We start from the raw sequence: 121999 nt of genomic DNA on the forward strand, positions 1-121999 counted from the left end.
CAGAGGGTGGAGGTGGAGGGTTCAGCAGAGACTTGAAGGTTGAAAACAGCTTCCGGGTGTCAGTAGCATTGTTGATTTTGTCTTGGTAGAATTTCTTTTTTGCAATGGTGACATTTGTTGAGATGGCTGAGAGCAGGGATTGTAGTTGTGTCAGGTGTGATGGGTCTTTTGTTTTTCGCCATCTCCTCTCAGCAGCTCTGAGGTTAGTGCGCATTGATCGAAGGGAGTCAGTAAGCCACGGGTGGGGCTGCATGGGTCTTGCGGGTCTGGTAGTCAGAGGGCACAGGCGATCTAAGCTGGAGCTCAGTGTTGTGCAGAGTGACTCTGTGGCGTCATTGACCTCAAGAGATGAGAAGGTGCTGGGGGGTGGGAGAGCAGAAGTCACAAGGGCAGAGAAGTGGGTGGGAGATAGGTTGCGGAGATTGCGCCGGAAGGGGACAGGGGGAGCGGACACAGTGGGTTGCTGAGGGAGACAAGCATTTAGCTGAATAAAGTAATGGTCAGAGAGATGTAGAGGAGTAACATTTACAGAGTTAATTAGACAGTGTTTGGTGAGAATGAGATCAAGTGCATTACCTGCTTTGTGAGTTGAGGGGTTGCATACCTGCTGTAGCTCAAAGGAGTGGGTCAGAGAGAAGAAGTCAGCAGCAGCCGGAGTGTCAAGGTGGATGTTCATGTCGCCGAGAATGAGCATGGGACAGTCATGTTCAGGGATGGATGAAAGCAGAGTGTCTAGTTCTTCTAGGAAATCACCCAGTTGCCCTGGGGGACGGTATACAACGACCACATACATTTTTACTGGTGCAGTCATCAGGATGGCATGGAATTCGATGGAGCTGTATGAGACTGTTGATGATTCGAACTGGATATATTTCCATGTGTTGGAAATCAACAGCCCCGTACCACCACCTCTTTTACCAGGCCGTGGTGTATGGGAGAATCTGTAGTTGATGGAGAGAGCAGTGGGGGTAGCGCTGTTTTCCGGTTTGATCCAAGTCTCAGTGAGGGCTAGGATGTCTAGTGAAAGATGGTTTGCATAGGCGGAGATGAAGTCTGCTTTGTTTACTGCAGACTGACAGTTCCATAGACCTATTGAGAAGGAATTGGTTATGGGTGTGGATGTGTGATATAGAGAGCGAAGGTTATCAAGGTTTCGTTTCCGTCTGTGGAAGTAGAAGCGCCTGCGAGTTCCAGAGAGAGGAGAGATGGGGTAGGGACACATTGTGGAAGGAGGAAAATTGTTTGTTTGGTGGCCTCGCTTGGGGGACACGATTGGGAGACACGTTATGTCTTCACACCAGAAAGGCTGAACACAAAGGCTGACGCTTCAGAGGGGTCATTCATTTTTGTAATGGAGATCTCACACAGCTGTCCTGTGTTGGTGATTGATTGTCCCAGCTGAGACTGCCCACTGACAGTTTGGTAGATAACAAAGGGCCTGAGGGAGTGGTCACAGCTGAAACTCCCTCGAGCTGATTGTTTCCCTAATTGAATCAGTAGTGGTACTTAACACCTTTAGAATGGGTTTCAGTTGATACTTGCAGTCAGGTGACTGGAGCCACAGCACAGGAAGTCCACAAGATCAGTTGAGTTGGTAAATAAATACAGAATGCACAAGCATGCACTTACTCAGGTTCTTCTTCTGTGTCTGCAGTTCCTGCAGTTTATTATTATATAGTGATTTAGAAATCTACATAGAGGGGATTTTGTTATTGAAGTTTTATTTTTTATCAATTTTGTGGCATGGGTTTTTTAAATGAAACATTCAAAATACACTATAGGTCCAAATGTTCAGGACAATTTTTTTTAAATGAGAGATTTTTGCTCTGTTAATATGATTTATTATTCCTGACTGCAAATAATTTCTGAAAACCCATGCCACAAAATTGATAAAAAATAAAACTTCAATAACAAAATCCCCTCTATGTAGATTTCTAAATCACTATATAATAATAAAACAAATATAAGCAATAGATACACAAAAAACAAGCTGTTTTTATAAATATGGCACCTTTGGAAACTTGTTTTTACATTATAATCAAATCTATGTTCCTATTATCCTATTCTTAAATATAATGAGACAGAAAACTCGTCCTCACCAGAAAGAAACTTCTCAGGGTTAAAGACTTGGTGTCAGACTGTGGGATATAATACAGTGTGTATAAATGGTTTTATATCTCTCGCAGCAGCAGGAAGACACTTCTAAATGCAGTTTGCTTTCTATTTTAAAAATTAAATGCTATGTATTGCAGGTTTAATCTGACAATAATGTGAAACTCTGTTGTGCTTTTCCTCCCTGCTGTACAATAATTTGGAGCTTAGATTTGCAAATGTGTACCCCAAATATGTAGTACGAGAAAACAGAGAGAGAGAGAGACAGCATGAAAGGGAGAACATTCCCATTAGAAATGACAATACGTCAAATAAACATTTTAATGTAGTTTCGATATTCCTCTTTGCCTACCAACAGAAAGTGTCCCAATCCTCACAGTGACCATTCCATTCCTGTCTCCTCTGAAGATCAAAGTGAATAGTGTGTGATTAGATTGTAATATGTAATAATATGTAACATCTCTCTGTTCACACCAGTCCCTCCCTTTATCCCTGTTTCTCAGGGCCAAGCCCAGTTTGTGCTATTCATGCTGAAATATTTTTCTGGAGCTGGTCCTGTTCTGCAGGGACAAGGTGAGGGAACAGTTACATGTTTCACCTCTGCCCCATTCAGCCCCTCCTCCCGGCCTTTTACAACACAACTTATAAACCCCACCAGGCCTTGGGGAGGGGCAGTTCTGCATGTTCAGAACCTGTGGAACGTAAGCAGTGAGCACTGTTTGGGCGAAGCTTGAGACATGGAGTTCTCTAGCACCTCTCTCTTGGTGGGCTTGGTGGTGGTGTTGTTTGTGTTGATCCGATGGAGAAGAAAACCTTACAAACTGCCCCCAGGACCACTGGCTTTACCTCTCCTGGGCAACATCCTCACCATGGACAACCGTGCACCCTTTAAGACCTTTCTCAAGGTAAGAGGAAATCTCTGGAAGAGGAAAGACTACTCCAGATGTGTTAATTTTTTATAAGCCTTTGTAGCAGTCATATATTATTAATATTTTCCTAAACTGCTGAAACCCTGAATACTGAAAACTACCATCTCCTTTTAGTCAGTGTCAGAAATAATTACATTTTATGAGGGATATGAGGCACTTTTGCAATTTTAAGTAGTTCATAAATCAATATATGCTCGACAGCTACATATTCTGTTACTGTGACTTGAAAACTTTATATAATCCTTATTCAGTAGCCTCCCACAGAACTACAGCATTGCGCAATCATGCTTACAGGGCACTGAATCCAGTCTGACTGAATAAACACAACAGAACAGCTGTGGGTTTACGTGCTGTGAATGATAGAGCAGTGCACAATCATGCTTACAGGGCACTGAGTCCAGTCTGACTAAATAAACACAACAGAACAGCTGTGGGTTGACGTGCTGTGAATGATAGAGCAGTGCATGACCAATTGTTGTGACAATTAGTTTGTTCATTTTTATAATTATTTGATAGTCAGCCTCAGTTGATTACGAAAAGCATTAGTGTGATCAATACACAAAAAGTCATTAGTTATTGTGTCAAATGCAAAATAAATAAACCACATGCCTCAGTGTGTAGAGGCCCAAGCTGGGTTTGGGTCAGAATCCATAACAAGTAAAGCATGAGGTTTAGGGCTGGGCAGCAGCAAGTACTGCTGAATGCTGATAAAGTCTATCTCTGTTCCCAGTGGAGTAAGACCTATGGGCCTGTGATGACGACCTATTTAGGGCCCCAGAGAGTGGTGGTCCTGGTGGGCTACGACACAGTGAAGGAGGCGCTCGTAGACAACGCAGACGACTTCGTAGGCAGAGCCCCTTTGCCTTTTATTATTAGGGTTTTGAAAGGCTTTGGTAGGTATGATTCCTCTCCTCTCACACCTTGCACACACTTTCTGTAGCAATTAAAAATCTTTCAGCTCACTAAAACAAAATAAGTTTTCCCACTCTTCTTTGCAGAAATCCTATCGTGCTGAGACATCTGCAGTATTTAAACTGTTTAATGTATTCTGGTAGAGTTTCCATTAAAACAACAAACAAATGTGTCGTTAGGCAGAGGGTGCCCATATATTCGTATACAACTGTATCTTTATAAGTGTTGCCCAATACACATTTGGAGATGTAATAACTAACAGAGAGGAAAGGGCATATTTCCAATGGTTACTGAATGAAGAATTACCTCTGTTTGGATGTAATTACTAAATATGCTAACTGCAAATCTATAGTCACCTGAAGTGCTGCGACAGGCCTCAGCTCCATATGTAAGATATAGAGGGCTTCAGGCAAATTCTGTTTTGGGATATTTTGATTCACAGTGTAAAAGGCATGAAAAATGATGACTAAAATATTTGAGGAACATTGTGCTGAACAGAGTGCACGTTTCTTAGGACTCGCCATCAGTAATGGCGAACGCTGGCGTCAGCTCCGCAGGTTCACCCTTTCCACCCTGAGAGATTTTGGGATGGGACGCAAGAGGATGGAGGGCTGGATTCAGGAAGAGAGCAAACACCTTCTGGAAAGTTTCAGAGAAACTAAATGTGAGTGAATACATTAAAATATTTTATCTGGTTGGTGTAGCATTATCAGTAACACCATCACTGGTGTCAGAGACTGGTTTGATTCCTCTGGTAAGACTCCTAACATTACATAAATATAAAAGAAATCTAAATATATATGAACAAAAAGTTCAAAGCACTTGTTTGTATAACATATAATTCTAATCAAAAATTCAAAATGCTTCTGTTCTTTTGTCATTTTATGGTACCACTTTCAAATAATAATATACATCATCACTCATCTGCATGAAAACATATTCCAAGTATTTTTCATAATGCTTTCTCATTTATTTATTTATTTTTAATGAGGCTATTATTTAATCACCCTGGTTTAGATGATTTAAAAATGGGCCACGAATGGTTTTTATGTTAGCCATCGTGAACGTAGTGTATTAATACATCATTTTTTGCTTTTCTTAATAAATTGACCAATTTGAACAAATTTGATTTGTTTTTCTTTTTATCCAGTTTTACTTCTATGCTAAAGTTACCATAAAATGACAAACACCTGTCTGTACACCTAATATAAGGTGCAGTTTTAAGAGGCTAATCCAGGTTTATTTTGCATTCAGTTATGTCAAAATAAAGCCTGGACATTGATTGTTAATGTGATATTTCCCCATAGCTGCTCCGTTTGACCCCATGTTCTACCTGAGTCGAACAGTATCCAACGTGGTCTGTGCGCTGGTGTTTGGTCAGCGCTTCCACTACAAAGACAAAAACTTCCTCCGTATCCTCCAAGTCATCTCTGGAGTTCTTCGGTTTGGCAGCAGCTCTAAGGGACAGGTGAGAGTCATGAAGAATGAATATGGTGGAGAAATGGTATCTAATATGCTCCATCCAAAATAGTTATACAAAAGTTAAAATAATAAGGAAATATTATAATGAAGCTAATCATATTCTTTCGCTCATTCATTCATGTCTGTAACCACTTAGCCAGTTCGGGGGTGAGGTGGGTCCAGTGAATACACGAAATAACTGGGCAAGAGGCAGGAACACACCCTGGAGGGGGCACCAGTCCTTCACAGGGTGACACACACACTCATATTCACTCACACATTCAAACCTATGGACACTTTTGGATTGAACTGGCAAACTTCCAGTCAGGGTGCGAATTATACAATGACAATTGGGGTTTCAAAATTTCTTCTGGTCATAATGGGAAACCAGTACAGTGCAGGTACATGTAGCTTAGGTTTTTGTCCTGCCTCATCCATGCATACTGGGACCAATACAACATCTACAGTGTGAAATGTTAAGAGGAGAGCTGTGGAATGCTTTTAGATGGAAGTTTGGCTATTGTTAGTCTCTGAAGTAAACTCTGTTCTAGTGTATCATGTTAAGTGAAACAACTTAACAAGGATGGTGCATACATTACATTGAGCTTGTAGTAGATGTTAAGTTCCTGATGAGTTTTATACATTTCTGCTTATGTGAAACTTGTGTGTCACCGCTGCAGCATATGGAACGGTAAAATACATTTTCATGTGAATGATTTACTGAAGGCAATAAAGTGTTTTTAAAAATCTAAATAGTTTTTTTACACGTAATGCCTTCTCTGGCTTGTGCATGTGCTACCTTAATAATATGCATGAGGTATGCAGAGAGGTAAAATTTAACAAGGAATGGTATGGTTCAGCGTAGGGGTGTTTGAAATCATATTTCAAGATTCTTCCATGCATGGATATTGTAAATCTATTGTAATATTAAACATTATAGGTAATATATGTTTTATATAAGGATATATAAATGTTTCAAACTCCCCAAACTTTTTCTTTTACCCTCTTTAGGGGGAGTTCAAGTCTTAATTGACACCCCCAACCCCCCTGTAATTTGAACTCTGCTGTAGTGGAAGTAGTATGCACACGTTGCGGTGGCATAAGTACTACATAGCGGATTCAATGATAAAATAATTATTATTTGATTAACATTGGTAAGCTCCATGTTTGGGGGTCATTAAATAATATGTAGTGTTTTTACCTGTCTAATTTTAGCTTGGACAAGTAGGCCATCTTCACATATTATACAGCAGATTTAGCTAGAATTAATTATTATTAATGAATTATGCTCATTGACCTGCCATAGGTTCTTGGCTCTGAAACTGAATCTGAGCTAGAAAGAATAATTCCATACAAGAAAAGTGCACACACAGACAACCAACGATTGGTTTTATCACACAAGAGGTTTATTAATAATAATATCATATAATGAATATTGATTATACATTCATATAATGAAATGGATTACAGCGATGCATGAGGGAACAGAGAGATTAATATATGAGGGAATTTCTCTATGATAAATACCCTAAATTCTAGAAAGGCTATGGTTTATCCCAGCAAGCATTCAGCACCACTCCTGAGCAATGAAACAAATGAAACCATGTGACCTTAGGTATCCCTGGAGATGGACTGGGATCATGTCGCGGCTTCCTGGAGAACTACAGACGCGGGCCTTGTAGACTGCAGCCAAGGGCATTCCTTTTCTCCCCCTTTTCAGACACGGCGAACCCTCCATTGGCGCTGGTGGCACTCTGAAGTTCTCTGTGGGGATTCTCTGTCATCGCTGATCTGCTGTCTTCTGAGAGACATGTCCATGCAGGTCTCTCCTGGGCCTCATCTCAGAAGGTCAATCGGAGGGTGCGTGTGGCCGCCTTGGTCACTGGTCCGGAAGCTTTTGTTATCACTTTAAAGGTCTAAGGTTCTCCTGCAATGCTCTGGGTGGCACTGAGTTTTGCTGGAGTTAAACTACAGTCCTTTCTAGAGCTATAGTTTCTACTAGAGATGAAATTAAAATAGAACTTCTGTTCTGTCTGGACCACACTTAAGGGGCCCAAGACTACTTAAGAAAGCCAATAAAGTTTGACACCTTTGAGTCATTTCAAAACCCGAGTCATTTTTCTCTTTAGCCTTGAAAAGGGTTAAAAGAGAAAAAGGGTGAAGTGAAGTGAAGGTGTGTGTGAAAAGAGGAAGGCAAAAGTCTGAAGCCTGGAGTGATCTCATTTGGCGCCACTGGGCTTTTTAACCAGAATTTAGAAAACCTGCCTTGAAGACCTGATTGGATAGGATTGGAGCCTCTCTTGCTCCTGATTGGCTGCTTCCTGTACCTTGGTAGTGACATCACATAAAATTTATGACCCAAAGACGATTGATTCCTGTTGAATGACCATCCCAAGGTTTCTGAATCATACTTTTGCTATATAAAAGATTATATGTCAACACAAAACAATATCATTCAGACAAACCATGTTTCATAATTTTTAATCAGATAACACACAGTATGTGGCTACCTTGGTACCCTTTTAATTGTCCTTAAAAGGGCCTATAGTGTCAGTTTTATGACTCTCTGACACAGACTTTCAGGCACCAATTTGGAGCCAGTTCTTGCTGAAAAGCTGATCTCAAATTCCAATCTTGGCTTGGTGTGGCTTGGGGATGTCTCTGAAAACCAACGAAAGTTTGGGTTTTTAAAATCAAATCTCAGAAAATCAAATTTCTTTTTTTTTGCCAAAATGTCTTTATTAAATTTTCAACAATTTAAACAACAACAAAAAAAAGAGTTAAATCAAAAAGCAAAAACGGGAAAACAAACAAACCTTGTAGTAATGATTAACAGCAAAACTAAAATTCACTTAAAAGCAAACTAAATAATACAATCGATCAATTGTATTTGGTAAAATCTTTTGTATACACTGTGTTAACACCTTAGAAATTATTTTCAGATCTGAATTTAACAAACTAATTGGCCTAAAATTTTCACATTCGTTTGGGGATCTCCCAGGCTTTGGCAGAAATGTAATTATGGCAGCATTCATTGAAAGAGGAAGATGATTTAAATGAAAAACTTCTTTCAACATATCGAATAGGGGGTCAGTAGTTTTTCTTTAAATGTCTTATATAAATCTATTGGAAGGCCGTCTGATGCTGCTCTTTTCCCAGATTTCATACTGTCTATGGCTAGTCCTAATTCTTGTTTAGTACTTTTGGGTATGTTTAAGTTGTTTAGGAAGGTAGTAATATCTTCTAATTTTATGATTGTCTGTGCCTTATACAGTTCTTCATAGTACTCCTTAAAAGCAACATTAATTTCTTCTGGGTTCAGCAAGTTTTGTCCATTTGATATAATAGATGTGATGTGATTTAGATTCTAATTGTTTTATCTGCCATGCCAGCAATTTGCCAGCCTTATCACCCTGTTTGTAGAATGTTTGATTGAGTCGCAATCAAAAACTCAAAATCAACAGTTCCTTTTCTAGTTGCGGATTGTTGTCTCTGTTTACATTGGCTTGGAGTATTTTTATTTTATTCTCTAATTGAAGCCTATTTTCTCTAGCCTTTTTGGTTTTACCACATGTATAACTAATTATACGTCCTCTAAGAAAGGCCTTAAATGCTTCCCATTTTGTGCATGCCGTTGTTTGTGTGGTATTAATTTGAAAAAATTCATCAATTTTTTTCCCTAAATATTTCACCAATTCCTCATCTTGCAGCCATTTGTGTTGAAACTGCCATCTCGGTGTCAGAATTCGCAGAGGGCGGAATGATGGTGGCAGACGCAAACGCTAAAACACAGTGACTTTATTAAAGCGACCTAACAAAACAGAGACAGACTGACTTGGGCAAAAACAAAACTAGTAACAGATGAAACAGACAAGGAAACAAACCAAAACGAGGAATAACAGAAACAGACAGACTTGCTACAATGACAGTGGAAAAGAAACGGTGACAATAGTGGAAACGACATGAAACGAATCAAAGACAGACAGACTTGGGAACCATGAAACGCAACAATGCAAATGACCGACAAATGGGAGTGACACAATACCTTAAATACCTGACACAGACAAGACACACCTGGAACAGATAACAAGGGGGACGGATCAACAACGAGACCAATGGGGATGAGGGCGGAGACACGAACAATAACAAACAGAGCCATGTTCTCACCCTAACCCCCCCCCCCCCCCCCCCCCCCGATGGATAAATGAATATGGGAAAAGGGTGGAGGCGGGAGCGAGTTTAAAACAGGAGGCTCTGTGGGCTTCATAAAGGCTGAACACGGCTCCGAATATGGGGATCAGCAGGAATGACCCAGTGCAGAGGAGCGAGCTGACGTCGTGAAGAAGTCGAGTTGAGATCCATCTCCTGAACTAAATGAGACAAGTTTGTCCAACGCGGAAATGACGTGAATTTGCAGGGTATATATATAGGCCAGAGAGGAGGAGTTCGGGCGTGGTCCTACTCCCAAAATTATGTTATTACATAACTTCACTTTGCTAGTATGGACCACGCCCGTAGAGGCTGAAACGGGGAGGTGAACTCAGAAGTCTTTTGGGGAAGAGTTCAGGGCAGCTTATGAATGTGTATGAAGCCAGATCCGCAAAAATGCTTGTCATTAAGTGCTGCAGAATGGATAGGTTCAGGTACTCTGGTCAAGGGTTTGATTGGTGTCCTGATTGACACCAATCATGAAGGGGAATGTGAGTCTTTGAATGAACTACCTTTAATAAACTGGTGCATGACTGAGTGTCATATGAGACGGTAGAGAAATAGCATGAGTGAGTTGAATGTCCGTTATTGATTGTTGAGGCTGGCAACAATAGGTGGAAAGTGGATTAGTAGCAGCCTTGAAGTCAAGTACTACAGAGGGGCAGCATTAATAAAGTGAGATATTCTTCGTTGGCAGGTGTGCCCTGGTGGTGCCTTTCCAATGGCATAGAGGGAATTGAGAACGGAATGGTGATCTAGAGGGATTACAGATGAGGCCCAAAAAGGTCAGCACTGCAGGAAAGGCGAGATAGAGAGAAGGCATTTTGTCACACGGGAGAAAACTCTGAAAGAGAAAAATCCAAAAGGTGCTGAGGAGGTCAAGCAAGGAGGCAAGGTAGAAAGTTGACTACAAGGTAATGAAGATGCCTAGAGGGTGTTGAAAAAACAGGTGCCAGAGGTAGCGTCAAGTGCCTGAGTGCTGGTCCAAGGTAACCTGGGGAGAGATCATAAGCTGGAACTTAGGGGCTAGATAGCAGCGTGGTTGTGAAGATAGGAGGACAGTACCATAGGAGGCAAGGTGAGGTGCTATTGCTAGCGAGAGATGAAAGAGTAAGGTCCTTGCTGGCACCAGCTGGAAAGTTAGAAGCTGAGAGCGACAAGGCTGCATGTGAGAGGGTGAATTGAATTTGAGGTGGCGTCAAGGGTCTGAGTGCTGCGTAGGGGGGGCTGGTCCAAGGCCATGCGTGAGAAGAGAGCATAAGCTGGAACTTAGGGGCTCGGAGCAGCATGATCGCAAAGAGGAGAGGTCAACTTGAAAGACCACAGCTGCTGGAGGAATTAGTACGAACAGTACCATAATAGGCAGTGCGAGGTGCAGTTGCTAGGAGAAGCTTAGCTGCAAACAGAAGTAGAGGGTAAGATCCAGCAGGAGAGAGTGCAAGCCGTACAGTGGATGCAGGGCGCCATTTGTTTGTGACGGGAAGGCATAGGAATGAGCGTCCACAGCAGTTTCTGAGGAGAGAGTGCAAGCCGAGAAGTTGGAGGTGGGCGGTGCAGCCGCAAAGCTATGGGGTTGGGACGAAGGTCTGTGGCATGAGAGAGGAGGGCTGTAAAGGAAAAGGCTGTAGAGTGTGAGCAGCAAGGCAGCACAGAGGAGGGTCCGGTATGATAGTCCACAGCAGCATCTGAAAAGAGAGTATAAACTGGAAGCCAGAGGGTGGGAGAAGCACATCAGCAGAGGAGTCAGGATGAGGGTCTGTAGCAGCACCTACATAGAAAAATGAGAATTGTAATGTTAGAGGCAGGGTATGGCGTGGCCACAAATTGAAGAGGTTGGGATGAGCATCCATGAAGTATGTAAGCTGCTGATGTAGAGGCTGGGAGAATGAGACGATCGGATGAGAGCGAATCTAGCGTGAGGAAGCTGTGCAGCAAGGAGACTGCATAGAATGCCCAGAGCGCCAGGCAGGAGGCAGGCCCACAACAGCAACCTGTAGAGGGGGTGCGAGCTGGAAAGTAGGAGGCATAGAGCAGCAGCAGGGGTAGCGGGTGGAAAGAAAAATAATCAGCAATGAGGAAGCCATGCAGTGAGAAGACAGCATCGAGTGCCCAGAGCGCTGGACAGGAGACTGGCCCACCGCAGCACTTATAGAGGGGTGCAGGCTGGAAGGTCTGAGGCATGCAGCTGTGGCTGAAACGGGGGAAGAGGTGGGATGATGAAGGGAGAAGTGGGATGATGCGTAGAGTAGTTCGTAGAATAGACCGCGTCGAGTGCCCAGAGCGCTGGACAGGAGACAGGTTGCCGCGACACCTATAGAGGGGTGTGGGCTAGAAGGTCTGAGGCATACAGCTGTGGCTACAATAGGGGAAGAAGTGGGATGATGAAGGGAGGGGTGAGATGATAAGGGGAGGGGTGGGATAATGCGTCGAGTAGACCTACATAGACTAGACAGTGTTGAGTGCTCAGAGCGCTGGACAGGAGACAGGCCCACTGCAGCACCTATAGAGGGGTGCGAGCTAGAAGTCTGAGGCATGCAGATGCGGCTGCAATGGGGGAAGAGGTGGGATGATGAAGGGAGGGGTGGGATGATGCATACAGACAGATGTAGAGGAAGAGAAAGGGAGGGGTGGGATGATACGTAGAGACAGATGTAGAGGAAGAAAAAGGGGAGGGGTGGGATGATAAAGGGAGGGGTGGGATGATAAAGGGAGGGGTGGGATGATGTGTAGAGACAGATGTAGAGGAAGAAAAAAGGTGAGGGGTGGGATGATAAAGGGAGGGGTGGGATGATAAAGGGAGGGGTGGGATGATGTGTAGAGACAGATGTAGAGGAAGAAAAAGGGGAGGGCTGGGATGATAAAGGGAGGGGTGGGATGATGCGTAGAGACAGATGTAGAGGAAGAAAAAGGGGAGGGGTGGGATGATGTGTAGAGACAGATGTAGAGGAAGAGAAAGGGAGGGGTGGGATGATGCGTAGAGACAGATGTAGAGGAAGAGAAAGGGAGGGGTGGGATGATGCATAGAGAAGATAAGAGAGAATGAAACGAACTTGGAGGGCTGTGTCTAAATGGGTGCAATGCTGTCAATCAAGGCAGTGTTCAGATGGAAAGAGGAGTCGATTTGGAATGGAGGCTTAAATATGCTGCCTGCTTTCTTTTCCAACATTTCAGATAGGACCATCTTGGCAAGCAGTGTAGGTAAACTACTGCCCTGGACATGTGCATAAATATTGCAGATTCTAAGTCATTATCCAATTCAGCTCAGATAATTATATTATCAAAACAGCCCTCTAAGGCACCGACCTGTGAGACAGCAAAGACTATAAGACATTGAGGCTAATGTCTCCAGCTTAGACACAACCAGAAAGGGTAACAGGAATACGAAGAATGCTCCAGCAGGGGGCGTTGAGTCGAAGATAGAAGGTTGTGACGTCATCACATTGCTGCGCAGGGGCTCCTTATCGGCAGACGGGTTTCTCTCTTTAACTGAGTGAACAAAGGGGACGCCATTGTTTCGGAGCACGTTGCTGGAACACCAAGGCTGTTCTGCCGGAGAGGAGGAAATGGGAGTCTCAAGGCACTGTAGAGCTCGTAGCTGTGGAGCAGCAGCCGTGACGACAGTAGATTCACGTATCCCAAAACACGAGGCAGTCCTGTAGCAGCGTAGCCGGAGATGAAGATAAGGGGAGGCTCGAAGCCTTGCGCCAGCGTCGGAGGCAGATGCGGGGGGGTCACTTGGGAGGCCGAATGCAGCGGGAGAAGAAGCAGGATAACAGAGCACCGATCCGGCCGTACGTAACTTCAGATACCAGGCAGTCCCATAGCTGTTTAGCCAGAGCGAGTTTAAAACAGGAGGCTCAGTGGGCTTGATAAAGGTCGAACACGGCTCCGAATATGGGGATCAGCAGGAATGACCCAGCGCAGATGAGCGAGCTGACGTCGTGAAGCAGTGGAGTCGAGATCTATCTCCTGAACTAAATGAGGCGAGTTTGTCCGACGTGGAAATGACATGAATTTGCAGGGTATATATAGGGCTGAGAGGAGGAGTTTGGGCGTGGTCCTACTCCCAAAATTATGTTATTACATAACTTCACTTAAAGTCCCCCCCTATCACATGAAATCCCTTAAGTGTTGAGAGGGTAAGAAACAAATCGTTGTAAAAATTACTATCATCTATGTTAGGGCCATAAATATTGGTGAGAATTAAGGTTTCTGACAAGGGGGAGCCTTGAGGTATCAAGTATCTTCTTCTTTTGTCCTTAATAATGTACTTAATTTGTATTGGAACTGACTCATGTATTAGTGTCATAACTCCTCTAGACAGGGATGTAAACTGTGCAGTGAATATTTCACCCCTCCACCTCCTCCTCACCCTTAAAATGTCAGCATCAAGAAGATGTGTTTCTTGTAGAAACACAACTTTGGAGTCTATTTCCTTTAATCTTGTCATAACCTGTTTGACCTTTTAGAGGCGTTGCAGACCCCTGCAGTTCCATGAAATAAAGTTATAATTTATACTCTGAGACATATGAGAACATAACAATTAGGTTGCTTGTATTGTAAAAACATATAGGCACAGCTGAACTGGATGCTAGAACATGCATCCAACCCACAAAACAGAAATTCCTCCTTTCTCTCAAGTTCCTTCCTTCTCTCAAGTTCCTTCATATTAGAGAAATCCCACCCCCCATCGCTATGCCTCCAGTCATTGCCAACGACCAATCCACACTTGGCGAGGATAGGTTAGACGACTTTCTGAACTTAACCTATACCACTGCTACTGCTTAATTATAGCAATTTGACTACTGGTCACGGATAATGGGTACTAACCTAAAGGACAACTTCTCATTAAACTAATTGTCTTTACTTATTTAGGAGCATAAGTATATCAGCTCAAATGTACTGTCTGAAAAGATGAGAGAAAAAATTGTTACATCAATAATTTAGTCATTTGTGTCTCAACAATACCTGACCACATACCATATTGATCGGTTTCGTTTCTTAATTATTGCCGTGTTTGTTCTGAGCCATCTTGGATTTTGTGTTTTTCTCCAAAACCTCAAGGGACCTCAGCGTCACATTCATCAGTGCGTCAGGTATCCATTTCTCCAAAAAAGCACACACGTCTGGTCCCTTAACACCCTCTGGCAAATTCACAAGCCTTCAATTGTTTAATTGAACCTTGTTTCCAAGTCCATAAGTTTGGCTTCCATCTTTTTGTTTTTACTTTGCAAAGTGCTCACCGTAGCTTGTAAACTAGTCACCTCATCTTCCATTGTAACAATGCACACCTCTGACCGAGCCATGCCTTCACTGCAGTCTCTCATTTTTCATGTCTTGCAGCGTCACCATCACACTGTCCAGTTTCGAGGAGAACTCATTTTTCAATGACTCCAGCGCGGCCAGTATCTGGTCAGCTTTGTTACCTTGTAGCTCACTTTCCTTGTCAAGTGTAGCCATGTTCTTGCTAGCTTTGTGCATCATATCATTATTCATCATATTACACTACACTGCTTATGGTACCAAGCCAGTCCTCTAACCATAAGGCCAAGGCTGCCCCCAGCCTCCAGTATCACACTGCATTTCATTCTTTTGTACAGAGGCTACAAGCTATGTGCGCAAATTAACGTGTTCACAACGTGTGCTCTTTAAAGTGGATAAATTTACTGTTATTAAGATTTCAAAAGTTCTAGAATTAGCACCTAGTAACATGGTAAGTAGTAACCTAGTAACAATCAAATCTTCTTACATCTCCACCAAATTTCAGCATTTGTGAAGAACAGTGGAAACGTAGCCATTGTAGATTTTAAAAAGAGAAAAAAAATTGTTAATCCAAATAAAACCTAACATCTTGCTAAAATGTCTACATCACCTTAGGCTCTAAACATTTTTGTTCTCGCAGCTGTATAATATCTTCCCCCGGCTGATGGAGATCCTTCCAGGAAAACATCACAACGTTTTTGAGGAGCTGGATGAGCTCAAGGTTTTTACTTTGAACAAAGTGCAAAAGCACAAGGAGACTCTGGACCCTGAGAACCCACGAGATTTCATCGACTGCTTCCTCATCCGACTGGACCAGGTAAACCAAGTCTCCTCAACAGACACTGTTTTAGTGGCTGTGAAAGTTGTAGTTGTCTAACGCAGGCACATCTTGGAGGTCTAGCACTTTCCTCCTCTAACACTTAATTTAAACCATAGGTAGACTAATGAAAAAATAAACAAGAGCAACATAACCCAAAGCTGCAGCAAAGACAAAGACATAATCCCGTTTTTTTATTTATATATATTTTTTTTACACTAATATTTTATTTCTTGTAAGGTGCTCTGTAATGGTTCAGGAGACATAATAGTGATAACTAAAATTCCTTAGGAGAAATATATGTATATATAAAGGGGTTGGACAATGAAACTGAAACACCTCTCATTTTAGTGTGGGAGGTCTCGTGGCTAAATTGGAGCAGCCTGGTAGCCAATTTTCAATAATTGCACATCGCACCATGGCTGCCCAAATTACGGCAGAATTAAATGTGCACCTCAACTCTCCTGTTTCCACCAGAACTGTCCGTCGGGAGCTCCACAGGGTCAATATACACGGCCGGGCTGCCAAGCTTTGGTCACTCGTGCCAATGCCAAACGTCGGTTTCAATGATGCAAGGAGTGCAAATCTTGGGCTGTGGACAATGTAGAACATGTATTGTTATCTGATGAGTCCACCTTTACTGTTTTCCCCACATCCGGGAGAGTTACGGTGTCGAGAAGCCCAAAAGAAGCGTACCACCAAGACTGTTGCATGGCCAGAGTGAAGCATGGGGGTGGATCAGTGATGGCTTGGGCTGCCAAATCATGGCATTCCCTTGGCCCAATACTTGTGCTAGATGGGAGCGTCACTGCCAAGGACTATCGAAACATTCTGGAGGACCATGTGCATCCATTGGTTCAAACATTGTATCCTGAAGGCGGTGCCGTGTATCAGGATGACAATGCACCAATACACACAGCAAGACTGGTGAAGGATTGGTTTGATGAACATGAAAGTGAAGTTGAACATCTCCCATGGCCTGCACAGTCCCCAGATCTAAATATTATTGAGCCACTTTGGGGTGTTTTGGAGGAGCGAATCAGGAAATGTTTTCCTCCACCAGCATCAAGTAGTGACCTGGCCACTATCCTGCAAGAAAAATGGCTTAAAATCCCTCTAACCACTTGTATATGTCATTCCCAAGACAATTTGACGCTGTATTGGCCGCAAAAGGAGGCCCTACACCACAGTAAATGATTGTGGTCTAAAACCAGGTGTTTCACTTTCATTGTCCAACCCCTGTGTGTATATATATATATATATATATATATATATATATATATATATATATATATATATATATACATATGTAGTGTTCTCATGCAGTGTGTCGAAACTCTGACTAAACACTAGTTAAACTAGAGGCATTATGGAGGAAATCTGTGCTTCTTTTGAAAGAGCTGCTAATGACACCACTGGACAGCTTAATGCACCAAAGGAGAGTCCCAGCTAACCAGATTTATCAGCAGACAGATGTCTGTGCTGGCTGTTGGGGGTAGAGTGAGACTCTGAGAAAGAGGCCAGAGATCAAACAAGCAACCTCCTGATGATAGGGGATAGACCACTGTACCACTCAGGAGCCTCAAACCCCCCTATGTTAATCAATGTATTTATCATGCTGAATTGCAGGGGGAAAAGAAGTGGAGGTATTTTCAGAGAAAATCTTTATTAAACAAGAACTAAAACTAAACAAAATGGAGGAACAGAACACAGGAAAAACTTTAGATACTAAAAAGTTGAGAAGACTGGGAAATAAAACTAGAGCAAGACCAAATGTACCAAAAAATATAAAACAACAACTAATCATAAAAATAAAGTAAAGAAAACACCAAGATAACACTTTTAGAAAAAGTCAGGAACACAGATTTTCAGAAAACAACCAACATAGAGAAAGAAAAGACTATAAGAATACTTGAAACATAAGACCAAGTCAGAGTTCAGGCTCTGTTTCACTAAAAGGACTCTGGGTGCCACCTTTGAAAAAACATACTAACACAAACTATGTGTACAATAATCTTTATTGTATATTTCCCATATATTGCTGAACTAAATTAAATTACCAGTTAAATGGCTCTAATTATGCTTTATTTGTGAAAGAACATGCTGGTCAGTCTATTATAAGTATGTCATAATTATGAACACAGTCATGCTTCCCACCATGAAAACTGCTCCATGTTTACCACCACTTTTCAGTAGATCAAATATCATTTGGGAAATCAGACTCAAATTAAAAATCAATTTTAATCTGTTTAAAGGAGAAGGACGTTCCCAACACTGAGTTTCACTATGATAACTTAATAGCTACTGTACAGAATTTATTCCTGGCTGGGACTGAGACCACAAGCACAACGATCAGATACGCGCTGATGTTGCTCATCCGACATCCTGAAATACAGGGTAAGTGGGTTTTTGTTTTTGTTTTTTTATCTTTGGATACTGTTTGTTTTTCTAATTGAAGCCCAAGGCTTGTGTAGCTGCAGTGTTTAATATGATGTCTTACATACATCCGTCCTCACAGAGCAGATGCAGAAAGAGATTGACACTGTGATCGGAAAGGACAGAAGCCCAGCCATGGACGACAGGAAGTCCCTCCCATTCACAGACGCAGTGATCCATGAGGTGCAGCGCTATATAGATCTGGTACCACTCAACTTACCCCATTATGCTTTACGGGACATCACATTCAGAGGATACACCATCCCCAAGGTGAGCATCAACAAGCTTAGCGCCACATGTAGCATTCAACCACAAGAACATTGGGGAGGTCTAGTGCTGATGTTGGATGAGTGATGTTTCAACACCTCGTTTGTGCAGGACACTGTAATCTTCCCCTTACTTCATTCGGTTCTGAGAGATGAAGGACACTGGGGCAACCCCTGGACATTCAACCCCAAACACTTCTTGGACAACAATGGCAACTTTAAAAAGAACCCAGCCTTCCTCCCCTTTTCTGCAGGTAAACACAGCAGTGCACAGACAACGGCTCAGGTAAACAGAAGAGATACAAACATAGTGTGACTGCAAGAAGCTCCCACAGGTCTGTACACACCCTCACACACTCTTCAGCATGCCCTTTGGTTTGTTTATTCTGTTTGATGCTGGAATAGTCAGATAAATATTTACCTCACAAATCAAAGGTGGATTTGTGGAGCTATGAACAGACACTAAAATCCAGATGATGAAGGTTTTCTGTACAGATTAAAGCTTGGACATGATGCTAGTGTAGTGCAATTTTCAAATAATTTATAGGAAGGTGAACAATGAAGAAATAAAGGGTTAAGTTTAACAAGTCAGACTGTGTGTAAGAGTGTGCAGTGGTGTTTTTCTAATTTCTAATTGATTGTAGTTAATCTAATGTGTAGAACCTTCAGTTCAGTTACTGATGGTCTAGCCAATGGGAGAAATTATTTAGCTGAATCCACCTAGATACCACAGAGAGAAAAATCCTGATTGGTTAACGCTCCATTTAATTTTCACCAGAAATTGGAAAGGTGAATTCAAATTGGTCCTGTGAAATTCCAGAAACTACTTCCAGAAGTTATTGTCCCTGCTATAACCACCCCCACCCCCTGTGTTATGTTACTGACACTATCATATCCATTTTTGTTGCTGCAGGTAAAAGATCCTGTGTTGGTGAGTCCCTGGCTCGGATGGAGCTGTTTTTATTCATCGTGTCTCTGCTGCAGAACTTCACCTTTAGTTGCCCTGGTGGTCCAGAGAGCATTGACTGCAGTCCAGAGATCAGCGGATTTGCCAACCTGCCCCGAAAATACCACCTCATCGCCACCCCCCGCTGAACTAGAGCAGAATCTCAGACTTCTGTAACAATAAGAAAACATTCCAACAAAAACATATTATATTTTAGAGATATATTATCATCATCTGTAAACACAGTTAAACAGAACATACATGCTCCTTCAAATATTCTCTTCCATGAAGTTAAGAAACAGCATTACTAGTCTGAGAAATCGGGAAGCATCTAACGTGATAAAACTCTGAGAGTTTGGAAACCCGTTTTGTTGATTGTAAAGAAAGTTAAGACACACTTCAAACTGCTTATATTTTGTAATTCTTTAAAAAAAATTAAATGTGCCATAGCTTTTTTTCAGTATGTGGAACTCAGGAAATAAGCCATAAATATGTATCAAAATGAAGTGCTTTCTCTGTAGAGAATATTTATTCACTTATTCAAATAATTTTGTAATGATTTTTATTATAAATTTTAAATTATAAATTTTAATTATAAATTAAATTACAAATTATAAATAAGTTGACTATAAGATTATCTTCATGAACTACATTTTACAGCTGTATGTAATCAATTGTCCTATGTTCAAATGTTTTCTTGTGTAGAGATGTGTATTAATCTTTTTAAGAGAAGAAAAAACTTCCAGACATTTTAGTGTGTTATTGTACATTCAGATTTTAGATATACTTTTCTAAGCATATCATGGATATGGTCAGTGTTTAAATAAAAACAATCACCTGGTTGCATTAAATTCTGGCAAATGAGTGTGTGAAACTGTAACTGAGTCACCGACTGGACTCAGGCTGAATTTTAAACAATACTCTAACTCCGAAATGTGGGTAGCCGAGGCCTAATGGTTAGAGGACTGGGCTTGGTACCGGAAGGTTGCTGTGTGTGTGTGTGTGTGTGTGTGTGTGTGTGTATATGTGTGCGCGTTCACTACCACACACACATTTAAGATACATTTTGTTGTACCTCACACATTATTATTATTATTACTATTATACTCGATTCAACTGTCGTACTCTGTGCAGGATTTTTCAATGGTTCCCTGGCCCCGTCCCAGGGGTGGAGCCCATGCTGATCGGACCCTGAGGGTTCTCACAGGACACACCCAATACTATATTCCTGCAGTACCTGCAGTTTTAGGGCCCAATTCCAGTTTTTAAAAATCCAAATGTAAATATAGTTTTTCAACAATTATATGAGTGCTTGGCGGTTACTCTGTGAAGTATTGCTTATATATCCTTTTGAAATTGCAAAACCAAGTCAGAAATAATCAGGGACATTAAATCAATAAGAAAATAATTTTTGTATAAAAAAGCCCTAATTATTAAACCATTATAAAATACACAGATTTTTCTGTGACAGGACCTGACATTTTAGGATTGAAGTAGTGCTAAAAAATGTGTTCTATTTAAGCATTAATGCATGCTGAGATGACACAATATGTGTTTCTCATAGTTTAATACGTCCTCCATATGACTCAGTGTTCATATTCAAGAATAAGATGCTTTTCAGACATAAAATGTACATTTCTGGTAGAAGGTCTGTATTACAAAGGTTTATTTCGCTTAGATATAACTTTATCTAACTGCTTAGTTTAGTTTTAAAGGCTTATTCTGTCCAAATATGACTTTGTTTGGGAATACATTGTTTTGCTAAGGGCTGCAGCATGCTGTGTAATTGTGTAAAAAAAAAAAAAAAAAAAAAAAAAAATATATATATATATATATATATATATAAATATATAATATGTCAACTATAACAGCCAAGGAAATGTAATTCCTTAAAAAACCAAATGTTATAGGATGGCCTCCATTCTTCAAATCTTTATTCATCATTACATTTTTCAACTTCACTGAAATAACAAAGAGACATCACTGCTCTTTTAAAATAAATACTGCTAACACGGTTGATAAACTGACATTGCAATTTTGTAATTAATGTTGTCATCAATAGTAACATTTTAATAAAGATTTTATTGTATTATGTAAAAACACTTATGTTCTCTACTCTTACCTGTGATGATAATCAGGGCCACAGAGGAAGACCCGCTCAGCCTGCTCCAATGAGACATTTTTATCACAGCCAGAGCATATGTGATGACCTACCAAAGGAAAAGAGCACATTTGTAACAATACATACTCAAATATACCATTATAGCAACACAGAACATAGAACTGCAAGCCATTACACACAGGTCTGTAATAATGTAGCACCACAGTAGATTATACAGTTCATATTGAGTAGTGCATGAGCAAGATCAAATTCAAATACATTACATGATTAGGCCTACCTCAGGAACAGTGCACTTCATCTTTGAAGCTCAGGTGTGTTGTTCTCTGAAGTAGTGATTTCAGATAGGTAGAAAAGGGTGTCCTGCTGTTCTTCAGTGTCGAAGTAGACAGACACCTGGGAAGAGGGCTATGAGGAATCCACTTGGAGGCTTCCCACTGAGCACACCTTATGGGCAAATGAATATACAGAAACAAACTATATGTGGGAATTGATTGTTTCAGTTATATTAAATACACACATTACAGATAAATATACAATAAATTAGGTGCATAATAAAATGGTAAATTTGTTGATATTCATAAAAAAGTTTTGAATCTGTACTGATGAGAAAATCTAAACAACAAAGTACAAACAAATGTTGCTCAGCTCCTTGTGACTGCACAATGAAGTCCACCAGCTGGGATGGTAGTAGTGCTTGTTGGAGCTGGGATGGTGGTGTTTGGTGGAGCTGAGATGGTGAAGTGGATGTTTGAGCTAGGACGGTGGTGCTTGTTAGAGCTGGGATGGTAGTGGTGTTTGTTGGAGCTGGGATGGTAGTGGTGATTGTTGGAGCTGGGATGGTAGTGGTGTTTGATGGAGCTGGGATGGTAGTGGTGTTTGTTGGAGCTGGGATGGTAGTGGTGATTGTTGGAGCTGGGATAGTAGTGGTGCTGCTTGGAGCTAGGATGGTAGTGGTGCTTGTTAGAGCTGGGATGGTAGTGGTGTTTGTTGGAGCTGGGATGGTAGTGGTGTTTGATGGAGCTGGGATGGTAGTGGTGTTTGTTGGAGCTGGGATGGTAGTGGTGATTGTTGGAGCTGGGATGGTAGTGGTGTTTGATGGAGCTGGGATGGTAGTGGTGTTTGTTGGAGCTGGGATGGTAGTGGTGATTGTTGGAGCTAGGATGGTAGTGGTGCTTGTTAGAGCTGGGATGGTAGTGGTGTTTGTTGGAGCTGGGATGGTAGTGGTGTTTGATGGAGCTGGGATGGTAGTGGTGTTTGTTGGAGCTGGGATGGTAGTGGTGATTGTTGGAGCTGGGATAGTAGTGGTGCTGCTTGGAGCTAGGATGGTAGTGGTGATTGTTGGAGCTGGGATGGTAGTGGTGATTGTTGGAGCTGGGATGGTAGTGGTGTTTATTGGAGCTGGGATGGTAGTGGTGATTGTTGGAGCTGGGATAGTAGTGGTGCTGCTTGGAGCTAGGATGGTAGTGGTGATTGCTGGAGCTAGGATAGTAGTGGTGTTTGTTGGAGCTAGGATGGTAGTGGAGATTGTTGGAGCTGGGATGGTAGTGGTGATTGTTGGAGCTGGGATGGTAGTGGTGTTTATTGGAGCTGGGATGGTAGTGGTGATTGTTGGAGCTGGGATAGTAGTGGTGCTGCTTGGAGCTAGGATGGTAGTGGTGATTGTTGGAGCTAGGATGGTAGTGGTGTTTGTTGGAGCTAGGATGGTAGTGGTGCTTGTTGGAGCTGGGATGGTAGTGGTGATTGTTGGAGCTGGGATGGTAGTGGTGCTTGTTGGAGCTGGGATGGTAGTGGTGATTGTTGGAGCTGGGATGGTAGTGGTGCTTGTTGGAGCTAGGATGGTAGTGGTGATTGTTGGAGCTAGGATGGTAGTGGTGTTTGTTGGAGCTAGGATGGTAGTGGTGCTTGTTGGAGCTGGGATGGTAGTGGTGTTTGTTGGAGCTAGGATGGTAGTGGTGCTTGTTGGAGCTGGGATGGTAGTGGTGTTTGTTGGAGCTAGGATGGTAGTGGTGCTTGTTGGAGCTGGGATGGTAGTGGTGCTTGTTGGAGCTGGGATGGTAGTGGTGTTTGTTGGAGCTAGGATGGTAGTGGTGCTTGTTGGAGCTGGGATGGTAGTGGTGCTTGTTGGAGCTGGGATGGTAGTGGTGCTTGTTGGAGCTGGGATGGTAGTGGTGCTTGTTGGAGCTGGGATGGTAGTGGTGCTTGTTGGAGCTGGGATAGTGGTGGTAATGTCAGGGTGCTTCTCCTTGTACAACATGCGTTTAATGAAGTCTGCTGTATGCGACAGTATTGACTTGCTGTGAATGCAGTGATAATGTAATTGTGGTCTGCAATTTAACCCACAACTGTGAATGGCATACCCTAAAACATAAGAACACAGAACTGTAGTATGATATGTAGAATATTTTCTGATCATCTTACTTAAAAGTGTAAATTATGGACAGCAAACCAATCACAGGGGGCTTGTTTTAGTTACTTGCTCTTGTGGAATTAATCATAACGTCCAGGCTGCTTTTAATGCAAAGACATATTATGCATTTTGCAAAGAGAATGTTTGCAAACTTTACATTCATAAAGAACTGCCCAGCTGCCCTGACTATCTACGTGAATTCTGAGTTTGTTTAACTTTGTTGGGTGAAACAAAGTAGAGCAGCAGAATGTGCAGTGAAAGTCTTTGCAGCATGTTGGGCACTGTTTTAATTCTGGTTGGAATCTCCCTTTCTGAATCTTTATCTTGAAACAAGAGAAGGGGGGGGGGGGTTAACTGAATTGCTAATATGGATATAACACCAGATCTAGATTGAGGACATCTGCAGTTTTGTCTATACAGCACATGTTTAGAACAGTTCTTTATGACATTTTTTTTCTGCTGTACTGAAGTAGTCTTAAAGGGAACTACTACGATTGTAGAGAAACTCTAAGTTCTGAAGCTCAGCATATTTTAAGGTGGATATTTGAGGAAAAAAAAGTCTTGTTTATATGTGGCTCAAGTTTAATTTCTCTGTACTTTTTTTTCACTGTTTGAACTTCCATAGAAGTTTTAGATCATTCTCAGTCTGTGGTTACTTTCATGCTATTAGCGATCTCCCTAATTTAGAGTCAGTACAGCAAAATTAAGTGTTACCCACCTATGGAGCAGGAAGAGAGCAGCATCCTCTTCATGGGTTCACATTTTTCAATGTTTGAAAACTCCAGATGGCGTTTCTCTGCCGTGAGCAGAGAGAGAGAGAAAGCCTAGCACCGGACTCGGACACTTTGTTTTTTTACCCATTTACAGACACTGGGGCTTTGTAAAAACATTAGACCTGTTTCTTGTGCAAACTGACTGCAGAAAAGCAAATGTTGAGGAAACATCCTCAGAATTGTATAAAAAGGGTTTTTTGATTATAATCCTGAACATCTCCTTTAATACTGTACAGCCTTGAAGGTGCTTGCACAGGAGGAGATGAGGCAGTGACTGTCCCATCACTCAGCTGTTATCTGATCAGAGACAATCATTCAAGCCAAATGTCAGGAAAGCAGTGGATCACTGTCTCTTACTGAATATCAATGGGTAGAAAGACGCTGCATCCCTTACTGTACACCTCCAGTTCATCAGAGAAACTGGGGCAAAAACTGGGCCAAGTTTCCATGCTGACTTACACAGTTATCTTACAGTTATCTGATGTCTTCTGTCTAAACGATTATACATCAGCCCTCAGTGAACGTGCACTCTTACTTTCTCTAAACTGAAAGAAACACAAAAATACTCCAGATTTCAGTAATAGCTCATTTTTACTACTACTAATGAAGTTATTTATTCACAAATATATTATGTTCATAGGTAAAATGTGTTAATCTGCATCACATAAATTGTGTGTGCAGTGATTAAAAGATACTCTAGTACACAATGTACCACCCGAATGGCACGCACCAGTTATAAAAGATTATAGATCCAGACGGCACAGAAAGGTTTTAAAGGAGCTACATGGAAAAGTATGATAAGGTTAAAAGTTTTTTTTTTTTTTTTTTTTGGGTGTTACAGTAATTTCTGTGTCTGAACCAAAGCAGATACAGGGGTTGGACAATGAAACTGAAACACCTGTCGTTTTAGTGTGGGAGGTTTCATGGCTAAATTGGAGCAGCCTGGTGGACAATCTTCATTAATTCCACATTGCACCAAGTAAGAGCAGAGTGTGAAGGGTTAATTAGCAGAGGGTAAGAGCACAGTTTTGATCAAAATACTGCAATGCACACAACATTATGGGTGACATACCCGAGTTCAAAAGAGGACAGATTGTTGGTGCACGTCTTGCTGGTGCATCTGTGAGCAAGACAGCAAGTCTTTGTGATGTATCATGAGCCACGGTATCCAGGGTAATGTCAGCATACCACCAAGAAGGACCAAACACATCCAACAGGATTCACTGTGGACGCAAGAGGAAGCTGTCTGAAAGGGATGTTCGGGTGCTGACCCGGATTGTATCCAAAAAACAGAAAACCACGGCTGCCCAAATCACGGCAGAATTAAATGTGCACCTCAACTCTCCTGTTTCCACCAGAACTGTCCGTCGGGAGCTCCACAGGGTCAATACACACGGCCGGGCTGTAGCCAAACCTTTGGTCACTCATGCCAATGTCAAACGTCGGTTGCAATGGTGCAGGGAGTGCAAATCTTGGGCTGTGGACAATGTGAAACATGTACTGTTCTCTTAGTCCACCTTTTTTCCTTGTTTTCCCCACATCCGGGAGAGTTACAGTGTGGAGAATCCCCAGAGAAGCGTACCACCAGACTGTTGCATGCCCAGAGTGAAGCATGGGGATGGATCAGTGACACGACATTCCCTTGGCCCAATACTTGTGCTAGATGGGTGCATCACTGCCAAGGACTACCGAGCCATTCTGGAGGACCATGTGCATCCAATGGTTCAAACACTGTGTCCTGAAGGCGGTGCCGTGTATCAGGACGACAATGCACCAATACACACAGCAAGACTGGTGAAGGATTGGTTTGATGAACATGAAAGTGAAGTTGAACATCTCCCATGGCCTGCACAGTCATCAGATCTAAATATTATTGAGCCACTTTGGGGTGTTTTGGAGGAGGAGCGAGTCAGGAAACGTTTTCCTCCACCAGCATCACGTAGTGACCTGGCCACTATCCTGCAAGAAGAATGACTTCAAATCCCTCTGACCACTGTGCAGGACTTGTGTATGTCATTCCCAAGACGAACTGACGCTGTATTGGCCGCAAAAGGAGGCCCTACACCACACTAATAAATTATTGTGGTCTAAAACCAGGTGTTTCACTTTCATTGTCCAACCCCTGTACATGTTCTTAAGTAAAATACTGAAGAATTTGTACTTTCACAAGAACAATAATACTATTAATTCTATTCAAAATAAAACATTTCTAGTTTTGTAGTTCTGAAAACACAAAAAATCACAGCAAAACCCTTTTATTTCTTCTCTAGGTTCCTCCCAACTTCATCACAGGAGGATTGCCTTGTCTTTAGTCATGTTTAGAACTGATGGTTATAGCAGTGGTTACATATTTAATTTTGGCTTTAGTAGTTTTTGTGCTAACACTAGTACTAGTACAAATAATAACAATACTAATATTCACCATCATTGCTTTATTATTTATTATTATTATAGTCTGCTAGCAACTTAAGCATTAGAATGAAGACCTGTGTATTTGTGCCATTTGCAACAAAATACATTTGGCACATCAGTTAAAGAGCTTAGATTTTGAGAAGATATACAGAAACAAACAAAGGAGCTTCAGCAGAAGTTGCACAATAAAATCATGTGTTGTTGTGACTGTAGTCATATGTAAATATAGAGAAGTCATTATGCACTGAAAGTGAACTGTGCCCCGTGTAGCTCCTTTAAAAATAATATGATATTCACACTCATTTTTCATTTTATCCACTCCACTGCCCATAAAGGTCACTCTGCAGTTCTACATTTACAGACTGCAGTGTTTCTGATGCTGTGCATTATATTTTTAGCCCAATTTCACCCTGTTCATCAAAGCTCAGGACCCCCACAGCAGGTATTATTTGGTGGGTGGACTATTCTCACTGAGGGGGTTAAAAACGGTTGTGTCTGATCCACTTGTACCACAGCAACACACACTAACACAACGTCAGTGACTCTGCAGCACCATACCTGCATCCTGAGCACTGAAGTACAGGATGAAATGGGGATAAGAAAGTATGCAGAGCGACTGATTGACTAGTCTGTATTTGTGTAACTGCAAAGTGCTCCTCTATGGTCAATGGAGCTGAGAGAATAGACAATGAGTGTAGAGACAAGGTTGAAATTTTTCATTTCTGGCTGATTGGTGAATGCTGCTCAGTTCCAATTCAAACCCACTGTCTGCCATTACTCACACTGTTACTCAAATCTACAATAAAGATTTAGATTGTATATATATATATACTATTGCTCTCTCGATCCCTCTCCCCCTCACACACACGGTTAGACATTAAACAGTTAACTGCTCGGTTCTCCACAGGCACTTTCACTCTTCCTGCAGAACCTGGTTCTCTGTCAGATGTTGGGCAGGTGATGATCATATCTGGGTTTGTGTTTGTTCTTTAGCTCAGGAGCCGGGGAGATGTTGCTGTTGGGGAGCTGAGGCAAATACTGCATCTGTGAAAACAACACGGAAGGCCTTTTAGACGGCAGAACCGAAATTGACTTGTATATATTTATTTAATATCATTAATTAGTAACATGAACTCAGCTGTATTTCCCTCTAACTACATTATGCAGGACAGCTGTGGCCTAAAGGTAAGTGATGCAGACTTGGGACTGGAAGGTTGTCTGATCCCCTTGGCTGGCAGAAAAAAGCAGCGTGATAAATGCTGACTTTGTGCTTGTCCCTTTTAGCTACATGGTGTTGAACTTCACATCCATAAACATCACCCAAAAGAACCCCCTCTGCTTCTTCACCACTTGCAAAAGTGGTCACAGGCAGATTGCTCTCGGTCTGAGATACAGTGGCGCTGCTTATGCATCTGAACAAGCTTGTGCTGGCTTTGGGAACATCGTGTAGACCATGTGAATATTTGTAAATGGATTGGAGTGTTTTGAGTAAAAGTATATTTCATTACAATGTAAAAAGTACTTAATAGTAGTGAGACTGAACTGAATCATGCTGGCATTTGATATTTCATGTATTCATTCTTAAAGAAGTAGTAGTTTTGTTGATCTGTTGTGTGTTCTACCTTGAAGAAATATAAGATCAGAATCACTTTATTTGCCAAGTATGTTACACATACAAGGAATTTGTTTTGGTGAGAGCACACATGTATGACATGTAACATACTAACAGACTGGACAAGCACACAGACTATTAAAAAGTATTACACTCAGGCAAAAAAGACAATAAAGACATAAGAAAAAATAATAAGAAAGAGCCATGGAGAGGAGCTAAGGACATGTGTTAATATTTACATATGCCAGTAAGAATATCTATAGAAGAACTACTGTATGAATAATATTACTGAATTATATGAACATAGCAGAATTTAAACAACTGTACCGATGTCAATCAATCTGTACACAAGATCTCAGTGAAGGAAGTTGGTCTCAGAGAAGTTGTAAAATAATGCATCATACCCCTGGAATCCTGCGCCTGCTGCCTTTCTCGTGGCGTCTGCCGGGACGATCCCCTTCTCTGCCCCACCCTAATCCACCCTCATCCTGAAAGTACGGCAGCTCTAACAACTCCTCGCACGACAGTCTTCCAGCAGGATCCATCACCAGACTTGACTACACACACAAATTATAAACATGAAATACAGTACTGTGCAAAAGTCACCGTGACCTTGCTTTCATTTACTCTGTTGCTAGTCAAAAACTACTATGTGAGTAGTTTGAGTATATTGTCTCTCACCTCCTTAAGAACAAAGTCATATTAATCTTTTACCTCGAAGACTAAACAGAGGTTATTTTGACTGTTAACAGTTTTACATTTACATCCACAAAAGCTCACCTTCATTATAGTAATGGCATGAGGGGATGCACCAAGAAACCTCTTCTCCAGTGGTTCCTACAACACACAAAGCTCATTTATCAGCTCTGTACTGTTATTGTAATTTTGTATGTGTGTGTGGGTGTGTGTGCGTTTGTCACCATGGTTTCTGGTTCAGGGATGCTGACTCCGCTGAAAAAGACATTGGAGCGGAAAACCTGCTGGTGACGAGGGATTAGGTCACCTAAAAAAGAGAGGACCAGTAATGTATTAGTTCTTAATACACCTTTCGTATAGATGTATAGATCAATTTAAAGCTGCTACACAGATTTCTCAGTGAATTTACAGTGAGTACAGGAAGAGTTTGACTCAATGAAATGTACTTTAAAATAAAATTTGATTAATTCATTCATTCATTGTCTGCTTATCCATTTCAGGGTCACGGTGAGTCCGGAGCCCACCCAGAATCACTGGGCGCAAGGTGGGAACACACCCTGGAGGGGGCGCCATTCCTTCACAGGGCAAATTCATTCATTCATTTATTGTCTATAACCACTTATCCAGTTCAGGGTCGCGGTGGGTCCGGAGCCTACCCAGAACCACTGGGCACAAGGCGGGAACACACCCGGGAGGGGGCGCCATCTTTCACAGGGCAAATTCTATAATGATTATTATTATTATTATTATTAATCTGACAATTTGGGCGGCACGGTGGCGCAGCAGGTAGTGTCGCAGTCACACAGGGACCTGGAGGTTGTGGGTTCGATTCCCGCTCCGGGTGACTGTCTGTGAAGAGTTGGTGTGTTCTCCCCGTGTCCGCGTGGGTTTCCTCCGGGTGACTGTCTGTGAGGAGTTGGTGTGTTCTCCCCGTGTCCGCGTGAGTTTCCTCCGGGTGACTGTCTGTGAGGAGTTGGTGTGTTCTCTCTGTGTCTGCGTGGGTTTCCTCCGGGTGACTGTCTGTGAGGAGTTGGTGTGTTCTCTCTGTGTCTGTGTGGGTTTCCTCCGGGTGACTGTCTGTGAGGAGTTGGTGTGTTCTCCCCCCGTGTCCGCGTGAGTTTCCTCCAGGTGACTGTCTGTGAGGAGTTGGTGTGTTCTCCCCGTGTCCATGTGGGTTTCCTCCAGGTGACTGTCTGTGAGGAGTTGGTGTGTTCTCCCCGTGTCCACGTGGGTTTCCTCCGGGTGCTCCAGTTTCCTCCCACAGTCCAAAAACACACTTTGGTAGGTGGATTGGCGACTCAAAAGTGTCCGTAGGTGTGAATGTGTGTGTGTGTTTGTGTGTCTGTGTTGCCCTGTGAGGGACTGGCGCCCCCTCCAGGGTGTATTCCCGCCTTGCGCCCAATGATTCCAGGTAGGCTCTGGACCCACCGCGACCCTGAACTGGATAAGGGTTACAGATAATGAATGAATGAATGAATGAATCTGACAATTTGGATCTCTTAATTTCCACTGAGAGCAGGCTTGGATTATTATCCATTAAACTTCTGAATTTAAACTACATTACGCTTTACCATCAAACTACAGATACCACAGTTTCTGCCATGCTGATTACTTGGTTATGCTGAAATTGTGCTGATTGTTGGACACTGGGATGCCAACAACTATGCCATTAATTTAGGATGCATATAAACCTATAAGAAGGCATAGGTGAATCCTCTCACAGTGCAATCAGGTGTTTATTATAATATATCATCATAAACTGTTATACAGTAATACCTTGACTTACGAGTTTAATGTATATAAAAAAAATAATACACAATAAAAGAGAATGTAAACAAATAAACTGGTTCTATTAAGTGTATTTACCTTGAAGATCAGACAAAGATGCTGTTGGAGGTGGAGGAGATTGGCAGAGGTTTTTCTTTTTTCTTAACTTAACTTACTCTCTACACATTTAATGCTATAAAAAAGCAAAAAATAAATGGAGCGATGGCTTTTATTTCTGAAAATTCGTAAGTTGATTCACTTGTGAGTCAAGGTGTCACTGTCATTTGTTGGCCTAAGTAGTCATAATTACCTAATTTCCAAAGACATAAGCACTAGATAATTATAACATATTTCCAAAGGTTTGCAGACACTCATTTATAATTATTGAATATAGTGGATTTAAAGTGCACTCAGTGTGGACACACCACTTGTATAATCTCTGTATAAACTAGAAACTAGAACTGGACGACTCTGGAGCATCTTCACATAAGTTCAGGCTCTTCATTTGCCTCGATCAGATTAAATACCTAGTGTCCTGCGAATGAGGTAGAGCTGATCTACGTCTGAGCGTCCAGGCCAGAGTGGGTTTCCGTGCAGGAGTTCAGCGAAAACGCAGCCCAGGGCCCAAACATCCACTGGAGGTCCATACTGCGTATCCCCCACCAGCAGCTCCGGGGCCCGGTACCACCGAGTGGCCACATAATCCGTGTAATCATCACCTGGGCCGGCTATCTCACACACAAACACACATGTGCGCACAAACACATACACACACAAGAGAGGATGACAAAGGCATTTGGGTTGAGGGATTACATGTTAACCCTATGGTAACAATACACCGAAACCTAAGAAAGAAGAAGGTAAGCGGAGCTCTGGAGGGCCCTAACTGGCTCACCGGGTTTATAAGGCCCTGGACTTCACACAAGGCTGAAAGTGAGCAGCTAAAGAACGAGAGGTGATGGAGGAGGGCAGCGTAAATAAATCATTAGCAAGGCAAGGATGCTAAATGCACATAAATGCACTGAGGGGAAAAGGGAGAAACGCATAGTTTCATTTTCAGGCACTGTGTTTAGTTCTGTCTCTGTATCTTTATAATCTCATAAAACGTCACATTTTAAAGAACTGGGTCAGTACAAATGACAAAAATAAAGTCTTATTTTATTAACTGATGTTTATAACTGATGTTTTAATTAGTGTCTGGATTTGGTCATGAAATTACAAATATTTTATACAAATGTAGTGTCATTTGTGTCGTCACACTGAAGTTTCTATGATTCCCATTTAAGAGTTGAGAACGGTTTCTCAGTGAAACGGCCAAAACCGTGTCCTCAGGCAAACAAAAGTGTTCTGAAGCAGAAACACTGCCCACATACATTTCCCCAACAAAGTTCACTGGGTCTTTACACAGTTACATTTGTCCTAATAGTGATTATACTATACGTGATTTTAAACAAAGGAGATTGGGGATAGAGAAATGGAGACCTACTGAGGATGCGAGCAAAGCCAAAGTCACACAGCTTAATGACGCCCGTCTTGGTCAGGAGAATGTTTTCTGGCTTCACGTCTCGATGAATACACTGTCGGGCATATTCAGGACACACTGGAGTTAGTGCTTGGTTGTATTTGTGTGTGGTCCTTGCTGCAGTTCCACAACAACCTGCTCATTGTACCCTTAGATATATTTTAGGTTTAGATTAGTTTCTTTAATCATAGTATAATATTAGTTATTATAATCATGATAGTTATAAAGTTTACAACATTTATTGCTTAGCATCTCATAATAAGGAAATGTTGTGAACTCATTGGTATCAAGGCAAACAGGTTCTGCATGTATTTAAACACCAAGAAGCAGAATGTAACTTTTTCTTTCTGCTTGTTGGCTGAAATTTAACGCCCTGAAATTCAACTCTTACATAAGAAATCCTCACTCTCATCAATTTGTCTCTCTTTCTTTAAGAAAAAGCATTTCTTGTAAACATTGTTGGAGAGATTTAAGTTCAGACAGAGCCACTGACGTTGTTCTTGTGGCAGAAGTTGACTGCTTGGAGAGTTTGCCAGATGATACTCTTCAGCTGGGCCTCAGGAACCCTACAGGACATGGGAAACAAAAGGAGAAGGGCTGTTGTCAAGACATAAGAATGCGGTATGACCAACAGAAAACTATATGTCTTGGGCTCTGTCCCCTTCTTTTTCAAAAGATGGCAGCAAAGAAAAGCTCAGACACAGCAACACAGCACCTGTCTCCCCTAGATACAGGAACCTTTGTTTCAGGGGCGGCTAAGGTTACTGTGAAAGTGCTGTTGGCCTTCGGATGAAAACAGTCAGACAGTCACTGGCTTTTGTGGCTTTACAAATGAAGTGAGCTCTAGAATCAGTTTGAACTTAACAAACAGACTTAGTATTCATACCCTATTTCTGCATTTTCATTTACACCCTGATGTTTACTTGTAATTTTGCTGGATACCGGCCCTCCAGGACTGGAGTTGTGCACCCGTGTTTTAGAGTCTTAACCTTAATTTTAAATGGTAAAACATTGACATGATGTGGACCTTTAAACCTCTTATGTTTGTCATATTACATCTACATTAAAATTGAGCTAAAGCCATATTTAGACTGGATTAAATGTCTATAGAGTCCTGGGGTAATTTCTTCTTTACAAGAGATCCTCTGTGATTTTATTTCCATCCAGATGCACATTTATATTTCTCTCCCTCCTCCAAAGAGAATACTACACTCATCAGAGTTAAATCAACCCTATTATTTATTATTAAAAGTTTAACACATTAACAATGTTGATTAGTGTGACTTGGAGACTGGTGAATTTGCTGAATAATTATCTATTTTTCACCAAACGTAGCGCTAGGATTAATTTAGTCTTAGATATTGCCTACTGCTGAAAAAATACAGATTGTAAATCACTGCTCCTAGCTATATTCAAAGTCCTGGCGCAGTGATCCTCCAGAGACCCTCCTGAATCACCTTTTAAAGAGTCACTTAACTCGTGTAAAAGAGGCAAACTGAGCAGTTAAAATACTCATTGGAAGGCAATTATTTCCTCATGCTGAAGCTAAAGTAACACTGATTCTGTTTCACGGAGCACAGCTTTAAAGAACAAAAGTTAAGGTACGTAATAACATGTATAAGACTTAGAAAGACTGACCCTCTGGGGTGTTTTTCCAGCTCATTGAGGACAGTTTGCTCACAGAACTCAAAGACCAGATGCAGTCTCCTCTTCCTCCTGAACACCTCCAGAAGATTCACCAGGTTAACATGCTTCAGCTGCTGCAGACAAACAGAGAGGAGAATTCTTAGTTTAATGAGGACAGTCGTGTGTGTTTCAATAAAATGCTGAAGACAGTGAGTAATTAACATAAAATACAATGCAACTGAGGGTCACATGGGTTAAGAAATCTCTTTATAAATTAGAGACGCGAGTGGCTATTTGGTTTAAGATGAGATTAAACCGGGTGAATAACATGTGCAATCTGCTATAGATTGCAGCCAAGATTTCATTCGTCTGCAGTATCTCATGCAGTGTGACATGAAGTAAATGTATAAATATAAATGTGTTACAAGTTTTACATGGCATTCACTCCAAAGAAATATTAAAAATATGTTAGAAAACTTAATTTCACTGTAATTTCATCATCCCAACCCTATTACATGGCTGCTCTCAGTGAGTACAAAGTGTCATTTTCATATTGAGTAGCTTTAACTGTAACGTGGACATGGGAGTTTGGTTCTTTAATGTCCACAGAAAAACTTACAGAAAACAAGACATTAACTATGTAAACTATGTAAAAATGTTATTGTAGAGGATTAATATAATCTGGTTTACTTCTTCTATACAACAGAGGACTGAGATAAGCTGGGATTTAAATAACCAAGGATGTTTTAACAGCTTGTTTTAAAGCAGAAGAAAGAGAGAGAAAGAGAGAGAAAGAGAGAGAGAGAGAGAGAGAGAGAGAGAGAGAGAGAGAGTGAGAAAGAGAAAGAGAGAGAGAAAGAGAGTTAGTGAGAGTGAGAGAGAAAGAGAGAGAGGTAGAGAGAGAGAGGTAGTGAGAGAGAGTGAGAGAGAAAGAGAGAGAGAGATAGAGAGAGTGAGAGATAGAGAGAGAGAGAAAGAGAGAGATAGAAAGAGAGAGAGAGAGAGAGAGAGTGAGAGATAGAGAGAGAGAGAGAGAGAGAGAGAGAGAGAGAGAACATAAGAGAGAGTGTGAGAGAGTGTGAGAGTGAGAGAGAGCTATATCCTTACTTTTAGCATTCTGATTTCTCTCAGTGCTATCTTCTTGATGACAGGGTCATCTTCAGACTCCACAAACTTCTTGATGGCCACTATTTGACCTGTGTCTCTGCTGCGGCATTTAAACACCACACCGTACGAGCCCTCACCGATTTTAGCCAGCTTCTCGTACTTCTCCATTGTAGAGACACAGGGCTTGAACTCATGAAAGCTTAAACAATTAAACAGCTACATGAATAGATACATACAGTACATTTTAGGCCCCTGAGGAAATGAGATTTATAGAGCAGCTTATCAGACCAGTGAGGGTTATTTGTTTAAAAACACACAAAAAAATCCCAAATATTAGAATAAACCCAACCTCATTTTTCCAGTGAGTGTGATATTGTGTGTGAATGTGTTGGTTTAACCCTTTCCACATCTCTCCTCATGACAATCCAGTATTATCTGAGGTTATCATCAAATCCATAATTTGAGCCGTTAATAAATACTTCATTACGTTAAATCTGATTGAACAAATCCATATGATCCAGGTGAACATCTGAAAACAAGCCCAGTCCTTCACACTCACTCAAAATATTTTATTTACTTGTATTTATGTTTTTTTATTTATTGTAATTATATATAATTTTATACAAGCACCACATCAATTGATAAGATAAATGATTTTAAATAATAATAATCTTAGGTGCCTAAGACTTTTGCACATTACTGTAGATAGATAGATATATAGAGAGATAGGCTGAACAATAAATCAATAACTAATCACTGATACACAGAAAAAAACAAAATAACGGTTCATTAATGCTGGTGTAAATAGGTTTATGTTGTCGAATTCAACCAGGTCTGCATACCTTCTTCTTTTCACACATTGTTGAACCGGGTCAGAGCACACACGTCTTAAAGAGTCAGCACTGCTTCGATAGAATCGGGTCAGAACACACACTGCTACAACAGTTAATGCTGTAATAGTTAAAGATAGCGCAACTTGCTGTGGACGGGGCTGAGTGGCCACGCTGAACCCTTTCCTCCGCTCACACTGTGAGTCTCAGGCTCCAGGACCCTGTCACCACTTTGACCAACTTTGGTTCAGTACTGACCACTGCACACTGGGATCGCTCCAAAGGACATGAGTTTTGGAGACACTCTACAGTGTGGTGCTCAGATCCTAACACTGACCTTTTCTCTTGTGCCCAACATCAACTTCAAGAACTGACCCTACCCTCTCTGATACATCCCCCCACAACAGGGGGCACTATAAGCAGATCATCAATGCTATGCACTTCACCCAGTAGTGATTTTAATCTTGTGGCTGATCAGTATATATACATATTATACAAACATCTATAAAAGCTAACACAAATACACAAACGGGTCAATAAAATGTAACTTACTGGAAACAATTCTAACCACTCTAGTATAGTTATATTCACCGACTTTACATTAGTATTCTGTTATTTAGAAAATACTCATTACAAGAAACCACTCACCACTTTTGACCAGAACTAACACAGTTCAAATCACACAACACGTTTTCTACTCGTTTCTGAGCACTTACCTCAAAATTACGTCCTTGAGCTGCAGCACAAAAGTCTTAAACATAAAAAAATAACCTTCCAAAGACTTCCCACTCTATTCTCATACAATATTCATAATAAAGAACTGCCTTCACTGCCCTCTCCGGTTCCGCCTGACTGACCCTCCCTCCTCAGCCATGGCAGATTCAGCTCCTCTGCAGGTTAAATATTCCTCCAGAGTTTTAGCCCCGAGCCACAGAAACACATCAGCCCGGCCAGAATAACCTGTGGAGAACCTTTTAAAGCACCAGAATCATTAAACCACTCGGTGTATAACCCGCTCCCTGCGGCCCGCTGCAGGGATTCATGTTTCTAAACATACGGTAGTTGAATGTATCATTCATCTGAACCGACTCCCTCTGAAAAACAAAATCGAACCGATTCGCGGGTTCTAAATTATGGAGATGAGCGATATAACTGCCCACAGGTGTGTGTATGAAACTGCCCACAATTGTGACTAGGTGTGTGTGTGGCCTGTGATGGACTGGTGCCTTTTTCAATGTGTGCTCCTGCTGGTGCCACAAGATTCTGAGTGAGCTCTGGACCCACCTCATTGCTGTGCAGGAAGAAGTTTTTACAGAAAATTAATAATAAATAAATAACTATGCAGGGATCTTTTACTATTTATTAATATTATCAAAACTCTCCATCTTATTAAAAGAATGGAAAAATATAGAAAATATATCTTTGAAAATGAAACATTATTGATCATCAGAACACAGCTGTATATGCCAATCCTTCCCAAAAAAATGATGAAAGAATTTTTGTTAGACTATTAATGCTGGTCCAACTATTATAAAAGTTTCACACCTGTACAAATACATATATACAATAAAGACATTAAAATTAATTAGATAAATACATTAAATAGCCTTGTGCAGTAGATAAGAATGTGAGAAACTAAATGAATCACTCTCAAACAGGTCGGTTCATTGAAACGGACAGTTCGAGAGAATCGGTTTACATTTCTCCTAGCAACGCGTCTAGCAACGCATACTGTCAACATCCGGTGCGCCACGTAAAGATAAATGTTGTAGACGATTATTTTGAATGTTTTGTCTCTAATGGTGTTTGTAATCCAATATTAAGTGTTTAAAGAACATATTATTAATACATTTTAGAGCAGAAAGTCGAGTCTGCAGAATTAGTGCGTTCAATGGCGCCCCCTGGTGCATATGTCGAATTTAACGTATAACTAAAGCCACGGAGACATTGGTTTAGGTCGGAACCTAGTTTACAAGATCGAATAAAGACTACGCTTTAGAGAACCATACAAACGAACACTGAGCTGTGGAATAGTGGAACAGTGTTCTCTAGACTAACAGAACTCTCCAGTCATTTATAGTGGCTGTTTGATCCAAAATAACTCCCCTAACCTCAATAACTGACCCTAACAACATTGTTGTAAACGCTGGATGCCATCAAATTCTCACAGAAATGTGCCAATATCTAATGTAATACATTCCCAAAAGTAAAGCCTCTGTTTTAACGACCATGCATTTCTGAAGAGTTTGTGAATATTGTGTTATACAGCACCACAACCCTGAACTGGATCAGTGGTTACAACGAACGAATGTAGTGTTTTTTGCACATTGTCTCACATCAGTTTTCCCCTTTGTGTTTAACACAGCACTGTAAGGTAACTGAAGCTGCATTTAAAATGCAACAAATCATGTAATAAATAAGATGAACAAAAGGGACAGGATGCTTTTATTCAACAATTTTTATTCCCAAACATGTACACAGGGAGTTTTTTTGTTACAGTATATACTGTATATACATACACATTTGTGTATAGAACATTATCTAAAAAGTCAAGGGGGGGTATGGCTGCTGTGCGTTTTCAAGAGAGGGAGATGGGGTTCTGAACATCTGCCATAATCTGTCACAAATCCACACAGGGAGGGTGGGTTAGGGTTGGGGTGGTCAGCTAGATGGACAAATGTACAGTGGGGAATACATAGATCTCCAGTGCATTTCAGTCAAGCGAGTTGGGAGAGATGAGTGTGTGTGTGTGTGTGTGTGTGGGAAGGATGAAGGGGGAGGGGGGGGGGTGTTCAACATAACATATTACGACTGACAGTCACTGAGCGCTTTACGACACTGTCCTGTCCCTCAAAGCAAAAGAATCAAAGGAGAAAGTGGTGGGAACAGATATTTCAGTGAGTTTGTACAAGTGTTTCCTGTGATTTATCACACACTGATACAACTTTATAGCTTCACTGTCCTTAGAAAGGGTATTTTAATGGGTTAAATTCAGTTATAGAAGTTAAGCAGTTATAAGACATGGATTAAAATGGCAAATGTGACCTGTCTGCCAAATAGTGAGCCCACTGTCATCTATACAATCTTCAGATCTGCATATTCCACAGGTCAGATAACGATACAGGCCCATAGAGCTGGGTTATTTACATAACTGCTTAATAATGTTTAAGTTTTTTATAATCCCATGGACCCTTCTTAAGCATAGTCCTACTGTAAAGTCATATAGTCACATTAATTTGATGAACAACAGGCTGACCACAAGACAGAGTGAAATCTCCCGAGGCAGCATCCAGAGTCCCATTGGATCTGGCTCTGCTCTACTCTATTCTATAGGGAGGATGACGTACATGTGGAGGTGGCTGGTTACAAATCTAAGCAGCACAGAATGATTTCACTGCTACAGTATAATCATAGGAAAACGACTGCTGTCCCTCTCAATGACACTTTGAATGGAGGGGAGGAAAAGGGTATGGGATAATTAGACAAATGTGAATTCACTCATAGGGGGATGACATTTTTCAATCGGTTCAAATTCAGGACCCGTGAACGTATCACCCGTCTCAAAGTTGCTCAAATCTTACTCTGACTCATTTGATACAAGGGCCCCAGGTCTTTGGTACGATCCAGCTCCTCATGTTTTGTCCAACAGCTGAAGAATCAACCACTCATTTTTTTTTATTTATAAAAAAAAAAAAAAAAAAAAAAAACAACCTAGCAGAGGGTGGGACACACACACACACAAAAATATGGTTATGTGGATTAAAAACAGGAAATTCCCACAGAAACCAGGCTTTTGGAGTTCTCTCTCCACCACTCTGAATACTGCCAGCACCTCTGTGAGACAGGAATGAGAAGAACAAGAGATGTGTCTGGAGGGATGGGTGTGGACTTGAGAGAGGAACGGCTGCTGAGAGACGGATGGATAACCCAGAGCCTCTACATCATTCCCAACTGCAGCAGAGAGTTGGCATAAGCCATAGGCTTAACATTCGGATGAGGCTGCAGAGAGAAAGGAAGAGGTTCACAGTTATTCATTTATTAATTAGGATGAGGTTCATGTTAATTGTGTGAAAGTTAATCAAAGAAGATGAGTTACATTACAATAATAGAGCATGTTTAAGCATGTTGTGTGTGTTGCTTTTGTGTACAGTAGTGTGTAAAAACCTTGGGCACCTAAGTTTATTATTATTAAAAATAATTGATCTTCTCAAATTGAGCAGTGCAAATATAAAATTATATTTAATTATAATAAATACAAAAATACATAACACTGCTCAGATGAACAGCCTTATTTTCTCAGGGATATAAAACTTTTGCACAGTGCTGTAACTGTCAGGAATTAAATAATAAATGAATAATAATAATAATAATAATAATAATAATATATTTTGAATTTTAAAAAAAGTGACAGCACTGACCACAGCAGTGAACTGGTGGAATTCAGGCTTGAGGTCTGATCCCCTGAGGTGGATATAGGCTCCTTTATTTCCCATCTGGTCACTAGAAGGAAGACAGAGAGAGCAAAAAAATGAATACAACAAATTAAGTGTAACCTCCTCAGAGTTTGAGATCTGCCATGTCACAGTATGTAATTAGAAATGGTCCAGAAATCCCATGGCGATCTTAACAACATTTACAGACAAAACTGTAGGACCTTTATTCCTTGTACATGCTTTATTTCATATGAGCTTTCTGACTGAAAATTAGCCTTTCAACACAGGATCACAAGCCACACTGAATGTGTAATCACATTAGTCTGATTATAAACGTCTAAAAGGGTGAGGGGGGGGGTCATACTGCAAAGTTTTAAAGGTAACAGAACCCATGCTGGGGGGGGACATACCAGTAATTGGGCGCGGAGAACACGGTGATGCACTTCCCTGAGTGAGTGACCTCGTAGCCCTCTGCCTTCACCTCATGACTGCGCACAATGTATTGCAGTTTGTTCTGTTCGAGGAAGCGCTGAGTCACGTCAGGCCCAAACTGACAGCTCACGCCTCGCTTGCTGATGGAGCGCCCATTCTGAGAGGGAGCAGTAGGAAAAATAAAGGTTGGAAAAATAATAATACAATTAAATTATAATAGTGATAAGACCAACTACAACAACAACAACAACTACAACTTTAAATGCATCAAAAGTATCTTGAACCTGAATCATTTGGAAAACCTCACAAAGATTTTTAAACACACATTCCACATTTGCTGTACAGCAGCAATCCACAAAAACAGAGGGGGGGGGGGTCATGGTCCTCTGGGGGCTGCTGGGAAGGCACGGAGATGGTCACAGAAACATTTCTAAAAATGTAGTTGATTAAACTATGTATGTGCCAGCCACACAAATTTTGTAGCCATTCAGTGAGTAATGAATGTTACAGAATAGTACCAGGTCAACGCTGTGTACATAGCTAGCACAATGGACAAGGATATGGGAAGCAGAGGTGAGTGAGCGCATACCAGAGGTATTTAAACTCTAAGGCAGACCCCAGGAATTGCTGGGGGGCACAGATGAGGCATGAGATGGCACAAACGACTCATAAAATTCTTTATACTCTGACTTTATGGTGTTTTTCCCTAATTTAGTAACGCAGGTTATTTTAGTCTTGTAATAAGGAGCCAACATTAGCTTTGGGGCTGATGGACATTTGGATGAGTAGAGAAAGCCCCCTAGACCAGGAGCGTGTGTTCTGAGCGGAATGGAATGATGTGAGATGGTTGTTTTATGCAGACTCTGGTGTGCTGCTAAGTTTGTTTTGACTTTGATAATAATCATAAATGTATTGCATTTGATACATGACCTTCATTCATAAAAATGAACAAAAACAGAAAAATTATTTCACAGGGGGAGTGCAGTGAGACTGACCTGAGGTTGAGGATCTGACCACAAGAGATCACACATTGGACCTGCAGGACAGAAAGAGAGAGCAGAAAGAAAAGTGAGGAATGGGCTCACATCTGGACTCCTGGATGTCTTCAGTTACAGTAGATACACAGAGATCACAGGAGACAACCTCAGATAAAGTTCTTTATTTTTCTGAATTCATGAAAAACATTTATAGAATTGGGATGATGCCCTACCCGCATCTGGAGGTTGTCTGTTTCTGTCTATCTTTCTGAGGTCATCTAAGGTCACACCATCCTCACTGAACAGTCCTCCGTGCATCACCTGAAACAGCCACAAAATAACTGCAATTATAACATTCTTGACATGATTTACAAATAGATCTACATTAAACTGAAGTGGCTTCTTTTACAAGTAGTGATCAGACATATCAGAAACAGATATAACTAATGTTAATTAATTCTATTACACATCATAGACAATACTCCTCTAATAGGGGCTGTGGTGGTCACTTATGAAAAACAAATTAATACATTTATTTAAATATTTTACTGCATTTATTCTTCTATACTTATATAATATAGTTATTTAACTTTTTTTACTATATACACACACACACACGCTTTCCAATAACCGATTAACTCTCTGTTGCATGCCTAAGCCTAGCATAGTTCCATATTAAAAAAAAAATCATGCTTATCATGCCACAAGAATGTAGAACACTTTGGTCAGGAAATGTTCCCAAAAAGTCATGCCAAGGAACCAGCCGGACAGGGAACTGATGCTCACCAACACTTTGCTGTTGATGCACTGAGCAAGCGGAAGCCACTGGAAGACCTCACTGAACAGCTGGAACATCTGCGCAGTGTACTTGGCCTTGACCTCGCCCTCGAAGCCGTACATCTGGTTCATGTTGTCCGTTTCATGATTCCCTGCAGAATAACAGGAGATTACTGAGAGTTCGGCAAAGGAGTCGGTGGCGCCACAGAGCTCAGGTTGTCAGGTGAAATACAACTTTGGACTCAAAGGTCAGGATACAATTTAGTATCTGATATTTGATTTTACAGATCCACCATGGAGAATATGTTCCCCTCTAATACACTCATGTGGTTTAACTCCATGTTTTCCCTCTCAAAAACCTGCACACAGCTGGATGGCTGACTAGTCAGCACAAACGTCACTAAAAGGAGCTGCATAACATTAGGGCCAGGAAATGAGCTGAAAATATCCCCATGGATCAATCACATCCAGGGAATGGTCTGTTTCAAAAACTCTTCTTGGGAAAACGATGCCATGCTTTATTCCTTCCCTTCTCACTTTACTCAGAAGACTAGTTTGATTACCCACAGTGATATTAAATGGCAGGGGCTCTAAAGAGAGGATGGAGTTCATTTTGTGCAAAAAAATTTAAAAAATCTAAAAAAAAGAATCTAAAATCTTTGCTTTTGTTTGTTTTTTGTTTTTTTTTTTTTCTTCTCGTGGATTTTGCTGATAAAATCTATGTACTTCTTCAGCTTTTGCTTCTGAGATTTGCCTCACTTTTCACAGGCCCATTGCATTTAGTTAGATCCAGGTCACGTTAGACTAGAACACATTAGGGAGGTGTCTTATAAATTGTAAACAAGGTTTCAGAACACCTCAGTCAGTCCAAACTCAGTTGACCAATGGAGATTCAAGGTGAATCTTCATCTAAGCCCCTCCCACCAGTGAAAACTACGCCAAAACAAAAAAAAAATAAGCAGAAGAAAATGAAAGAGTCAAGAAATAAAAGACCACATAAGGAATAAAGACAGGCCACATGCAAATTAGAGTAATAAAGTAGTCAGGTTTTTGAACAAGTTTTTCCTTTTGATTCTTGGAATATTGTTTGCAGATTATATTATTTTTTGTAAAACTTTTGGTGCAAAATAAAGCTGCACTGACTCGTTTACAAAACAGAAAATCAAAATATCACAATGAATGTAATTCTGAAAATACTTTTGTAGGACCACCATGTCATGGCCTTCACACTGGACATGCCATGTGTGGGTCTTCAGTAGGCATTGATATGAGATGCCTCACCCCTCAGTAGGTGGAAGTGATCTGGGTAAAGCAGCTTGAAACCGAAGAGTGTGAGAATAACTTCCACTGAGAAAGAGCCGCGGTCAACGAAGTCACCATTAAACAGCTGCAGACTGAGGTCAAGGTTCTCAAACAACTCAGCAGCTATAACTCTACCACAGAGAAATGGAACAAAAAGATATGAGCTTATGTTTAAAACCTCTGACATCCACTTGTTCATTCATAGCCTGTAACCACTTAAGCAGTAGGGGAGTAAATCTCTGAGCTCTCATGGATATGGTGTTATGGTCATTTAGACTACTAAAATGATAATCACAATATATCATTATTATACTGTTTCTAAAGCATAAACACTGGACCATATATTTACACAGGACAGGCATGTGTAATTTCAATTTCCCAGCTCTAGTCTCTTACTCTAATCGCTTTTAAATCTTACCTTTACCGACTGATCATCCACCTTCTCATCCAGGTGTGCTATTCTAATGATAAAAGGATACATAAGGATTTGTCGGCGACGGTAAACCATTCAACTCAAAAATATTTAGAAGATCGTAGTACTGGCCGTGCGTGTCCCCACAAATAGTTATTTTCTCTGTCTAGAAAGAGAGTGGAAAAAAAGAAAGCGAAAAGAAGAGGGTTTTGACATCAAGAGGAATTTGAAGACTGGGAAAAAGAAACAGGAAAATAATTCAAATTTGGGCTCAGCGCAAAAAAAAAAGAATCTTTCATCATTCACCGAAAAAGCCCAAAATACTTTAGTGACGTACCTCTTTTAACGTGATTTCGACTAGACTGGGGAGTTTAGATAATACTTCTTTTACTTGAACCAGCATCTGAAAAGTTTATGATAATGCATCAAGGTGAATAAAATGAACAGAATCTGTGACCTCAACATTGAGTCTCACACAAACCACCTCATAACAGGACCACAAACATCAGCGAAATTAAACACCAAATATGCAGAGGGGAGTGTGGCACAACCAAACCAGGTCTGGTTTGTGCTGAATAGTTTTAAGCACATTTGGAAAAGATTAATCATTTCTTCCAAAAGTTAAAATAAATAAATAAAATACTACTACTGCTTCAAAAGCTGCTTCACCCTTTTTTAAAAAACGTGGTTGTGCATGTTTTCCTCTCTCTGGAAGGTTTAGGTGCTCACCTGGTAAGCACATTTCCTATGCAGTTTCTTCTGGTCCTTGAACCAGTCCATAAGCTCCTTCATGAACTTCAACGTGACTTTACCATCTTCAAGTTTAGGGCCTGCATAGTCGTCCTCAATCGCTAGAGAGGAGAGAGTATATTTCACTCACACATTTTTAATCTCAGGACAAAAAAACAGTTTAACAGCTGAACAGTTTAAACATTTTGTGGCTGATAACAACGATCATATAAAAGGGGCTAAAAACCTCTGATAAAACCGGTTCAGGTATATTTTGCTGCAGATATAAAACAACAAATTCACAGTAACATCCATGTCCTATAATCCTATGTTGCATGTGTGTGACAATGAGGATAACTTCCTCCACTCACTCATGTTCTCAATGTCTAAAGAGTCGACCACCGATCTCTTCAGCTCGTCACTGGCGATTGCTCTCTCGAAGGCCTTCTGCTTAACAATCTTGTTGCACTCCTGATATTTCATCTTGGCGTCCTTGTCATTAGGGCGCACCCTGACTACCTGATCACAGAAAAAGAGCAGAACACAAAACTGAATTAATGCAAAGAAACCCCTCAGCTTCATAGTCTCTATTATATAGACTCCAAAAGACAAGCTGCGTGCATGAGTTCATGTGTGACACTTTTTTTTACAGATTTAGTGCATATTTTGTGACAGTGATATAGATTAAAATGTGCAGAAGTGTTTTCCCTGTAGGTGATGTGAACTTACTTTCATTTGTATGAATAAATACTGACTCAAACATTAGCACATGAGCACAGTGTTGTTAAAAACAACCAAAAAGAACTGAATGTCATTTTTCTTTAGGATGCAACCACTCGTGATTGCTTATTAATTATTTTGTAATTGACATAACTCACCGTCTCATAATCCTTGAGGGCTGCCTTAAACTTGCCCAGGGCCATGTTTGAGGTGGCTCGTCGGTAGTAGCCCTTGATGTAGTTCTTGTCAATCTCGAGGGCACGGGTGGCGTCTGCCAGGGCATAGCCATAGCACTCAGTGCGCAGGTACGCCAGACTCCGGTTACTGAAGTAGATGGCATTGGAAGGGTTCAGATCCAGTGCCTCTGTGTAATACTTGATTGCGTTCTCATAATCTTTTTCTGAAATTAAAGAATATGACCATTAATATGTGAGCAAGACTTCAGATGAAATCACTGTGTATTTTGTCTTTAATTAAAGAGAGGCATGTAGCCTTAATCCAAACTCCATTGAAAGTATTATTACTATAATAAGTTACTTATTTAAATAAAAAGTACAATCAGCAAATTTCAAAAGCATTACAGCACTTCTATCAGCACAGGAACTAAAGTCTACACAACTCTGCTTTCCTATTTACACTTACATTTACACTTCCCTGCTTCCCATACATGCAACATTAAACAGATCATATGACCATGACCTAAAGTTAATTTCTGAACATGAACACAGCTCATAGCTTAATAGTGCAATAATTACTTATGGTTCTCTTGTTTAAAGTAATTTATGTATTTAGACATTTCTCACTTGTGTTATCATATGTTTTATCACTTAATATGTTTCTTAGAGAAATACCTTGCAAGGTTGCTCTTACACATGTCATGTACATATTTCATTTATGTATACAGACTCTTCTAAATCGTATTATATTTATAGTACATCAGTACTGCCTATTTGTACTTCTGTTACTCACTTCTATAACCCCACCCTATTTATTCTGATTACTGCATGTCTTCTCCTGTGCAGTATATACAGTTCTGTGACAATGTTTGTGCTTTTCCAAAATCTTAAACATTTCTCATCATTCTATTCCCGTTCAGCTTGTTAAAGACTTTCAGGCTGTTTGTGAAGAGAAAACGCATAACTGGAGCCAAGCACTGGCCTTAATCTAAGCTCTTATTCATTCATATATTACATAAAATACACAGACTCTCAAAACAATTCATTATTTTGCTTTTGCCTTGCTCTGACGCTTTCAAAGTTTGACTGAACTGACTGGTCACTAGCGAAATTATTTTGCTGTTAATGCAGCGAACATTCAGCACAGACAAAGTTCTGGAAAGCCAGGACCAGTGGGACATTTGTAAATCTCTCTACACATCTGATGTTGGCAGTCAGCAAATCTGTTGTAAATGGCAGCAGTGGCAGGACTAAACAGGTGAGACTAAAGCAAACTGCTGCTTTATGAAATTCCTCTAATGAGAGAGCATTTGTTAAATCTAGAGGAGAGGTTGGGGTTCTTGCAAACACTTTACAAAGCCATGTTTGAAATGATGCTTTATGGTGAAGGAAAGAAAGAAAAGGGATCATCTGACCTCAGCACTGCTTCTAATCTAAGTATATATATATTTTGTGGGACCTGTATGTTTTGTTAAATTTGCATTAAAGTAAGTAAATTATATTTTCAAGCCATTAGGTATTTTTTTTTTTTCAGTCTGTCCATCTAACCTGTATCTCCTCAAACTCCTGACCAGCATTTATGAAAACCTTCTTTGTTTATACATAGACTTCCATTGTTCACTACAGGAAGGATAAACAGGTCAGTACAATAGTGGCCTGAAATTCACAAGAAAGCTGATTGTGGAGAAAATGATCATCACATTAAACAACATTTACAATAAAATTCTAATTTCACAGTAGCTCCCCTAAGACCTAAATTATGTTACTTTACATATTGCAGGCTTAATAAAACAGGCTCAAACTCATACACACGTATTTAGAGAACAGCATACAATATATTCCCCAAAATTTCAATGTCACTGCCTATGTGTTTGTGAAGAATATTTAATCATTAAAAAAAAACAAGAGTAGAGCTGTGATCAAAATCAGAGAACTGTAAACACTGAAGCAAAAAATAAGTTTACAGGTGATTTTTATGAGTATGATTTTCTGAGAAATATTTTTCTCTCTACATATACACACACAACAAATTGACATATTTAAAAATATTTACATTTAATTCATTTAGCATATATAGCGTTAACGTAGTATAAGATGTATGTTTGACCAAGTCAAATGATCAATATTAAGGCGACTTTTACTTTGTAATATTTCACGGCTTGTTACCACATGTAACATTCCCTACATTTTTAATAAAATATGTATATTTCAATATATTGTTTTATACCCTGTATACATGGTTAACGTTGGTTTAAAAAAACACACTTTGGGAAAAGTTCATCGGCAAGTGTTTTTTGTCTTATATGCGACTTTAAATAATACGAGCTCCAGAGGCACTTTCCTCGTGGGAGGACTTTTATTTCAGAACACGGCTAGTCCGTTAGCCTCAGCTGCTAGCCAGTTAATCCCTCACTATTTATAACCCGCAGTCGGTCGCAGTGTGGGGGTTTAAAGTGTTCCTTGTGTTTTTGTTGTGTGAAAATGTCCTGAAACCCGCCAGTTTCTGTGTGAACGTGTGGAGAAGATATAACCTCTCAATGAATGAATGAATGACAGACTTATGTAAAACCACGCTAATAAACACAAACAGCTTGTTTGACTGGTATAAACTTTCCCGTGGACACAACAACAACCGCTGTGACGTTTCTGATTTAATTGCAGTGGTTCTCCTCTTTGTACCAGTTTCTCGCTGTAACTGTTACATCAAGGAGCTGAAATTTAGACTCGCGAACGAGTCATTTCTGAACCGATTCTCAACTTCAGCGGAATCACTTCAATATTTTCCATAATCTGAGCTGCGAGTCTCAAAATCAGTGCCACTGGGCCCAGCCTGTGCACATGTTGAAGCTTTGTTGAATGCCTTTATAAGAAGTGAAAATGAGAAATACCTAATCAAGAATTAACTTCTTCCTATGTCTTATTGTGTAATTTCCAGGCATTACTAAGATGTTCCCACATAAATATTTAGTCATTACAGCGCATTTTAAACTCGTTTCCAGACATTAATTTATTTTGAAGGAATGTCACCAGCAGAGTTTTGTAGAACCATGCTTATTTAAATATTACAAAATACTCTTAAATGTGTATCTGGGGGGAAAATCCTATTAACTTTTAAACGAGTAAAGAAACTGAAACTTGCTATGTTTTAAAGGTTTGATTAATTACAATTGCTTTACTTTTGTGGAAAACTGAACCACGGCTTAAAATCGTTCTGCCTCACCCTACAATTACTTTTGGGAAAAGATATTGTATTCGAACATTTGATTCACTCAGGCAGACGGTTCAAAGCATCGGTTCGGTGCCGTACTTCACTTCGCTTTTAGCCAGCTAAGCTAACAGACCAAGCAGCATGACGTAGTTAGCCGTTAGCTAAGAATACATGTACGCAGTAAACTTCATTTACAGCAACCGTACAGAGCTGTCATTGCGTGGACTCGGGTGACCGCAGTTTATCCACAATGTCAGGAACATTTCAAACGCGGAGTGAGGCTTAAAATCCGAGCTTAATTTCATTCAAAGCTCTGCTACCGGCTGATGGAGCTAAAGCTAACTAACAATTCCGGCTAACGTAAATTCTCCCGCCTCGGTTCCCTCAAGTTCTCTCACACAGGACACAGAGAGGATGATAAACAACCGTCTAACAAACACATGAAGCCCGTTTCTATTTTACCTTTGAAGTAATTGTTTGCTTTCTCCTTCAGTTTCTCAGCCTCAACACTCCGCTCCTCCTCCGCCATCTTCACACAGCCTCAGTTCGCTCCGGCACCAGCAGCAAACTCGTGTCTTATTCCAACTCTCCGTTCCACCTTAAATGATCCCTGGGTTCTCTTCTGGCATTGAGGGGAGCGTATATATGTTGGGTTATTAATGTGTTTTAACCTTCCACCATAAGGGGTACCTCTGTTATATTCTGGCGCCAGGAGTAATGGGTTGAAGTGGGGTGGGATTTACCGTTCCACCTTAAATGGTACAGCCGTTTCATTCTAAAAGTCTGTAGTTCTAGAAGTTTGTAATGTCAATCCGTAGTGTCCACCTTAAACGGCTCAGCTGTATTGGTTCCTCTTTTAGTGTCAGTGTTAGAGTCTGGTGTTCGAGGAGTCGGGAGTGTAACTGTTGAACCATTTAAGGTGGAAATTAACTTCTGAATGGGACACAAATTTAAACATCCTTTATCCTTACAATAAGAGACTTAAGATTTCATCACTGACCACTGCAAACAGATTTATAAACAGCTCAAGCTCCACTTTGGTCATTGATTAACCTCCTTAAATTCCCCTCAGTTCATATTTGCATATTTTATTCCTAAAATTATTATAGGGCCTACATTTTATTTGACATTAGTTTTAATTTTTAAGTCCTTTTATCTTTCTAAACATCACTGTTCTAAATGGAATTCATCTTTAGTTTTCTTCCAAAGGGACAAGTCCCCCGAAAGCCGTCTTTTCCAGTGTAAATAAATACGTTTTATTTGTAATGCACTTTACATTTCAAAGAAATCTCATTCTCATTATAATAAAGTGTCATTATTGAAGTGTGATAAATAGTGTGATATTGAAGTGAAAAAAAACAACAACATATTAACGAATAAAACTTAAATATAACAATAAACTGTGTTAAAAAAAAAAAACATGTCCAAACCCAGTTTCCAGAAAAGTATTAAAGAAATGTATGAAGAAGATATCTTTAATGTTTTTCTAATGTAAAACTTGAACTTTTTTGTGAACAAACAAACAAACACAAAATATCCCAAAACCTGTAGTATACCCCATAAAAGGACAGGGGCAAACGAGAAAAACCTTTCTAGAAAACATTTCTCTTCTGAAACATTACACTAAACAGATGCATATAAAAGGAGCATTAAGAAAAAAGCCCTTTCTCAGGCCAAAATTTGTGAGAGAATGGTCAATCAGTTCAGTTAGAACATTTTTTAGCACAAGACTGGCAAAAGTTTAGGTCTTTCACCATCCACAGTTCATAAAATCATGAGAAAAATTAGGGGAACTTTTGGAGCATAAAAACCAAGTCTCGTTAACCACAGGAATGAGCAAAATTCAGTGTCATGTGTTATGTAATGGTGTGTATTAATTTCAAATAAGAAGTTGCAAATTTTCAGCATCAGGGGAAATGTTAGAAAACAGTTATACATATTTATTATTTCAAATCCATTGATAATTTTTATTACATTATTGTTCTACCTTGTTATTAGTTTGTAAAGCATGTTATAGATAAAACATGCCAATACAAAGAGAAAATACATTTCTAAATTAATATGAAACTTAGCTTATACATGGTCCAATGATTTCTCTACGTCTTGGGCTTATACTGTTACATGGGCTGTGCATATTGTTTGTAATATTATGCTTTGTCCTGCAGAGGGACATCTCTGCTCATATGGACTACTCTGGCCATCTGCAGAACAGTGCAGTCCATTTCCAAAATATCGCCTCTTGTAATAAAAGAATTAAATTACTTTAAGTCCAGCAGTTGCTTGTCAAATCATGGAGCAGCTGCACATAAGCCTATAATAACCATACCTAAAACCAGACTTGGACTAGAGGTGGATAAAACCCTGCAATGAGCTGTGGAGCAGCCTGACCTGTCTATCCAGCGTCAGTATCACCTCACCAGAGCTTTACTTAATGCTGAATGCAATCAAATCTACACAGACATGTTACAGCATTTAGTGTGATGCCTTCTCAGGAGAGTAGGTGCTGTTATTGCAGCACAGAGGTGTCAAATCTCACGTGAATAGCCTCATTATCAAACAGTTCTGGGGTTATTGATGGGAATTCAAATGAATAGTTACAAAAAATGAATGAATGAATAAAAAACAATATACTTTACCAGGAACAGATTTTAATATCACATTGTTTTGTTTTATTATTTTCAATTAATTTGCTGTTCTCAAGAAAATGTAAAACAATAAAAACATTCATTCATTATCCGTAACCGCTTATCCAGTTCAGGGTCGCGGTGGGTCCAGAGCCGACCTGGAATCATTGGGAATACACCCTCGAGGGGGCGCCAGTCCTTCACAGGGCAACACACATTCACTAACACACTCGCACCTACGGACACTTTTGAGTCACCAATCCACCTATCAACGTGTGTTTTTGGACTGTGGGAGGAAACCCACACAGACGCAAGGAGAACACACCACACTCCTCACAGACAGTCACCCGGAGGAAACCCACACAGACGCAAGGAAAACACAGCACACTCCTCACAGACAGTCACCCGGAGGAAACCCACACAGACACAGAGAGAATACACCACACTCCTCATAGACAGTTACCCGGAGGAAACCCACGCAAACACAGGGAGAACACGCCACACTCCTCACAGACAGTCACCCGGAGGAAACCCACGCAGACACAGAGAGAACACACCACACTCCTCACAGACAGTCACCCGGAGGAAACCCACGCAGACACAGGGAGAACACACTGCACCCCTCACAGACAGTCACCCGGAGGAAACCCACGCAGACACAGAGAGAACACACCACACTCCTCACAGACAGTCACACGGAGGAAACCTACGCAGACACAGAGAGAACACACCACACTCCTCGCAAACAGTCACACGGAGGAAACCCACGCAGACAAAGGGAGAACACACCACACTCCTCACAGACAGTCACCCGGAGGAAACCCACGCAGACACAGGGAGAACACACCACACTCCTCACAGACAGTCACACGGAGGAAACCTACGCAGACACAGAGAGAACACACCACACTCCTCGCAAACAGTCACACGGAGGAAACCCACGCAGACACAGAGAGAACACACCACACTCCTCACAGACAGTCATCCGGAGGAAACCCACGCAGACACAGGGAGAACACACCACACTCCTCACAGACAGTCACCCGGAGGAAACCCACGCAGACACAGAGAGAACACACCAAACTCCTCACAGACAGTCACCCGGAGGAAACCCACGCAGACACAGGGAGAACACACCACACTCCTCACAGACAGTCACCTGGAGGAAACCCACGCAAACACAGAGAGAACACACCACACTCCTCACAGACAGTCACACGGAGCGGGACTCTAACCCACAACCTCCAGGTCCCTCGAGCTGTGTCACTGTGACACTACCTGCTGCACCACTGTGCCACCCAACAATAAAAACATATAATTTAAAATGTGTTGTAATATGTACACAGTACATATGGAGGTTTTTATTTTCCCCAATATGTTAAACCTAGCAAATAACTTATAATCAACCAGTAAAGCCTGTTTTCCACAGTTTGTTTTATTGTCTTTGAAAATCAACAAAGCAAGTCTCATATCTATGGGGCCCAAACCTTTGTTTGCAATGGTATAATTGGTCAGACCACAACCACATACTAACAGCCACTTCAGATATTTTCCCATGACAGGACACAGGCTGACATAAGATGGTGTTATTTATTTACATGTGCTGCCTGGACCCTTTATGTGGTCTGGATCTTGTTTGTTCTGCCTGTAGAGCCCCTCTCAGCATGTGGGCTCAGATTTAGAGAGAGGAGTATGGGTCCGACGCAGTTAAAGTAACGCAGGTGTCCGTTATGTTACTCATACACAGGCCTGCTGTCTGACACACACTGCCCTCATGTAGCATTTGGCAAAAACAGCACGCAACCTTAAATTAGAACCACGCCAGCTCACAAAGCTGCTATGAGGGCATCTTTCCCTAGGGCTCTGAGCTTGTATCACATCTGAATACACACTTACACACAGGTCTGGAGTTATGACCTTCTTTCTGACTTTTCCTAAAACTGAATCATGAGGTCTGACTAATTTTGAAAGTTTGGCCTTTGAATCTGGACAGTTGCCATCAGACCGTGCACTAAATGTAAAATGGAAGCATGACCCTTTATTATTCTGTTTTAGACGTAAAAACAAACTCAATCAGAAGGCAATAATTTGAAATGGTTCATTGTAAAGAAACCCACCATTTCAGATTTTATTTACAGTGGTGATTGGAATCAGAGATCAACACAAACTTTCATTGATTCATTGTCTGTAACCGTTTACCCAGCTGAGGGTCACGGTGGGTCTGGAGCCTACCCAGAATCACTGGGCGCAAGGCAGGAACACACACTGGAGGGGGTGCCAGTCCTTCACAGGGCAACACACACACTCACTCACTCATAGATTCACTCAGATGCACACACAAACACTTTTGAATCACAAATCCACTTACCAATGTGTGGACCGGAGCGCCCGGAGGAAACCCATGTGGACATGGGGAAAACACACCAAACTCCTCACAGACCTCCACCTCCAGTCACCTGAAGTGGATCTTGAACCCACAACCTCCAGGTCCCTGGAGCTGTGTGACTGTGACACCTACCTGCTGCACCACAACGCTGCCTCAACACACACATAACCCATGTAATTACACCTCAATCCCACCTGTGAGTTTACACAGTTTTATATGTAGTGTTGATGAATAAATTCTTGGAGTGTTCAGACCTTGAATGCGCCCCTCAAACATAAATAGACTTTAAAGTACAGTCTTATGGGCATCATGGTGGTGCAACAGATGTCACACAGCTCCATGGTCTTGGAGCAGGGATTGTGGGTTCGAGCCCAGCAACCAAGGTCAAAAAAACACACCTTGGCTGGTGGACTGGCTACTCAAAAGTGTCCATAGGTGTGAGTGTGTCCGTGTTTGTATCGTGGGAGGAAATCAGAGCACCCGGAGGAAACCCAGACATGGGGAGAACACACCAAACTCTTCAGGACCTGGGAGCTGTGTGACAATGAAAATATACTTGTTGAACAAAATCCTGTCAAATATTATTACTAAGTCATTTACTAACTCTCTCAGAGAGCTTTTAAAGTTAGACGTCTGGTCGCTATCACCACAGCTGTGAATAATTCTCCTTCCTGGACAGACAGCCAGTTCACAGCCATTTCTTCAGCCACCCTGAAGTGGACCCTATATAGTGACTCAAAGCAATATGAGTTTGAGACAGTCATCCAAACAGAAGGGTGATGGTGTGTGGGTGTGTGTGTGTGTGTGTGTAGGGGGAGGGGAGAGGGTCCCGTCTGGTGGTCTGACTCACGAGGGACGTCCCGTGTCAGAGTAGCGAGGCTAGGCAGGAGGAGTGAATCATAGTCCTCACCAAACATCCCTATGGAGAGAACACTCAAACTTTCACTCTCTGGAGTTTAAGGGTGAGTCTCTCTGCCCAATGACATCACAGTGCTGCTTTCACTCCTTATGCAGGGCACAGGTGAGAGACAGGAAGAAACATATGAATGGAAACAGCCCTCTCACAGGAAGGCACCACAGAGACTTGATGTAAAACAGCTAAGAGGAAAGCAGAGAGTGGGAAGGTGACACTTAGAGTAATAAAAGAGAAACAGAACAGGAAAGATTATTTTTAACACTCACTGTGAAGATGCTAGATCACTGTCTTCACAATCCTTTCAGTTCAACAAGTTCAATATAAAGAGTATATGCCCTTTTGCTTATGTTTTTATCCAAACGTACAATTTATTTATTTTCAAGAGGGATATTGATTATCACATCATATAAATCTAAGACTTTCAAGTCAAATATATAATTAAAAGATCCAGAGAAAACAGGGCTCCTAAAAACAGGCAAAACAACTCACTTCAGATAAACAGCACTTACAGCTTTCATCTTTGAGAGAAGAGAACGCAATTCTCTGTCCATTCCTTCACTGTAGGAAGTCAACTTCAGCAGTGCTATGGGTCTGAAAGGACGTGTAGCTTCCAAGAAGACCTTACTGAGAAAATACATATAGCCACAAAATAAGAACATATGCTGAAATATAAGCTGATGAGAACGGGTGTTCTCAGAAGTTTAAACTGAATGTTCCATAACCATACTCATCCACGTCATATTAATTTATTCTTATTATTCATTCATTCATTCATTCATTCATTATCTGTAACCCTTATCCAGTTCAGGGTCACGGTGGGTCCAGAGCCTACCTGGAATCATTGGGCGCAAGGCGGGAATACACCCTGGAGGGGGCGCCAGTCCTTCACAGGGCAACACAGACACACACACCCACATTTACTCACACACTCACACCTACGGACACTTTTGAGTCACCAATCCACCTACCAACGTGTGTTTTTGGACTGTGGGAGGAAACCAGAGCACCCGGAGGAAACCCACGCAGACACAGAGAGAACACACCACACTCCTCACAGACAGTCACCTGGAGGAAACCCACGCAGACACAGAGAGAACACACTACACTTCTCACAGACAGTCACCCGGAAGAAACCCACGCAGACACAGAAAGAACACACCACACTCCTCACAGACAGTCACCCGGAGGAAACCCATGCAGACACAGAGAGAACACACCACACTCCTCACAGACAGTCACCCGGAGGAAACCCACGCAGACACAGAGAGAACACACCACACTCCTCACAGACAGTCACCTGGAGGAAACCCACGCAGACACAGAGAGAACACACTACACTTCTCACAGACAGTCACCCGGAAGAAACCCACGCAGACACAGAGAGAACACACCACACTCCTCACAGACAGTCACCTACAGGAAACCCATGCAGACGCAGCGAGAACACACCACACTCCTCACAGACAGTCACCCGGAGGAAACCCACACAGACACAGGGAGAACACATCACACTCCTCACAGACAGTCACTCGGAGGAAACCCACGCAGACACAGGGAGAACACATCACACTCCTCACAGACAGTCACCCGGAGGAAACCCACACAGACACAGAGAGAACACATCACACTCCTCACAGACAGTCACCCGGAAGAGTTATTCTTATTAGTTTAAATTAAATTTAATTAGATTTAGATTAAATTTCACTTCTGTTCTACTATATTTAATTGTTATATATGTTTGCATTAATAGGATTACAACAATACCTAATTAATGTAATTGCATATAATTTTATTATTGTCTAATGCACTGGTATAATGTGCATTTTTAAATTTAGAAAATCTGGGTAAAATATATATAAATATCTACTTAAAAACAGCAATTTGTATTTAATACATTACAAGCCTCATCATCTGCTGTATTAACAAAGCCAAAATAAACTTTGTTATTGCTTTTGTTCGCAGCTCTATGTTTAAAATTATAGTTTAACAGTGATATGTTAATATTTGCTAATAGCTATCTATTAGTAATCCTTCATTTGGACTGTCTGTAAGGTGTTATGGAAATACCATATCAGTTTGAGAGGAAGGCTTTTATGCAGCGTTTATAAGTGACATACTGTACACTGCTCTGACTGATTAAGCTGCTATGACGTCCACATCTGGATTCAGTTCGGATTTGCAGTGAAAGTGAAACTGGCTGGTGCTCTGTTTGTGATTGAAGTCAGAAAGTAGTTAATTTGGCCTCTGCTACTGTCTCTGTGTTTGATTTAAAATTTTTGTAATATTGAAAACATTTCCTTTAACATATTTTACCAATGTAATTGTCATTGGCACCACACACACACACACACACACATATATATATATATATATATATATATACATATATATATAACAATTTGTGTTTGGTAGATTACTTCTTTATTGTAACTATGCTTCTTGGCAGGATATTTACACCGTTGGAGCCTGTTAATTTCCCTTTTAAATGGTGCCACATTTGTATGGAACATGCATTTGTGGGATGAGCAGAAGAGCTGAGTTTGTGGCCTGCGCCCATGAAAAATCCTCTCGGTGAAAGCCAAACAGCTTATTCTGCCATTGACTCGTTTGCTGTTTGGTGACTGGATGATTGAAGTTTGAAGAAACAAGAACATACTGCAATTTAACAATTTATTCATTTAAACAGGAGCCTCAGTAGCGTGTGGAAGAACCATACACAGCCACAACAGCCCAGCACCACCTCCTCCTCACGTTGGTCACCAGCCTGGTCACACACTGCTGTGGAAGGCATCCCATTCTTAAACCAACATTTGTCACAAGTCAGCCACCGTGGTTGTGTGGGTCACTCTGGCACCCACAGCACGCCCAAGCTGATCCCAGTTCAACTTCCTGTTCAATGGAGTTGAGGTCAGGAGCTTGCAGGCCATTCCATCCTCTCCACGCCCACAGTTTGGAGGTAGCCTCTGATAGACCTCACTTTGTGGGGGGGGGAGCGTTGTCATCTTGGAGGATAGAGTTCGGTCCCAGACTGTGGAGATATGGGATTGCCACTGGTTGCAGAATTACATCTCGATATCTCTCTGAATTTAGAAGCCTCCAATGATGACTGACTGAGAATCCATGTATTCAGCTCTACTGCTCCTCCCACAAATGCATGTTTCTTACAAATCTGGCACCATTTAAAGTGGAAATCAACAGGCTTTCCAACGATATAAGATTTATTGCCAAGAAGCATTGTTACAACAAAGAAATCATCTACCAACCACAAGTTTTGGTTTTTTTTTGCTAAGTTTATATATATTATGTTATGTTAATGTTAGCTGCTATTGTAATGTTAGTTGGTTTTAACAGTGCCCAACTAGAAGGAGGCAATAAGCAACAGTACAGTTTTCATTCCAGACACTTAATACACATCGGAAACACACCCTGGACAAAGCATCAGTCCATCAGAGCCAATCATAACACCTCCCATATACAAACACATTTACAGTTTAAAAAATCATTAATCTACACAAACGTGAAAGTGGTCTTCAATAATAAAAAACCCAGACAAGAATAATGTATGACATGACCCTTTAAGTATAAAAAATATTTTTCTTAGAACTGATTTCCCAGACATAGATTACACCTAGTCTTGGACTAATTTGCAGAACTGGTGACTCACCACAGAAAAGACTTTGAAGTCTAGGGATAATCTGAATGTGGGGAATTATGAGTGATCTCCCTGTGTCTGCGTGGGTTTCCTCCAGGTGACTGTCTGTGAGGAGTGTGGTGTGTTCTCCCTGTGTCTGCGTGGGTTTCCTCCGGGTGACTGTCTGTGAGGAGTGTGGTGTGTTCTCCCTGTGTCTGCGTGGGTTTCTTCCATGTGCTCCAGTTTCCTCCCACGGTCCAAAAACACACGTTGGTAGGTGGATTGGTGACTCAAAGTGTCCGTAGGTGTGAGTGAATGTGTGAGTGTGTGTTGCCCAGTGAAGGACTGGCGCCCCCTCCAGGGTGTATTCCCACCTTGCGCCCAATGATTAGGGCAGTTTTAGATAAAGGGGCACACACTTGAGCAATCATCTTGGCGCCCAGACAACAGCTGAATGTTAGGTGTTTTGCTCAATATCACTTCAGCCATGGATGTTGAGGGAGGATAAGGCACTGTTCTTTCACTCCTCGTCTTGTTTTTCTGGTTGTCCAGGGCATCACACCAGCAATATGGGGATACTGATGGTAAGTAAACAGTTTATAATACATTAGGAAATAGTGCAGACGAGATCAGAATTACAAGCCCCCTTTAAAAGCAGCAATGGCACGTGTAGTAATGAGGTTATTAACATTCCAGCTTTTACAAAACAATTCCTCTGCATAAGACACTGAGGCATCCCTGTCCATTTCTTCCGTGGTAAAAGTTTCCCATACACGACACTCATTCAAATCCCACCACTAAATATTTCAGTTCCTGTCAGATCTAACGCCAGCAAAGATCTGGAATTCCCACTGTAGGGAAGTCATGTATGAGTCCTGAGGGTCAGCATACTTTAAACGGAATAGACTGTTTATGGACATGCTTATAAACTGGCTAATCCAGGCCTGTGTAAACATATTATCACGTCTGTCTGCTTTAGAATGACCGAATGGTGCTTTGTAGTGGTGTGTGAAACCACGGGTGTGGTGATTTGTAAGATTCTTTCCATTCCCACTTACTGTTTCATTTAGAGTCATCATTTTTATTCTGGAGATAAAAGCAGGACTCTGAAAGCAGAATATATTAAAATAAATACTGTATTAAAACATAATTTATTATATCCATGTTTTGCAATGTTGTCCCAATTTCTGGGAGCTGGGATTCATAAAATATGGCATGTTTCTACAAACGCCACTGAAACCAACTCCCCAGCTGCACATGGGGATAAGTTTGTAGGGGAGGTGACTTCAGGAGGAGAATGCGCTGATCCTTCACTCCCCATTCACTAACTGCATACAGACACACTCAGTTATTGCACTCAGTCCCATCCGCTAAGTGCACTAAAGACCCACCTGTAAACTACACAGAACCCCTCCCCCCACACACTAACTGCACAAAGCCCCACCCACTAACTATACACAGCCTTGTCCACTAACAGTTGAATCTTTAAACCTTTGGTCAGTGTGTCCATTCACATTTTTGCATGACCCTCCTTCCAATGCATAAACATGAGGAACGTTTGGACAGTAATGGTCCTTTGGTCAGAAACTGATCAGTGATCAATGAGCAGGGCATCAATAATGGGAATGCAGTTCATGCTTTGATCAAACACACCTATGTGTATCACTTTATCCTAGACAGCAGTTCTGATAACAGATAAAATGTAAGTGGAGGTAACAAACTGGTAAATGTGGAATACACTGACAACTTTAAACATCGTAAACATTTTCATGTGGGTGATAAAGCACATCGCCTTCCATCCTCCTCTTCTCTGCTAATGCGAAGGTGTCACCAGGGGGTCCACTGGAAATGTAGCGCCGCAGTACAGGCAGCGTTTATCACCACTAAATGTGTTTCTGGAATGGGGCAGCAAGGGACACTTCAGAAAGAATGCGAGATAAGTTTTTTGAGTAAATACATGCTGATTCATCCTGTCACACCCTTCCTCTGCTTTTATCACCCAGCACCTCCCCCACCCACCAACCTCTCACTTTCTCTCTTCATTTCCGTCCTTACTCTGTTCATCATGGGTGGGAGGTGGGGGTGTCCTGTGCCATTTTAAGACTTTAAGCCTCATAACTTCTTCATGGCTTTACATTATATTTCCAAAAACTGGATTGAAATAGGACACTAGGACACTACAAGGGTTTAAAGCCGCCAGTAATCAGTTGTGGAGCAGTGCAACTGATCTCTGAAGCAATGGAGCACCAACTGGTGCCTTTGGGACAAGTTGTTGTGATGTCTGTGATTCAGAACTAATCATCCAACACCTCTCCTCACTAAAGTTTATGTCGCTTAATGCCATCGAATGTCCACACAATGGTTCTAACATTTAGTTCAAAGCCTTCTTAAAGAAGAATCAGTGGTTACTTTAGCAAAAGGGGGAGATAAATAAACTTGATTTCAGGAAAAAAAAGCCTTACTGATAATTATGTGATGTACACACAAACATATGAAGACCAGCCACACTGCTGTAGCACATTCAGAATGAGGCCTGATCTCCTCTTGCTGAAATAACCTCAGGCATTCTGGGAAAAGACATCACTTTGATGGCAGATGTGTGTCTCACTAAGATCCAAATATACATTTCCACATCAGTGGTCCCTTCAGACATTCGCAGGTCACAAACATGAAACATTAGCTTTTAATACTTTTGTTTGTGTAATAACTATTAATTTATAAAAATAAGTGCCATTGAATAATTGATGATTAATGCTTTTATCACACACCCTCAATCAGAGGCAAGGGGTGTGTTTAAAAGTCACAAAGGTGGGGAAAGTGGTGTGAATATGAAACTGTGATGTGAAATGTCAGTTTTACAGGTTCACCACAGCTGTGTTGGTGTTGAGGTATTAGGAGGAGGGTGGAAATTTGTTGTAGTGGAAGAAATTACAGAACGCATACCTGCCTTGAAAAAAACAGCACCTTTAGCCTCCCCCACATGCACACCCTTACACTTATTACTGTAGCAGAGAGAGAGGGATATGGATAGAGAGGGAGAAAGACACACACAGAGAGAGAGAGAGAGAGAGAGAGAGAGAGAGAGAGAGAGACATAGAGAGAGAGGAAGAGAGAGAGACATAGAGAGAGAGAGAGAGAGAGAGAGAAAGAGAGAGAGAGAAAGAGAGAGAGAGAGACAGAGACAGAGAGAGAGAGAGAGAGAAAGAGAGAGACATAGAGAGAGAGGAAGAGAGAGAGAAAGAGAGAGATAGAGAGAGAGAGAAAGAGAGTTATAGGGATAAAACATCGCTGAGCTAAAGCATCTACACAGAAAGAATGGGGAGAAACATAAAAATATAGAAAAAGTAGAGAGATAGGAGGTGTGTGTTTGTGGGTGTGTGTGTGAGTGTGAGAGTGTGAGAGAGAGAGAGACAGAAGGAGACAGAGAGAGTGAGAGAGATGTGCTAAACCACCCTAAAGTTGCACTTTTGCTAGAGAGATAGAGAAGTGAGAAACAAATATAAGAGACTGGAGGAACATCACAGTGAAAGAGAGAGAAATAGAGGAAGATAGAGATAGAAAGAAATAGACAGAGAGACAAATGAGAGATAAAAGGAAAGAGAGCGAGAGAAAGAAAGAGAGAGAGAGTGTTTACAGTTTCTCAAGAGTCTGTTTACATTTCTCATGGAGCTGTTTAAGACGTAGTGCAGGGTATTTACCCTCACTGAATCTTCTGAAATCCCCTAGACCCTCTAACTCCTCGTGTCCAGTGGGGTTTGCTCACAATTAGGCCATTCTGAGAAATAGGCAATGCTTTGAGTCACAGATTTAGAAGATAGAGCAGTGTTTAAGACACTGAACAGAGGAGGCGTTGCTGTTTAATTCCAGATAGTCGTATTTTCACCGCTTTTTATCCACAAGGTTTCTAACAGAAAATGATTCTGATTATTTAAATGAGTATTCATACTGTACACCTCACTCTCCACTAAATCCTAAAGGGCTCCTCCAGATCTGTGGAATGTCCTGCCACTTTAAATAAGGACCCTCCACAGTTGGCGTTGATTTATATTCTCATTTCCGTCCTAAATTAATGTATAATATTTATATGTACAGCAAATATTGGTAAGAATTATAATTTATTTTACTATTATTTTAGATTTTGTCCAATTTATTTATTTTCTCTATATATTAATTCCTTCGCTGTTAATTATTTTGTTTTTTTTTTATTGCAGAGCACTTTGGCTGGCTTTGTGATGTTTTAAATGTGCTTTAGAAATAAAGATTGACTTGACCAGACTTGACAACACCTTCCTAAACTATGCCATGTTCTGGAGTGATGGAGTACCATCTTATATTTTTTGGTTTGAGCTAAAGTTCATGTCTGACCCAGAACTAAGAGCAGAGGCCATTACTGGAGGAAGTGGGGGTGGGCAATCTTACTTTGAAATATACCTAATGTAGACTGTACTTCATCTAATGGTTTTAAAGCCCTGTGTTTAACCTTGTTGAGGTGGTATCATATTAAAAACTTTGATTCAAATCTTAAATGTGCTTTTATCATTATTGTAGAGAAGTACAATTAAATCTGAACTCTGCTTTTAACCCATCCATGGCAGTGAAAATATGAGCAGGGTTATATGAGGAAAAACGTAGCCGTGCCAGTGAAATTACATAAACATGCCTTAACACAACTGTGTTTTCCACCAGAAATCTAAAAAAAAGCTCCTCCCTGCTCCCCAAGCTCCTTCACTTTAGTCTCGCTGATTCTCCACGGATGAGGAAACTGTCCAGTTTCTACGTGATTTTACCCGAGCTTGACCCCAAAATGTCCACGTAATAGCCTTCTCTCCCTTGGGCCCCCTTCTGGATCTCAAATTATTCTATATTATACAACCGCAGGCTTTAAAATTAAGGGTATTAATAAGTTGTTTGCTGCAGTAAGAGCTTATAATTTCTAGGAAGACTTTAGAGTAATGCTTGAACATAGTTGTGGTGATCTGATTACATTCAGCCGCGAGAGCATTCTTGAGGTCAGGCATTGATCCTGATGATTGGCTCTGAATCACTACTGCCACCCCACCTTATCCAAAAGATACTGCTACTTCTAGCCTATGCTTGGCATGGTGCAGAACATCTGAATCTATTTGGTAATGTATTTTTCTCCCGAGTGTATAAGCTGTAGTTGAACAACAGTGTCAGCAGTGGCTGCATATCACAGCAGAGTAGCTGGACTTGCTCATTAGTGGCAGTGTCCGCATACTTTTGGATCCTAGGGATTCTGGCACGTTATTGGACTAGGGGGGGACATCCCCTCCAGGTTCACTGGCACCAAGGTCTCATTAGAGTGGATTAAGAAAATGAGCGTCTAAAGGTATAATTGATGTAAATAAAACAAACGGAGTGGAAGAGGCCATTTCTGGAAAAAGCTCAGCGTGAGTGAGAGTGGGAATGAGAAGATTATTTAGGTTTTTTCGACTGTTTTTAAAGCACATTCTCAGACTCACTGTCTGGATCACAAGGTTATCGGAAATTCACGAGGTAAAAAAGAGCAACTAAAAAAATACTGGGCTTCGTAACCTTTGCTCCTGCTTTATTCTGCGTTCCTCCTCCTCCTCCTCTGCTTATTTCCCACCGCCCCCACATCCTCATGCTTTAGTGGCTCATCCTTCTGTTTTAGAACACTGTCAGTTTAGAACCGGACACCTCCCACCTGAATGATTCTCCGTTTATTGTGTGTGCCCTCTACTCCCTATGCTCTGACCGCTGTTTCTCTCTGTGTGTTTCTCAAGCTCTCATTTAATGCAGGGTGTACTATGTGCTGATGTGGCTTAGGAATTACAAATAGCTCCAGCAGTAATGGGAAAAACAAAGACATAAACCATGGTTGGGTTACATCATTCTGGAAGTCGGCACGTAATAAGTCCCAAGGCTGAACAGATTTAGGTCCACCACAAACAATGACAACTACAAACGAACTGGTGAAGGAGCTGAGGGCATGAGGAGCCTACACATCCACTGTTAAGAGGGTGCTACAGTGGCATAGCATGAGAGGCTGCATTGTAAGATAAAAGCTGGTAAAACGTACATGGTAAATTAGGAAACACTTTAAATTACAGCCCACTAATTACTGGGTAAGTACAGAGTAAGTACCTGTTAAATAAGCTGTAAGATAAAATAAGTACTAAGTAAGTAAAGGGTATGAAATAGAAATATGTGATTATTACTGAGTATCTTAAAAACATTTTACAAATAAGGTGCATAACCATGTTCTTCTCAGCATAATTATAGATTATAAAATTGAATTAAAAGTATGACAGTTTATGTAAGTGACTATTACTGTCATTTTTTATACACAAGGAATGCAGCTTCTATTTTGAATTGACTGTAGTTCTGAAAGTAATTATAGATCCTTTAACATTATTTACAGTGCATCTACAGAGAAGGACATGGTCAGCTACTTTCATTACAGACACTAGCAGAGTTTCATGGTGCTTTGTACTCATTAGGTTCAGGACAGGGCGGCAGACACAGACAGTGTCGCAGTCACACAGCTCCAGGCACCTGGAGGTTGTGGGTTCGATTCTCTCTGTGTCTGCGTGGGTTTCCTCTGGGTGACTGTCTGTGAGGAGTGTGGTGTGTTCTCCCTATGTCTGCGTGGGTTTCCTCTGGGTGACTGTCTGTGAGGAGTGTGGTGTGTTCTCCCTGTGTCTGTGTGGGTTTCCTCCGGGTGACTGTCTGTGAGGAGTGTGGTGTGTTCTCCCTGTGTCTGCGTGGGTTTCCTCCGGGTGACTGTCTGTGAGGAGTGTGGTGTGTTCTCTCTGTGTCTGCGTGGGTTTCCTCCAGGTGCTCCGGTTTCCTCCCACAGTCCAAAAACACATGTTGGTAGGTGGATTGGTGACTCAAAAGTGTCCATAGGTGCGAATGTGTGTGTGTGTGTTGCCCTGTGAAGGACTGGCGCTCCCTCCAGGGTGTATTCCTGCCTTGCGCCCAATGATTCCAGGTAGGCTTACAGATTATGAATGAATGAGGTTCAGGACATGTGATTAACCACAAAAATCATCATCACATACTTCTAAGATATTTTACACTGTTTGGCCGATATGTATTAGGACATTATATAAACATTGCTGACTTATGATGAAATGGAAATGTTTCTTTTCTGTTCTTCTTCCCTATTTCTAAAATGTTTGTAATATACCCAGTAATAATCATATATTTCTAGTATCATTCTCTTTACTTACTCAGTACTCATGTTGTCTTACTCTGTACTTACCCAGTAATATAAAGTGGGCTGTAATTTAAAGTGTTACCATAAATTACATTATGTACACAGATATATATATATATATATATATATCCTGGGATAATGGTTTCACTCCATCTCGGTTTACTGTCTGTGAGGAGTTCGGGGGGTTCTCCCTGTGTCTGCATGAGTTTGTTCTGGACCCCAAAAACATGCTGCTTGGTGAACTAACTATTCAAATGTTTCCGTATCCATGTGAGTGAATGTGTAAGTGAATGTGTGAATGTGTAGTCCCCCGTTGCCCTTCCAAGGTGTGTTCCTGCCTTGCTCCCTGTGTAGGCACCAACCCACCTCTAAATAAGATTCTCAAGCTGAATCTGGAAGCTCTTTCTCTCTCTGTCAGTTTCTGTCTCTCTTTAGCTCCAGTGGCTTTGATGTGTGTTGGGCAAAAGAACAAGGGATGGGATACACACCCCAAACAGGAAATGAGAAATTCAAGGGAATGTGCCAATGCATGCGAAAGCCTGTGCACTGGTGGGGGAGAGAAAGTGAAGCAAAAGGACACAATAACAGGGGAAGGTCAAAGTATGGAATACAGAAAGGACAGTAGACCAAATCCTGGCAGACGTGCTACTATCATATTTTGGTAAAATCTATAATAATAGACTTTATGGACATCCTGATGATACGTGGCCTTTCTAATTACTGCTTTAGTGCTCCCTTTGACATAGCCATTTACTAGCATCTGCATACAGGGGTAGAGCCACACCCAGCCTCCGCTAACTCACCTTCTCAGAGATGGACACACTGCCGCTATAAATATTGCTGTTTGTTTGCCATCTATGCATTTATGATCCACACAATTGTCCATCCAGTGCTAGTAATGTGTTGGCGCACCAGTGGTAAGTGACAAGCCTTATTGAAAAACTGTTTCAAAAGCTGACCCCAACATTTAGCTTTGATGTGATAAACTTAAGAAATTTAATGGAGCTCTGAGAATGCACCTGACACAGAAAATCTCCACCTTTCACACCATATGTGGGAAAGGGCAACTGTGGAAAATGATTCTCTTGACATTTTCCAGAGTTCATAAATGAAAACAGACTTAAACATAAATGCAATGTCAAATACTCCAAGAACAATAGTAGATCCTGTACACAGAGTAAGGTAGATATTCTAAAGTGCTAACCATCTATTAGTTTAACATAACAATTGTTTGTTTGGTTTGTTTCACAGAGAATGTGTGAATATATAGGTAGCTCATTAAAAACGAGACAAAAAATCTACAAACCGGATTCCAAAAAAGTTGGGACACTAAACAAATTGTGACTACAAACTGAATGCAATGATGTGGAGATGGCAAATGTCAATATTTTATTCGTAATAGAACATAGATGACAGATCAAAAGTTTAATCTGAGTAAATGTAACATTTTAAAGGAAAAATATGTTGATTCAAAATTTCACAGTATCAACAAATCCCAAAAAAGTTGGGACAAGTAGCAATAAGTGGCTGGAAAAAGGAAATTGAGCATATAACGAACAGCTGGAAGACCAATTAACACTAATTAAGTCAATTGACAACATGATTGGGTATAAAAAGAGCTTCTCAGAGTGTCAGTGTCTTTCTGAAGCCAAGATGGCAAGAGTATCACCAGTTCCACCATTGTTGCGCAGAAAGATAGTGCAGCGATACCAGAATGGTGTTACCCAGCGTAAAATAGCAAAGACTTGTAAGTTATCATCATCAACCGTGCATAACACCATCAAAAGATTCAGAGAATCTGGAACAATTGCTGTGCGTAAGGGTCAAGGCAGTAAAACTCTACTGGATGCTTGTGATCTCCGGGCCCTTAAAAGTCACTGCACCTCAAACAGGAATGCCACTGTCAAGGAAATAACAGAATGGGCTCAGGAATACTTCCAGAAAGCCTTGTCAGTGAACACAATCCACTGTGCCATCCGCCGTCGCCAGCTGAAACTCTACAGTGCAAAGAGGAAGCCATTTCTAAGCAAGCTCCACAAGCTCAGACGTTTGCACTGGGCCATGGGTCTTTTAAAATGGAGTGTGGCAAAATGGAAGACTGTTCTGTGGTCAGATGAGTCATGATTTGAAGTTCTTTATGGAACACTGGGACGCCTTGTCATCCGGACCAGAGAGGACAAGGATAACCCAAGTTGTTATCAACGCTCCGTTCAGAAGCCTGCATCACTGATGGTATGGGGTTGCATGAGTGCTTGTGGCATGGGCAGCTTGCATGTCTGGAAAGGCACCATTAATGCAGAGAACCATGTTCAGGTTCTAGAACAACATATGCTCCCATCTAGACGTCATCTCTTTCAGGGAAGACCCTGCATTTTTCAACAAGATAATGCCAGACCACACAATGACAGCGCCCCCTCCAGGGTGTATTCCCACCTTGCACCCAATGATTCCAGGTAGGCTCTGGACCCACCGCGACCCTGAACTGGATAAGGGTTACAGATAATGAATGAATGAATGAATGAATGAATGAATGAATGAATAAATGAGTAAACGTGGCTTTGTTAAGTCTGATGTAAAGTGGCCTTTCTACCTTCTATGCTCACACAGAGTACAATTTTATTGCTCATAGATTGCTCTATAAAGGATCAGGAGCCATAATGGTGATTCTCCTAAAATTCCTTGGGAGGAAAAGAATGAGGAAAAAAAGGAGACATGAGACACAAGTGAGAGATAAAAGAGATAAAGGGGACAATAGAGTTAATTCATCTGACAAATCTGAACAGAGTTTGTGACGAAGATCTCTGCTGAAACTCAAGAGGAGACATATGTGACATCACTGAGGTCGTTATACCAAGAGACACACTTGAGCAGGAGGAGACTTACCGTGTGATCTCATTGTTGTCTAGGAGAAAATACAGAGACATTAAGGAGATCTCACTTTGGGCACGCAAAGACATGAATAAAAACAACACATTTTAGTGACACTCTGCTAAATTCTGTCAATACTATCCTCTTACCAATCAGGGACCAGTTTCCCCAAAACATCTGTGTTACGATGATTTTAACATGGAGAGAGTGTTCAGTCTGATGCTCACTCTACCACTCAAGAATCTTTTTTGTTCTAAGATGCTTTTATGAAACATTTCTGCCGGAACGTCTACTGACTGACTGACTGACACCTAATACTGAGTAGGTACTGTTCAATCAGCCGACTTTCACAGAGAAAACGTCGGTCGTTAGTTCAGCCATATTTCACATTCCAGTTCATGAACTAAATTTTGACCAAATGTCCTCTTTTCCCTGGACATGTCCTCTTTTAGGGACCTAAAAATGCGTCCGGCAGTGATTTTTAAACTGCTGAAAATATCCGGGATTTTGCTACCTGCAAGCTTTCCCCCGTCCCATTTCTTGCTATAAGCCCCAAATCCTTCATTAAAATGTTCACTTTTTAAAAGGTGAGCAGAAAGGCATGCGGGTTGAAGTGTTTAAGGGGTCAGAGAGTTGAGAGCTGAATTGGGACACACTCGCGCCGCTTCAGGGCTCCACCTTCCACCGCGGTGAGCAGCTCAGTGTTTCACTGAAGCCTTGAACAGAAATGTGTTGAATGTTGTTAAGGTAATATTTATCATGGTCTCCTCGTTATGTTTGGAGAATATTTCAGTGACTCAGCCTTTTGTTTTCTAGTAAATATTTAACAAACAAAGGCACCTTGTCTGTCACTATAACGACACAAATACACAGACACTCTCACGGTTACTGACTTTCTGGAGTAAATTACATCTGCACAGCTTTTTGTTTAACTGTTTAACGGGGCAAAGTCCGGATTATTAAAGCCAGAACACCACAGCGAGGGGTTACTCAGAATAAACGAGGCTGTGAATTTATTACAGCGCCGTTTTATCAGTCAGACCCTTATAGAAATGTAAGACAGTAATAAATATGTAGTTCCCAGTGATGCCCTGTTCTTTTATTACTTGGATTACTTGGCTGATGAAATGTTAAGATGCTTGGTTTTAGAAATATTCAGAATGCTCAGCAAAAAAATAAGGTGCATCCAACAATAAGGGAAGCCTTGTTTATTTTATTCAGGGATAAATAATCACAGAAAGCCGAATCCTCGCTGAAGCTAAGAACTTTTTTTTTTTTGTGGCAAACAGGGTTCTATACGTAAGATATAATTGTGATCTTCCCTGGTGGCGGATTGAAATGAGTGGCTCTCTTGTTTTTTTGGGTTTGGTATTGGGCTTGGTCAGGTTCATGTGGTTAACAGTAGCCATAGCATATGTGCAGTGGGCAATTTGTGTGTTTTCTCCCACCAAGGTTATTTGTTTGAAGGCAATGAGTGGTGGTGGAGGCGCATATGGTCTATCTAACCCACAGCAAGAACCCACACGATGAGTGAGTCAGGCTTTGCCAAGGCTATGTTCGGTTGCCGTAGCATACAGACCTCACTCAGGGAAGCCACGAGGTAACGAGGCGCTGCAGACGTGTTATTAACGAGCCGCTAGGCTGCGGCTCATGACACAAACGAGACAAGGAAAAGGTTTTTTTTTCTTAGGAACTCCTACACACACGGCATTTGTCTCGTCAAAACAGTCACTCTGACACAATAACCCTTCTGTGTCTAGTGACGCAAAAAGTAGCACAGTCTCAAACTGAAAACACTGACTCAAAATGATTGGCAGACAGGATATTAGCATGGAGCTTTTCTTCCTGTTCCTGTGTTCCTCAACCTCATGGAACATCCTGTTGTTTAAGGTTAGCACTGTGCTACACGCCACTTTTCTTTTGAACTCAGTCTTAAAGGGGAATTCCACTGATATTTTGGAATTTCTGAACATTACGTAGTTTGAGAAATGGGCATGTGAAACTGTTCACAGTACAGGGCTGACTTTTTTTTTTACAGGGGTAATGATCACAAGGTCTGCAGCAGAAACATGTTTTTTGAGATTGAATAAACTTTTAGATCTTTTTAAAATAAAATAAATACGAAGGAGGAATCTCGGTGCAGCTTGAATACAGATAAAATCATGAATTTTAGGATGTAATCATTTTCAGTTTCAGAATGATCATAAATGGATGAGAAGAGCATTCATTTCCATTCATCTAAAGACTTTCTGTGTGGGAGCGTTTAGAGGTGGATGTCTGGTTCCTATCAACATCACTGTGAACAATTCTGACTCAGAGAGTTTCACATCAAACCACATTAAATGGTTTATAAATGTTAAATGTTTAATAACACTTAAAATGCTTTAAAATAAGCAACTGGAATTCCCCTTTAACCAGCACACATCGGGTCACAGATTAGCGTCAAAGAGAGACGTTTATTAACACTTAGGGTGGACAGTGTTTGAATGATTGTCAAACCAGCTATTCCAGAAAAGCAGTTTATTGCTCTTCCCTGATATCTCTGTCTCCTTGCTGGGTGGCCTGAAAGAGGGGGTTTGTGCTACAAGAATCCTGGGAAATTTTGAGCTCACTGTCAACATCACTGAGCTATCAGTGAGTCTGAGAATGTTGAGAAAGTTCATCACACTGACTCATCGAATTTTAATCTTCCAAGACAGACTGCATTGAAAAAGTTTTGTAAAAAAAAAAGAAATTGGGCGCCCTGGTCAAATGGCATTTTGTAAATTCTGTGAATATAGTGTGTTCTGTAGAGGATGTGTGTTCACAGATTTCTCCTAGACAACAGTGAGATCAGATAGAAAGACAGGAGACTTTATCATCAGATTTGCCTGATGAACTAAACCCTACTCTTTACTTTATCTGCTTTATCTTTCTCGTCTTGTCTCCTTTTTTGTCCCCTAAGGAATTTTAGGAGAATCACTATTATGCCTCTGAGCCACTACAGAGCAACATATGAGCAATAAAATATTCTTTTGATTATTCAAACTTTGGCATACAGCAGTACATTAGCCTTGTTCCTGAAGTTTGTAGTGTTAAAATAGAAAAACAAACTAACGAGAGACAGATGGTGCAGATCATGTTTAGCCCAAATTCACTTCTTTCGTGAAACCTTTCCAGACCCCCTTCCAGACCCCCCTCCACGAATCCATCAGCGTTACATAAACTGTGATGAATGTGAAACATTCTCCACCAAGCAGTTCCCAAAAAATCCTCCCTGTCTCCAATAAAGCTCTGACCAGTCTTTGTATTGCTCACTGGAGATGGCTAAGACCTCTGAGGGTCCGTAGCGGCGTTTATGGATATTCTGGAGCGTTCAGAGCCATTCCACGGCAGTGTGCTGGCCAATGAAAGGGAATCCAGTGGACTGTAGCTTCAGGGCTCCTTCGTTCTGCTGAGGCATCGAAGGCCTGGCTTGAATTACAGGCGAACATGAAGGCCTGACTCTACTTAGCTCTCCCATTCAAGGCCCTCTTCTGAGTGTGTACTCGTTTGTGAGAAACAACGCTTGGCTTGTTAAGATACTTGGACCCAGGTCTAATTGACCTTATTTTCTTAATTTTTCCAAAAGATGAAGATAAGGTAGATCTGCCAAAATTTCCTTCCTTGGCTTTGCACTGGAAATTCAGCTAACAAGTAATGGACTCTATAATAGGTTTTGAATTATTGTTCATGCAAACACACAACAATGACATTACGAGTGCCTTGGCAAGGCTCCTCATGCTACAATCACCAGTGCCATTATTGAAAGTAAGTAGCTTTTAAGAGCGCCTTCCAAAACTGAGATAAATAGATAGCATCAAGATTTACAAGCTAGTAGAAATCTATCTGCTATCCAAAAAACAGTAGAGCTCCTTAGAGTATCATTTCTATAAACTGCAACTGTTTGTAAGTAAGTCCACACTTAAAAACATTCATAACTACAGAATTTATACTTTAATGTTATAGTTATTGAATGCTAAATAATCCATAATCCATATTAGATTACGGTACATATTCTAACATAACATATTGGCATCTTCAGTTTTTAGACCAGGGCTATATGGCTAATGTAGCTAACATGTAATTGAAGCTTAAAGCCCTTACTTGTTATTATGTTGTTATTATAAGTAGTAGACTTGTTTACCTGTTTCTGACACTATGTCTTATATATATAGTCGACAAAAGCACATCACCGAAACAAAAAACACGGATCTTTGAAACTTGACATTTGTGCTTTAGTCTGTGTTTACCTGTAACAGTGTGTTATACAGTGTCAGAAACTACACAATGAAGCCTGTTAGAGGTTAAGGCATTAAGGCATGTGTACTAACTACATGTGGCTATGAGTGGGCTTTATTTATTAGTTATGTTAGCTGTAGTTTAGTGCAGATAAACTTTTCATTCAATGTAAATAGGTTTATTGTATAAAGTCACTGTTGGGACCAAACCTTGCAGCTCATTTGTGGTGTTTTGTGAAATATTGGCAAAATTCCAGTTATTCTTGAAATTTTGTTAAAATTAGACAGAACTACAGAAATTCTTTGGACAAAGCATCTCTAGATCTGCTCCGCGACTCTAAAACTCTCTTCCCCCTTTAGTCCAACATTCTCCAACTCTCTCTATTTCCAAATCAAACCTCAAAAAAAACGTATTATTATGATTACTATTATTATTATCTCGTTCTTACAAGAGCAACTCATTAATAGTGAGACAGACACAACTTTTTCCAACACACACCCTTTTTTTGGGATGTGAAATATGCATCCAGCTGAGATTTTTAAAACTGTGTAAAATGTCCATGATTTTGAGTCAGGGTTTGGCTTCTTGTTTGTGGATTTATACAGTTTTAAACAGGCCTGTTCAAGCTCACCGCCACTGTTTGTCGACTACTTGTATCCACATCAAACATTAGTCAAGTTAGTTTCCACCACAGCCGACTGATCTCAGTCTAAAATCACTTCAACACAAACATAAATAAACACAGTTTGATATTCTCTTATATTATTGATGTATTTATTAAAATGTATACATTGCCAAGAAAGTAAAAATAATGTAAAGAGTTGGTAAAAGTAGTGATTGGCAGTTATAGGCTATTAAGGTAATTTATTAATCTTGATAAATAAGTATTATTTTTGCAATAATTTTTGAATATGGCAATATATTAGAGATTTATAACTACCTCATATCCTCACACACACACACACACACACACACACACACATAAACACACATTTATTTAGGCCTACTTGAGACCCTCCAGCCACATCTTCCAGACACCCGTGTGTCCTCAGTTTTTTTAAAAACTACAATATGGTCACCCTACTGTAAATCATTGTGCACGTGTTGTATTTTTATGAACTCCTCTAAACCTCTATGTGTGAAGATCTATGTGCGTGTGAGTTTTTATGAGAAAAAAACGAGTGCCTGCTCATCTCCCCCGACTGCCCTCTTCTCAGGAAGAGGCCATCGAGCATGACTCAGCACCCCCCACCCCCACCCCCTACCCCCAGGCCGTGGTATCTTTGTTTTTTTGGCCTTTCTCTCTCTCTTTCTCTTTCTCTCTCTCTGGCTCAGTCACTCGCTTGTTCTCCAAATCACACGCACCTCTCTTTTTGCTATGACTCAGAGCTTTCTCCACCCATCCCTCTCTCTTTCTCTTGTTTTCTGCTTCTAATTGAATTACCCTAGGTTCCGTGTCCATTACTAAAGAACGCAGAGAAAGCAACTGTGTGCCGCAGGTGTGAGGTAACTTTCACGTGCTACCAGAGTTATTGCTGAATTTTACAGCGTTTGAAAATGGCAGCTGCTTTTATGCTGTTTAAAGATTTCACAACGAATGTACCTCTATAAACGTGCATGTGGTACTTCAAATAAACTCTTGTTGCATGAGCACACAAAAATGTTAAGTTTTTACAATTTTGGAGCAGTTGTATAATTACAGACTGCAGTCCATATGTTGCTTTGGATAGTTTTAGCCTTCTTTGTCCCTGTTCTTCGATGGTCAGGATGATGTGCTGCTGGAGTGGACCCTGTGTCCACTCATTGTCCACTCTGTTAGACACTCCTACCTCATTGGTCCAACTTGTAAAGATGTAAAGTCAGAGAGAGTAGGTCATCTATCACCGCACAATTTGTGTTGGTTGCCCTTCATCAGTGGACACAGGCCACTGCCCACAGGCCCCTCCCATAGGACACCATCCACAGGACACTGGATGTTTTATTTGGAGGACTATTTTCTGTCCAGCAGTGACATTGAGGTGCCACAGCAGCACTGCTGTGTCTGATCCACTCGTACCAATACAACCCACACCAACACACCACCACCATGACGTCAATGTCACTTTAGTGCTGAGAATGATCCATCACCCAAATCATACCTGTTCTGTGAGGGTCCTGACCATTGAAGAACAGGGTGAAAGGGGGATAACAAAGTATGCAGAGCAACAGACTGTAAAAAGGTTAGCACTAGCATTTGCATAGAAGCCCATATGGGTGCTAGCAAAAAGCAGCAGTGTTCTTGAAGAAATCTGACCTGCTGAAACTGACCCATACTAAAGGTCTCACTCTAAGTTGTTTGTGTCAGAAGGAAGGACATTATATCAGAAACCGAGTGGGAAAAAGCAGGAATGTGTAGGTCCATGGGGAACCAAGAGAAAGTCGCAAAAGAGGGAAGGACACCAGTAGAACAGTGAACATTGAAGGGGGAGTAAAGTGAGAAACGTGCATTTGAAAGTGTGTATCACTTTCCACATGAACTAAGTAAAACACTTTAGCATAGTTTTGCCTCTTTGTTTACACTAACCAGAGCGGGTCAAATGTAATGTATTCTTTTGATGTGGAAATGATGTACACAGGGCCTCACGCTGACCTCACATCCTTCACAGTGGTCATCAATTCCACAACCTGGCCAGTGACTGGCAGGCCGTTGAACATGTGATGGTGAAAGTCTAATAGAAACCAGAAACCACTAGCCTCCAGTTCTGTCTTGCGAGGGGATATGGTTACTGTTACAAACCCACAACTTGAGATATGGGTCCATAGATATGCTGGACCTTAAAATCACCTCTTCTTCATAATCTTAATTGAGAATAAAGGCTGAAGCTGATCCCAGATAAGCATTATTCTCAGAAGCGTGATCCCTGGAGTCTGTTACACAGATGACCTCATTCACATGGGTCAGTGCATGGTCAGATCTGCCTTCCAGGACGCTTTGTAATCAAACTAGTTAAAGAATTATATCAGTGAAAGTTGGGACTGTGTGTAAAATAAAATTGCCCTGTGAGGTTAATGCGCAATATTAGTAACGTCACTACTGACAATTTATAGCTCTGCTCATATTGCATTAGTTTTCCAGTGATATGAATCAGTCCTGGGTGTTCCTGAGTGGATTTTTGGCAAATGAATGATTTATCACAGCTTCTGTGAGGTTAAACCAAGTTTGAACTGGTTGGGCAAAGGGTTACCAAAAGTTTGTGGACACTTGCTAATGTAACTGGCTACTACAATCAAGTTTAGTAATGGGAAGCACTTGTGAAAACAGAAAGTGTATTTAAATTGTGTTTATATATTTAAGTTATTAAAAATAAACATGTTATTTTGAATCCGCCAATGTGTATTAAATCACTACTAAAATATAATTTATATTACACAATGTAAAACTTAACATATACTGAGTATCGTATGTTATATTGGCTATTCTTCTAATACAATTTCTAATATCATACAGCTCTAATTTACAAATAATGTAATGTGTAGTACTATATTTATTATCATATTTGTTGTTTTTATTAGTATTTTTTTGACATGGTCTGTTTTTTGTATGTTATTAATAATTTAAGCACACGTTTAATGTGTTTTTAGAGTTCAATCAGGCAGCTCAGAGAAATCTACTTCACTTGGACAAGGTATGGTATAATATTATAATTTAATAAATTACATATTATTCATGATTTAGTACAAATTAATGGCTCCAAAGTAACATAATTATATACGTATTTCAACAAATTTTTTTCTTTTCACAAGGAATCCCCCTTTCAGTAACAGCTTCTGCTCTTCTTGTAAGAATCTAATGGATGACTTTTGTGAGGATGTGATGTCATTAAACCATTAGAACATTACATTTTCATTAGTGTTTTACTTTACTGCACAGAGAACAGTTCCATGACTCCAAAGCTCAGTACAGTGGGATGGATCCCCCTCTAAATGATGCTTGTCTCTGAGGATGGTGAGCCAAGTCTCGTGGGCGACTTTTGTGAAGACAAGCTGTGTGTCCATTCTTTGGACCAAGCTCTTCATTAGGGTTTAGTTTTTGACCACAACCTTTCTATGCACTGCAGTTTTTGGGTTAGTACTGGCACTGATCTGTAAATGTGGTCAGAAACTGACCAGAGATGAATGGGGTAGAGGGTGGATGACAAATTGTATTTGGATCATTCCACACTACTCAGCCAGGGCCTGTCAGTTTACAGCACGGAAATTGAAAGAAAATAAATCACGGCAAAACATAATGTTGAATCAGAATTTAATTATGGATTTTAAAATATTAAACCATAATATTTTGAATTGAATTTCATTTTACTGATTTATGTGTATTGAATTTGCCCTCCTTAGTACATAAAGACATTTTAAAGTAAACATTGTATGCATCTCAAAGCCTTTTTTTAAATTACATTTTCAGTAAATGCACATAAGAAGTTAATTTACTGCAAGTTGTTTTTTTTTTTGTATCAACATTTAACATTTCATAACACTCACAGTTAACATTTAATCACTGAAATAATCTTTCAAAGGGGTGCTGTTACTTGTCTTAGGAGGGACTCTACATTTAGTAAGTATATAAACTGAGGCCTGCTCTTGATGCTTTTTCCTCACTTGATCACATTAATTTTCACTTTGAGATGGGTTTGGAGCAACTAAGTGAACCTAACACTAAGGGTGCGTTTCCTGGAGAATTATTACTGTATATTTCAGTATATATAGAGTATAATGTAGGGCAGGCCTTAGTCGAAGGTTAGGGAACCCGACCCTAATAGTCTGAGTACGGTAAATAAAGTAAACGATTAAAGCATAATAAGTATAAAAAGTCCAATGTTTAAAAGTCATCAACATTCAATGCTCTGATTTTCCATTCAGCAGCATAACAGTATCCTTTTGGAGGTTTTGATTTGTAAATATTAAAAATTATATTCTTAATCAAACCTAAACAAATTTGTCAAAATCATATTTGCAGTGGCAGTGAGGTTGTTAAAGAGATACATATTTTCCAGGGTTTTTTGCCCAAACTCTAAATGAATTTAAGAAACAGCGTGATCAAGTTTCGGTGGTGACTGGGCAAAAATCTAATTTTCTTCTTGCCTCAGCCAAGAACTATTTAGTGTCTAAAATTGATATTGTTCCATTTCAGCACTGGTAGACTGATAAAGTAAAGAAACAGTGAAACAATCTTTTTATTTATTATATACTTCATGTATTTAACACATTATATATGTGTTTATTTTTTATTAGCATTTAGTGCTAATTGCTTTCCAAACTCATCATATATTTCATACCGTTATTTAACTTATCTATCTATCTATCTATCTATCTATCTATCTATCTATCTATCTATCTATCTATCAGTTACTGCAGTGCTAAGTATACTAGCTGTGGTTTCTGACACTTTATAACAAGGTTTACCTAAAATAATTAGGTATAATTACATTACGGTAACTTGAAGCCTACAAACAGCCCATGATCTCATAGAACAGTGCGTCCATGCAGTTAAAAATCTTATAATCAAGTCAATTAGGGATTACTCAACAGCTCCTTACAGTCAGAGTGCTCAGACATGCAGTTACATGTTATTAATCATACTATCTTTCTTGACTACATTGGGAGTGGATTGTTAGAGATCTTTTTTGAAGAAAAATATATTTTAAAAAAGAACTACTATTTTTTGGCTTCTTAAGCAATTTTATTCACATTTCATTGTCATTAGTTTAATATTTGTCTAATACCAGGAGTCCAAAATGCGCCTCATGCTCATGAACCTCATTCCGCTCACACCCATCATCTCCCTGAAGTTCCTGTACTCTCCAGGCCTGAAGTACCACATCCTGCCTCTGTAGTTGGGCTGCTCGTACATCAGCCAGTGGCCGTCCATCACGTGGCAGGACTGACATCCATTGGACCAGTGATAACGGTCCATAATAGACTCACAGTCTTCGGTCACCTCCATCATCTGACCCATGAAGTTCTCCCTCTCGTAGATCCTCGTTCTGTAGGATCCTCTGTACTGTTATTGGGAAGAAGGCAATAGAAGGTAATATGATATATACATTATGTGGAGTTATCATATCTTATTCTTTAAACAAAAATTCTGTATAGAGTCATAAAAGAACGATAGGGCCCATTTTGGCACCTTTTAAGGAATCTATATCCCTGTACCTTATGTGTTATGTGTACAATTCTTAGATATACTTTTATTTAACTGTTTTATAACCTCTCTATCTCTGAGATTAATGCAGAATATTTTTTTTACTGTATATTTTGAACGGCTACTCTTCTCAAGTAGTAGTGGAGGCAAGCAGCTTAGTGCCCATGTATAAAAAAATAATAAAGCCAAAACAGGACAAAGCAAAACCAACAATTGTAATTTTAAAGTAAAGATGGGTATGTCTTTACATTTAATATAAGTAAACATAAGGATTTTCTTTACTCTCTTTGTTTCTTTAAGTAATTCTGGACTATGTCTAGCTGTGCTATAGCTGCCATGTTTAAATCATCTACAAAAATAACAGTTTAAATGGAGATTTGGAATTTTTGGATGGTGATAGGATGTGCACTCTGCTCTGAGAAATGAAGAAACCTAAATGCTTACAAACTGTTCGCACTCTATAAAAGGCAGCTGAGACCTTGAGGCATATTCTACTATATTTTGGAGTGTGATCGCACCATAGGGATCATGCGGCAAGATCTGATCCAATCGGTCATCCCCATCATGCTCATGCAGTCGGCATACTCTCCCCTCCTCATGAAGTACTGTCTTCCCATGTAGTTGGGGCGATCGTACACCATCCAGCAGCCGCTCTCGACCCTGCAGGAGTGGCAGCGGCTCAGGTAGGAGGACATATCGGAACAGTCGCTGCTGCACTCATAGGAGCGACCCATGAAGTTCCTGTCCTCGTAGAAGATGATCTGTTCGGACAAAATAAGGCATTGCACAGCATGAGGTCAGATGAGGGGAGACTGGACAACTAAATGGGATTGTTGTTTACATTTTTGTCAAAGCTTTTTAACGTTACGTATTGCGCTTACCCTGCCCATGGTCGTGGTTGGTTGGTGTTTGTCAAAAGCAGACGTTTTCAATGTCAAATCTGTTTCCGACTGGTGAGCTGACACTAGGCCGGCTTTAACCCTTACATTTATACCTGACCATAACCCAATTGGACATGTGGCCTCTATTGTAGAAAAAAATCCATGAGCCAGCAGCATAGCACAGAACTGTTCGCTGGCTTTCCATGTGACCAGTCTCCAGAAGATTTTCAGAACGGGCCCCACGCGCTGGACAATGCAGATAAAGTGTATTATTTTGGCCTTGTGCACACTGGATTAGTTTTGTTGAATGCTCATTGACCTTTTAGCCCTGCAACAAACATGTCTTTGTTAGCTGTTGACCCTAATAAACCTATCAGGACCAAATTAATTTAGATCAAATTAATTAATTAAACAAATAATACAGTCTGCTATTATTTTTAGTGATAATACATTGTCCTTCACTTGTTCCATGAATGCATTTTTTTAAAGCAAGCATTTTTCATCATGTGCAAATGGAGAGTTTTTACTCACAGTTTACAGTTTATTTTCCATTCCTCTGTCTGTTTGCCGTTATGGCTTATAGTCGGTGGACATCCAGTATTCATGGTGTCCGAACATTAGTAGACATCCTTATAATAAGTGAATGCAGCTGTTTTAAGGTGCACCCATGGTGGAGAAAGGCTGTTCTGTCAACTCATATTTTATAACCTCTGCAGGAAAGTGTGAAATGTGGAGCAGCAGTGGACAATTAGGGTATAAAGCCCCCAGCATTGGGCTGTGGAGCAGTAAAACTGTTTCTGAAATGATGGAGCTCCATCCTGTGCTTTTGGGATGAGCTAGGGTTAGGGTTAGGGTTAGATTCAATTCAACACTCTAATGTTTGTCTGGCATCAAATCCAATCCAACAAAAAACATTTAAACTTTTGCAGAAGAGCCAAAGCTGTTACTGCAGGAAAAGGGTACAAGTAGTTTATTGGAAATAATGTTGGATGAGCTTCAAATATTTTGCTTTATGGCATCTATCACTTTCAAATTTATAAATGAAAGGTGTATTATAAATAAAATGACTTATTATCATTTTTATAATTATTAATTGTATTATTTGTGTATATTGCAATGAATATGTAGAAATAAAACTGCAATGATATATTTTGCCCATATCAATCACACACACACAAACACAAGCACATATAAACCTGTCTCTACTGACTGCTGCCAGACTGAGTCTGGGTCACTGCCCCTGGGTCACTGCTGCTGTATCTGTCACAGCGTTAGTTAATAGGTGCTAAAGACAGGCTAAGGCTTTGAGCAACCGAATGTAATTCAACCCAAGATAAACTCCAGTCAGAAGGTCCAGGTCATGGGAGGTCAGCGCCAAGGCTGGGGAGAAATTAGACTCAGCAGTTTGGGGAATTTTCTGACCCCAGTGAGCCTGGACGAGCATGCTTCCCTTATGACTAGAGCCCACTAGACTTTAAGTTCCTAGGGAGGTGGTTGGGGCTTAAATGTGATTTTTTTAATATCCCAAAATCCCAAAAATTTATTCATCTCTAGAGACTGAAAGAAGCTGAGGGTCTCCAGCTGGAACGGAAGGAAAGAAAGTGGAGGAGACTCAGTAAGAAATGGCTGTTGTACAGATATAATTGGGATGTTTCCTTTTTTTTATAGAAAGCCACTCTCACTGAGGCCCAGTAAATGAGTCACGCTTGATCAGCCTTTCAGTGCATCGAGCCAGCCGCATGAGTTCTAAACTGACTCCAGCGCTAGCTCCAGTCTTACACTTTCACACAATTAAAATTAGCTGAAGTGACCGGCTCTGTGCACTTTTCACAGTCACAATCATACACACCAGAAAAAGTTATTGGACATTACTACTTCAAGTGGACAAACTCTCCTTTTTCTCCAAAGTGGAACACAGTTCTGGGTCAAAAACCCCACAAGTGCCACAGCAGTGTTCTCCCCCTGTCTAAACATCCCTGTTCAGAGTGGCCACTTTCAACGCCTTTTACTTTTCACTTTTTTTTAAATGATAAATGTAAAGTGCACACCAGTGAGAAGCCAAGAGCAGAAATTCTGGTTTTGAAGCATTTTCGCTTGGTTCTCTTTCTTCTCCGTTCTTGATTTCTTTTTGTTTTTTCTTTTTGTTTATGTGGCACTCTTATTTCTCCGTTCTCGTTGTGTCTGTTTGCTGCGTCTTTGTGCTCACACATAAATGCAGGTCCAGTGCTGTGATTGGACAGACTAAAGCGAGGGGGCAGGGCAATTCTGATGTCTCTGCACTTGACATCAGAAGCAAATTTGAATCAGAATGGCTCAGTTTATACCACATTTTCTGATTTTAAACTGACTTGGTGGTCTTGTTTCACAGTGTATGTGATGGTGGGCAGCACAGATAGTGACCAACGACAAAGACAGAAACCCTGACCCCTAGCCTGCATAAAATATTTAAAAAATATATATATATATATATATATTTTTTTTTATATATATAAATTATTATATATAATTATAAATATAAATATATATTATTTATATATATAAATATAATTATTATATATATATATATATATATATATATATATATATATATATATATATATATATATATATATATATAATAAAAGACAATACATACAGTAGGTACATGATTTGTGGACAATCCATAATTTCTTCTAAAATAATGAATGCTAATATGCAGTTTGCCTTTTACTCCAAGCCGAGTGTTTTATACTTTATTTTGGATTAATTGGATTAATTTTGGCAGCACTTGATAGCATTCAGTCACAAAAACAGTGATGGCTGGTGAAAAATATATAGTATATTCCGGGTGGAATTGTGTCATGTTGTCAGATTCAGCAATCATTCCAATACAATTTAACACATGCTGCAGGACTGGTGCCCCCTCCATGCCTCGTGCCCAATGATTCCAGGACTCTGGGCCCATTGCGACCCTGAACTGGATAAGCAGACACCAGCACACTATAAATATGATTCATTCATTCATTCATTCATTCATTATCTGTAACCCTTATCCAGTTCAGGGTCGCGGTGGGTCCAGAGCCTACCTGGAATCATTGGGCGCAAGGCAGGAATACACCCTGGAGGGGGCGCCAGTCCTTCACAGGGTAACACACACTCACACATTCACTCACTCACTCACATCTACTGACACTTTTGAGTCACCAATCCACCTACCAACGTGTGTTTTGGGACTGTGGGAGGAAACCGGAGCACCCGTTGGAAATCCACGCAGACACAGGGAGAACACACCACACTCCTCACAGACAGTGTCATGGAAGTGTCTGTGTCTTCCATGACACTTTATTGGACTGCAGTATTTAGCAACTGAATGTTAGTGGGTTCTATTCACAAAAATAACAGTGTACAGTTTACTATAACCAGGAAGGTTCACATATTCCACAGTTATCTTTCCTTCTGAGCAGGCAATAATCCAAACACTTCTGGTAGCAAAAAAACCTAATATATATAAAGAGGATGGGTGAAGCCACAGGGCAAAGCAGAGTGAACATTGCTGTAGTTGTTGGGTATTTTCTTACATGTGAGAGAGACAAGAGGTAGGTGGATGGTGTTTGAGGTTTGAAGCTGAGGCAGTGTGCTCCTCTCTGTGTTTTGCATCAAGCTACATACGCCTTTATTTTTAACGTATGTAATGTTATTTAATACCGAAAAAAAACAGAGGCAGAGGTGTAAATGGCAGTGGCCGGTGAGGATCTCGTGTGGATGGGGAATTATTTTTTCTTATTTATCAGGGGTCAAGTTTCGGTTGAGCTATAGGCTATAGTGCCCCCACATGGTTTCCAGTGATACTGCTCCATTCACCCGGAGGAAACCCACGCAGACACAGGGACAACACACCACACTCCTCACAGACAGTCACCCGGAGGAAACCCACACAGACACAGGGAGAACACACCACACTCCTCACAGACAGTCACCCGGAGGAAACCCACGCAGACACAGAGAGAACACACCACACTCCTCACAGACAGTCACCCGGAGCGGGAACTCACAACCTCCAGGTCCCTGGAGCTGTGTCACTATGAGACTTTTTGAATTGACAATAAATGCAAATCATACCAATAATAATTATTTATTCATTCATTCATTCATTGTCTTTACCCACTTATCCAGATCAGAGTCACGGTGGGTCTGGAGCCTACACAGAATCACTGGGCACAATCAGGAACACACCCTGGAGGGGATGCCAAACCCTAATATGTTGACACACACTCACACACTCACACCTATGGACAATTCTTAGTAGCCAGTCCACTTAGATAGAGCACCTGGGGAAACCCATGTTAACATGGGGAGAACACACCAGACACCTGGAGTGGGGCTCGAACCCACAACCCCAGGACCTTGGAGCTGTGTGACTGCGACAGTACATGTTGCACCACCGTGCCGTACTAAAAATAATAATTATCAAAATGATAATTAATTGCAGATCTTAAGTTCACAGATAGAAAGTTTGTTATATTATAGGAATCATTACATTACAGAAACACACAGATACAGGAGCAAAAACTTTAATTAAAACAGAGAGAGATGAGAGAGTGTGAGTCTAGCAAAGTAGATTAAACATTTTGTTAGGAGTAAACTGAAATAAAATTATGAGAACAATTCAAAGAGAACTGTGAGAGCTCTAAACACTGTATTCAAATGTAGTTCATTGCTCTCTACTTTTGCTGTAGTTTACACCGAACAGAAGCCTGTTCTCACACTGTCATAATCTTGTTAGACACACTGCACCACAAAGTCCTAAAAGGAAATCTATATGATGAACAAGGACTTTGTGGACTCCTCATTCAGCTCAGTAACACGATGACCCACACCACACATCACACTCCAATCATCCTTCCTCTCTGATCTACCCTTTGAAGTGAAGACTCTGGTTTCCTTTCTCCAAGGATCAAAGCCACGTCACTTTGATCCTCACCATCAGAGTCGCTGATGGCTGGTATGACCAACTTGAGCTGCTCCCCGAGGAATCTGAGCTCATAACCCTTTAACACAACATAATATGGTTTTCATTACTCCTTCATGTTCCCCTGTCTCATAACTCACGAAACAAAGATAAACAAATTCTCTGTGGTCATCTGCCGGAGGTGTGTGTGGTCTGGGCCTTTCTTTCCTTCATTCTATGCTTCACCCTCTCCCTCGCTCATCCCCTATCTCTCATTGTGTCCCAGAGACAAAGGGCCAGGGAGCATTTTGAAAGTGCCAAACCTGCGCAAAAGAAAAGGGAGCAAAAAAATGTGATTGCTGTTCCAAGCATGTCTGCGATAGCCATCTTTTCATGAAGTGTGCAGGTGTGAAGAATGAAAGAGTGTGAGAGAGAGATGGAATACCCACATGGGTGATAAACGAGGTATAATGTTTGGGAACGAAGCTTTTGTATCCAAGTTTCTTGACTTTGTTGATTGAGTACAGATAAACTTCAACCTTTAATGGATGTCTATTAGCCAGTTTAATCTGGAATAGGGTTTGTGAGATCACACATATTAATAACCTTCCCATTCATTCATTCATTCATTCATTCATTATCTGTAACCCTTATCCAATTCAGGGTCACGGTGGGTCCAGAGCCTACCTGGAATCATTGGGTGCAAGGCGGGAATACACCCTGGAGGGGGCGCCAGTCCTTCACAGGGCAACACAGACACACACACACATACACATTCACACCTATGGACACTTTTGAGTCACCAATCCACCTACCAAAGTGTGTTTTTGGACTGTGGGAGGAAACCGGAGCACTCGGAGGAAACCCACGAGGACACGGGGACAACACACCACAGTCCTCACAGACAGTCACCCGGAGGAAACCTACGCAGACACAAGGAGAACACACCACACTCCTCACAGACAGTCACCCGGAGGAAACCCACGCAGACACAGAGAGAACACACCACACTCCTCACAGACAGTCACCCGGAGGAAACCCACGCAGACACAGAGAGAACAAACCACACTCCTCACAGACAGTCACCTGGAGGAAACCCACGCAGACACAGGGAGAACACACCACACTCCTCACAGACAGTAACCCGGAGGAAACCCACACAGATGCAGAGAGAACACACCACAGTCCTCACAGACAGTCACCCGGAGGAAACCCACGCAGACACAGAGAGAACACTCACACTCCTCACAGACAGTCACCCGGAGGAAACCCACGCAGACACAGAGAGAACACACCACACTCCTCACAGACAGTCACCCGGAGGAAACCCACACAGACGCAGAGAGAACACACCACACTCCTCACAGACAGTCACCCGGAGGAAACCCACGCAGACACAGAGAGAACACTCACACTCCTCACAGACAGTCACCCTGAGGAAACCCACGCAGACACAGGGAGAACACACCACACTCCTCACAGACAGTCACCCGGAGGAAACCCACACAGATGCAGAGAGAACACACCACACTCCTCACAGACAGTCACCCGGAGGAAACCCACGCAAACACAGAGAGAACACTCACACTCCTCACAGACAGTCACCCGGAGCGGGAATCGAACACACAACCTCTAGGTCCCTGGAGCTGTGAGACTGCGACACCTACCTGCTGCACCACCGTGCCGCCCCCTTCACATTCACCTTTTTATTTTTTTATTTTTTGGAATTTTTTTATCATCATTTGCAGTCATACAGTACAGTTATATTTTCAAAGATAACACAGGTAAAAATGTATTCATGAAACATAGCTTTTGGCAATAGGTGTTGATATATGTCCCCAGACATAACAAAATTACATACATATTTTCTACAATGTATAATTCTTTAAAGCATAAAAAAAATCACTTAAACCACATTGATTGAAAAGTATGAGATATATACTGGGGACCATTTAACTAAAAATGAATCTGTTTTTAATTGTAACCTTGCAGTTATGTTTTCCATGTAATAAACATCCTTAATTTTTTCTGTCCATTGTGTTACAGTGGGGGGCTGCTGCTTCAGCCAAGAGATTGTAATCATTTTCTTAGGAATCAAAAGAAGACTTCTCAGTAAAAGTATCTTATTCAAACTTTACATTCACCTTTAAAGCTGTAGTATGGGATTTTGCAGAAACCAGACAGTTTTTGAAGAAATCCAACAAAAAAAAACATTCTCTACATTCAGCACTTCATTCCAAATCCACTTCTCTAAAGAAATAAGTATGCTCAGTAAATATGGGTAAAGATATGGATGAAGCCTTCTATTTTGTCTGTATTTGTGCAGTTAAACTTATTAAAGCTTATTAAAACAGAAGGAATGGAGCAGTATCACTGGAAACCATGTGGGGGCACTATAGCCTATAGCTCAACCGAAACTTGACCCCTGATAAATAAGAAAAAATAATTCCCCATCCACACGAGATCCTCACCGGCCACTGCCATTTACACCTCTGCCTCTGTTTTTTTTTCGGTATTAAATAACATTACATACGTTAAAAATAAAGGCGTATGTAGCTTGATGCAAAACACAGAGAGGAGCACAATGCCTCAACTTCAAACTTCAAACACCATCCACCTACCTCTTGTCTCTCTCACATGTAAAAAAACACCCAACAACTACAGCAATGTTCACTCTGCTTTGCCCTGTGGCTTCACCCATCCTCTTTATATATATTAGGTTTTTTTGCTACCAGAAGTGTTTGCATTATTGCCTGCTCAGAAGGAAAGATAACTGTGGAATATGTGAACCTTCCTGGTTATAGTAAACTGTACACTGTTATTTTTGTGAATAGAACCCACTAACATTCAGTTGCTAAATACTGCAGTTCAATAAACTGTCATGGAAGACAATTCTTTGGCCAAATAAACATAGAAGCTGATCCAGAAATTACTGGAAGAAGTTATGATGTTTAAACCTTTCCAGGGTGAGAGCCAGTGCGCTAGCTAATGAACTTGCTTTACCCTTCGATTTTAATTAGCATGCATTTACCTATGGCTAAGGTCTGTCAAAAAGCTGTGTGGGTATTTACACCTCGTACTATTTAAAGAAGCTTCAGGTAATTGTAAGTGTGGCCAACAACCGCTATTTGTTAAAAAGTTGCATGTTAAATCTAAAAGCTAAATGCTGGCACATTAGCATCTTACACAGCAAACAGAGATATAGTCAGTTAAATAAAGGTAATGTGTGGGGAAAACCAGTGTAGAAAAATTGTTGATCTGGATGAAAGCTGATGTACTGTGCCAGGAGGCACTGTCCATGTTACTGGACTCTGCTCTCTGCTTGGTTCTTGGTCCCTGATTTGGTTTTCCACTCCCACAGCTCTCCCTGAAATGTATCCAATGTCATCTCAAAAACCCGGGAACAGCAGGCTTTGGAAACCACAGCAACAGTGGCGGTAACTTTAAGCGTTGTTTACACATTGTCATCAGTTAAGACAAATCAGCAGAGTGTGTTCCTTCCTTGTTGAGTACAGTAGGGACCCTGCAGTGGAAAATCACCATTAGATTCACATGCTGCTGCTCCAAAACATCCCATTGTTTGTGTCAGTGTTTTTCTAAGGATGCATGTTCTGCGTATGGCCAGGATACTGTACTTCAGCTGCATTGGGTTGTGTTACAATTTGCCAACTGTCTCCACGACAAAAATGAACACTTCTCACTGCTCTGTTCTTAATGAGTAGCTGTGGTTGGAGATCTGAAAAGATGTAATAGCGCTGTAGATTTTGTGGTCCTTCTTAAAAAATATTCAGGGGATTCTAAATGTATTTTTTCAAGACAGTGACACTTTTCAACACTGCCCTTTAAAAGCCAAAAAGAGTGGAGATGTATTTAGCAGTAAAACCAGCAGGAAGCCTGCCTTTTAGGTTTTTTTACAAGCTCTGATTTACTTAACAGAGATACAAATGAAAGTTGGGTTTGATGTTTAGGAGGACTTGAGGTAACCACGTGGTTGTGAGTTTGCGAGAAGATTACTCTTTACTCTGCAATAAACTGAGTTCACCCAAAGCAACCTGTGCATAATAAGATCCAGTTTTCTCATCCTGTGTTTAATACTTTGCAGGATTTTGTTGAATACCCAGAGTTTTTCACCAGTCTGCAGAGTTACACCATGCTGTAAGGCTTCGGGGTGATGTAATTGTATAGGTTTTGCGGCAGAACATTTGAGCAACACTAGTAATTTTATTAGGACCATTTGGTTGAGTCAAATGAAACGCAGAGACAATTGCAAGGTCTTATATAAAGATATAATGGAAGAAGTGAATCAAGATGACAGAGCTGTGTGTGTGTGTTGTTATTCACTCAGGCCTAGGGCTTTGGCAGCGTAAAAAAATGGCACAGGGATTAAAATGATTGCACAATACACTGAACAACTTCTGCCACTGCTTCAGTCTCATTTGTTTCTGTACAGTGCTGTAACATATTTAAAACCTTCAAAAACCCAAATCAACATAGAATGAAATGTATCTAGTCAAGGAGTATGATAAATAATCTTTTAAATGATTTTAATGCTCTCTTCTGCAGTTAGAAACATAATATTGAGGGGATTTTGGGTCATTGTCTGGTTGTAGAAAGATATTTCTCTTTTCAGCTTCTGCTTTTTCGCCTGATGGTTGGACAGTTCCTGGATTTGTTGTTCATTCTGGAGTCCTCTTTCCTCCACCCATGCAGCATTGACCCCAACTAGACCAGCAACCCCACCTCAAATCATTGTGATGAGTTTGCAGTGCAGCTTTCGTATTTGTTGACCCTCCCATAAAGATTATGTTTGCACAAGCAACACTGCACAGCTGGACATTGCTTCACCACTCCACACTCAGCTAAATCTTCCTGTAGGTTCTTGTTAATTCTATGTGGTGTTTAATTTGCATTAGTTTCAGCATAAAAGCAGCTCACAGTGAGAGTTTATAGATCTTCCAGAACTTACCTTGACCTGCACAGTTCCTCTGAACTGCCATTTTGTAGAAAAAGCAAGCTTCATTCATTCATTGTCATTAACCGTTTATCCAGCTCAATGTCGCGGTGTGTGCGGAGCCTACCCGGAATCACTGGGCACAAGGCGACACGCCCTTGAGGGGGTGCCAGCCCTGCGCAGGGCGACACACACATTCACTCACCCACTCACAACTACAGACACATTTGTGTAGCTAATCTACATACCAGCATGTGTTTTTGGACCATGGGAGGAAACCAGAGCACCTGGAAGAAACCCATGCAGACACGAGGAAAACACACCAAACTCCTGGAACTGTGACACTACATGTTGCACCACCGTGCTGACAAGCTTAAATTTCTGGGCTTCTTATGAACTTCCCTGCCTTGTGGGCATTGATTATTTTCATTAGATAGTTTAAATAGTTGTTTAGAAGAGACACTGCGCACTGAACGTTAGCACAAAGCCTAGCCAACTGTCAATTTCTGGCCAAGGGTTCAGAAAATGTATAAAGCCTGGAAACTGGATTAATTAGAGCCTTCGCAATGCTTAGAGTGTCCAAATTTGACTCAGGCCTCACTGATGATTTTCAGTACAGAGTCTGAAACCTGTAAAACTGGAACATATGTAAGCACATCTTGAATAATGAACATTCTGGAGCCCGAGAGGAAAATCCACTGTATATGTAAACCCTCACCCTACAGCCTCTCCATTAAACACAACTGCTGAGTGAAGTGCAGTTGAAAACAGGACATGTGGGTGCTTTATTGGCCCAGTGAGACTTCTATATTAGCACACTGAAAGATTTATGTGACTCTGAATAACGCTGTTGTTTTATTTTCTTTTAGCGGCACTGGGCACAGCAAATGCATATGGCTCTGAAATTATTCTCTGCTGTTCTCCATTTTCCTTCATTTATTTCCATAGGATTTAATGCTTCAACCTCAAATTTTCTTTCGTGTGTGTGTGTGTGTGTGTGTGTGTGTGTGTGTGTGTGTGTATCTATATATATAATATAATGTGACATTATTTGGCATTGTACAATGAAATGTCTCTTCCATATTTAACCCAGCACCATGGGGGCAGTTGTGGGTTCAGTGCTTTGCTCAAGGGCACTTCTGGTACCAAGCCTGCTGCTATAGTGTATTCCAGTCAAAAACATGAAAATGACCTTTTTGTTTCTATACTGTCCATTTTATCAGCTCCTCTGACCATAAAGATGCTCTTTTAAATTTGTCAATTAGACCGTAGGCCTCCTCTGTGAGATCCTTCTGAGCACTGCAATGACACAGAAACAGATGGTCTGTTTAATGTCATGGCTGGGTGTATATGAGAACGTGTTTGTGAATTTTCCATAAGGTGAGCTGCATAAGTACAGATTTAAGAGCAGGTCTGTACCTGTTCCCTTCCAATCCTAAATCTGAGAAATGTGGGGAGCAGCATGAAACTAATCCCCTGAGAGGAAGAGAGAGGAAGAGAGAGAGAGAGAGAGAGAGAGAGAGAGAGAGAGAGAGAGAGAGAGAGAGAGAGAGAGAAAGAGAGAGAGAGATCTAAATATTGGCAAAAAAATCTCTCTCTCTCTCTTTCTCTCTCTCTCTCTCTCTCTCTCTCTCTATATATATATATATATATATATGGTGGTTAAAATAATACAATTCCATAAACAAAGACACATATTTATGGCCGAAAGCAACACTGATGACATTGCCTTGGGAATAAGAGAAGCTCATGTTTATAGGCTCTTCTCCTTGAACATGTTGTACTACATTAAATATGTGTATCCTTGATGTTCAACATGTATTTGCATGACATATAAAACAAGACATGTTCAGAGAGAAAGAGAGAGAGGGTTTGTAGAGAGGGTGGGGGTCTGTCGGGAATCGTTGGCTTTCCACCCTCATGTGAAGCTCAGCAGTGTCTGGCAGGTAGGAGAGACTTTGGGACAAACAGGTGTTCACTGTTTACCTGTGGGTTGCTGCTGTGTTTTTCCACAGCTTTGTCTTCAAAACGAAAAGTTGACAGACACTGCTGACCTGCGTGCAGCAAATAGAGGCCTTATAGTTTAAATTTCATGCCACACACATACACATGCACAGAGATAAAGGGTTAAAAGTAGAGGTATGAGGGCTCTCACCATTAGTGTAATAAATGAAAACTTAACTTATTAAATTAAAAAATGTATACTTTTACAGTCACTCACTCAGGCTTAATAATCTCCACAAGAGAGAGCTTTTAACACTGAGAATGGCTTTAAGTACTTTGCAGCCATGACAGGGTGTCCTTCTGATCAGCTTCAATTACTTTTCAGCATCTTTCAACAATATTTATGAATAATTATAAATAATAAATACTCTAAATATTCTTTTCTCATTTCAAGTGAAATTTTAAAATAAAACAATTATTTTGAAAAATAAACACATATGTAAATCAAGTCTTGTCTTGTGACTTGTCTTGTAGTTGCAGTTTACTTTACTGCTTTTCCATAACCAGCAGTCTGATTGATTCTTATTGCTTGAGGGCAGACTTTATCCATTAACAGCAAGCTGATTGGCTTTTATTTGGGGCTGTTGACTTTTTCATTTATTCATTATCTGTAACCCTTATCCAGTTCAGGGTCACGGTGGGTCCAGAGCCTACCTGGAATCATTGGGCGCAAGGCGGGAATACACCCTGGAGGGGGCGCCAGTCTTTCACAGGGAGAACACACACACTCACACATTCACTCACACCTACGACACTTTTGAGTCACCAATCCACCTACCAACGTGTGTTTTTGGACTGTGGGAGGAAACCGGAGCACCCGGAGGAAACCCACGCAGACACAGAGAGAACACACCACACTCCTCACAGACAGTCACCCGGAGGAAACCCATGCAGACACAGAGAGAACACACCACACTCCTCACAGACAGTCACCCGGAGGAAACCCACACAGACACAGGGAGAACACACTACACTCCTCACAGACAGTCACCCGGAGGAAATCCACGCGGACACAGGGAGAACACACCACACTCCTCACAGACAGTCACCCGGAGGAAACCCACGCAGACACAGGGAGAACACACCACACTCCTCACAGACAGTCACCCTGAGGAAACCCATGCAGACACAGAGAGAACACACCACACTCCTCACAGACAGTCACCCGGAGGAAACCCACGCAGACACAGGGAAAACACACCACACTCCTCACAGACAGTCACCCGGAGGAAACCCACGCGGACACAGAGAGAACACACCACACTCCTCACAGACAGTCACCCGGAGGAAACCCACGCAGACACAGAGAGAACACACCACACTCCTCACAGACAGTCACCCAGAGGAAACCCACGCAGACACAGAGAAAACACACCACACTCCTCACAGACAGTCACCGGGAGGAAACCCACGCAGACACAGGGAGAACACACCACACTCCTCACAGACAGTCACCCGGAGGAAACCCACGCAGACACAGAGAGAACACACCACACTCCTCACAGACAGTCACCTGGAGGAAACACATGCAGACACAGAGAGAACACACCACAGTCCTCACAGACAGTCACCCGGAGGAAACCCACGCAGACACAGAGAGAACACACCACACTCCTCACAGACAGTCACCTGGAGGAAACCCACACAGACACAGGGAGAACACACCACACTTCTCACAGACAGTCACCTGGAGTGGGGATCGAACCCACAACCTCCAAGCCCATGGAGCTGTGTGACAGCGACACCTACCTGCTGCACCACCGTGCCGCACTGGGCTGTCTTTTTCCGTAAAAAAATCCATGTTAACCCTAAAAGTTTCTGGTTTTACCTCACATAACACTTTTAATCCCAAAAAAAAAACACATGTAATTATTCTGAGTTTCCTGAAACTCTAAAACTGAACCATAATGACTAGAAGTGTCACACCAATTAAAACAAATACTCTGTTCAAAATTAAACAGCTCTTAATCGTGTATCAGTTACAGGTTCATGTCCAGATAGGACAGCGTCTAGGTCCAGAACGCGGTCCACCTATCCCTGACCACTGTCCTACAGGCTGTGATTTTGGAAGGAGTTTTGAGATAGTTGCACTAACGAAGAGCTTACGTGACTCAAGCTAATTTCAGAAAAAAATATTTACACTGTAAGAAAAGAAATAAAGGATTTAGCCTTAAATGTAAATTGAAATGTTAAATATTTTCATCAGCATATCACAGTGAAAAATATTAAATAAAAAATAATTGCCCATTTTCTGCTAGACCTATAGCTAAGTAGCTAATCGTAACATGAGCTAGTTAATGTACTATTAAAACTTTATTGGCTAGTTAGCGTTGCAGCTAATGTAAAGAAATTATAAAGTAATTGCTTTGTTATCTATGGACTTCGGTAATAAATTTTCTCCTCTTTTAACTTAAAATGTTTACAAACATACAAATGTATTTATACAATGCTAAATAACACACATTTATTAGCTAGTTAACCCACTAATAATTTAGATAACTAGCCAAATAATAATAATAACTAGTATCCTTTAATTTTGTGATGTGTTGCTCTGTAATACAAAGCAATTATTTTGCATATAATTCACAGCTGAACAATAGGTTACAGTTCATTTTATGTAGCCATATATATGTTATAACTGTTATTTTTTTACAAATGTGGAGCTTTAAATCACATCTCACACACATACACACACACAACCAAATGTCAGTAGCCTGCTTTTCTCAAACTGGTAAAAATTCGTTTATTTTAACAGTGTTGTGTGGAAATGAAACAAACACAAGTGCAAATCTAACACCAGAAACCCAGGGGCAGACGGAAATATTTTCTTTGATGCAGTGTTTCCATGAGCAGAGTCAAAACCTTTATAACTTTGAAGTGAACATGTAGAAATAAACAAATAAAACCTCATACATTCTAAAACAGGACATAAAAGAATCACAACATTTCAAAAACACTATAATATACTACTGAAAATATTATATATCAGTCTGTGACTGTGCCTTTGTGTCCTCTAAAAGAGGTTATAAATTGTCCTTTTCTATTTCAATCACAATGTGTCGAGTGTGTAAGCAATGTCTGTTCAGAACAGAAACAACCATGACGTCTGTTTGGCGAGGAGAAAGAAAGCAGGTTACAGTTATAAATACTCACACTACAATTCACATACACGTGTCAACACATCAAGGCCAAACACAGGATGAAGAGCCGCACTCACGCTCTTCAATGGACAAAGCACAGGCAGGTGAAGGATGCCGTTTCTCTGCCTGCACACAACAACTGACACTTTGTAAATGGACGGTTTTGGAGAAATGAATGAACCAGGCTTATGGATTTATGCTGCCTTCAAATGCTCACTACTGTAAATATTATAGTAGGCTACTGTTATGCTGCGTAAAGAGCTATGTTGTTATTTATTTGTCCTTGCAAGCACTGTTAGCAACAAGCTATTGATGTACAGGCTAAATCTGTGTCTTTATAAAATAGTAAATAAAAATTTTGTTGCTGCTACTGTTGGAATGGGTGATTTTGAAAAAGCTAGTTTTTAATTGTTATAAATAAAACTGGTTTTCACAATTTAGAACTTAGAATTGTAACATCTGTTAATTTTAATTTGTACAGTAAATGAAGTAAAGTACATAGCTAAACAGAACAGGATAGCTACATAACACGTTACTGAAACTGCAAATATATATTTTTTTCATTGCAATTACAACTTCACAAGTGGGAAACAGGACTATCCAAGAAGTTAGTGAAGGCAGCATTTGTTTAATTTAGCATTCTGTATAGCTGTATATTAAAATGACTATTAAATGACACTTGGAAGTGTACATGAAGTGTGAGGAAGTAGGGAGTATGGAATATGTTTTAGACAGTTTTACAATAGAAAATACAAATATGATCAGCTATGTAGCTAGTGCTTCAACAACAAATATTAGCCTGTTAGCTAGCTACCAAGCTAATATTTGCAGTCAAGATTTCCCAAATGCGTGCAGCAACTTCTAAATATTTTCAATGGTCTCAGATTCTTGGACACAAAAACGTGATGCTTCCAACTGCACGTGAATGTAGTAGTGTATTCTACTTGTCTAAATATCTAATGCACCACAACTTGAAGTGCACACTTTGTAGAGAACAAGTAGAGACACTGGACATTTAGGTGATGTCCAAAACTATTACACAAATCTGGAAATTGATTTATAAATATTTAAAATGTATAAAATGCTAAATTAAATGTATTGTTTTAAATTGTGCATATTCTGCATATTTCTAGGGCACTATTTAAAGCAAATTTTTGGTACTGAACATGTTTTAGGTCTGTGTATGTAAAGCTGAGATTGTTTTTAATCTGATCATTTCATGAAAGGGTGTCCAGAAATGTGCAAATATTTAAAAAATTCTACTTTTTCAATTTGAAGAAACGTTGCATTAAACTGGAAAATAATGTAGCACAGATGCATTTTCTCTACTGGATTTAGACTCATAGTATATCACACGCTCCCACAAGATGGTCATACACACACACACACACACACACACACACACACACACACACACACTCTCTCTCTCTCTCTCTCTCTCTCTCTCTCTCTCTCTCTCTAATATCAAAGTTTGGGTGAAGGACAGCTCCATTTCTACTGTATGAAATCACTCACAGGACCAGATCTGGGCAAAGGTCATCAGTGATAGGGCAATGGTGGCTACCCTTTCTGAGCAGGGGATTTTGGATACAGCTTACTAAACCATTCCTGGAAGTAGTAGAAGCCTTAGGGAATTGTGCCTCGATTCCAACCCCAAAAGACACGCTCACAAATAGATACAGGTATAACGCATTTCTGAGCCATGGTCAATAGTTCCATATTTTTCTAATGTAGTCATGCTGGCTCGAGGCCAGTGGTCTATTCAGTCCACCACTGCAGTCCTCTAACACACATCAATGGATTCTGAGCCTTCAGTCCCCCCTCTTCCCCGACCTCAAAACTCAGTATGATTTAGTGCAAAGTTCTCGGTCTTCTCATGTAAGCACATTCATTTCTCTTGGAAAACACATTCCTCTAATGTTACTTGTGCTCTTTTTAAAAGCACAGTACCATGAGAAGTCTTCATTTCTGGAATGCCATTCTTCCGGACAAAGTTACAACTTTAAAAAATAAATTAATAAAAATAAACTACTGTAGTTGAAAATAACAACAAAGCAAAGCATATTCTGCAATAAAGTATGGCATATTGTCCTTGGTGAAATCCTGGAGAATTTAAAAAGCATCAGTGAGTCAAGATTCAAAGCTCTTTTGCTTTTTGTGATTCTTTGCCACATTTTCCTCCTCCTCCACTCTCTCCTTTATTTTCTTTCTGTTCCAATCTTCTCTTCCCTCCTTGCCCTCAGGTACATTCTATCCATGCATGTGTGCTTGTTTAAAGGAGAGAGGCACGTGAGGTGTCGAAGTAGAAGGTCTTTATCCGTTTTAACTGCATTTACAGTTTCTCACCACCATGTTGGACAGGTGCTCCACCTGAGCATAAAAGATAACCAGATTAAGATCATCAATGCGCAGATTTACTCGTTACACACCCTGTACACAGAGTTGCCAGTTTATTAGAAACACATTCACCTACAATCATTGGCCATTTTATCAGAAAAACATACTATAAGACGTTGTGGTGCTGGTGTGAGAGCATGGTGTAGATCTAACAAACTTTAAACTAAATTAAAGATAATTAATTAATAAGATATTTACCTTGTGTTGTCTGCCCACATAATAGAGGATTGGAAGGGGGTCCAGGATTTGAGGGACACAGCAAGGCTGGGCAGATGCACCGGGGTTATGGTGTTTGTACAGGGCTAAAATCTTTAGGACACACACACACACACATGGATAGACAAAGAGGGACAGTTACAAATCAGACATGTTCTATGGTTTACCCAGAGCACAAAAAATATTAATTATTTAATGAGTGTTTTGTCTAAATTCACTTTAAGGCCGAATGTCTTTACTTAAATGAAGAGTTTTAATGAATGACAAACCCAACTCTCTGTATCAATGCATTGATGTATTACAGTATTATTATTCATATTTCGTGCCGTATGACATACAGGCAAACACATGATGCTGTAAAGGACTGGGACAGCTCTGGTCTTTTAAGGCCTAAGAAAGTTCAGTCTTTCTAACAGGGTACAGATGCTATGAAGAGAAAATGCTGGAAAACCCTTGGCATGCTTTCCAGAAATGCTGGCTGTAGGACAGCTCTCAGGTGTTCATCTTCCTCTCTTCTCTCCAGACCGGAGAACACAGTTCCAGCGTTCCAAACATGAGTTTACACTAAGCTTTTTTCCGAAGCCATCTTTGCGCAGGCCTGCCCAAGGCATGCCTCGGACAGGAAATTACTTAAGGAAACGACCGAGGCAGGAAGGGTAAAAAAAGAATAAAAAAGGCAGAGAAGAATGTTGTTTTGGAAACTGCATGTTTGGCTCATCAGGGATTGCTCAGGAAGCCACAGAGGCCTCAGTCACATGGAACTGTGAGAGAAGATGTTCTCCTACCTGTGAGTATTTGTTCTCTGCATTCCAGATGTAGGTGCAGGAGCCCATGCAGTAGTTGGCGAAGTATCCTTTGGGTTTGTGGATCCACTTCCAGCCCAGATCCTTCCGGAAGTCAATATAAAGTTTCCGCATGCAGCAGGTCTCTGTTTTCCTGTCAGGAGCATCAGGAAAAAAAGAGGAGAGTGATGAGCAAGTCTTAAGTAGCTCCAATATGTGAACACAGTAGCTTTTCGATGTGAATAAAAAATGAGGAGATCATAGGCATCTTGGTTTAGATGTCAGTGTATGTGATATTTGTGTATATTTGTTGGTCTTAAAACCTAAATATTAAAGTATTTCTAGATGTTTTTATGAGAGAGAGACTCACTCATCGCAGGTTTCCTCAGTGCCAGTGGAGCGTTTTTTGCGAGTGGAGCTGGGGGTTGTTCCATCCGGAGGAAGAGACATGGTTAAAATATATGGTTTCACCATAAGATTCGCCAGGTCACTTTTGTCTCCTCTATCTGTAGAAATGCCTGAGAATATGTACAAGATAAAATCAGAGTTTTCTCTAGTTTTTTTTTACTTTACACTACATTTTAAATTCAGGTCCAGAGCCCAGAGCTCAGGCTCAGACCAGATTTGGAGATCGCATCTAGGGTCAGATTCCTCTCTTATTTACTGTTACGTCAGTGTGAAAAACAGACCCTAGATCAGCACAGACTCCCTGACTAGGACTTGTGTTCAGTACACTGGTTTAATTTTGAGTGAACTTAGTAAATGTGTGCTTTTGTGTATTTTTATGGCTTCAAGAATCATCTATGTCCAGTTTTCAATATTCGTTATTCCTTAAAATTTAGCAGACTCTTTGTTACAGGACCTTTAATATGAAGTCAGGGCTTTTTGACTCCTTATGACCTCAGCGCCGACAGGTGAAGCTAAACTAAGCAGATATATGTAAATCAGGTGAGTTTCTCTGAAATAATTATCCATTAATTTCTTCAATGTCTGTAAGCAGGATCACAGTGGGTCCTGAGCCCAAAGGAACACACACTGCAAAGTGCAACAGTGAACGAGAAAAAGATAATCAGACCTGAAATATCAAAGTTGATCTTCTTCTCGGTGTTCTTACAGTCACAGTAGAGCTTCAGCACTAATACCCTCTTGTCCGCTCCTTCCAACACAAACACAGGGGCAAGGCATGAACACACACCCAAATCACAACATCCTGCCACCGCTCAGATGGAATTAATTTGTGAATGGCCTTGTGGATTTTAATAGGTTGGCAATAGTAGACCAAAGTAACCCCTATAACGGTCTATTTACACTGAGTGAAATTTTGAATTTCAGACGTTAGTCCATCTGTGGCTGCACAGTATCGGCTCTCCTCCACCTCATTCATTTTTGGCAGGTTTCTGACCACAGGAGTGCTGTTATTCGGTTATTATTATTTTCAGCACAGCAATAACCCTGACATGTTACTGTGTGTGTGTGTGTGTGTGTGTGTGTGTGTGTGTGTGTGTGTGTGTGTGCTGGTATGAGTTCATTCCCCACAGTGTGTCACTGCTCAGAGTGGATATTTTTGTGTGAACTGAAGAATATAGTAAATGTTTTATGAGAAGGTGTATCCAAATTTCTAATACACGAAGGAGCTATAAAGTAGGTGGAGCTCATAAAGTGGCCAGTGAATGGACGCATAAGGTGGGTGTCTGTACAGTAAAGAGATCAGTGTGTGGAAGCTAATTGTGATACTGCATAACTCGACTCGTTTTGCTGTGTGTTTCTTGTTAATCAGATTTATAATTCGCATATCGATCCACTGCATGTTTGAGGAATGGACCACAGCTGATTGAAGGGCAATTGCAGTGTTTCCTTATTAAAAACAACACTAGGTAGGGTTTTTACATTAAAACTACAGCATTAAAGTCACTGAGATGCTCTTCTGAGCAGAAATAGAGAAAACAGAGCCTCTGTCGTTGCTGCTCTTGGCTCAGCACTGAAGAAACTGCAAACTTATCTTCTAGTCTACCTTTAAGGTCTTTAAAAAGGCATGCAATGTTATCAGAAGATTTTTTATAGTCACCAGGCTTCTTTAATAAGGTCTTATGGCTAAATATCCCTCCATTTCAGACGGTAATGGGTGAGTGCATCAAAGCTGTTCTTCACTGACCTGGAGACTCCAGCCATGACTGGACCGTGGCTGTGACGTCGTAGGAGATCCAGCGATTCGAGTGGTTTAAGTAGATGATGTGGGAGCTGAGGTAATTTACTTGCTCTACCGAGTCCCGGTAGAGCTCCAGTCTCTCCCCTGAGCCAGGCATAATTTTGGGGTTCTTAATGAGGATACGGAGCTCAGCTTTGGACAGCAGCCTGTAGTTTGTGATGGTTTTGTTAATCTCCTTCATATCGAAGAACATATTTATTGAGTTTAAAGAGTCGTTTTTCGATCCTGGATGGGAAACAGAGAAAAGACCATTACTTCATATGGAGTGGATATATAGCATCATATACAGGAAATATTTCAATTATAATAAGTACTGAAGTAAGAAGGAGAAAAAGAAACAGCAACTACCTGGAGCACCAATTCCACTGCCTAGCAATAACCTGTACAAGGTGGATCGGCTACTCTAAAGTGTCCTTAAGTGTGTGAGTGTGTGTCACCCTGTCAAGGACTGCCACCCCCTCCAGGGTATGTTCCTGCATTGCCCCCCCTATTATAACACACACATTACAACTACAATACACAGAAATTTCACCAGAGTTAAGTCAACACTATTAGTGTAAAAATGTAAACTTGTCCACAATTTGAATTTGCTGTGTCCTTTTTCAGAATAAATAAGTTAATTAATAATATTGATGAACCCCTGATTTGCAGCTCTTAACCAACACAGATGACTCAAGTCGCTACATGCTCGGCTAATCCTCCTCACACTGTGGCCCTGAAAGCTTGAAGGCAGAGGGTCCGTAAGAGCTAAGGACTTGCTTTCATCAAACACTGCTGCATAAAACTGTGAATCCCTGTCTGATTCACTTCCCCATAACCACAAAGAGCTACCAGAGAGGAGAGGGTGATACATATCCTGCTGGACACACAGCTGGCCTAATGAATGGCCTAATGGCAAGCACCTGTCGCTGGGACTCTGATACTGCAGCAGACACCAAATCTCTAGGTGCCACCTGTTCAAAGTACCGTGCAATTTACTCTCTTACTGTTATGGACAACAGTGCATGCTTTGGCAGTTAATAGTGCAAACATTGCACTGACGGCCTTGTAATTTACTAAGCTGGGTGCTATAAGCCATCTGAGTGGAGAGGTAACTGTCCACTAGTTTTTACGCTGCTCTGAAGTTCATACTTACAGTAGGACGTGATTTATCTTTGGTTATGTTGTTTTTGGGCACAAACAAAATGGACAAATAAGGAATAAGCTTTAAGGCAGGGGTGAAGAACCTACGACCCGTGGGTTTTATATGGCATTTAACTGTATATGGCCCGCCAGGTATATAACATTTTTATTGACTATGTTCTGGCTTTCTGCAAAAGCCATTGATTTTTATGCAGATAAAATGAGAGCTTTTCAAAGGATCAAATTTGCTGTAAGAACTATGACCACAACTTCACCCTAAAGGTGCGTATGTGGTGTCAATAAAGTTCAGTTTCAGAGAATGTCTAAGTGAAGGAAAGTTGATGATGAGTCTCTGGACTTTAAAGACAGACCAATATTGGGTTGCTTTTGCAAGCGAGTGTGTGGTGAGTGAACAGAGCAAGAAGTTCAGAGCATGTTTCTAAAGGAGGACTATGCTGGATCTTACCAGATCTGTAAATATTAATTTGGGTTCCGCACCCCACTTTAAAGAGTAAGTTTAAGTTGTGGTACCGTAGGGAAATAAACAGCAGAGGATATATATTTGAGCTTGAATCATTGCATCATATCTCCTCATTTAAGTGTTCCTTATGCCTTCATAATTACTTGCTGTCTAAAATATCCGTAGCTTTATGATTAAAGAATGTATTAAAATTTAATTTCAATCAATTTTGATTTTTTTTTAAATATTTACATACGACCAGCAACTTCTGACAATGTAAATGGCAAATCTGTCAAAAAACAATAGAAGACAATAATAGAGATTCAACTCGTCGTTCCAATGATGACAATAAAATAATCTAATTGCATTTAATAACAGCTGTTGTAACAAAATACTATTCAGGAATGGGTTTCGAAAACAACAATATCCAGCTCTAGTAACGCTAAGAGAAACAGCCTAAGGAACAGAATAACAATGAACAAAAGAGAGAAGAAACGAGAAGGGTTCACTTTTTTAAGCATATATGTTATTGCAAAGTGGGAGGAAGGAAACTACAGAAAGAGAACAAAGATATTGTAGCACAGCACACAACACCAGTTGATGTGACTGAAATTTTACACTAAAAAACTTTCTGTAAATTGATTTAAATTAAGTTTCTATATAAAAAAACCTCTGTATTTCATTAAAATATATCATTTTCACTAAAATATAATGGGATTACATTATTTATTACTTCATGGAGCAAAACCTATCCTCTCTTAGATCTGCCCTCCACAAACATGCTTGTTTTAACTGGATTATTCTTTCTGCTTTATATCAAAATAAAAATCCTGCAGGTTAGGATGTCACAGGAAGCTAACACACACAAATAACATACAAAGCAGACACAGACAATACAAAAATACAGATTTGAGTATGTATTATTCATTCATTTATTCATTCATTCATTCATTATCTGTAACCCTTATCCAATTCAGGGTCACGGTGGGTCCAGAGCCTACTTGGAATCATTGGGCGCAAGGCGGGAATACACCCTGGAGGGGGCGCCAGTCCTTCGCAGGGCAACACACACTCACACACGCACACACACACACACACACACACACTCACTCACACCTACGGACTTTTGAATCGCCAATCCACCTACCAACATGTGTTTTTCAAGCGTGGGAGGAAACCAGAGCACCCGGAGGAAACCCACGCAGACACAGGGAGAACACACCAACTCCTCACAGAGTATGTATTATCATACCCTTATATACATGAATAATGTGTGCAGTGCAAATATTATGTAAAACCTTACCACAGGAATTGTAAAGTTAAAATTAACTGCCAAAACAAGTATTTATTGTGAAATGTTACTTGTATTATATTACCCCTAGCATCCTTAAATAATCCCAATTTTATTAAACTATATTAGATCATCAAAGCTGGAAGAAGCAGGCAAACAGAACCACATAAATATGTTTATGTGGCTGAAAAAGTGAACTCAAATTTGGTAGGCAGAGGAACGTGCTCAGAAAAGGTAAAGAACACGGAGGACTAAAGAAAAGCTCAGCATTTGCCAAACCCCATATACACATCTCTGTCCCAGCCTGTCTTCCTCTGAAATTACCAGCTCCAAAGCTTAATTACACATGTACACTTGGCAGTTAGCCACTACAAGCCATAACTTTCTGTTCTGAGAAGGAATTCACATATAACTTATACATATGATAGGACACGCTGTAGAAGCTAAAACAAACATTCATGCCTCTTGCTGTAGTTACATGATATTTCAGGTCATTTGTGGCCTTGTGAAATCTATAGTTGAGCAACTCATATGGTGCAATTTTGGTTCAAACACTAACATAAACTTGAGCTTGACATGTCCAGGGTCCTGTTCCAGAAATCTTTTTTAAAAATACAGTCAGCCAGTTCAAACTAACACATGTAAAAATAAAAGCTCAAATGACAAGACAGAATCTTTATTACACAGATTTCTTGTTAACTTTGTGTCACTAGGGTTCACACAAATCAAACTTCTTAGTCACTAGTATGTTTAAAACAATATAGGATTTGTATTTTATTCTATCCACCAGCCGTTTTCTCCTGTGGAGCTTCCACTTACGGATGGCTATGGCATATCTTGGGTTGAAACTCACAAACTCCACATGCTGGGGTGAATGATTAGAAGTCTTTTAAAACGCACAAATTTCCATGTCCAGTAATCTTTACTCTATTGTAAAACGTCATTGTTTTATGTTTCTAAATGTTTATATCACATTTATATGTTTATTTGCAGTAAGTCCAACACAATCTGCCTCAGTAGGAAAATAAATACATAAATAGTTCTGCTATTTAATTAGAAATTTCTTAGTTAGCTATTAAACATCAAATAATACGTTCACAAAACAACAATCTGTCTTACGCAGACACGGGGAGAACACACCACACTCCTCACAGACAGTCACCCAGAGGATACCCACGCGGACACAGGGAGAACACACCACACTCCACACAGACAGTCACCCGGAGCAGGACTCGAACCCACAACCTCCAGGTCCCTGGAGCTGTGTGACTGCGACACTATCTGCTGCACCACCGTGCCACCCAATAATATTAATAATAATAATAATAATAATATTATTATTATTATTATTATTATTATTATTATTATTATTATTATTATTATTATCATACAAAAGTGAATAGCTGCTCTATCTGTCTATAGGGTTTGGTTTAGGACTGTAACATACTGTCTTGTCTTTTTGTTGTTGTAAACAGACTGTAAAAAAACCTGTAAAAATTTGAAAATGGGATTAATTCATAAAAACACTTTCAATTAACAACCTAAAGTAACAGTTTCAGCAATCCAGATAAAAAATAAATGTTTTCTAAATATAAATAAATAAAGTTTCAAGATTTACAGTGTTTCGAAATGAGCGTTTTCACAATATTACAGTACGCAGCAGAATAAAGCTGAGTGGACTAATGAAGAGGAGGAGTGTAAACTGTAATGGGATACTCTTAAGTAATAACCTTATCATTTCCACATAACGAAAAATGAAATACCCTTAAGGCTTTTTTTTTTTTTCAGAACCAAAATATTTTCAGTTGTCACATGCCAGCGCATAGCTGGAATATCTTGAAACAGAGAAGGCTCCTTATGCAGGGATTTCCCTTTAGCTATGCTAAATATCAAATGCTTACGTCAGTATTTGATGTACATAATCAGAGAAATGGACGAGTGATAGCTTCATAATCAGATAAATAATTTCAAGGAGACATAAAAGTGTATAGGGTTTTTTTTTTTTATTTATATATTTAATTTTCTTTTTTATGTATCGAGTAATGCACAGACTTAATAACAATATGTCTTTGTAAACGAATTGTTAGCCAAACTCTACTATGACCCTGTTTACAGCTGGTCAATCCATGTGTCTAGAATATCAGGATTGTATGTGGATAGACATTATTTATAATAATAATAATGTGCAATTACTTGTCATTTAATACAACAGTGACAGTGAACACACACACACACACACACACACACACACACACTAATGCACTAGGAGTTGTGAACACACACCAAGAGTGGCAGACAGCCATCCCCAGCACCCGGGGAGCAGTTGTGGGTTTGGTGCCATGCTCAAAGGGCACCTCAAGCCGTGAAATGAGGGATGCGGACAGAGCTGTATTGTAGCCAAAAGGTATAGAAATTCATCATTCTTTCCAAGTAACATTTATGAATCTGTACATTTGTGAATACAGTACATCACAACAAACGTGATCTATGGAGAGGTACAAGGAGGCTGATCATGGAGGTTGCACACGGTTGCTACCTAGACCAAACTCAGCTGCATGTATCATATTATACAGCAATTGATTATCAAAGAGACTTAGTGGAGATGCTTTTAATCAAGTGTAAATCTTATCAGGATGCAATCCACTCACTAGTCTCATGAAACCATCAGGTCTATGGGGTCTAAAAGTCCTGAGAATGGACCAGGAACAGGTTGTAGCTAAGAGTAGGTTAGCTTAAATTACCTTAATTTTAAATGAAATAGATCTTAAAAATAAAGGTGCTACAAATGTGTCGTTGAGTGAAGCCATAGAAGAACCACTTTTGGTTCCACTCCAGCCTAAGGTCCTTTACACATTTCAAATTTACTAGCAAAAATAGTTCTTTATGGAATCAAAAGTGATTATTCTATGGCATTGTTCATTTGAACCTTTTGTAGCAGCTCTGTTTTTAAGAGTGTGGTATTATTTTGACAGTGTGTATGATTATTTTATGGAATGTTTCCTCACTAGCTGTAGTTTGACACAAATCTCACCATCTCACACCACACATGACTTTCTCAAACTGACATTTCCCCTTTGCTTTCTTCTCTGTAAAATGTATTATTTTTAAAATGAAGGAACAAGAGTGCGTGTAATAACAAATCACTGTGATGTGTGTTCGTGTGGAGCAAATTATCACAGTGATTTTGAGGTCAAAGGTCTAACCAGCTGAGCATGACTAAAGGAACAAATGCAAGACACTGAAATATGTGCATTCACCTAGATTATACTGTTAAATATATTAGATTATCACTGTCCAAATCACCCTCATATATTTAAATTGTTTTGTTGATTTGTATGTTGTATTAACACAGCAACTGTCTTTCAAATTCGGTAAAAAATCAATGAGGAATGGACCAATAGAAATGCTCCAAACTTACATGGAATAAAAAAATTAAAGAAGGCTTTTCTCCTCCTGTTATAAAGTTATTATTTAAGTGATGGATGTTTTTCTTTGGAGAGCGACAATATATGTTTCTGACTATTTCATTTATGATACATGTTTAGAAAGCTATGTTACTGATTTCAGCCAATGAAACTGCTTCTATGTGTGGAAAATGTATGTTTCCATATACTGCCTCTTCCACAAGCTACAACCTTAGGCTTCATAACATGGTAATTACACTCCAGTCGCCCTCCGTGGATAAACATTGCCCTGACATGCAGGACTCTCTCTACAATCCACTGTAATTGTCGAAGTTAGTTAGCGCCTACACTTTGCCATGACTCACTGAGCTAGCATGATTACCTGTCAGAAGTTACGCTAACTCAAACGTCAGTATACAACTGATAAACACAAGCAAAAGACTTGTCTTTTGACTCTCGACAATGACAAATGAAAGACGTTGAGTCATTAGTCTAATGCTGAAGGCATTTTGTACGGAAAACCGTCTGGTGTATTTAGCAACTGTACACAGTTAATTTGTCTTGATTGGGAAATAGCCATAGGTATTTGTGGCAGTGCCGGTGGAAAAAGTCACAGGAGACAGACAGCTTTTGTTGGTGGGTGGAAAGAGGTTTATGTGTGTCTGTGTGTGTGTGTCGGCCTACGTTCAGGTAAATCAGTACAGCTGTCCTAACAGGCTCAGAGACAGGCCTATCATTATAGACGGGCGAAGCCACGTTCCAGCAGGCTTAAATACCAGCCTCCAAAGCACACTTCTCACTCCATCCACATTCATTCACCCACCCATCCATCCGTCCATCTCTTTCTCTCTTTTTCCCATGAACTCAATGGCCTTCACCCTTTTTCCCCAATGGCCCCTGCACATTGACTGCTCTGCTGAATTTCTTGCTGGTGATGGCTGGTAAAACATACAGTCGTGTTCAAAAGTTGTTCAACCTTGGTAAGATTGTGTTTGACTGATTTTCTAAGCGATATTTTTAGGGAGCAAGCTTCAATATGCTACATGCTTTATTATTGATCTAATAAGAGTTCCAGCTGCTCAAACTTAAAGAAACTCCTAAACTCTGAAGCTAGGGACTCCCCTGGTGAATCTCTAACCCAGAGAATCATGGAGGCCATACCCTTAAACGAGGGGACATTTGCGCCCTGCAGGACCCTTGAGCGAGGGGACACACCAGATATGGTCAGCAAAATGATTTTGCTCAGTTGGTAGAGCAACGGTCCATGAACAGCACAATAGCTGATTGAACCCCAGATTTCAGCCCAAACTAAAAAAAGGATGGTGGTCCTATTTCACAGAATGTGCATTGGTAGATGTCTACAAACCCAAAGTAAAGTTCCATGAAAAGTGAGGTTTTCCAAACATGTCTCCTATAACAATTAATGTTTTGCTACACTACAACAAACACTGTAACTCTGTTGAATAAAAATCGACTATAAATTAAAGATATGTACATTTCTAGTTGGTCCTGAGGGTTCCTCACCACTCAAGTCTTATTCTATCATTGTGCACTAAACAGAAATGGCAGATCACGTCATTAAATCTCAAAGTCCCTAGGTTTTGTTATGACAGGAGTGTATGAGTTTCTCACAGCAGAGGTGGGGGATGTCTGAAAGACAAAATACAGCACCACTTAAATTCTCACGGCTGTGAACACATTATGAATCCCCATTATTCAGGATAAAGAAAGGCGAGGTTTAGTTTACAATATCATAAAGTAAATTAACCCACAGTGAACACATCTCTTATATTATTTACACATCATGAACTGGACTGTGGTCTATATCCATCACCCATGCTTATAGCATTCCAGGAATTTGTGATATCTATTCCAACATCCCAGCAGCCTCAGCAAAATCTGGACTATTGGTCTATTTCTGGCTCTGTATGGAATTTAATGCTAAGAACACTGGCATGAATGGAATCAAAGCAAGTGTCCCGTCGCCAATTACGGCGCCATTTCTGTATGCAACAGACAAAACCTAAACCTCCTGACAGCCTTTCACACACAGACACTTTTACTCTCCAGTGAAAAGTGCTATGAAACAGTCCAACACCTACTAATTAGATGTGGTTTTTATATGCAATTACAGAAGGAGGTAATGGAGCCTTAGAAGGAGTGCTGAGAAGGCAAAATCTCCAGAGTTCCCAGAGGGCAAAAGGGTGAAGAGACGTGTTAGATTTAAAAAATACAGAGCATACATGTTAGTTTCACTTATGGTAAAAGTCATTTCTGAATAATGAGCAATTCTCTTTTATATCTTTGGATGTTTCCGTGGAGTTATGTTTCTGTGGCCGTACTTTTAAAGTGCTTTTAGTACTGATGTAGGGAGGGCCTCTATTCTGTTTAATTGCCTTCACTCGAAAGTCCAACCATGAGTGAGGGATGCTAAGCAGCTGTAGGCGGAATAGGTGGATGTAAGTTGTTTTTGCAGCACCACAAAAAAAGAGGCTTGCCCGTATATGGACTGAGGAGTGAATGAGAGAATTTTCCATGCTATGAGCCCTTGCAGATTACAAACTTGACAAACAGGCCTTAGAGCTTAAGGGGTTAAGACAAGGCTGAATGTTTAAGTAAAGCACAGGCTTGAATGTCTTTTCAGGGCCAGAAAGAGAGTGTATAGAGTACACACCCTATAATGGGAAACAGGATCTGTGTCTTGGACTCAAGAATGCACCCCCTACAGCCAGCAATCAAGCAATCAGAGGAGGAGGAACTACAGCTCACCCCGTGTAATGAGGAAAACATGTCATAAAAACAAGTTCAGTCATTAAGAGAAAGAGTTTACTGCTTTTCTGAATTATTACCAATGCTTCAGAGCGCTTCTCGCTGAAAACAATTCACCTAAACTTAGCTTCAGCAGCCAGCGCATGAATTAATACATTCCTAAGCTGGGTAGCTAGAGAGAGAGAGAGAGAGAGAGAGAGAGAGAGAGAGAGAGAGAGAGAGAGAGGGAGAGAGAGAGAGAGAGAGAGAGAGCAGACAGACAGAGACAGAGAGAGAGAGAGAGAGAAAGAGAAAGAGAGAGAGAGAGAGAGAGAGAGAGAGAGAGAGAGAGAAAGAGAGAGAGAGAGAGAGAGAGAGAGAGAGAAAGAGAGAGAGAGAGAGAGAGAGAGAGAGAGACAGACAGACAGAGACAGAGAGAGAGAGAGAGAGAGAGAAAGAGAGAGAGAGAGAGAGAGAGAGAGAGACAGACAGACAGAGACAGAGAGAGAGAGAGAGAGAAAGAGAAAGAAGAGAGAGAGAGAGAGAGAGAGAGAGAGAGAGAGAGAGAGAGAGAGAGAGAGAGCTTATTTGGTAAAAGCTGTAACTCTGGAGTGTGTGCCTAGGGCCTTGTAACTTTGCTTATGATGAGAGTCCATCGCTTCACAAATAAAGATAAACAAACTCCCTTATTTCACATATACCTTCTCCAGCAAGATCCAATTACGCATAGGTATTCATTATAAAATGGAAATAAAGTTTATCGTGTATTTCTCCTGAAGTTAAGGGTATTAATTATGAACATATTCTGCAGTATCTAATTATATCTCTTTATATGTTTTATTTTTCAGAGCACTATTCGGGCTGTGTTATAATAATCTGTTATAACACGTACATAGAAAAGGAAACAGTGACGTGTTGTTTGTCAAATAGTGAACACACATCCATCAACACTGGAAAACCTCAGATCTTGCCAGATACTGACCTCACTTTGTCTTCTACATCAGTCACCAATAAGCCTGTCATTTTCAGCAAATATTTGATAATAAGTTTAACCATTTAATTAATTGACCAGTGTGTCAAGATGTCATCGAAATATTGTGCTGCTGCACTGTAAATTCTCCAGTGTTTACACTGAGAGTGTTCAAATATTACACTAGTGTTGCTTTAACACTGATGAATTTACTGTGTAGTTGTTCCGAGTAGGAATCTGTATGTGGCAAATAAACTTTGATTTCATTTGATTTGATGGTGTACCCAATTGTACAGTAGAAAATTCCTGTGTGAATTTGATAGCCTTCAGTCTTTAGAACATGAGAGAGGTCAAGTGCTGATGTTGAATGATTGGTTCTGGATCACACAAGTGACTCCAGCTCATCCCAAAGACAGTGGGAGAGCACAGCTCCACTGACTATCAGCACAGTGTTAATGGAAATTTGCCCCTGTAGCTGGCCTTTGGCTTTGTGTAGGCCATGACATCTTTTCTATAGAGATTGTATAAGCTTTGCATATATATTTAAACATCAGTGTCCACAAACAACATGTTAGACTGTGGCCTGTTCCCCTATACACAGAAAACAGAAGTTGAGATACCAGTTTTGCCTCTGAGAGTACTTGTGTGCAGGAAGTTCATCATTTACCCCTTCGGGACTCTTTAAATCTGAGTCACACAGAAGGCACTACCAGCCTTCCTTCCTGGTAGAGTCACACAAACATGGAGAACGAGAGAGAGAGAGAGAGAGAGAGAGACAGAGAGAGAGAGAGAGAGAGAGAGAGACAGAGAGAGAGAATTATCCCAAGGTACCCAATGATCAAGTTACAGGAAACCCCCCTCTCCCAGAGGGGCCAAGAAAAAAAGACAAAAAGTAAGAAAAAGATAAGCCAAAAAAAGGAATAAAGGCAATCTTGCTTGTCCACCCCTCCTTCTCACCCTCATACCTCAGCGCTGTTATTATTTTTGCTTTCCTCTTGTCGACAGTTTGGAGCTGAGGTAAGCGCCCTGTCTCCTGCGCCTTTGTTCCTGGTTGTACATCTGTGATCAAGGGCTTCACATTAACGTCTCCCTCGTTTGAAGTGGTTCAAGGGAGTAAAGGAGAGGGGCGATAAAAAGAAGGCGGGTGGCGATGTTCAAAAAAGCAGAGTATTTACCCGTCAACAGATGGGCCTAAATCGCTAACAGCAGGTCCATGAGGTGGGAAAGCACATCACCGTGCCCACAGAGAATCAAACACAAGAGTCAGGGCTATTATAAAAACACACGCTAAGGACTCTTGTTACTCTGCCCACTGTTTGAACATAGCAGAGAGAGCATGATCAGTGATTCAACACATGGGAACAACAGCAGAAACAATACAGGTACTGTGAGAGTAAAACACACTCCAGGAAGAGTCTCTATAAAGTGTGTGTCAAGTCGCCTGAGGATGTCAGAAAAGAAGAAGAGGTACTGGAGGGGGACACGTTCCCCAAGTGCTAATGTGTCAGGCCTGGGTGTGATGCGTCATATGTTCGACATTACTTCTACAATCAGGTTCTTCCCATGATCTGATATCATGCCATATATGAAAAATATATGTGATATTTTTAGATTTATAAAATGCTATAACCACGTCGGTTTTTCAAAAGTAAATATTGGTGATATTTAGGTGTTAAATCGTAGTTTGGCTGGAGCTATTTATGTTTGTTGTGAACACATTTACCTAAACTGAAAATATATCCATGTAAAAAAAAAAGAAAAAGAGCGAGAGTGTTGCTTGGAAGCGGTCATTTTCATATACTGCTTTTAAATTGCCATTATCGAAACTTCAGCATCTTCAGGAGACCACAGTGGACAGTGCTCAGCAGCAGACTACAGATAAATCAACAACAGCAATAATAATCCAACAACACTTGAGGTGCAAATGCTTTCACACACATTTTAGGTGTTGAAGAATAGTGCTAATCATCCATCCATTATCTGTAACCGCTTATCCAATTTAGGGTCGCGGGGGGTCCAGAGCCTACCTGGAATCATCGGGCGCAAGGCGGGAATACACCCTGGAGGGGGCGCCAGTCCTTCACAGGGCAACACAGACACACACACATTCACTCACACCTATGGACACTTTCGAGTCGCCAATCCACCTGCAACGTGTGATTTTTTGGACTGTGGGAGGAAACCGGAGCACCCGGAGGAAACCCACGCGGACACGGGAAGAACACACCAACTCCTCACAGACAGTCACCCGGAGCGGGAATCGAACCCACAACCTCCAGGCCCCTGGAGCTGTGTGACCTGCTGCGCCACCGTGCCGCCAGTGCTAATCATACGTCTTTAAAAATACACTACACGTAATGCATTGGTTGGATGTGAATATAAAACGGATGGAGAGAAATAATCTGTTCACTCAAACATGACACTAATGGATAAAGATCCCTGTCCTGAAGATGAGAAAACACAACCTTGTGACTTATAATGACATTTCTAAATGATGTTTAATATGAACAACCATTTCTTTCAAAAGAAACTATAAGAAATTACTGGCTTTGTGCTGTTGTGTAAGTGAGTTTCAGAGAGTAAAGCGGAAGTAGTGTATGAGTAATCAGCATCTAATGGAAATACGGAAACAGAAGTTAGAATGGTATATAGTTTGATGGTGGTATGGTTCAGAGAGAGAGAGAGAGAGAAAGAACTGAGCTCATGGTTTCACAGTTGTAGCTGTGAGGTGTATGTGTTGATTGTACTAACAAATTCATTAGGTTAAGTGTTAGGCTTATTCCTCTTAGAAAACTCCTCCTCTACTACACTGTCAGAGTTGTCAGATAGGATCGTGTGTAAATCAGGGATATAACAGGATCTCATGACCTTCCCTGGAGAGTTTGGGGCATGTTGGTGATTTCCCAGCTCAAACTCACCTGATTCAAATGATCCCTTCACTTCCAGGGAAACCACCAAACTACGCTGAACTCTTACTCTCTCCAAGACTGGAACTGAACACTCCTGTATTTATTCAAATATAACCACATCTGGCATTGTGCACTGTTAAGATAAGAGCTTTCTTGAAATAAACAGTTAAAAGGCTGGTATGGAGCTCAGGGTAAATACGTCACAGAACTGGCTTCTAATCTCTCAGGCATCTCTTGTAAATGGCAGTGCAGTAATGTCCTTAAATACCCCCATATTTTCACACATAGCCTGGCTTCCCCTCATTTCTAACACCAGAGTTCATTCCTCAAGCAGAGTCTGCTCATGTAGCTCACTGTGTACGAGACAATGACAGAAACTGTGTCCACGTGGGTCTTAGACGCTTAGATAAGGTGTTTAAGGTTCAAATTTCAGGTGCTACAGGTTGGCGATGATGCTTATTTCCTTTCAATTCAATGTCAAGTTCTACCTGAGAAAATATTCTTATACCAGCACTAATACTATTCATTCATTCATCCATTTCTGTAACAACTTCATCCTGATCACAGGAACACATCTTAAACAGGACACCAGTCAGTCACATGGCTAATGTTAGGTGTACAATATGTTTTAAAGCGTCTCTTTGCATAATGTATAATTGTAATTCTAAACCCCAATATTCTTTATCATTTGTCATCTTATTTTAACTGTTTTGTACTTTTAAAATTTAAATGGTGATTTAATTTATTATGAAAACAGTGAGTGAGAAGGAATGATTGGTCATTGCACTTGTTTGCTTCATCAGGAAAAGCACTGCAAAAAAAAGTATGTGTGAGTCTTGGTTTGGTTTAAACCGTTTAAAGTGGGGGATTTCTAAGTGAGTCTCTGTGAACAAAGCATATGAACAGTTTCAATTTTTAAGTAAAACTGTATAGCTTAATTGTACGCCCAATACTACAACCAATTCCAAAGTTGGGCTTTTTTGTTATAATAGTAAATGTCTGTTTCTCTGAGTGTACCGTGGATATCAGTACATCAGTAATAGTATGTCAAATTATCTCTGTTTTTATTGTACAAAGCTTTTGTGAAATATTGAATAGAATTGGGGCGGCATGGTGGCGCAGCAGGTAGTGTCACAGTCACACAACTCCAGGGGCCTGGAGGTTGTGGATTCGATTCCTGCCCCGGGTGACTGTCTGTGAGGAGTGGGGTGTGTTCTCCCTGTGTCTGCGTGGGTTTCCTCCGGGTGACTGTCTGTGAGGAGTGGGGTGTGTTCTCCCTGTGTCTGCGTGGGTTTCCTCCGGGTGCTCCAGTTTCCTCCCACAGTCCAAAAACACACGTTGGTAGGTGGATTGGCGACTCAAAAGTGTCTGAGTGTGTGAGTGAATGTGTATCATTCAGTATCTCTGTGTGTGTGTGTGTTGCCCTGTGAAGGACTGGCGCCCCCTCCAGGGTGTGTTCCTGCCTTACGCCCAATGATTCCAGGTAAACTCTGGACCCACCATGACCCTGATCTGGATAAGCAGTTACAGATAATGAATGAATGAATAGAATTGATTGTACTCATCAGTTTTATTTGTAATTTTTGCCTGTGGCTTTTGCATCTACTTGTTCACACTTAGAGTCAAGTAAAAACACACCTGGGGCTAGTAACTGCTATTCAAATCATCAGCATATGTGCTTTGTATCAAGAAATAGCTTTTGATATTAATAATTTTGTCATATCACTGCTTTTCTTTTCAGTTTGATATCAAGTAAAATCAAAGTGAGTTCTCAGATACAGACGCTGACCTGTCTCCTCAGTCATCTTGTTCACTTTTTAACCATAAAGTGCAATAATCTCAACAGGAATCACTAAGACTCAACCTATCAACACCTCCACTCGTCCCTCCGGGCTACTTACCCTCTGTCATGTTGAACTTGTGCACCTCCTTTGCGAAATAATCCTCCTCATCTTTAGCCAGCGACTCTGGGGTCGTCTTGTTCTTCAACTCCTCGCTGAAATCCACCGTGCTGTTGTAGAGTGAAACAACGTCCTCAGGGATGTCCTTGTCCGTGTCCCCTTCCTCGGGCTCCTTGGACATGCGAAGCTTGCTGAGGATTTGGCCACGGATGGCCTCGATACGTTTCTTTTTGACCACCTCTAGGTCCAAGGTCTTGCAGGTGGACATAGAGTCCACTACAGCCATCAGGCAAAGTGAAGCCAGCGCTAGACATAAGAGTTTCATGATGATCTGCTGTTGTGGGATACTCAGATAAAGATGACAGTGGTCTCAGAGCTGTCACTGTCCTCTCAGGTGTGGTGGAACAGGTAGAGGAGTGTTGCTGAGTTAGGAGGTGCTACTTGATGTTGATTATAATAATGTTGTTGTTGGAAAGCACCTGGACAAATGGAGCTAGAGGGGAATCCCAGCACGCAACCTCTCACCGTCTGTGCTGTGGCTTCTGTGTGGGAGCAGAATGTGTGTCTGCAGCTGACAAATGGACTGGTCTCTCCCCCACACGCCCACACTTACTCAGAAGGTGGACGTATACAGAGCTCAAAGCGTAGATCCAAATAAACACAGATGTACACACACATATACACCCTCTTTCACTGGAGACTGAAGCCTGACTGGCTAGTGTTCACTCTTCCTCTCTACAGTGCAGTTTCAAGCTGGCAAGTGCACACAGACTTGCTTGTTCAGAGCCGCGGATCTGGCAAGAACTTGAAGTTTCTCAGCCTGTGTTGTAGACCTTTTTCCCTCATAGACTCTGCTAAGAAAACAGCGCAAGCCTGCTGTCCAGATACAAAGGTCAGCTTGTGTGCAAGTGCCGGCTCCTGGTCCCTTCTTTTCTGAGCTGTTCTGCCTTGAGAGGTCAACTGTCAGCTTATCCCCCAGCTTCACTCTCCCACATCTGGGCACACAACAACTTCTGATTAGAAAGAAGGAGCTTCTCGACCTCCTAAGCGGAAAAGCTTTTCACACCAGTGGTGAGAAAGATCCCTATCTGAAGACCTTTATCTTGTCATACCCAGCGGCTTCTGACGCAACCTTTTAGTAAAAGGGAAGAGAGAACACGGACAGTAATTCAGAGAAACCTCCTCCAATCAATCTGAAGTTCAGTCAATAAGCATGGACGCTGCCTTTACCTTTGTCTTCACAAACAGCTGTTGTCCACCCCAGGGGCAAGTCTTTAAGACTGCCTGCTGTTCTCCAAAACACGCCCAGCACTCGGGAGCCCAGAGGGTACAGAAAGCTGAGGATCCTCTTGGAAAACACCCTGTAGCAAAGCTGCAGATTGCCACAGTGTCAGCTGAGCCACGAGGTTTGAGGTACTTTCAAAACGATGGTCAGATGAGAAAGCCACAGCAGTGGGAGAGGGAGATACAAGCGTGAGCCTGGATATCAGGTTGCACACGCTTCTCTCTCACGCTCTCTATCTACTTTTATGTCTGAGTCCTGAGGAAGGACGCTTCACACCTCCCCCTGTGCTCTGTCCTTACCACGCTCTATTCCTGTCTTGCTCTGCCTCTCCTTTACTTTCTGACAGAGCTCACTGTTTTCTTACCAGGTTCTCCTCCTCCTCTCTCTGTCTTTCTCTATGACTCTCTGCTTTGTCGGTGACAAAATGATTTGTGGAAGGCGTTCACCAACTTCTCACTCTTTTTTTCTCTCTGTTTTTCTTTTTTTCCTGGTTCCTGTTACAGAACTAATAGAGCGGGGAGCTCTCCGCCCAGGAAATGAGGCTAACGGACTCTGAAACATCTGCTTTCACACACACAGCTCTGTACTGGCCAGGAAGCCCAGAGCAGAGCAAAGCTTGTGACAGAATAAATGGAGCAATAACTTGCACTCTCTCTTGCTTTGTCTCTCTTTAACTACACACACCCTAACCCACATATACACCACAAATACATATACACTGACTCAAATTTCTCTCTCTCTCTCTCTCTCTCTCTCTCTCTCTCTTAGTGCATCTCTCTTTCTCCTTTTTCTCACAGTTTATCCCTCACCCTCAAGGCATTCTTTGTTTGGTTTCTTTTTTTTTCTTTCTATTTGTACATTTGTTGCTCATTTGTTGTTTTTTTTCTCTGTCTTTGTCACTGCCCCCCCCTCCCCCACCACCATTCCCCTCAGTGTCAGACTGGTAAAAATGACACATGTATTGATGATGGACACACTCCACCTCAAACTCTCATAAAGGCCACAATCTCTGGGGTCTTTTCAAAGATCTCTGCAAGGTTAGTTACATTATGTATATTATTTGAGACTCTAAAACAGTCAACCTCTTTCACAACTATCTGCAGCTCCACAGGGACCTACTTCAGGTTTCACTGTTTAATTTTAAGAGTAATAAAGTTTTGCCTCTTAACACAGGTGGGTTCTGGGGGAGGCCAGTCCAATGTCCAGAGCGCACCAGTATGTTTTTTATTAGACATTCAAATACTGTTCTTTTGTGTCTTTCCTTTTTTTCAGTTAAGAATTCTTGACAGATCGGCATCCTTTCACACCCAGAGCACCAAGGTATCTGATTACTGTGAAACGAAGGACAAAAACACCTAAAGATCTGAAGCAATACTAGAAGTTCATTTTCTCTTCTCTCTTTCAAAGATGCACATTTTCAGTGCAGTTTATCTGATCAAGACTTTTTGCTCTACTAGTTATGGCTCTGTTGTTAGGATCCCCATGTTTTGTTGATCCTTTTTTGAAAAACTTTAAAGGTGATTTTAGGGTGGTTTCATTGGCCTTTGCCTTCTCTTTATTCTGAAAATAAAATGCATGTATTTAAAAAAAAAGAAAAAAAGAAAACGTTATGTCAAGAAATGTTTAAAAATATCAGTGACGTCAGTGGCCTCTGACATTTGTATGGGTGCATAATTGAATACTACATTTCCATTTAAAAAAAATACCAACAGTTATTATTAGTGTGCGTTGAACATTGCATTGTAGATACATGGACACACAGCGCCCTCTAGTGGTGCATATTACAATCTGGGTGATAAATCCAACTTGGCCTTTTATTATTGTATATTTAAACTCCAGCAGCACTGCTGAGTCTGAACCACTCGTGCAACACACACTAACACACCACCATCAAATCAATGTCACTGCAGCGATCACAAACACCACTCCAACTCATCCCAAGTAGTTATGATGGAGATCCATCAGTACAGAGAATGCTTTTTCACTGTTTCAGAGCCAAATATTGCTTATTATCTGTTTGTGCAAATGAGGGCCTATAACAGAAAAGGGCACACATTAAGCTAGCAGACTAGCATTAGCAATATCCAGCAATATCAGTTATTGTCACTGTTTTGAACATAGGCCCAGTTTCTACCTGGAACTCTTGCAGTGCTCTCACCTCTCAGATGTGCCACTGTTGGGTCAGTGTGATACTCTGTCAAGGATAGTGTTTTATGTGTGTGTAAAGCACTGCTGAATCTGGATTTTCACACAAATAGATGGTGGGGACACCTGTCAAATGTTGGACGTGTCAACAGACTTCATCCAAAAACAGGACTGCAGTGGAAAGGCCTGAGAACACCTAGACAGTGACCACACATTCACAGCAGAGTGTGGGGACACAGTTATTCATCATCACATCACCACATGCATGAGAATGATCAACAGTGGCTACTCGCACTTTATGAACTCTGGTCGAACCTGGACTGGCTAATGTTGATCCAGTAGAGTCTGTTTCGGTGTCACTCCAAATGCCTTTGATTTACTGATGTGTGTCAAATTAGCATTCACAGGACAACCTGGGCCTTTATAGCATATTTTATGACATTCATTATCATCATCATCATCCTCACAGTGGGTCTGGAGCCTACCCGGAATTACTGGGGGCAAGGTGGGGACACAGACCTATGGACACGTTTGAGCCTCCAATCCACCTACCACCATGTGTTTTTGGACTGTGGGAGGAAACCAGAGCATCTGAAGAAAACCCACGCAGACACAGGGAGAACACACCACACTCCTCACAGACAGTCACCCGGAGGAAACCCACGCAGACACAGGGAGAACACACCTCACTGCTCACAGACAGTTACCCGGAGGAAACCCACGCAGACACAGGGAGAACACACCTCACTGCTCACAGGCCGTCTCAAACTCTAGTGGGACTAGAACCTACAACCCCAGTCACCTGGAGCTGTGTGAAAGTGACTCTACCTGCTGCACAACCATGCCACCTTGTTTTATTGCATTCGTTAATTTAAAAGATAATAATAATTCTTAATCAAACACATGCATCACCTCAGTTCATACCAAATGTACTGAACATAATGTCACAAAACACTTTCTCAAAGTTCTATTGCTCCATATCTCTGGGCTAGAGGGCTTCTACCCCACACTTGGTATTGAACTTTTTTTTTTTTGCCTAATATGTGTGTTGCTTTTATTCTGTTTCAACAAATATTAAATATGATATTTTTATCTTTAGAATTTTATTAAGTTATTATAATATTGAATATTTTCTTCGCCGGTGGAGACTTTTGTTTTGGAAAAATATATTGCCATTTTAGGCGAAAGAATAAAAAGAAAATTAAATGCAGATCACCGCCATCTGCTGGTCGTGTCCAGTATAATTGTCTATTACATTTACATTTACATTTATGCATTTGGCAGACGCTTTTATCCAAAGCGACTTACAAAAGAGGATCTAACATTCGAACTACAGCACAATTTATACAAAGTACCTTACATTGCGTGCAATACGGCAGGAAGTAATAAGTGCATTAAAGAAAGACATTCAGTGCAAAAGATACTCTCGGAAGAGCTGGGTTTTCAATGATTTCTTGAATGTGGTTTCTTGAATGAGAGGGTTCCTGTGGCTCTGATGGTGCTTAGAAGCTCGTTCCACCAGCGTGGTACCAGAGATGAGAATAGCCTCGACTGACCTGTATGGGGGGTTGGTCGTGTTAGTTGGCGCTCCTTTGAGGAACGGAGAGGGCGGGCGCTAACGTATGGTTTTAAGTGTCTATTGAGGTAGATGGGAGCAGAATCAGTGAATACTCTGAAGGCCATCATTAGTGATTTAAATTTGATGCGAGCAGCTAAGGGTAGCCAATGCAGCTCAACTAATAGGGGCGTGACATGTGCTCTTTTAGGCTGGTTGAAGACCAGGCGTGCTGCAGCATTCTGGATCATCTGTAGCGGTCTCACAGCACAGGCCGGTCAGGAGGGCGTTGTAATAGTCCAGACGGGAGATTACTAACGTCTGAACGAGGAGCTGTGTTGTATGTTGAGTTAGGTATGGCCTAATCTTCCTTATGTTGAATAGGGAGAAGCGGCACGATCGAGCTACAGTGGTAACGTGATCTGTGAAGGTCAGCTGGTCATCAACCATGACACCCAGGTTTCTTACAGCCTTGGTGGGAGCCACTGATAGGGACTCTAGCTTGATGCTGATGTTGTGGAGAATAGCTTGCTTGGCTGGGAGGACCAGTAGTTCAGTTTTGGATAAATTCAATTGGAGGTGATGTTCCTTCATCCATGTAGATATGTCGGAGAGACAGTCAGAGATTCGAGTTGCCACTGTACAAGGCAAAGAGGAGGGGTCCCAGCACTGAGCCTTGGGGCACACCTGTGGTGAGGTTGTGTCGCGCTGATGTTTGTCCAAGCCATGACACACTGAAGGATCGTCCAGTGAGATAAGACTCAAACTAGGAGAGTGCATTGTTCTTGAAGCCCATGTCAGTGAGTCTGTTTAGTAAGATGTGGTGGTTGACCGTATCAAATGCTGCTGATAGGTCGAGCAGAATGAGAACTGAGGATTGACCTGTTGCTTTTGCATCTTTAAGAGCTTCCATTACTGACAGAAGTGCAGTTTCCGTCGAGTGGCCGCTCTTGAAGCCGGATTGGTTCGAGTCAAGAAGGTTATGTTGGGAGAGGAATTTTGTTGCCTGCTTAAAGACAGCTCTTTCAATGGTTTTAGACAGGAAGGGGAGGAGAGAGACTGGTCGGTAGTTCTCTACTATAGAAGGAGCAAGAGCAGGATTTTTGAGTAGAGGTCTTACTTGAGCTTGCTTGAAGGTGTTTGGAAATGTTCCAGAGGTTAGTGAGGAATTGATTACATGAGTGGCTGCGGACACAATGGACGGGGCTATGGTTTGCAGTAGGGTGGTAGGAATGGGATCCAGTGGAC

General features: G+C 40.9%; 5 protein-coding genes across 9 annotated transcripts; 1 reads left to right on the forward strand and 4 right to left on the reverse strand.

The window, feature by feature from the left end:
- The first annotated feature begins 2812 nt into the window (after positions 1-2812).
- Positions 2813-19898, forward strand: LOC136675399 (cytochrome P450 2G1-like). Its single transcript, XM_066651921.1, has 9 exons — positions 2813-3017; positions 3772-3934; positions 4468-4617; positions 5261-5421; positions 15526-15702; positions 17958-18099; positions 18221-18408; positions 18517-18658; positions 19318-19898. The coding sequence occupies exons 1-9, from the start codon at positions 2850-2852 to the stop codon at positions 19497-19499; spliced, it is 1473 nt and encodes a 490-aa protein (XP_066508018.1). The 5' UTR covers positions 2813-2849; the 3' UTR covers positions 19500-19898.
- A 6779-nt stretch (positions 19899-26677) lies between these two features.
- Positions 26678-37280, reverse strand: cdkl1 (cyclin dependent kinase like 1 (CDC2 related kinase)). Of its 3 annotated transcripts, none has more exons than XM_066652174.1 (10): positions 36941-37280; positions 35395-35593; positions 34300-34418; positions 33155-33227; positions 32626-32716; positions 31667-31867; positions 29597-29679; positions 29457-29513; positions 29081-29233; positions 26678-28108 (listed from the first exon to the last, which is right to left on the reverse strand). In XM_066652174.1, exons 1-10 carry the CDS (start codon positions 36982-36984, stop codon positions 28007-28009), a joined length of 1122 nt encoding a protein of 373 aa, XP_066508271.1. In that variant the 5' UTR covers positions 36985-37280; the 3' UTR covers positions 26678-28006. The 3 variants fall into 3 exon arrangements, with proteins under 3 accessions (XP_066508271.1, XP_066508270.1, XP_066508272.1); XM_066652173.1 differs by having other exon boundaries at positions 26680-28108; positions 34300-34421; XM_066652175.1 differs by having other exon boundaries at positions 26680-28108; positions 34300-34421; positions 36237-37280.
- Positions 37281-38681: 1401 nt separating this feature from the next.
- LOC136675682 (serine/threonine-protein phosphatase 5) lies at positions 38682-50102 on the reverse strand. Its single transcript, XM_066652379.1, has 13 exons — positions 49853-50102; positions 46165-46406; positions 45658-45805; positions 45287-45408; positions 44895-44960; positions 44625-44723; positions 44125-44230; positions 42853-42995; positions 42300-42387; positions 42085-42125; positions 41068-41246; positions 40643-40724; positions 38682-40223 (listed from the first exon to the last, which is right to left on the reverse strand). Exons 1-13 carry the CDS (start codon positions 49917-49919, stop codon positions 40161-40163), a joined length of 1446 nt encoding a protein of 481 aa, XP_066508476.1. The 5' UTR covers positions 49920-50102; the 3' UTR covers positions 38682-40160.
- Positions 50103-79031: 28929 nt separating this feature from the next.
- On the reverse strand, positions 79032-85883 carry LOC136675441 (gamma-crystallin M2-like). Of its 2 annotated transcripts, none has more exons than XM_066651992.1 (3): positions 85872-85883; positions 79976-80218; positions 79032-79316 (listed from the first exon to the last, which is right to left on the reverse strand). In XM_066651992.1, the coding sequence occupies exons 1-3, from the start codon at positions 85881-85883 to the stop codon at positions 79032-79034; spliced, it is 540 nt and encodes a 179-aa protein (XP_066508089.1). The 2 variants fall into 2 exon arrangements, with proteins under 2 accessions (XP_066508089.1, XP_066508090.1); XM_066651993.1 differs by lacking the exon at positions 85872-85883 and adding an exon at positions 80339-80347.
- A 9056-nt stretch (positions 85884-94939) lies between these two features.
- Positions 94940-117460, reverse strand: LOC136675927 (transforming growth factor beta-1 proprotein-like). 2 transcript variants are annotated; one of them, XM_066652743.1, is made up of 8 exons: positions 116997-117460; positions 115767-116898; positions 100908-101186; positions 99831-99911; positions 99126-99273; positions 98759-98909; positions 97956-98066; positions 94940-97730 (listed from the first exon to the last, which is right to left on the reverse strand). In XM_066652743.1, the coding sequence occupies exons 2-8, from the start codon at positions 116089-116091 to the stop codon at positions 97683-97685; spliced, it is 1143 nt and encodes a 380-aa protein (XP_066508840.1). In that variant the 5' UTR covers positions 116092-116898; positions 116997-117460; the 3' UTR covers positions 94940-97682. The 2 variants fall into 2 exon arrangements, with proteins under 2 accessions (XP_066508840.1, XP_066508839.1); XM_066652742.1 differs by having other exon boundaries at positions 115767-117460.
- Positions 117461-121999: the final 4539 nt, after the last annotated feature.

The sequence above is a fragment of the Hoplias malabaricus genome, chromosome X1, assembly GCF_029633855.1.
Source record: "Hoplias malabaricus isolate fHopMal1 chromosome X1, fHopMal1.hap1, whole genome shotgun sequence".
Lineage (NCBI taxonomy): Eukaryota > Metazoa > Chordata > Actinopteri > Characiformes > Erythrinidae > Hoplias > Hoplias malabaricus.

Bases quoted from the DNA above. Each gene is read 5' to 3' on its own strand.
- LOC136675399 (XM_066651921.1), top strand. From the start codon at position 2,850: ATGGAGTTCTCTAGCACCTCTCTCTTGGTGGGCTTGGTGGTGGTGTTG. The intron at 3,018-3,771 runs GTAAGAGGAAAT...CTCTGTTCCCAG, and splicing joins CCTTTAAGACCTTTCTCAAG to TGGAGTAAGACCTATGGGCC. The intron at 18,100-18,220 runs GTAAGTGGGTTT...CCGTCCTCACAG, and splicing joins CCGACATCCTGAAATACAGG to AGCAGATGCAGAAAGAGATT.
- LOC136675682 (XM_066652379.1), bottom strand. From the start codon at position 49,919: ATGGCGGAGGAGGAGCGGAGTGTTGAGGCTGAGAAACTGAAGGAGAAA. The intron at 46,407-49,852 runs GTAAAATAGAAA...CTTTAATTTCAG, and splicing joins AGCAAACAATTACTTCAAAG to AAAAAGATTATGAGAACGCA. The intron at 41,247-42,084 runs GTCAGTCTCACT...GCTCCCTCTCAG, and splicing joins GGTCAGATCCTCAACCTCAG to AATGGGCGCTCCATCAGCAA.
- cdkl1 (XM_066652173.1), bottom strand. From the start codon at position 36,984: ATGTTTAAGACTTTTGTGCTGCAGCTCAAGGACGTAATTTTGAG. The intron at 35,594-36,940 runs GTAAGTGCTCAG...TAATTGTTTAAG, and splicing joins CTCAAGGACGTAATTTTGAG to CTTTCATGAGTTCAAGCCCT. The intron at 31,868-32,625 runs GTAGGTCTCCAT...TGTGTGAGATAG, and splicing joins TGGCTTTGCTCGCATCCTCA to CCGGCCCAGGTGATGATTAC.
- LOC136675927 (XM_066652743.1), bottom strand. From the start codon at position 116,091: ATGAAACTCTTATGTCTAGCGCTGGCTTCACTTTGCCTGATGGCTGTA. The intron at 99,912-100,907 runs GTCAGTGAAGAA...TTGTGTTGGAAG, and splicing joins GTCATGGCTGGAGTCTCCAG to GAGCGGACAAGAGGGTATTA. The intron at 99,274-99,830 runs GTCTGATTATCT...ACATATTCTCAG, and splicing joins GATCAACTTTGATATTTCAG to GCATTTCTACAGATAGAGGA.
- LOC136675441 (XM_066651992.1), bottom strand. The intron at 79,317-79,975 runs GTGCGATCACAC...TCCCAATAACAG, and splicing joins CTTGCCGCATGATCCCTATG to TACAGAGGATCCTACAGAAC.